General features: G+C 37.6%; 4 protein-coding genes across 12 annotated transcripts; 2 read left to right on the top strand and 2 right to left on the bottom strand.

Moving 5' to 3' along the window:
* Positions 1-999: 999 nt before the first annotated feature.
* On the bottom strand, positions 1,000-28,328 carry ZC3H7A (zinc finger CCCH-type containing 7A). 6 transcript variants are annotated; one of them, XM_082772493.1, is made up of 24 exons: positions 28,289-28,328; positions 22,596-22,699; positions 21,467-21,506; positions 20,415-20,612; positions 19,732-19,890; positions 18,510-18,590; positions 18,360-18,401; positions 17,532-17,562; positions 16,738-17,018; positions 14,731-14,938; positions 13,655-13,719; positions 12,761-12,953; positions 10,819-10,980; positions 9,585-9,781; positions 9,261-9,358; positions 8,028-8,209; positions 7,090-7,166; positions 6,411-6,544; positions 5,337-5,442; positions 4,704-4,812; positions 3,661-3,794; positions 3,175-3,338; positions 2,803-2,881; positions 1,750-1,922 (listed from the first exon to the last, which is right to left on the bottom strand). In XM_082772493.1, exons 2-24 carry the CDS (start codon positions 22,661-22,663, stop codon positions 1,899-1,901), a joined length of 2,832 nt encoding a protein of 943 aa, XP_082628619.1. In that variant the 5' UTR covers positions 22,664-22,699; positions 28,289-28,328; the 3' UTR covers positions 1,750-1,898. The 6 variants fall into 6 exon arrangements, 5 of the variants coding, with proteins under 5 accessions (XP_082628615.1, XP_082628616.1, XP_082628617.1 ...); XM_082772489.1 differs by lacking the exon at positions 2,803-2,881 and having other exon boundaries at positions 1,000-1,922; XM_082772490.1 differs by lacking the exons at positions 2,803-2,881; positions 28,289-28,328 and adding an exon at positions 28,233-28,250 and having other exon boundaries at positions 1,000-1,922.
* A 21,167-nt stretch (positions 28,329-49,495) lies between these two features.
* On the top strand, positions 49,496-59,406 carry LOC309883765 (phospholipase A2-like). Its single transcript, XM_082772092.1, has 4 exons — positions 49,496-49,823; positions 53,699-53,864; positions 56,633-56,739; positions 59,257-59,406. The coding sequence occupies exons 1-4, from the start codon at positions 49,778-49,780 to the stop codon at positions 59,400-59,402; spliced, it is 465 nt and encodes a 154-aa protein (XP_082628218.1). The 5' UTR covers positions 49,496-49,777; the 3' UTR covers positions 59,403-59,406.
* A 7-nt stretch (positions 59,407-59,413) lies between these two features.
* BFAR (bifunctional apoptosis regulator) lies at positions 59,414-67,284 on the bottom strand. 3 transcript variants are annotated; one of them, XM_082772089.1, is made up of 9 exons: positions 67,193-67,280; positions 67,002-67,074; positions 65,694-66,024; positions 64,696-64,897; positions 64,193-64,362; positions 63,394-63,538; positions 63,040-63,210; positions 62,305-62,507; positions 59,414-61,392 (listed from the first exon to the last, which is right to left on the bottom strand). In XM_082772089.1, exons 3-9 carry the CDS (start codon positions 65,957-65,959, stop codon positions 61,200-61,202), a joined length of 1,350 nt encoding a protein of 449 aa, XP_082628215.1. In that variant the 5' UTR covers positions 65,960-66,024; positions 67,002-67,074; positions 67,193-67,280; the 3' UTR covers positions 59,414-61,199. The 3 variants fall into 3 exon arrangements, with proteins under 3 accessions (XP_082628215.1, XP_082628216.1, XP_082628217.1); XM_082772090.1 differs by having other exon boundaries at positions 67,198-67,219; XM_082772091.1 differs by lacking the exon at positions 67,002-67,074 and having other exon boundaries at positions 67,193-67,284.
* A 5,227-nt stretch (positions 67,285-72,511) lies between these two features.
* Positions 72,512-140,034, top strand: PARN (poly(A)-specific ribonuclease). Of its 2 annotated transcripts, XM_082772417.1 has the most exons (25): positions 72,512-72,593; positions 72,802-72,879; positions 73,716-73,795; positions 75,996-76,063; positions 76,154-76,235; positions 78,191-78,251; positions 79,006-79,171; positions 79,770-79,835; positions 80,596-80,634; positions 82,334-82,376; positions 83,095-83,175; positions 85,007-85,063; positions 86,105-86,182; positions 87,157-87,200; positions 87,637-87,679; positions 89,425-89,500; positions 91,499-91,609; positions 91,699-91,768; positions 97,650-97,705; positions 101,918-102,004; positions 109,294-109,368; positions 127,216-127,405; positions 132,869-132,937; positions 136,503-136,690; positions 138,727-140,034. In XM_082772417.1, exons 1-25 carry the CDS (start codon positions 72,575-72,577, stop codon positions 138,777-138,779), a joined length of 1,980 nt encoding a protein of 659 aa, XP_082628543.1. In that variant the 5' UTR covers positions 72,512-72,574; the 3' UTR covers positions 138,780-140,034. The 2 variants fall into 2 exon arrangements, with proteins under 2 accessions (XP_082628543.1, XP_082628544.1); XM_082772418.1 differs by lacking the exon at positions 132,869-132,937 and having other exon boundaries at positions 138,727-140,032.
* The last annotated feature ends 4,145 nt before the right edge of the window (positions 140,035-144,179 follow it).

Here is a 144,179-nt window from a genome sequence, read left to right as displayed (position 1 = left end):
GAGGTTTTGTCACAGAAATAAGTGTCTTAGTACTCTATTTCAAGCTCAGTTTATTACAAACAATGTAAAAAATTAGCATCACAACAGGTGGTATTTCAAGCACCAAGCTAATTTTGTATGCGTACTGTACATTGTATTCAAATGCACCCCAGCCGAGTCTGCGAGGAATAGTTACTACACAAGTTCCCCCATGCTGAGGGTGTTGGTTTAATATTATTCACTGTGCTTTTAGTTCGTAAAGTGAAAGGGAAATAACATCCAGGCTTGTCACTTGCATGGATCTCACTGAACTTTGGTTCAACACTTTTTACATACACAGTATATTGCCAACATATTTAAGTCATTCTTACAACTATTTAAGTCATTCTTAAAGCTCTTCTAATTAGATACGTGAGCCAAGAGAGGAGAATAAAAATACTCTTGAGAGGAGGGAGAGGTAAGGCATGGAGAACAAAAGGGAGGAGAAACTTCACTTTAGCTATTTTGAATGACTGACTGAAAGATGCTTCATTTAAAAACAAACAAAAACTGAATTAACACAAAATTGAAGCTGGAAGTATGATCTGCAGAGAAGCCAAAATGAAACAAATAGGAATTCCAGTGACGATAAAGCCCAAAGGCTCATGTGTCAGAACTGATCTCAGCCCGTGGATGGCTTCCATTACCTGTGGTCTGCAGGAAAGGGAATCTTGAGCACCACACACATCAGAGCTGAGGTGTTGATCATGCTGAAGTCAACAGCCTGAAAACATGTCCCAGCACCATGTAGCTCCAAAACACTCATCTAATTTTGCAAGTAAGTTGGCAGTTTTTGTTATTTTAATAATGTGATGAGTCCAAAGAGTTGACGCCAATAAAGAAAACTGCAAACAAGCAGCCGGTGATACAGATACCAACCTTCTAAATTTTAGCTATAGGTGCTCAAGCTTTTGCTAATAGGCAAATCATTGTTTGTTTTTACAAAACCTCAGTCCTGAGAGGCTACATGCAGAAAACAGCTTTGTGTAAAGTTCTCTTTATTACAAGCAACATTAGTTCATACAATAATACACAATACTGACATACAAGTGTAATCTTTCAAAATCATCATTTAAACAGCAAATACCAAGAAACAGAATTTTAACTACTTCATTTTCAAAAATTAATATGTTTTTCCTCTCAAGATCCTTTTTCAGTAAATGATATCGAAACATACAAATAGAGAAAAAAATACCCATTCAACATATATTGTAGTTAAATGGTTATTTTGTTTAAAATCTTTAATAAGAAAATCCTTTTTAGCAACCTACATATAGATAAGTAGCAAACTTTGTTTTAAACAAATCCTCTCCATTAACAGATCTGAAGAATTTTCATTCATCATTTTCTTCTTAACCTATAACACTCAGTTTTGTAATACCTTGATGCCTTAAAGTTTTTCAACTGAAGGACTGATACTAGGGGGGCTTCCTAGACATAACCTCTCTTCCCCCCTTCTATTCCCTATCTTTCTGTCCAACAGGAGGTGAGTAAGCACATAATACTTCAGATTTTTTTTTAATCACCACTCTGTTTCATGGGAGCATAGACAGGTCCACTCAATCCCCCTAAATCTACTATATTTTTGCTGTTCAGGAGGAATATATGCCAATAAAAGCAGAAAACCTGCAGCTTTTCTGTCACATGCTTTTGATTACTATCAAATTCTCTGGTTTATGCTTCCAGCTGGTAACATGTATATGTCATCTCAGTATTAGTTTAAATCTTTAAACAAAAAACTATATTTTCCAAAGTCATTATCACTGGGAGCAATCAAGTGGTCTTTTCTTGCTTTGCTGAGCTTCATTCTTAAAACTTGTCTTCTTTCCTCCCATTCATGGAGTTCAGCATTTCCATGGGCAAATTTACAGTTGTTTCCTTCAGTGCAAGTACCAGCCATGTATCTGTTAAGACACATTTCAAATAGCGCTTTTATCACGTTATCATGACAACTATTTTATCTAGGTATTTTTCCCAGTCATGTTTCTCAGATACACTAAAACCTTAAGGTTACAAACCTAACTAGAAGAGTATTCTACCTTTTAAGCAAGACAGTAGCTGTAAAGTATTTGCAGAGAAGAGCTGACCCTTTTCTTTCTGCTCTTCATGCTCCTACTTTACCAAGTCATTTAATGATTGACACATCTTTAATTTGGTAAAGTCAAATTATCAGTTAAATTAATATCTTAACATTTAATCCACTAAGATAAACTACTTTTGTTCAAAAACTATTTATGTTAAAAAATATTTTCCCTTTGCTAAGTAAGTTTGGTTTTGAAGTACTCAGCATGACTTAAAAACTCATTTTATTCTAGTATTTTTCCATTAAGTGGTAAGTGTACCAGTTTACATTCACTTTATACTGCACAGCTGAGGTCCATTAGCATACATAGCATCAAATACATTCCAGATGTTACTAAAAGTTTAGTAAAGGGGGCATGTAAACTTCCACGCAAAGACCACCCAGACAAAAAAAACTTGCTTTATATGCTATGCAATTTCTCTAAATCTCTAAAACACTCAAAATCTTTAACTTGATATTGAATAACAAAGGTCTCTGGACGAGCACAGTGAACTTTTAAATCCAAAATGCAGATTCCCAAGGTTTTAGCCTTCCAAGAAGATTCCAACGCTGGAAAGAACTGCCAACTGGCTTACCAAAATCTACTGCAGTCAGGTAAAACAGGCTGCATTTAAGAGGAGCAAAGGGAGCATCAACATGTACAACTGAATGCAGGGGAAAAAAACAAACAACAGGTCTGTGCCAACAAAATTTCTACTTGCCTTAAAGCTCCAATAGCAGTATCCAGCTAGGTACTGTTCTTGTGTTCCATGGGTAATGAAAGGCAGATCCCTAAATAAACTTGTAATAACAACAGTATTTTTTGACAAAGTTTTGCCCAGCTGCAATTAACTTGTGACCTTTTATTAAGGCCACACAAGAAATTCATTTGGTTCCACGCTTAGGAAGCTTGTCACTCCCTAAGTTGTAACAGTGCATGCTAAAATACTGTCCATTACTTACTTTCTTGTTGAAAGATATTTACAAAGCAAGAAATACTAGAACATCTCATGTTAAAACTAGTAACTGCACTGATTATTTACACTATGAACTGTCACTCTTCAGCATTTTTGATGTCTTAAAAAAACACTTACCTATCACAAATGCTAAAATATCCAGTTGGAAAACGATACTGCCAGCAGTTTTGATCATCCTCAGTGTGGAAAACCTTTTCTTTATGCTTCTCAGAAGAAATGTGACCCTGCCATTGTTTCTCACTATTACAGTTCTTCCCACACATCCAACAGTGAAAATCCACCTGTTTTATAAGAAATTTATACGAAAAACAAAACATTGAGAATACAATAAGCACAGAACTGTTCCTAATACATTTTAAATGTTTTCTTTATGTTGGCCTATTGTTTAGCTCATCAGATACTCCTACTTAAACAATCATCTTTAGTTTATGAACTTCACTGTTTTTATAGGATTCAGAATACTGCTCTACAGTCTTAAAGTTTTCATTTAGTGTAGCCAGTATCATCTAAAGAAGCACCAAGAAAGTAGGAACAACAGTGTGTTACTGACCGGAGGGAAGGGAACAGGCACTTGAATTTAGAATTACGTCTATATTTACTTACTGTAACTTCAGCATAGTCAGTCGGCATGTGAATTTGCTTCCCATTTTCTTTATTTGCCTGAGCAGCTGTATCATCTCCTTTTTCTGGTTTTTGACTTTTTAGCCATATGTCATACAACTGCTCCAAGTCTTGAACTAATGAGAGCAGAAGCTAAAATAAGTAATTAGCAATTAAGGCAGGAGTTTGAGAATACTAGATAAATAACTGAGTTTGCAAGCTTACTTCAGTTCCCATCTATGGTAAGAAGAAAAAAGGAAGGACACGGTATAGACAGTTACAGAGCTTAGAGATAAGAGCCAAGAGCAATATGAATCTCTGGCTACTTACCAAGACCCATTTCTGCCTATCTAGGGGAAAGGAAGGTATTACACGTTTCTGAACAGACACCCAGAGTAAAGATAACAACTATGCCACCAGATAACAACTATGTCACGGTATATTAATACCTGTATTTCTAAATGCTAATACAAAGTATGCTACAACTTTGATTGGATTTAGTTTGCTTACTTTCAGACAATACCAGTATCATTTATGTCATGTATTACTTATCGTTTTTGATTAATCCTGCCCTGCAACTCTCTAATGGGATAACAAATCAACAACTGAACATGCACAGTCATTCCCAGTAAACACCCAAGGGCAAGAAGGAGGGCCAAGGGGACAACAGGGAATGCTTCCACAAATAGCGTGCCACCATATGCTAGCCACAGAATCCTTGTGTGTTCACACAGTAATATGGAGCGTAAGTACTAAACAACATTACTAATACACAGATCAATATGCTGCTTCTAACACCTTAAAAAATAAGATACAAACTACTTTACTGCTAAAATACACTGTGGGCCATGAATAGGTAATATCATTCATTTTATTTATTTTTGAATATCCAGCCTGGGTATATTCAAATTAAAAAAGAAGCTCCTGCAAGGCTTACTACAAAAGACTAAAGTGGATTAAAAACTTATTGAGGAAAAAAATGAAAAGAGTTAGAGCATGCCTTTAAATGTCTACTTTAAAAAAACAAACAAAAAAAAAAAACTTACTGCTGTTCTCCTTCATATAGGTCCACATTTCTCTTTCCTCGGGACTGTGAGCAAATGAGCAGTTTCCATCATACTGACATTTCTTGCCTGAAGCAATATGATTGCACAACTGGAACATGAATTAAAAAAATACTCCTTATGAATATAAAGAGTAAATGAATGATACCAGAAAATGCTTTTTAAGTCTTGGCTAGTGTTCTCCCCCCAATTGACATTTATATCACCTGAAAAGTAAAACTGTGTTTATTCTATTAAAAAAAAACAAACAACCACTATTACTGTTGTCAGAAAGAGTAAACTGTTTGAAGCAAGTTACATGACTACTTTTTGCCTCTTACCAAACTACCAGAGCATACAGATGTTTAAACCATTTCTGAAATGCTTACTGTAAATAGTTAGAATTTAGTTAAATCACTTTTTAAAGTGACTAACTGCCACTGATGAGAACAGGCTTCAGTAGCAGAAAAGGACTGATCTCAGATGTTACGACTTAGCACTGCAGAAACACTATTAGCACATCCCCACCAGCTCCCATGAGAATTTCTGCAAAACTGATGAAAAAAGCTCAGTTACTGGTATTCTCCAGTTACCCCCATTTTCTTAACCAACAAGGTTAGTTTTAGGTTAACATACATCAAACTGCAGAGGCACTTGTTTCTTTGCTGGAAGAGGACGAATAGTCATCCATTTCTTACGTTCATTAGACATCACTAGCACCACACGGCGATCTTTGGTCCACCTAGTTAAAAATGGACGCATGCAATGAAAAAAAAAAAGTATTACTAAGAAAAGACAGAGTGTGTGTAGACAGAAGTAGAACCAGGAAAGCCACGAATGTTTCTTCGTAAATCTCAAATAGGCGGGGAAAGCTTTAACTGAATTTTGCTGGAAACTCTACCATAACTTATAATTAAAAAAGCAAATTGCCACTGTAGCATTTCTCATTACAAATTATTAACATACTTCAAAGAGATTGTCCTGGTTTCAGTTAGCACAGAATTAATTTTCTTCCTAGTAGCTGGTGGAATGCTGTGTTTTGGCTTAGAATGAGAAGAGTGCTGATAACACCCCGATGCTTTAATTGTTGCAGAGCAGTGCTTATACTAAGCCAAGGACATCTCAGCCTTTGCTCTGTCCTGCCAACGGGCAGGCTGGGGGTGCAGTAAGAGCTGGGAGGGGACAGACCCAGGACAGGTGACCCAAACTAGCCAAAGGGGTATTCCATACCATCTGACGTCATGCTAAACAATATATAGGGGTGGCTAGCCGGGGGGAGGGGGCCGGACTGCTCGGGGTTAGGCTGGGCATCGGTCAGCGGGTGGTGAGCAATTGCATTGTGCATCACTTGTTTGTACATACTATTATTACTTTCGTATTATCACCATTGTATCATCATTATTATTATTGTTATTATTATTTTTGTTATTTTTTTTTCCTGTCTTATTAAACTGTCTTTATCTCAACTCACGGGCTTCACTTTCCATTTCTCTCCCCCGTCCCAGAGAGGGAGGGGGGAGGGTGAGCGAACGGCTGCGTGGTGTTTAGCTGCCGGTCGGGTTAAACCACGACAGAGATTTACTCTGTTGTGCTTCGATACACTTTTTGAGTTCCTTGTATGGACTCTTTCCTTAGCAGTAACAAAGTTTCCCAAGAGAGGCTTTAAACAGCTACAAAAAGGCAAAAATTTCACTGTTCTGTCTTACTTACGGGTGTCTTGCCTTTGCACTGCAGTATTTTTTGTTTCTGTCTGGCTCATTAACTTGACCATTTCTCCAGCACTGGCCACAAACAAACTTAATCTTCAAATTAAGTGATCCATATTTCATTTGGTTCCCAAGGATCTTAAGCCAAAAAAATAACAACAACAATAAAAGTATTTTGTATCTGCAAAGAAATCCACACATAATTATGAATTACCCCTACAATAAAAGTATACAATCTATGTCCTGAAGCAGATATTACACTACATGCCTTGTAATGGTTCAGCTTTAAATTTCATATTTAGACATTTCTTAAGGAATGCCTTTTTATTTAACTTATTTCTGATTTAACTATATGTACACAGAAGTTGTGATAATATGAATATGATGTATAAACTAAATAGATAAAGGTCCTACACAAAAGACAATCAACAGCCCTATGGCAGCTGCCTTTGAAATGGCATTTAGGTTTCATGTTTCACCTATGACAGGATAAGAAAAACAAAAAAAGCAATTGCATTGAAGCAAAGAAGGCATTTTAAGCATAATTGCACCAAGAAAAGCTATACTGAAAGATCATTCGGGGAGAGTTAAAAGTGATTTCTGAAATATACTACATTATACAGACCCAGAAAAAGAATTACCAGAGTTGCTACAGAGTTAGTTTCATGGCAAAATTAAAATACCTGTGATCCATGGGTGCTAGCTTCCATGTTCTGCCAATATTTCTTTGATTCTTGAACAATAGCATCATGTGAAATGCCTGTAAAGGAAGATAAAAAGTACTTACGACTATCCTAAAATTGCAGAAATGCCCAACCTGGAGTGATACTCAAGTCACAATGTTTTATTTTTATTTTTTACATGTTTTACATACTTTTTTTTTTAATATATATATACACATATACACACAAACTCGTAAGAATCTCACAGGGGCCTCCAAAATAGAAATACTGTATATATGATCACATTGAAAAGCTAACACAGAAGTGTTTTTTCTTAAATTACAGATTGCTCAAAAAAGTTAAGATACATCTTTGAGTATTTATGTAAACATAATGTACTTATCCACTGAGAATCTATTTAGAAAACCTGGATTTTATTGGAGACCACCAAAAATTATTCAAATTGCCAGCTGAAAGAAACTAGATTATCCCTGTCTTCTTTAAAGAGATCTTAAACAAGTCTTGTTAATTAGGTCTTGTTTCAGAAAGGCCATTCTTACAACTATTTCAGCTAAGGCTCCCATCGCAGCTACACAGCATGCTCACATACTATAACATTTGCTATCATTCCACACAAACACAGACTGCCATCTGTGTTTGGTTTGAGGGTTGGTAAAAAACTGTGCAACATTTTTGGTTTTATTTCAAGAAAAAAAAAATCACATGAAAATGAACTGTTTTTGACAATTTTTATTACTAAAACCTTTCTGATTTTGAAAAGCTAGTAGGCTTACTCAATACGTTGTATTAAATTTATACAACTGTTGATTGAATATTCTGTGTGAAAGATTTCAGCAGTTTGACAGTCAATGCACTGATCCCAAATTACTTATTTCAGGAGGAAGTGAGACAAGGAAGAAGCAGGATTCAGATTAAGGTGAGCACTTTGCTGAATATACCTGTTTCCTTCTGCATTATCCAGACTTTAAGCTCTACCAGACTGTGAGCATAAAAGCATTTATCCTCTCTTAAGCAGCCATAATGCACCTCATGTCTGCACAGGTCAAGCTGACAACGAACTTGAAAAGGGCGGATTTTGGAATACTTCACCATAGTTTCTCGCAAAATGTGGACAAGGCACCTGTTTCAAGAAGAGTCAGTCTTAGACATGCCTTAAAATTACTTTTGTGTGTGGCAAAACAACATAAAATAACCATTCTTTATCACAGCTTATTCAAGTGCCTTTTTAACATTTCTTACTTGAAATCAGAAAACAAGAAGCCTTCCCAAAAGGAAGTAGCACCTAATCATCATTTCTAGGTTGGGTAAACTAGCATTACGAATTAGTGCTCTTGTAAAATCCAGGTAAAAAAAAGAGGTTCCTCTTCTGCAAAACATTGCTGAACCCAATCCAACTGGATCATTGGTTTCCAAAAGGCAAAGCACATCATGTTTACTTTCAAGTATATAGTGTAATCAAATTACAAACACAAAGTACTTATTCTTTGGTAGAGCATCATTAAAGAGTTGATGCACCAAAGTAAAAGCCTTGCTTTTAGAGCTTAGAGTGAAGCAGAGTAAAAGCAAAGCAATTAAAACACTCTCATTTGTGATTCCATTACATAAGAAATAAAATATATTTAATATCATAAACCTATTTAACACTAATACTGCTATAAAATCTTTCTTAGCTTTCAAGTAATAATGAAAGACACTTTTGTCATACTACTTTTCATCAACTGAAATAATAGGCCTAAAAGTCTATTTCAGGTAATTAATTTCAAGTAATTAAAGTAAACCTATTCTTAACTGATTGGGTTAAAACTAATGTAAAATAAGCAAAATTGAGTAAGACTGAAGAAAGAGCAGACTTATGAAATCCTATATGAATTTAACATCACACGTATCATTACAGCAATGCAGCTCACTGGGTAGACGAGCAATAGGATTCAAGTATGAGGGTAGACACCACTACTTTTGAATGCATTGATAAAGATAGAGCTCACTTCCAATTTAGTTATGTGAAACAATCCTTGTTCAGTAAGTTTGTCTTATCAATACCATCAAAGCACCACAGTTAATCAGCAAAGAAGATAAATTAATCAACAGGTAAAAAATGAAACTCAATATTCAAAAACACCCTGAAATCTGTTTTTAATTTGAAAATTAAAGAGATGGTATTTCAGACATACTTGTTATCTTCAAAGTCATGCATCGCAGGGTGAGAGCAAGAAGATGAATTATCTTTGTTCCTTTTGCTTATTATTCTGGGTTTGTGATCAAAACATTTCTGGAATACAAAACAAGTAATTATAGAGTATATATTTTATATATTAAGAATATACCTCACCTTAAATATTTTATCATAGACTTCAACTAGTCTCTACTTTAGAGCTATTCAGATTATTACTCAATATGCATTTCAAAATATACAAGTTAGTCACAAACCAAAGCACTTCTTAACAGATAAATAGATGATCTATTATAATTTTTATTTTATTAGAAATAAGCAGCACCTCACAAAGAAACATAAATAATCCATGATGTTCTTGAAGAAGTCGGGACACAGTGAAGTTGATCTTTCCATTTCCTCCAAAAAGAGCTTCTCGACTAAAGGCTCCTTTGCGCTCCAGTGTCCACACATCTATCTCCTCTTGGCAATACGCAAATGTGCAGTGACCTGGATATCGGCATTCCTCTTCAGCAGCAACATCTAGAATAACACCACTGAATTTGACACTGCTCTTATATAACTCCTATTTTAAGTTTATCTGAAAATCTTTACTATCTCCATTGAAAGTGTTAAATAAAGAAGTTATACCTGTTGTAAACAGGTCACTAAACTCTAACAGATAGTAGCAGAACCTCATACAGAATGACTTGATGAAAATTTAGAGCTCCTCAAAAAGACTGATGCACTATCCTCCGCTACTCTAAGACAACAATGCTGAGAGCCCAGAATACTTCTGTTTAAATACAGATATTTGTTAATTAATATACTAGTCAACTTGCTCACACCATAAGCAGAAGTTCATAATGCACAAGTCTAACAAGAATGCTCTGCTGTTGTTTTTTTAATAGTAAGTGCCCAAAATACACTGTACAGAGCTGCAGGTGGCTGGGTGGTGTACCAAGCCTGCCTAACAGCCAGACCAGTTTCTTTGCTAACTGACAAGAAGCTGAAAAAGCTGTCCTGCATGTCCCTCCCTGTCCAGAGCATATCTTTGTGAGAATACAACTCCTCATGAGAAGGTGGGTGCACCCTGAAAGACCTGCTGCAGTCAAGACAGTGGGATCCACTTTTCTGGACTCTGCTCCTTCCTTGTGCTGGCTTGCCAAACAGTAACACATACATACACCAAAGCTTTGGGGAAATATTAGAAATCAGAGGGGCACTACTCCTGTGCCTTTTCTTAGTAATCACTGTATGCATAATTTACAGGAAAAAGGCCCAAAGTGACACAGTAAAATGAAGCAAAAGTAAGGATATCACCTCATACTTCATACTCAGAAGAGAAGTTATTCATAATTAAGGACAGAAGTACATCTCATGTTTTTCTAAATAATCTTGTTAATCGTCAAAATATGGCTCCCCTCATGGCCTTTGAAAGTATAAATAGCCCAGTGAACCTTCTTCCCCACCTCCCATGAAGAAGAACAAAAACTCATTCTATACTTCACTGTGAAAAAGCTAAAAGGCATTACTTTGAGCGTAGGCATTAACATTTTACTGTCTATAACAACACGTACCTTTACATATATAATATGGTCCTACATATTGTGTCTTTGTTGGTCTTGGACGTATTTTTTTCCATGATTTATCTTCAGAGTTTTTAATTCTGCCAATTAGAATATCCTTCTTACATTTATGTTCTAAATTGGGATGGTAAGCATAATCCAATAATTTAGGACCTGAAATGATCACAGAGAATTGCTTATATTCACATAAAGTGCAGCATACTTGTACCATTTCCACACACAGACGGCACATACAACCAAAAGCAAAGTACACAAACACACTATATTGAATTCTTACTTGCACCAGCAAGTCTGAAGAACCAAAACTCATTAACAATCACATTGAGCAGAATGAAATAAATAAATACTTACAAAACGACCAGTCCTGGCAATAAAAAGCACAAGTTATTTGGGGAGGGGGTGCTGTGTTACAACCTTAGAAGTACTATGGGAGGATTTGTACAATGTACAAATTGCTACATTTTTTCAAATTCCTTAGCATGCGTTCCCAAAACACTATTTTAAAACTTTATTTTTAAAGTTTGATTTAAAACTTTTTGTTTAAAACAACAAAAAGTTGTTTACTTACAAGAAGGCAATGTAGATGAACTCCAAGAATGCGTAAATGATCCAATTTAACCTTTATTTATTTATATTAGAACAGTTACTATGTTCAGACACAAAACACTAGATAAGGAGTATACATGCCAAAAATAAAAATGCCCCTCCCAGAGCCTTGTGATTTTGGAAGCAAAGATGTGCCTACGTTTAAACTCTGCTTTTAGGATGATACCCAGGTGAAGATTGTATTACTTCTGAAAGAAAGAAATCAGGGAGTAAGTCTGAAGATTAGCAATGCTCAGTGAACTTTGCTATTTAAGAAACTACAAAAAAAAAAAAAGAGTGTGACCCATTTTCCCTGCGGAACCTGATGGCACAGCACAACTTCACTAGCAGGTAACATAAGGACGCAATACTTAAAGGCTTTGATAGAGATGCAAAGAAGAGAAGAAATAGATGTTTTTATATAAGAAGTCAAGATATAAACAAGTATTTCCACCGACATTTTATAGCTCTGGCTTTTAACAGAGCATGTTCTGTGGCTTTTCAAATATGACTTGGATTTGACATGGATTTTTCTTGTAAAAATAATTTTAACCAAATAAAGGAGTTCCTAAAACTGCAATATTCATTCCCCAAATGTCTCAATACAAGTCTTTATAAGATCGATTACTATGCTGTACTTCATTATTGACACCTGTAACTTGAAACAAAATGGTGCTTTTTTGTGTTTTTCTTAAGATTAGTCTTAATAAAAGCTATTGCTTCTAGAATACAGCTCTGTTTAACAGCAACAGCTCAGACCTAGATTAGTTATATTAAAGCCCAGTACAGGTTAAGATCTTTTGAGTCTATACAGTGAAGTTAATTATTACTAAGGTTTGGAAGCCTCATGATTATGATTTAGAATTAGTTTGGAGAAAAAAAAAAAAAAAAAAAAAACAATAAAACAGATGGGACGTGAAGGTTACCAGGTACTTTGAACTGCAGTTCAATTCCCCATGGCCAATCAGAGAGGGTATTGCAAGTTTTTTTTTTAGTCTTGAGCAAAGGTGTCATTCTTCACAGTACCCTGGGCATTGGGAGGAAAGTGAATACAGAATGTGAATGACCTTACACAGTAAACCTACAGGTTGGGGAAGGCATGTGATGATTTGTGGTGGTTTTAGGAATCAAGAACCTATTAGGACAAGAAATAAAGAAAAGAAGAAAGACAATAGAGTTCTTGAAACATTCTACCAGTTCCTTAATAATAAGATCATACTACAACCGCAAAAACAAGTTGGAATTGAACACTATTGGGAAGCCAAGAGTATTTTATGTACACTAATATTTTAAATGTATGCTTTAGACTACTTTAAAATCAACCCAATTGAGTCCCAAGGCCCCTTACCTTTTTTGACAAAACATAACTGGCAGGCCTGTCTTAGCTCGTGTGTGCCTTCTAATGGGTTTCTTCCGGCAAGTACTGAAGATACAGGTATATTAGCAGTTGCACTGCTAAAAACATTTGAAAACTCATTTCTAGCTTGACCTGCAATTCCCACGTAATTTTCAGACCCAAACAAACTACTAGGGCCATTTATCTGTTGGAAAAAAGTGTATTTTACTTGATCCATCTCATTTCATTTCTCTACATTTAAAATTTAAATTATTATTCAAAGAATAAGAAAGATTGCACAAAAAAAAAAAATCAAGTACAAACTCAACTACATATCTAGGAAATGGGACAGATTTCACAAAAGCCATACACACAGCAAACCAAGCATATAACAAGACCCAAGCAAGTACAGGGTGAACAGCAGCAGTTGCCAGGCTGTTGCTCCATCTTGGCCCATGAGGATGCAAACCTTCATGCCACCCTTCCACACACTGTCAGTGGCCAGCAGGGCCAGTATCTGCAGGAAATACATGGCATGACTATGACACAGAGACCAAATGGATTCTTAGACACAAGGCAGCCTCTGCTCTGTTCCTGTACTAAGACAGTTCTCCAGGACTCCTAACATTTGGCACCCACACCATACAGAGATTTTCTCTCTCTTTGGTTGGTTATTTTACACTTCAACTGTATTTTAAAATTATTTTTTTTCCTGTGTTCAATTACTGCTGCTTTGAGCTACTGTAAAACTATTAGCATACGGTTCTGGTATGGAAAAAAGTGCCATTATTTTCTTAATTTTTCATAGTAGAATATTCTTTTAAGGTCTATGTTAAGCCTGTGAGGCATTAAGATTTGAACTGATGTAAAAAAAAAAAAAAAAAAAAAAAAAAAAAAAATACTTACAAACAGTGGGGAATTATTGCTGTTAAGAGTTGGTGTTCCATCTCTAGAAGCTGAACTTGAGAGATCTAAAGGAATAAAAGGAAGTTTCAGTTCCTCAAAGCATCCTATCCCAAAAATTATGTATTATTCCTACAAAGTATAAGCAAAGGTGCTTTTTTTTTTTTTTTTTTGGACAAACAGAGAAGTTTATTGTTTTCTATGGGGTTTTGTTTAGTTAGTTGGTTGTTTTTTTTTTATTTTTTTATTTTTCTCAATTATGCAAAAGCCCCATTGTAAGCAACTCAGCTGACAAATTACTGGGCAATCATGTTCAATATAACCATCTAAGTAACACTAGCGGTAGTTTTGCAGACATGCTGAAGGAATATAAAGATACCCGTGCAGTACAAAAACAGTAGATAGATAAGCAATACCAGATTAGCAAAAATAAGGAGATGAAAGAGGGTTTAGAGAATTTTAAATTTTGCTTTGTACATTTGGCCTCGTTTTAAAGAGAGCATGCTCTGTAATACTGGTGATTAGAGACAAAACTTATTTCTTTTCTATTCCAGTTCACTATTTATTTCTTGGTATTTCACATGACTTTACTATATAATTACAGTACCTGGAGTCTGAATCCAAATCTGAAATATTGCTATATTTTCAGAGAACACAATTATACTAGACTTCTAGGATTCCTGTTTATCGTGAAATCATCAGAAATGGTTTAAGCTGTGAGTACATCTTTGTTAAAATAAATACCTAAGTAAATAAAGCCTGAAGTTAGCATGGTTCCTTCTTTATACTTTTTCACCTGAAACCACTAACTTCCACAACAAATTAAAAAAAGAAATGCACAGAGGGAGCTTAGAGCATACTTACGCAGACCCCAAGTAAACTGCAGCTTTATTTATAAAATCTTGTGTATAACCAATACTGATCATCAGTACTCTTAAATATGAGCACAGACCAAATTTTATGGAAGTACTAAATATTACTGAATAGTGGTGAAAATTTCTTTGTTAAAAAGGGAAGCCAGTTGGCTCATTCACAACTCTAACTCATCATAAGGTCAAATATTAAGACTCATTTCTTACCTCTTTTTGGGTCACTGATTGAAAAGGTGCTTAATGGTGAACAAAAATTTTCCAGTGAAGAAGCCAAAGGCTGTGAAAAGATTTCTGAAAGAGAAGGCGAAGGAACAAATCCTGTGCTAACTGGCAACGTCCCCAGCAGTGAGGCAGAGAAAGGAACACTGGGAGCTACACTTCCTGCAGGAATAGGTCCCCTGGCACCTGTAGTTTGCTGAATAAAAAGGAATTTAAAAAAGTGTTCACGCACAGGAGGAAAAAAACAAACTCTCAAGAACACAATCTGTAACAGTTTTTCTTTTAGTGAAGTTTCTACTAAGTTTTGGTAAACCTACAGCAAAACAACAATAAGAGGTACCCTTCGGTACTGTGCAGAACTGCAGGACACTTACAGAAGTGCAGAAATTACATATCAGTGCCCTAATCAAGAAATTCTCTATGAACTAAGCACTTTAATGGTTCAGTTAGCTGAATTTAATAATGGATTTGATTTTTTTTGTGAACTAAAAATCAGAATTGAATTACCAAATTATGTTAGAAGCATAAGACAATAGTGAAAAGGAAGAAGAGTCCAACCCACATGATTTCTTCTAAATAAAAAGAGAACATAATTCAAATTTCAGTACAGTAAGGAGTTAAGAGTTAGCTTTGAAACAAATCTTCAAGTTGAATCAAATGATATTGTGCTCTGTATAAGCCAATTCACCTTCTTCACCCAAGGAAAACCATACAACATTGGTAAGCACATGACCAAGTTTGGGAGTTTCTTTCCCTGCCTCCCCAGGAAGCTCCCTCCTTGTCTACAGGTTGACTAAGCTGGTCTGCACAATTCAGGTAATGTCTGGTCCCAAGTTCTTAGCCTACATGCCACTCAGGCTCTATACTACATGAGACCACAGTCTGTCTTGAAGGATTGTATTTCCTCTTGGCTTTCACTATGGCAAACTTCTTAGTTTTTCTTAACAATCACGATCTATATTACTATTAACACACAAAACAAACCACATAAAACTTTAAATAAAAAAATGCTTGGACTTATTTTAAGAAATCACACAAGACAAGTTCACTTCTGTAATCAACCTTATTTACAGCTGCATCCATAGCTGAATGAGAAATTTAAATCAAAACTAATTAAAGAATTGAACATGCCAGAGCCTCATTTAATACTGTGATCCTAAGGGCTCCAAATGACTGTCAGAGCCAGAACCCAGAGTCAGTAAACTTGCTAATAAGTTTAGCCATCTCTGGTCATCAGTCAGAGCTTTCATTCTGACTGACAGCTGAGGAACTCTGTATGCTTCTTATTTTGTTCTAACACTCTAGAATGACAGTGTAATGAAAAACAACTCTTCAAATGCCTAAATTTCTGTAATACTTTTAAGAAATATAAAAGGTCAGCCTCATGATGATCTAGCTATTTCTGGTCATGCAGGACACAAGACTGGGCAAAGCTCCGATTACACAGATTCTAGTGGATGCACTAGCAGACCACAGCATAAGCACCACTGTCCTGCAAAGCTATCAGCATATGCTTAATTTGACTTTCTAAAGGGCCAGGGTGGGCGCTTCAACAACCTCCAGTTCACTGAGGATTCATTTGCAACAAATACACATCTGCCAGACTTCAAATGCCTGCCTCACTTTCCACACTAATAGAATTAGTATCCCTCCCCACAGTGGTAGTACTGGTAGAAATATTTCTCAAAGTAGCAACCCTCCACCTGCAACCTCACTTAAGTTTTCCAACACATAAAACCAATGTGATTGTCCTCGGAGCCCTGTAGGGTCCTGATGTTATCTTTACAGACACATCTGCAAGCATGCACATCCGAGAGACTCAAGTTGACTGTACACAAATACAGCTCGATGTAACCGGGAAAGTTAATTCACATTTCATTACCTGCCCACTTTGAAAAACAAAACAAACAAACACTAAAAAGAAAGAAAAAAACAACACACAAGATGTCACTCAAAAGAACAGTCTTTTGAAAAGAAAGCAACGAAAAGTCTTACCATTACACTTTCATCTGGATCAGGCACAGAATCAAGTAATTCGTCAAGTTCTTCCCCAATAATTATATCTCCATCTCCACAATCTAAACATGCTTCTGGCATAGAGAATGAAACATTTCCTCCATTTGCCAACACTGCAGAAGGCAAAGAAACCTTTTCCACTTGAAGAGACATAACAGAAGATAAGGATGACAGGGGTACTGATGCCACTTTAGACAATTCAGAAACAAAGACTGATGAAGAAGCAGCAGAAACCATTTCTTGCTTCTGGTCAGATAAATCTGAAACAGATAACACAGGAATGAGCTCAACTTTTAGTCAGAAATGTAAAAATATTTCCCATAACGTTTATCATGCTGACATGGGGTGGTGGGGGTAGAGAAACGTGAAGAATGTTTAAGCAAATAAATGTATTCTGTTTCCTCTAACTTCCAGTTGACACGTACCTCTATCTCAGTGCTTATATACTTCTCAAACTAAAAGACAGCAAAAGTTACAGACTTGATACTTTACTAAATCTTTGGCATATTCTCACTTTCCTACTTTTCCAAGTTAGAGAGATCTGCAAGACAATCGCATTAATGGCAATTAGTCATATCAAGATGGGGAATGCCACTGGAGATTGGATCAGCCACTCCAATATGTAGTTTTATAGAGAATCAGATCAGACTTTTTGTCACAGATCTTTCAAATGACAAGTTACATTTTCTTATGAAGAAGTTTCTTAACAAATACAAGTAGGTACACATGATAAATCTAGTTTCCTAGCATTAATACTGGAACACAAGACTCACCTAACTCAATATCTTCTACAGAAGAAGAACTCTGCAAGTGAGAAAAAAAAATACCTCTCAGCACTTTGCACAAGAGCCTTTAAAATTGTTCAAACCTGTTTCACAGACTAAGAAGGTAAGCCCTCACATTTAGGCTTAGGAATTTAAAGACCAAACATTTTTTCAGATAAAGTATCCATTTGCAGACTGAAATACAACCACTGTAGCACTAAAAATCTGTAAGCAACCAACAACAGTGAGACTGATACTTGGTAGAATAAAAGAGTCCAAATTGCAACTTAAATGTGCTGTTCCTCTATTTCCTCATTCTACTCACAATCCTCTGTTTACAACTAAGTTGTCTATATTCACCTGAAAAGAAGTCTGTAAGGAAGATGAAGAACTCTTCTTCATTAGTGCTACTCAGATACATTAGAAATATGAAGATATATTTAAGTTCAAATGCAAGGTCAAGTTTTGGCAAGTTAAAGGTCTAGCACCCTTCACTTGAATTGCTCTCAGTAATATAAAATAAATAAACAAACAAACCACATTAACTATGCCATTGTCTCAAGGCATTAAATATATTCCCTACATTGGATCTAAAGCTCTAGCTAACATTTATTCTACAGAGATAACTTGAACAATCTCATGCCCTAATTTGCAATAAGCATATAGCAAAATCAAACACAAAGACTGATGGAACCCTGAAATCCAAAATAACAGCACATAAATAAATAACAGCAAAATAAAATGTGAATTGCCCAATTTTTACTTAATCATTGTGAAATTATGAAAGTCATTCCCCATAGTTTAAAGTCAACGTTCACTTGAAATGTGAGAACTTACCTGATTTAATATATCACTAGAAACTGAATTTGAAGAGGGTGGCTGCAATGGAAAGATATCTTCATTAGGTACAAAACTGAGATCAAGAGAGAGAAAGCAATGAATTTTTTAAAACAGTAGAAATTTGTAAGAGTTACAATGAAGTCTTACCTTTGCTCTTACATATGCTTTCCTTATTTTTAACCCTAATTTTTGAGCTAGCTCTTGAGTCAGTTTAATCACACTTTCATCCTAAAGGAAATAAATAAAAATTCGTAATGTATATCTATTAACAATTGGTCAAAGACATCTGTTTGCATCTCAAATAATCTATATTCTGCAAGATCTCTATATGCCAGATGCCTTTTAATGCATACTTGTTCTTTCACAAGCACATAGGACTACAAGCTGCACTGAAAAAATATAGAAGCTATCCTTAAGCAAAATTATTCTAATGTCTAGAAGTAAAAAAGAAAGAAAAAAACACCAGAAAATAGAAGAGAAAGCACCTGTCTATTTGAATCAAAAATAACAAAGATTTTCCAAAACCAGAGATGGTGAGAAGTGTGTGTGTTTTCTCTCACTATTTTTGATGTACAGAGAAGAAAAAAATTAACTCAATAATCTGTCCTAAGTCTGTTTTGAGCACAGCATGTAAGTTTCGATCAGCATTTTAGATCAAATCAGGAATGCAGTTCTGAAGTGAATCTCTTAATCATCCTCACTCACTGCATTTTAGCTTGCATTATGAATGGTCTCAGAGAGCCAAATTAGATTCATTTAAGATGAAACTAAATGGAAAGAAGTGCTGCAGGAGCATACCTGATGCACTCCAACTCTTAAAAAAAAAAAAAAAAAAAAAAAAAAAACCACAAAAAGCATGGAAATCAGATCCTCAGTATCATCATTCCAGTCTACAGATCCTCTCCTGTTATGCCACACACTGCTTGCTAATACAGACATAGCCTAAACTTAGAGGGATTTAGATGGAGGACAATGCACAGGTAAGACCTACATTACTAAATTCATGAAAAGCTAAAAAACAGCTATCACAGGAATAAATGCTACACTTTATGGGTTCTTTTTAATGTTTAGAGTATAATAACTAGAGAATTTTAAACAATAGTTAAATGGTTCTAGTGTTTACTGCAAAAGTTTATAGCAGTTCATACATATGGAGAAGTTAGTATTTCCTTTGCTGAAAGTTAATGTAACAAACTGAATTTGAGGCTTGTAGTATCTGCTGTCAGCCTTAACATCCACAATTTAAAAAAAAAGAAGAGGAATAAATACATATTATTGCATTTAAAACAAAACTGTACTGGTCTTGATGTAAGTACAGGTTTTCTGTACTAATTTATTTAAAATATCAGAAAAAGTATAATTTGCCTACCTGCGGCACAGCAAGAGAACATTTTGCTACAGCATCATAAGCCTTCTTATACCTTCCCAGTTCGTTCAAAGCTTTTGCTTTCCGATATAGAGCTCTGAAATTGTTTTCATTCAACCTTAATGCTATCTCACAGTCTTCTAGAACCTTTTCATGAAGTCCCTACGAGGGATAAAAGGAAAAAAAGGAACTAATCAGATCAGTTTTTATTGTTAGAATATAGCATGTAAACTGTATTAAATTAAGCTATTGAAACACTGTAAAACATTCATATAAGCTGCAGTGGGTGAATGTTTGGTGAATTTTCTTAAGCCACCAACCAACATAACCCTGCTTCTTTTTAGCTATCTTTCACATAAAATCTATTTAGTGTTACATAGACAATTTAGCTGTTTCACATCTTATTCCACAGAGGAAGTGGCAGACTCAAATGCAATCCACCATATAAATGGACAAAAATACTCTTCCACCAACTTTCAAGTCCAGTATGACTCTTTTTGGTTAAATTCTAATATTAGTAGCTAAAATATCTAGGTTATTATACTTGTAAAAAAATGAGATTAAAGAGTATGCCAAAATGATTATTTGAAACACTCCAATTCTCAAACCAAGAGCTTTTCACTATTAAGCTCTCCATACCTTCATTTCTGTTCTCAAGAAATCACACAGTTTAAGTAGAAGCTTACCATATTTGAAAAACATGCTATCCTGTTTACATGTAACTTCTCTAAAATATCATCAGAAACATGTATTTCTTCAGAATTTGCATAATCTGCTATGTTTATAGCTTCTGTATAGTGACTCAGTGATCCTCTCCAATCGCCTTCTCGATATACATCGTTCCCTTCATTAAAAAGATTTCTAACAAGTTCTCGTATAAATAACTGTAACAAAGAAGAGAAACACACAAAATAAATACTGTTTGTGAATCTTCCATATTTCCAAATATATATTTAAATAGAAAATTTATATTTGTAAATTAATAGAACCAAAATCAAGTTAAAACTTTGTCTATTTTTCTTCACATTTTTTTCAGTCTCTAATACTCAACACAACAATACACAGAAACAAAAGAGGCTGAGCTACTTATAAAAGAATTATTTTGTACATGTAACTTCTAAGACATACCTACGTGTTCCCTACATTCTTTTAGCAAACAGCAGCCCCAGCAACTGGCAAACAAGTATTACACAAAGGCTGCTTTTGTAAAACAAATGATTTTTTCATTCTAAAATGTGAACAATTACTTTTTAAGCAATGTGTTCTCAAAGCCAGTGAAACAACCTTTTCTTTGATAAAAATGCTAGAAAGATGAATGTGAAAGTGTAAGTCCAAAAATTATGCAAAATAGCAACACATATAAGAATAACATGTGTCATGAAGACATATATGCCTGAAGTCCTTTTACCTCACTTTTACTGTGCTACCCTAAAGTTTACCCAGAAGAGCACATTACTTTATCCAATGAATGCCTCAAATTCATCCCTAACGCTAGCAGGGCTAGTAGGGAAAGAGTTAATCTGAGCTGCTCTGTGAGCAACTTCCAGATATCCAAATATCTGAATACTTCTATCACAGGTAGTCCTACATATAAGTAGTCCTCCGGCTCCCATATTCAGACACTGTAAATTAACATTCATACTCTATTACTTAAATGATGATTGAAAACAACAATAAATATAATAAGATAACCCCATGTCAAAAAACACTTCTAGAAATGCAAAAGTAGTTTCATTACCTCATATTGTTCTTGTGTCCCTGGATAGGGCAAAGTAGATCTAGAAAAAGAAATTACAAAATTTACTTATGGTACACATTGCTGAAAAGATTATGAAAAGCAGTCTCACTTGCTGCAACAGGCTAAAACACCAAATGTTTTCTACTGCCTGCACTGAACAAGGCAGGAGAGCTGCAGAGTAGATTTGATTAAATGGCTACGTTTTAGAATTACTGAGTCATTTTAATTTGAAGTTACATGGCCAGCCCTAATTCTGCTATTCAAAACGTATCAAGATTTTGAATGCTGGATTTAACGTTTCAGTGTTGTTTGTTTAAAAACAATTCCCTTCTTTCTCTTTTACAACATGCAAAAACATTTCATATACATGAGAACTGCAAATCTTTCTGTAAGCATTATAAAGTTACAAATTATCTGTTAAAAGAACATATCAGTTTTAATTAAGTCATACCAATAAGACTTAAGGAATTTTAAAAGTTCTTTTGCATGACACACTACAGAGATTTTCTCCAGCACCAAGCCTGTATTTACTTACAAACTTTTGGAAAGGAAAAACAGGAATGCCATCTCTTCCCATACAGGTTATCTGGGAACCACTTTCTAGATATTTTTTTTTCCCCATGTCTTATATGAGCAGTGAACTAACGTGAAATTTCACAGTCAGTTCAAGCTAGTCAGGATCTCCTAGAGGAGAACTTGGCACTGACCCAAGTGAAAATTAACTACTGCTAAGCTTTTTTATTAAGTTAAACTTTAGCTCAAGAGAGCAGAAACATTGAGGCAGCAGTGAGCAAACTCAGCCCTGTCAGTAGCAACCTAGTCTTAGGTGCAAACGTCCATACAGGTAAGGTGGATTTTATCCACCCATGAAAAACGTCAGTGCTGATTTTTCCTCAAAGGCTGAAAGGGAACACCCTCCCACCTCCAGTCTGCTCTGCTTAGGAACAAAGCGGGGTGCTGTCTGCTCTTGAAGTCTGCTCTCCATTTCCACGTTGATGCTAGCAAATATTCTGAGGAGAAATGCAGGTTCACTATCTTCCTCCCCTGGTACTGTTTAAAAGGACTTCTCCATCCATCTTGTATGTAAGGGTGTATAAGCATGTATAAGAATAAAAACACAGAACCATACTCTATAAACTGAAGTCCTTTCTTAATGTCCTGTTGTCTAGTGCTTCTCTCTTCCGACACATTGGACATGTTATCCTGAACATCCACTTTTTGGATATGCAACTCCTCAAAAAGGAAAGAAGAGAAATGGCTGTTAGCATGCAGCAGTTAGCATGTGGGTCCCAAGGACCCAATCTCACAGCAACAGCAAGTTGATCGCGCACTGGCAGCACCGTGCCTGCAGAGAACACCAAGTATGCAGAGCCCCAAAAGCAACACTCTCTCTGCCAGCACCTGCTTCTCCTGAAAACCCCTCTCCAACTTCTATTTAGCACTGCTTTTCTGCTTATTTACTCAAGATGACACAGTCATGCTAGTGAAACCAAACCAAACCGCACGTACAGCTCGCATGCACTGCTGCTGAACCAAGCTGATGGGGAATGTTTCCACCTTGTGCCCCTTAATAGCTTTACACTTCCTTTATTTGTTGAAGTGGAAATAAACTCAAGAGCCCAGTATATTTATTAATAAAACCCAAGCTGATCAGAAAACTACTATAACATCTAACTCGAGTCTCTCATCGCCAGCCAAGCACCAAGGTGTACTCAGAAACAACACAAATGGGCACCAGCGGCCAACAGCTGCCAGTCTACTGAAACCTGCACCAGCAGCACAGAGCTCTGGCTTCATCTCAAAAGCCAAACTGGGTCAATTCCACATTGTCAACTTCACATTTCAATCCCAGTCAACTAGTCTGAGTCACTGATTTTTTCCCCCCACGTCTTTCATTCAATGCATTTATAACTATTCAAGTTAAACAGGCTAAAATGGTTGGTATAACCTCAACATAAGGCTACTTGGAGTATCGTTTCATGGTTGCGTACAGTTGTCCCTAATCACAATGTAAAAATACAATGTATTTATTTTAAACAAAAAGATCATCAGGGCCAGGTTTTATTCTGGAAATCTAGAATTCTGAAAAAAAAATAGCTTGAAAAAAAGCTAATTTGCTTCACAAAAACATGTGATGTAGGAATTTATATTAAACAATACTAAACTATAAATACTAAGCTACATGCAGCACGCTTCTGTTAGTCTTGAAACTAAGCTAAAACCACCAAAAAAATGCATTTTGCATTGGGTTGCCATGTCACATGTTGTGTTACCAACTCATATCAATGATGAAGGAATGAAAAAGTAAAACAGCAAAACAACCCTCAGCTAACTCAATAAATTCCCAACCGAGACCAGCAATCTGCCAGTAAGACACCTTACTTTGCCTGACTGATCTGGAATAATAACGTTTACAAGCATTTCTCGAGGATTTTAAACAAACATATGAGAGCTCTCAAGAGTCTGTCCCATGACAACACATACCTAAAACCACCATTAAAAAAAAAAAAAAAAAAAAGAGGGATTTTCTTAAGGTCACTGAGCAAATTAACGGAAGCACTGCAAGGGCTCCATTTCACCCAGCTTCCCACTGCGTCCTCTACCACCAGCAAGCTAAAATTCATAAATAAAAAGTCAGTCTCTGCAGATAACTAGCAGCTACAACAGTTCATGGACATGAATTGTTCAGATATTGCTTGTTTTGACATACAAATAACACTCAGTAATCTATTCCCAAGAAAGGAAATAACCATCAACGCTTTTTGTAGCTGTTTTTCACATTATTTCATGCATCCTTTTTTCTTTATCAGGTTATTAATACATACCACTTCTGCCATATATACAAAGGATGTTTATTATGAGAGAAATGTTTTACTGGCTAACAATAGCATATCTATGAAGAAATCTAAATATAAATGCCAAAAGGAAATTTATTGGCCATTTGAATACGTTATTTACTAACTCATGGTTTGGCACTGAGAATTCAAACAAGGCTAACAAGACTCAGAAACCCTCACGCTAACCAAACAAGCAGCAGTATCAGCATACACTTATCCACAAAAATAAGGAAGCTAAATAAAGCATTTTTTCTCCCTGAATTAACAACTGATAAGGTTGTTAATAAGGTTGTGTTACTTTGTCAACACAAGTCTCTTGTATATGTTAAGATCCGGGCAAGCATAAAATTAGCTTTGCTCTACTAATTCTAAGCAACCTCAACACTCCACCAACTTGCAAAGTGGTGAAGTCCAGCATAGTAACAACTGCATTTATTTACCACCTGTAGCAAAAAATATTAAAGAATAACTCACATATTGATGCTGGAATTTCTCCGTAACAATAAAGTTAATGGAACTGTTACAGATTTGCATCACAGCTAAAAGAATGCCAGCAAGTGACGAACATATGCAAGTGGCATAATTTATTATTCAAAGGAGTTTTCTGTTTCTTCCTCCTAACTCATCTGTATCCATAAGACATTCAGGTAAAAATTATCCTTCTGTAGTATACTTGGGCAGTCACTTTATCCCAATATTTGATTTTGCAGCGGATTTAAAATTCTCACATAATGCCTCCAACAGCATCTCTCCCATCCAAATTATTCTTAGATCCTCTTGTGCAACCAGAAACACATCAGCCTCGGTTATACACAGCAAATAATGGTGCCTTGACTTTCAGTCATCCATTCACTTTCAAAATACAGAAAAATCACCTGTTTAGTAACAGCTCTTCTCCTTCATCTGAAGGGACAGAATTTAAAACAAATATGCATATGTATATATATATATATTTTTTTTGAAAGTTAAAATGCTGCCCTGTTTCTTGTAACTACTATTAGAAAAGCACAGCCCATACGGTGGCTTTATGCTGTGTACAAGTCATTGACAGAGACAAGCTACAGGAGAGAAGTAGTGTGGGATGTTAAAAAACAAACAAACAACACTCTAATGTACCAGTAATTAAGATTATAGGCAGAACTGAGTGTTGCACGGAATGTTTTATTTCTTCAACTGCTGCTAGTGACCAATCCAAGCTCCATTTACTAAACCTAGGACAGAAAAAAAACACCTGCCTAAACCCAAAGAACAATTATCACTGTTAAATCTTTATCACAGGCTTCATCTCAATCACATTACACAGAGACAAAGTGACAGAAAATACGGCGCCAGCAGTCAATGTCACCTTTTCAGACAGATACCAGCCCAGTTACACAAACAGGAGATATGGAGGAAAACACGTTTGTGCCAGCTCTGGCAGACAGGGAAACCAACATGTCTCTATTGTACAAAGCCATTCACACCTCTTACTGGTTCTTTGCTTTCCTTCCAGCAGGACAATTTTCTTGTTTTCTAAACTTTGTCACTTCTGCAGCATTCAGGTAAGTTTTAAAGGACGTTCTCAACATATAGGATGTGCCTGGGCTAATTCTTTAGGCACTGAGGATTTGAATATAATCAATGCTACAATCAGCGCTAGATCATCTTGTACTGTAAAATTTATCTTTGAAAGCAAATTAATCAACTCACAGAGAATTCAGTGTTTCTACAGAAGGAAGGCAGGCGCTGGGCATTGTGAAGGGGAAGGTCACAGTACCCAGCCTTTGCTAAATCTCAAGTCACCAGTTAAGTAATCACCAGCAGTTAAGGCCCAACACAGTGCTTTACAAAGATCCTAACATCAAGAGATTGAACAGAAACAGTAAAGCCCGTGAGTGGACATTATGAAGAACAGAATGATCGCACTGGAGACAAACCCAAGGGATGGCCAGCCAACCTGCTGTGCCCAGGAGTTCCCCCAGTTGGGAGCTCGGTTCCAAAGGGCAGTGAGCTGGACAGGATGGAGCCTCCCTCCTACCGCATCCAGCTGTGTGGACAACTCATTGACAGGCAAACAGGGCACAGAGCATTCCCTCTGTTCTCAACGCCCAACATTACTTGGGGACCAGAACTACTACGCAGGGTGTCAGTGGCCAAATGATTGTTACAGTTCCTTCCTCTGTGTGCATGTATGTGAGCTTTGCTTTTTTAATAGATGTGGGGTTTTTTGTTTGTTTGTTTTTAAGATAATGGAAGCATATCCTCTTGCCATGCACCACTGAGTTCACTATTAATGCAAGTACTGGGTTACAAGAATGTTAACTTAGATGTTTCCACAGTACAAAGCACATTGAAAATTTCATTGTGATTGCTGCTGGTCTGTACTGGACTCACTGTTACAGCTGAATTATAAACCTTGACAGGGTGCAGGTCTAATGAAAATCACACTGAGCTAAGACCCCCTTTTGTATTATAGTATCCACCTTCTCCCCCTTTATATGTCAAAGGCAGGAAAGAAGTTATAAAAAGGCAACAGACTAAAAAAATTAACTCAGCCAAAAATGAATCTATCATCTACACCTTCATATGTTAAAGCTTTATTCAGCAATCAGAAGTTGTCAAACCAGAAGTCTGGTTGTAAAATTAAAATGTGAACAGTTCACCACTGTTTACATATAGGAAAACCGTACTCCTGAAGAAGAAAGTTGTATTCTGGGCCCAAGGGTAAAGGGAATACTGCAAAGTGGACAGGGAAGACTGAAGGGCACACGAGTAACTGACTGAAAGGCAGCCAAGCCAGTACAGACCCCTTCCTTCCATGATAAGTTGAAGCCTGTTTCTGTCACTACGCCCGGCACCTCTGAGCAGGGCAGCGAGCGCAGCGTGTTTGGGTGTTGGGATCTAAACAGAGCTGTAAATACACAACTCCACATCTGGGAGCACATACCATACCCTACCTGCTTCCCAGAGTCAGAGGCAAAACCACCTCAGCAACGGCCAGGCTGGACATCGGGCACCTGCCCCAAGGGGATGCACACAGCCCAAAGCAGGCTCCTCAAAGCCATCTCATCGCTCATCCTGTTGCCCGGCCGTTTAACTGGGTCATTGCAGATCACAAAGCGCAGCCCTTTCTCGAGAGCCTGAACTGCTTAGCATTCTCGGGTTGGCACCACGATGAGGAAGGGGAAGCAGAGAGCTTGACACAAAGGGCTTTTAGAAGGATCTTCCTGGGGCAGCGCGGGCACAAATGAGCTCAGCGCCTCGGCCACGCACCGCTGGGCATTGCCCCGGGCAGGTCAGGGTAACGGGCAGGGGGAGGGGAGGGAGCAGCGCAGAACACGCGGGTTTTGTTAGTTCTGGGCTCCCACTCCGCAGGTACCAGAGCTGCACAGCCAGCTCCCACGTTGGAAGCACCCCTGACACGCGGCTCGGCCTCGGGCTTGGTTTCTTCCTGCAGGAGCAGACTCAGCTCCAGCTGCACGGCACCGTCTCCGTACCGCGAACAGAGCAGAGCGCGCCGCAAGCTGAACCCCGACTCACCCCACGTTACTCACACGGGCACCTCCCTGCACCCCCACACCCGGTACCCCAACGGCAACGCCCGCCCGCCGTGCCCACACCTCGCTGCACCTTCCCGAGCCACGGGAGCTCCGGGGGCGAACAAAGGAGCCGCATAAGGCCGCCTCACCCCCCCCGGCGGCCGGGGCCGCGCGTCACGCTCCGCGCACGAATCGCGCCGAGCACCGGACCCAGCCCGGGACCGGGGCAGCCACAGCCCCTCCTCGGGCCGGGACGCGCGGGCACCAGGCCCTACCCCACCGAGCAGCCAGGCCCCGCGGCGCTGCCTCCGACCCTACAGCCTGCCCGCGCCCTGCTAACCCCGCGGGCCCAGCGTCCCCCGCTCTCCCACGGGCGCACTGGGCCCGGCACCCCCCCGCCACATTTGTTACCCGCGGACGAAGAGCCGAGCGTCGGGGCCCATCCCGTGCCGCCCCCCAGACCCTACCTGTGGCTGTGACTGCCCGCGGCCCCCACGGCAGCGACAACGGCGGCTCCGCCTCCCGCGGCTGCGGCTCCGCCTCCCCCGGTCTGGCCCGGCCCCACCGCGCGCGCACGCGCCCCCTGCCGCCCGGAGGCCGCCGATTGGCCGCAGCGCCCAGCACCGCCCGCTCCCCCATTGGCTCGTCGCTCTTGTTTGTGAAACTCGCCCTCCTGATTGGTGACGGCGCGGGGGGGCTTTGGCGCTGATTGACTGGGTTCCTGGAAGCCCCGCCTCTTTTTTTGCCGCTGCGCGCAGCTCGCCCTACCGTGCTGCCGCCAGGGCCCGCCGGGGAGGGTGGGTGGTGCCTAGTCGGCTCTCCCGGAAGTAGCGTGATGTAGCAGCCTGCCCGCGGCGCCTCCCGGGAGTGCTGGCCGACGGTGACGTCACCCCCCTGCTGGGCGGGGGCGCCTGAGGGAACCGTGGGGGAGGCCTGAGGGGAGGAGCGAAAGGTGAAGGGCGGCCTGAGGGCCCGGTCCGTGTTTATGGAAACTTTATTTTATTTTATTTTTATTTTTTTTGCCGAAAAATAAAATCCGAGTAAACCGAACCGTTGCGTTTTCGTTACTCGCGAGCACCCACCACCTCTGCCTTGGGATCTGACGGTGGGCCGGGGCTCCGTGTGTGCGTCCCGGTACCGGGAGGTTGCGCGGGCCCCTTGCCGGGGCGGCCCCGCTAACACCGGGTGTTGGAGGGCGCCCCGGTGCCGGCACGTGTCCGTGCGGTAGAGCCCTGCAGAGCAAAACGTCCCGGGCCTTCGCCTAGTGCACCGGGAAGTGGTGTCTCGGGCGCAGTCAGGCCCCTGGCAGATGCCTTCGGCTCGGCAGCGTTAATCAGCTCTGATCTAATTACTGCCGAAAGGCTGAGCATAAATTGCTGAGCGTGGCTTTGAGGCCTTTCTAAGCCGCGGTAGTTGAATTGCCTCCGGATAACCTGGCTGATGTGAGCTTGTGATTCAAGGTTAACCTGATGCAAGGTTGCAATTCCTGAAACTAAGTGTGAGAATTTAATTGCAGCAGTTTGCCATGAAAGAGTTAAGCATATAAGATGAACTTTAAAAGTCCTCTAAAACTGAACGAAAAATCGGGTTGTTGCTCACTGCAGAAACTAAAGGAAGGTGAGAGGGGGGAAAAAAAGCATGCCCAGGCCAATGGTTGTACTCATGGATAATAAACTATGAGCTGGACCATGAAAATGGTGAAAGAAGGCTTAGCTGATTCCACATTATAACTGTATGAACACTGAGCAGCTTTAAGCAAGCAATACAATCGTTCTCATCCAGAACAACAAACCAAAGATCAGGTAAGATCTTTCAGCTGATAGAAGCATGTTAAAAATATTGGTCCTAGTTGTTAATCCTTTCTGTGTATGTGTATTGCATAAATCATGTTGTACACATCACTCACTGGTAAAAGATGCCTTGCTGAGAATTCCACCCATGGGCTGACCAATCTGTGAGAGTTTCAGGTGTAGGATGTGATTAAGGAGACATTGTGGCGGCAAGGACAATATTAAGGAGGTATTGGGGAGGCAAGGACAATCCTCACACAAGGACTGTGTATCTTGAAACAAGACACTGGAACTCATGATAAGGAGGCGGCAGAAGGACAGAGAAACAAATGTAAAGACTATAAATCTCAAAACTGGACATTGGAATTCATTATAAAGATACAACAAACGGAAGAATTAGCAACAACCAGCTCTTGCAATTAAGAAACCTGCCAACTCAGCAGATTCCTGACCAAAGGTGAAAAGTACACTGTGAGGAAGACTTGGGGTCTTCCTCCCAAAGACCCCTGCCCACAATTCTTGGGAGGCTCTACGCAGGCGCAAGGTGCCAAAAGGCTAATTAGCATGAGAAGCGAGGGAAGGCGGGGATAGGTAATGAATATGTATAGGCGCTTGTAGAGTATTGATAGATTGATTGTATAAATTCAAGACTGCTTTCTGCTTTGGGTATGCACGATAGGTGGAGAGATTCCCCGTGCATCCAGCACTGCAATAAAGAATATAACACTTAAGGAAATTTCGGCTTCGATCTTTGAATCAGATGGACTGCAGAAGTGAGCCTGAAAATTGTGGGATGACGTTAAAGAACAGTTAACGCTGTAAGAACACGCTATGTATCAAACACTTAGGAAGCAAAACAGATTTTATGCTAGAATGATTATGTTGTTGAACAAGCTACATTATTTATTTATTTATTAAAAACAAATTGTACCCTATAAGCAGCTCCAGCAACACAGCAGTGGCACTCTGTGAGAGTGGGAGCTTTGGAGTCATGTTTTCGTGTTATGTACCAGATGTGCAAAATATCAGGAGAATGTGGCAAGGTATTGACCCAAAACCAAGCTTTTGAGGAAATAATATATTTTGCTTTTATATAAATTGGAAGTAGATAACATAATTATTTTCATTTGTTTAAATTGATTTTATGGTATAGTAACTCAGAGGAACAGAATAGTAGTTACACTTCAACCATCTTGAACTGACTTATTGTCACAGGTTAACAAGTGATAATTACTCCTGTTACATAACCTGATTATCTTTCACTTTAAATTACTCTTTGTGGAAGCCTACATAAACTTACCAGACTAATTATTTTTTGACAATTTCAACTGCTTATGTAGTTATACTGACATGTGGACATGGAACCTGGTTATTGTTGCTTATGAGAGAATTATTCCAGGAGAGAGAGAGAGATTAAATACCCTTTAAAAGGAATTTGGAAACACTGCATTTCTGTATCAAGAAGGAAAGACCCTTGTACCTTGCTGGAACATCACTAAAGTCAGCTAGAAAATCTTGGAGTTGCTTTCTTGGAGAATTAATCTTTTGTCATCTTAAAACCTGTTAAAAGAGATGTTTCATCGCTTTATGTACTGATGATTTTGAACAAACAATCTAGGTTAATTATTTGACAAAGAGGAAAAACTCAATGTAGCTGGAAGTTATAGAGCTTTTTTGCGCTTTGGAGAAAATTGTTATTCTTTGATTGTTCCTAACCACTGTAGTAGAATTGTTACTCAGAAGTGCATATTTTAGTTGCTTTTATAAGACTGACCAAGAACCAATCTACAGCCTGAAAAATGTGTAATTGTAGATTTTTTAGTAGTAGTTAGTAGACCAGAAGAACGCACGTACTCTCCTTTTCACCACTTTAATACAAGTAGATATGTTCCTTGTCACTAATCTAAGTTATAACTTGTAATGTTATAATAACCTAACATCTATGATTGAGTAGTTCCCTTTCTGGTTTAAGTGATATTTTGAGCTAATAAAGAGTTGGGACTTAGTAGAAATTAAGTCATTTATGCAGCTGACTACCAGAAGTATGGTCAGATTTTCTTAGTATTTTTTCCCCAATAAACTTATAAAACAAACCAGGCAAAGGGACTTCCCTTGAAATCCACAAATTATTTTCTGAGAGGAAACAAAAGAACAGTCTTATTTTTATAATTCAAATGTTAAAAAGTAAATGCTCTGGAGCCCATCTTTGCGTTCACTAATCAGGAGAGTTACTTAGCTATGAATAGCAGCATCAGATGATTGTAAGACAAGTAACTTGTTTTTTCAGTGCATTGCATTTTCTGCAGCATCTTGAGTTCTTATCATTGAACATTTTCTGACATTAGGATTTCAGTTCATAGAAATTTCTAATGTAAATAAGTTATTTATGTGTAGAGATAATTCCAGGAAATGTATTCCCTTAAACTATTTTGGTTTTGTCGTTTTGAAAGAGGCCTTGATTTTCTTTTCCAGACACAGAATTCCATCATACATATGCATGGTGACATTGTGCTCTTTCCATAAGCAGTGGTTTGCAAATATATGGCTATTCCATTTCCACATGTATTTTGGGAAGAAAAAGAAATTTCCTGACTAATTAAAACAGGAAATTTCAAAAAAGTTTTTTTTAAAAAAAACTTTTTTTTTTTTTTTAACTTCTGTACAAGCAGCCAGTTTGGGTCAGGCATAAATATGTGCTTTAGCAACTATGAAAGGAAGTATTCACCAAAAAAAAAAAAAAAAAAAAAAAAAAAAAAAAAAAGTATATATAAATTCTATAAATAATTCTCCAAGGTAGAGCTCAACATAAAACAACAGGATGAAATACAGGATTCCTTCCATGAAAGGCATGCTCAGAAGTGTTGGCCTGAATTACTCAGATAGTAACAGTTAAGCCATATTAAATCTTTATGAGAAGACGAACCTTAAAAATAATGTCCTTTATTTTAAATAATCTGGTTAATGTAATCCATTCTATAAGTCAATTTTCAGTTGGTATTTTTTATACCTGTGTTTTTTTTGTTTGTTTGTTTTGGTTTTTTGTTTTTTTTGGGGGGTATCTTGATGTTTTCCTTAGGATACACAGAAATGAGTGAAAAGTGCTTTGAGCAAAATAGGAAGACCTAGTGCACATTCTTGTAGCTGGACAGCATATGGAGGAGGACTCCCACCTAAGGTATTGAAAATATTAGGTTTTTATTTATTTATTGGTATTAATGAATACCAATGAATTAATGAATCCTTTATACCCCCATGGAAAAATACTGAGTATGGCATGCAAGTCATACTCTGTGGCATTTTATCTGTTCTGTCATGTGCATGCCACACTGTTGAATAACCTAACTGACTGCATTACTGACACAGCAAGATCTTTTCCTTTACAAATGCTGATGATATAGTATACTGTCACTTCACAGTTAGTGGTCAGAATACAGGCTTGACCCCTGAAAATAAGATGAATTTTTAAGTTAAGTCACATGAGAGCAGAATATTCTGTACTAGACAATACTTAACTAATCTCTGTAGAAATAAAAAGGTTTTGGTGTTTGTGTGTGTGTGTGTTTTTTTAACTTTCTTGTTTATTCTTTCTTAAAACATTTATATATCCTTATTCAGTTACTCTTAGACTTGAGCTAAACAGCATAACAAGATCTTCCTACACACGTTATGTTGCCAAGTTGTGCTTATGACTCTCTCTGTAACCATAAATAATTACTTACTGTATGCAAAAAGTAAAGGAATTGATAATACCCTAACAGAGAAATGATTTCTGCTATCACTGAGCAGCTCTGGGTGGCAGAGGGGCAGCTGAGTATTTGAAGAACAGCAAGTGAAACTGCAAATTTTGTTATATGAGCCTGATGTTAGTTGTGAACGTTTTTTATTTCCTTAGGAAAAAACTTAGCATTTTTTAAATTAATTTAAAACTCCTTGCTGAGTAGAACATTTAGAATGTTTAAGCAAGCAAGACATCTACATTTTTTTTGTGTCTAGGAATTAAAGTAGAAATCCTTGTCATATTTTACATTAAACTGAAGTATTAGTATGCAGCGGAGAGTATCCCGTGTTAGTTTCAGTGTCTCAGTGTTAATCTGCGGCAGAATTAAAAACTAATAAACAGTCACTCTGTAGCAGTATACAGCTTTTACTGAGCCTAAGGAGAACGGATTGCCTGCTCCAGCAGCATTGTGAGGACCAATTGACCAGCAGAGGGCACAAGTCCCACTCCAGGGTTCCTGGGGTGCTGGTATCTACAAACCGATAGCAGGTGTCATAAGCAGAGCTAGAACAAAAGGAATTCCTGCAGGTTGAAAGGTTCAGAATTAGAAATGACTTCTTGAATTAAGAAAACCCAACAATTTCAGTGTAATATTATAGCATGCAGAAGACCCCTGTCTTGCACAAGGCTAGCTGACATTAATGCCAGCCACCACTGTGAGCATTAGCTGGAGGCCTCCAACCAGCCCATGACAATAATCTTGAGTGAAACATGCTGCAGCACGACAAAGGTGTGGATGGCGGGTCTGATGAGGGTAAGAAGAAGAAGGGTAACCCTTTGCCAGGATGGGTGATCAGCTAGAGGTCTTCTTTTAGCCAGGAAAGAAAGAGTGCCAGTCCCTGCTTTTAAACTTTTCTGAGGAATAATAAGGATGATAACTGGTAGGTGTCTCCATAAATGAGAGGGAGATGGATTTAAGCTTTCTTTTTCCCCAGTTAGCTCCATAATGTACCTAAGGCTTACTCAGGCCTCTCTCTCTTTGCATGTTTGAAAACAATCAGAGTGTATCACCTCAGGCTGGCAGGGGAAGGAACAAGAAAAATAAGTGCTTGTCAGGGTATGCTACTACAGGTTAGACCATTTCCTGATGTTGTCACACATTTCAACAGGAAGAGTGACAAAACTGGAACCACATCAAGCCATACCTGAAAGTCACTTGAGATGAACAAGCAACTACTCAAAAGCATGCTGTCCTGAAAATGCATTGGTTGAATTTTTATTTTTTACATCATTATATCATTATAGTCAAGGTTCTTAGCTAAGATATCCTTCCTAAATGTTAGTTGTCCAGAGTATGTAAAAAAAAAAAAAAAAAAAAAAAAAAAAAAAGAGTAAAACTTGTAGCTGGTAGCTGGACTAGAAAATTTAAATGCCACACGGTTTTGAAAACGTGATTTAAAAATGAAAGGGAATATGCAGGGCATTTTGTATTAATTCATACCAGAAATACTAAAGAGGAAATAAATTTGAGACTCTGAAACAAACAGTTCTGCTCTATAAGGTCTCAGTAGTTTAACTTCAGTTTTCCTGTTTACTGAGCCTTAATGCTGCATGCACTCAAGACTTTTAAATCTTTTGAGGTGCTTTACCATTTTCATAAGGGACTTGCAAACTCACAAACTCTCTTTTGATCACAAAAAATGTATCTGTCTGGACATAAAGGCTATATTCCAATAGGAATAATATATATATTGTTTCAATTCTTGGTTTAATAATAACTGATCTATTCTAGCTGGTTACAGAATTTTGACTAGGGTTGGGAAAAGTCAGGAGTTGGGACAGTTCTGTGGGCAGTTCTCACAGCACCTCTCCATGTCCAGGGATTTAAGGACAATCACTGACGGTGCCTAATATATCTTGAAAAAGGATGTCTATATCTATCTATCTATATAGATATATATACATATAAAGGTACTTTAAGGATACAAGAAAAGCACATCATGAAGTTATTAATCTGTCAACTCTCTTCTTTCCGAGTAGCTTTAAAGTTTTCAATGTTTACATGTTTCATTACATTTTCAAAAAAAAATAAAAAAAAAATAAAAAAAATCCTACAATTTTTCTTATTATTTTTTGTGGTTAAGAAGGTTTAAATGTAGCAATATATGCCCATTTAATTTATTGGATTATTTCATTATATTCCATTTTTTCTATACCGTTGTTTTATTCATTTCTACATTACAAACAGGCATTGGAGGTTAAACTGAGGAAAATACACACAGTTTCTGGCCTGCTTGGTAATATGATATTTACATCACTGTTGTAACTGGCTAACTCATTATCATGAGCTTCAGCTGTTTACATCTGATTTTAATTTTATCATTTTCTTTAACTATGGCTGTGCTGATTAATAATGTAAGGCATGTAGATTACTTCCTTTGAGAGAAAGAGAACGTCATTGCATCCGCTGTTAGCGTGAATCTATCTCAAGTTTAGATCTTGATGATCCTTATGGGTCCCTTCCAACTCTGGATATTCTATAAGTGTTTTATTTGAGGAGTAATACACATTCTAGCTGTACTTTGGAGCTACGTGTTTTTGTTAGATTAAGTATCTTGATTTCCACCTCCATGGTCCTGTCCTTATTTGCTTGGCTTTATACTTGGAAGATAAGAAGAACATATGTTTAATCCTAGAGAATTCTAACGTAACTGAAAAGATGGATTATGGCTAAAGTGAATTGATCTCTTTTTCTATCACAGCTTATATATGCAGTTTAAATCTGCCCATAAAGAAGATGGAGGAGGTGAAACCAGTGGTTTGTAATCTAACCCAGAGGTTAAGTTTGTTCAGGAAAGAACACAACCAGAACTGAAGAATACCCCCATCCACAGAGGGGGCCCTACCATAATAACAGATGACTACACAGCGACCCAAAGCACACCAAATAGTGGCAATCAATGGCTTACTTCTGAGCCAAACTAAAATGCTAGCATGGACACATACTTTACCAATTCGATCATTCCTGCTAAAAAGCAATCCCTGTGAGTTTTGTAGGGCACCTTTGCATTAAAACAAGCAGGTATCAGGACAGATTTTCTCTTTTTTGCAGTAAGGTATCCTAATCACAAGCTCAACTGTTGCTGGCACATCTTTCTGTCTCTGAATAAGAAAATCTCATTCTTCTCACAATTTCAACAGAAAGAGTAGAGGGAACAGTTGCTTAAAACTTCTTTAGGGCTGGCAATCAGATTATCCTTTTCATAGGTGAGTTAAGTAGGATAAGTATCTTCAAAGATTCTAAACTGTCTCTCTCATATCCTGAAAGCTATTAACACATTGTAACTGTCTGCTCCCCGCAGGCTTAGGTCAAAGTGGCTAAATGCTACACCTCTCCGCCTCTCTTAATCATATCTACTTGGCAAAAACAGGGAGTCCCCCAACAGTACATTGGCTCTTGTGAATCCCTAACTTTGTCTTTTTACTTCAGAGGAAGCTCAGACCCTTCACACAGAGAACCAACCACCATAATGCCTAGTTATAGATATAAGCAATTATTCATCAGCTGATCTTAGCTGTCAGTATTATTCCAAAAGGTCAAGAAGTCATCCAAGACTCAGGATATAAGCACTAGTAAAAATGGCAAAGTATTCTCAAGCTGAGTATAACATATGTAAGGAATTCTTCAGTTTTGCCACTGACATATTTCAAGTCCTGAGCGGTAGTGTTTATTTTTTGCTTTATGTCACTCCACCTCATGTTAGAGTACATTATTACAATGATTTTGCTTTTCATCATGTCACCTAAAACATAATGAAACAAAAGCTGCTTTGCAAAAGTAGCAATTATACACTAAAAAGCTGAATTTAAATACAACTTTAAATAAGGAGGGGCCAGATTTGACTAGATTCTTTCAGAGAAAATACTTTTTAACAGAAAATAACAAAGGAGAATGAACTTAGCTGGTATCTTTGATCTAGCTTATTTCTGTTTTTATATTGCTGGGCATCAAGCTGATGAGATGTTTCTATTTTTCCCTTACCATTGTTACTGAAATACAGGGTTTAAAATACAGCTTTTCTAGAGTGAAGGAGAGAGAAAAAGTCTGTAACCTCTCACAAAACATGCACACACTTCCCAGATAAAATTTACTTGTAGGATTCACCCTTTATTCCTTCCTGGCAATTTTCATTTCAATTTTTGATCTTTCTTGAACAAAAAACATTAAAATACAAGGATAAATATAGTAATTTCAAAAAAATGCAGAAATTACTAATAAGAAGTGCTATGCATTGAAAGGACATAAACTGATACTGGAAAAATTTGGCAACGTGTAGATCAGCATCAGACACCAATACTCATTTTGCTAAGTGTTCTGGCCAGCAACTGGAATGTTTAAGTGTAGAAACTAGATATTAGAAACTTGTATAATAATTTTCTTTCACCTCTTTCTTCTAGGGAGAAAAGGTAGACTATTTGGTTCAACTAGAAAAAATGCAGAATACTTCATAACTGAAAGCCTATCAAAGAGAAATATTTAAAACAGTATTTCAATTCTTGTTTGTTAAACTAGAAAGATTACCATTTTAAGGAACTCATATCCTCAAAGTAGAAAAGCATAAGAATGAATGCTGCCGTGGAACCCCTAAAGCTATTTTTTATTCAAATATATATCTTTTTATATAAAGATATAATATTTTCTTTAAAAATAATTTCGTCCCTCAGTCCGGCATTTTGGTATTCAAGCCAGTACAGTTTTTTTTTTTTTTTTCCTCTGCTGCAAGCCATATCATTAAGCATATAGGTATACACACATTACTCCTAAATATACACAATTTCAGAAGTGAGAAGAGTCATATGAGAATTAACTGACATAATATATTTAATTTCAGAGTTCTCATTTTGCAGTACAGAAGAGAATCCAGGTGAATGGGCAGTGTACAGTGTCCATTAAAAATAATGGCCCTGATGGAGCAGCACAACCTCTGACAACAACGTGAGTCCATCTAGGGACTGTGTGCCCAGCAAGGCAGGATATGAAGTCATAGAAGTTGCTTTCTCATACCTTTTTGCTAATCTTTTTTTTTTCCTCATTTTTCTTGTACTCTTTTACTCTGTGGTAGGAACTCAAAAGAGGCTTTATAACCACATGTGCTTCCATGAAATTTGAGTTTATATGCTATAAGACCTAAACAAAACAAACACTAGATTTTTTTTTATTTTTTTATTTTTTTCATTTAAGTGAAATGCTCTATTCTAAAATGTAGCACCCCACCCATGGGTTGTATACGTAAGAAGGTTTTAAATTGACAGGAGAGTTAACATTCTTCCAAACCTCAGTCTGGAGCATATATAATTACGCTAAGTCATTGTTAGAAGCTATTTTAAAAGGCAATGTTGCCTACCATCTGAGTTTTTTTGATACATATATTTTTTAGGCACGTCAGCTTTGATACAGTCTCTTTAAGAGTACATTATTATCATGATAGAATAAGCAGCACTAGCCCACTTCAAAGCACTAAAAATAAGACAATGAGCTAAGCTTTTCTAAGTTTTTCTTCTCTTCACCTTACTTTGCATGGGGCTTCCGTTGTTCTGTGTCTCATTACTGAAATTTGTAAAATTGAGCTGCTAGCATTTAAACCTACACAGTGGTTGCAGGGATTTAAATAAAAAAAATATTTCTTTAAACTGTTGAATTTCAGATACTAGATAGCTATTGTGTTTTTTTTCGGTTGGTTGTTTTTGGTGTTTTGTTTCTTTTTTTCTTTTTTTTTTTTTTAGTTCCCTTTTTTGTTGTTGTTCTTTAGTGGTGGTTTTTTCTGTTTGTTTGTTTTTATACATTTTTCTTTATGTTTTAGAGATAATAGGAATTAACTGTTTTAACTGAGAACAGAACCTAACCTGTAGTACATACTGCATATGCTTTATTTGTATGTTTTCACGACCAGAGTTTTTCTGCCTGTCAGTTGAAATGTTTTAGTATTGAACTTACTGCCATTCCTTCCCCTTCTCAAAGGCTCTCCCAAATTATTTTAATAAATATTTTAATGAATAAATAATGAATATAAATTTTCTTCTTGAAGAGAAAAAATGATTGTGTTGATTAGATTTTATTTTTACTAAAAACATGTTACCGATTTACCAAAGGGTTCTGTTAACAGAACAGGATGTCCCTTATCTTCTAAATTTGTGTGACTCCAAATTTAATTATATGCTTCAGGCAGATAGGAAATATGCCTTGCTCAAATAAATTACTTGGGCTGGTACAAGAAATTTCAGGAGCTATGGCATACAAGTCAGATGAGATGATCTGAATGTCAACTCTTTGAATAAATCACAAGTGACTTAAGAAGCTGAAGAAGGAGGTGGGCAGAGGTCAAATCTAAATGATGATTTATTGAGATAAAACATCAAAGTAAAGAAAGAAAGAAAGAAAGAAAGAAAGAAAGAAAGAAAGAAAGAAAGAAAGAAAGAAAGAAAGAAAGAAAGAAAGAAAGAAAGAAAGAAAGAAAGAAAGAAAGAAAGAAAGAAAGAAAGAAAGAAAGAAAGAAAGAAAGAAAGAAAGAAAGAAACAAGCAGCTTACCAATAAGTAGTCACACTTCTTGTGTTGCTGGTGACCCTTCTTGAAGGAATCATACTGCCTGGTGTTTTCACATGGTTTCCTAAGTCCAGTATTTCAAGTAAAATTAGGGCTCCTGCAGCTCCTCCTCTTCCTTTCAGCCTGCAGTCATAATGATCATAAAGGCACCCACCTAATACCAGTTCTCCCAGTTGTGGGGTAATCAGCTAGGTACGCAGATTACAGAAAAATGAAGGGGGTTGGGGGGATACAATATATGTGCTACAATTAAAAATATTTATTTCTTTATATAAAAGCAGTTGTTTAATGTTTGTTTTATTTCTGGCCAAAGGAAGATGCATTCCCTTCCCTAGGATCAGGGATGATATTACAGATAATTAACCACTTTGCGTTACATTTTAAGTCTACTTCACTGCATGCATAAAGCAAAATGTTTCCACATATCCATAGGCAAATTATTCACTGCTTCAACATAAATTCAAAAATAAAAAACACTACCTTACTGAAAGTGAGAAAATGACCCTTTAGTATCTCAACACACAGTTACTTGAGAACATCTATATGTTTGAAACAGTGATGTACAGTACTGACTTTTTTTTTATTTAATAAATACAGTTATTTTCTTTGGTGGCTATCGGAAAAATCAGTGCTTTTTATATTGGTGGCTATCAGAAAAAAAATCAAAACAAAAACTCTGCAAGGTATTCTACAGAATAAACATGAATTAGAATTGCTATATAATTAAGTTGGGGTACGTCTCCCCTTGACCCTCCAATCTAAATAAGACTTGGAATCAAGCAAAGATTATCCGTTCCTGGCAAATCCTTCCTAGGGATTACATGGAGCATAAACTAATAAGGGTTTAGCTTTTCTTCTTTCTGAGGGAGGAAATAAACAGAATAACATTAAAACATTAATGTGGCGTTAAAGAATTCCAAACAGAACTAGAAAATTAAAAAGGTTAGGATTCTCAAAGCAATATCAAATCAGCATTGAGGTTAAGAAATGCAGCCTTGCAGATCACACAAAATTCAGAGTACTCCCTGTATGCAGTACTGTTCTGCTCTGTAAAGTTAAAGCATAAAATATAAGAAATTTTATATTTTAAATGATAATCTGCAAACAAAAAATGATGCCAATATCCAGCACCATAACACCCTATTTTGGGGTATCATAGTCACAAAATAAATCTAGACAAAATTTCTACTTGTTCAACAGAGTTTGACAGAAAATATCTGCATTAAAATAATCGAAACAACAATTAATACAATTAGAATGTGCTAAGTTTTATGGCTGTTTATTTCTCCAGGCTTTGAAGGACTAATCAGTGAAAGCTACAGCATACATCCTAAACGAGGAAGTCTTAGAGGAATGAAATGCTATGTTACCAAACTCCTTTTGACTGCTCGATATCACCTATGACTTGATGCTATATATGCTTTAGGATCAGTGCTTTAAAGAAGTAAATCCATTTAGCAAGATTCACACCTTTAATCCCTTGCTCCCTTGCTTTCTCATGCTGTCTTGCACATCCTGATGCCAGTTAGCAAGGCCTATTACACTCAATATAGCACAGCCCCTTATAGCAAATGCAAAGAGAATGACAGTTCAATCACTGCTAGTACGCATGGGGTAGTTCCATGGCATTTGATGATAGCATCTCAACATGAAGTTAAAACTTTTTCCTTTCTACATAAGATTTTTCATACATGCCATTTTAAAGCATACAGTCTCTCTGTGTGCTTAGGATGATATGAGCCTTAAGATTACAGGACCTGCAGACGAGTTTTTCACATTTGTTTTCTATTAAATTTAGTAAATACAGCATTGCAATTAGGAATTTGTTGTATTGTAAACTAAGGAAGTTAAGTGAAGTATTTGGTTCAGGTCATATTCCTTATATTAAAATGAAAACAAAAACAATAACCAAGGCTTAAGATTGCCAAAACCATTGGTGTCCTATTTTTCAGTTTGGACAATGGAAATTAAATTATGCAACATATCTACATCTCTTTGAAGATTCAGTGAACTCTGTAAGAGCTAGGTATCATCATCTTGCTTGAACACTGTCGTATTTATAGGGTATTGGGACTCCACTGCAACTGCAACCTTCAGACTCAACTGTTCTCTTAGCACTTCCTGACAGTGAGCCTATAAGAAGTCTCTCGCTCACAAATGTCTTGAACATGTCTTATCTTACCCATAACTGGTCACTTTTAAGGGAATATGCAGCCTATAGAATCATAAAAACTCTTTCTTAGTTTTAGGAAAAAAAATATTCTTAATCCAGTAATTGACACTATGAAGAAGCATAAGTTTACGTCTTTATAATTACAGGTTACATAAGTTGTTCTAAATTGTTCACATTATAAAGTACCCATGGCATTTGTTGCTGTACAAATACAGTGGTAAACAGGCCTTCATAGAAAACTCACATAATATGTTTGTCAGCATGACACAGATTAGAGAATGTACTTAAACTTGTACTTTCTACTGAGATTAGAATCCTAGCTTCTCCCTGGGAAATCAAAATAGCAACTAGTGGCTAAACAATAGCAGCTAAACAGATGTTTTACTGAATGCTGACCTGCATGTTGGGCACTTCCATTCTATGCATAATCCTCAGCAAATGACTGTTCCAATTCTTGGCTAGTTCAGAAGAATCTGATTTACTTGAGGTGTAGAAAATCACGGTCATGGAGCTGGCGGTTCTCTGTTTCATTTACTCCTTGTTCCACCCACCCACACTGAAAATGCAGTAAAGGTAGGAAACGATCCAATGGGAAAGAAAGAAATCCAAGCCTGTTTGACAGGTGACTCTTGAATTTATCAACACTATTGAGCTGCGTTGCCTTTTTGAACCCATGTATCTTAACATCCCAGTTTTATAGTTTTCACTTTTTTCCTACTCATAAGAAGTTCTCTGGCTATTCCCAGCAACCCACATCCCTCCTCAGTACTTCCATTTTTCTTGTCTCCCAATCATACATTCAGTAACTTCCCAGTTCCCAAAGGAGTCTGGATGGCATTTAAACAAGTTAAAGATAGCTCATTGGATGATTAGCCTGGAGCAGACAAGGGGTACTTTGTCCTCACCTTTCCTTTGATGGACACACAACTTAGGTTTTTTGTCCTCTCCCAAGTGTCCAATTGCCATAAAATTATTGACAGATGAGAAAGCAGACATCATGAACAGAAAGATCATAAAGAAAGTTGTAATAGTTGTAATACAAGCAGCCTAGTAGGGTGTTACACCACTGACGGGATGGAGAGTAATATAACAAAAGATGGAAGAAAAAATAGATGAGACAAAAATATGCACTTAATTTTTAAGCAATTTACAGCACTTAATGAGATGTAATGAAGAGGTAAAAAGAAAAGGGTTGCACAAAATGATAATAAGTATATTTTTGTCTCAGCCCTCTCAGTGGAATAGTCTACACAGTCTCTGTTAGTCTAAAGTCTACCTTCATCTTTAGTACTGCTTACAGTTCTGCAGTTTCCCCACATCTCAGTAAAAATATAACAGAACTGGAGGAATATTTGGATGAGGACAAATGCACGGAAATGAAATTTCAGAATAGTGAATTAAAATGGCAGGAAAGTAGTTCTTTATGAAAAGAACATTGTTTCTGTTTATGACAAAGCAGTCTAGATAATAAAAGTAGACAAAAGTCTCAGCTTTCCTCGAATTCAGTACATATTATTCCCCCTGTGCATTTGCATAGCTTAGTTGGTGATACATACAGAAATAATTATCAATTAATTTATTATTGCAGTAGAACAGACGTACTGCCTTCCCTGCCTGCAGGGCATAGTTTCATGAAAACATTTAGGCAAAAAGAAAATTGTTATTAGAGTCTCTTTCCCTGCAAGGTGGAACTGTCGGTTTGAAGCTACCTGCTATCAGATCACAATCCATAGAAACACATAAGTGGTCAGGGAGTTCTGCAAGTCTGCAGCGTTACTTTCTGCTCAAGGCAGGCCCCATGAAAGCACATTGCTTCAGGCCATGTGTAGTCCAGTTATGAATATTTTAAAGGACTGAGTTACCACAGCCTCTCTGGGTAAGCTGTTCTGGTATGTGACCACCCTTTTATATACATACATACATATATACACATATATAAAAGGAATATGTATTTCCCTATGTTGAATTTCCCATGTTGGAACTTGTGCCCATTTGCCTCTTGTGTACCTCTGGGAAGCACCAAGCTCTACACCCTCCTTCTCTACTCCCTCTATTAGGTAGCTAATTAGACAACAATACCAACTCTCCTCAACATCATCATCTTTAATGCTGAGCAAATGTAGTTCTGTCAGATTCTCCTTGGCACGTTGTGAACTGCAGCCCCCAAGCAGCTTAGTGACCTTCACGAGCCTTGCTTTAGTATGTCAACATCCGTCTTCTACTAGGGGTCCAAAGCTACAGACAGCACTCCAGATGTCACAGAAACCAAAATTGAGGGGAAGAATCATTTCCCTCCAAAGCCACTGGCTATACTCAGCCCAGTATGCAGCTGGACACACTTGCTGCAGGGGCACACTGTTGACTCATGTTCAACTTGTCCACCATGACCCTGAGATCCTTTTCTGTGAAGCTGTTCTCTAGACAGTTTCCAACCTGTCCTGTTGCATGGGGTTATGCCAGCCCACATACAGGGCTCTGCATTTTCTGAGCTTCATGATGTCCCTGATAGCTCATTTTTCCAGCCTGACTAGATCCATCTGAGTAACAGCCCTGCCCTCCTGTGTACCAACCGCTCCCCCCAATTTGCTATCACCCGCAAACTTGCTGAGAGTTCACTCTATCCCATCATCCCGCTCATTACAGCAGCCATTTCAAGAATACACATTGATGTAACCTCTATAAAAAGAAATCACAAGAAGGATGTTTTAATTGCTGTGCTACAGCCTTCTAATTTTGCTTTACAAGAAAAATGGAAGAGTTGCATTGCTATCTCTGTTCTTACCTAGGTATAAAAATCAAAAGTAGGTTCCATGGGAATCAGGCCCTGGGTCCCTTGGGTACACATGCTACAGCGTAGAACTTTGCTTACAGTGTGTAAGAAATCTTCAGAAAGGCACAGATGACTGTTGAAACTTAAGAGCTAAGAAAGTCAGAAATTATTTACAGATTCCTTCCCTGCAATCTGCCAGTTCATGGCTTCGATCAAAGACAGATGATATTTCTATATCATAAAACAGACAGATCCACATCACTATATATATAGTGCTCCAATAACATACTTGTAATTTGTTATTTACCTGGGTGATTGCATGCACTGGATGGACTTTGTGCTAGTAGCCATTACAGTTGAGAAGGAGAGGGTAGAATCTGGAACAGAACAAAGAACATTTATGTAATAATAACCTTTCCAGCAACAGTCTGTTATGGTCAGCTGCGCACTAGCACAACATTTCTACGGGAGGGACATGACAACATTGTTGCCAAAGGGCATGTTGAGGATGCTACAAACATGGTTCCCAAAATTCTCTTGGAACATATTATTCTTCTCATAGACTTACCATTACAAAAACAGTGTAAGTCATACCATAGGCTGGTATAGTCTTAAATCAAAGTTGAATTTTGTTCTGTATGCTAGAAATAGTTTTGAGATAGTACCGTGAAGTATGTTATTAAATATTATAAACTGGTTCAGGAGAATATTTTCAAATCATTTCAAACATCTCTCTCTCCAGGTTATGTTTTATAACTCTTACCATTTATGGAACAACATCCCCAGCAGCATGAGATGAAGAAAACATTGGTAAACAGGAAGCGTTGGTTCTGAAAAGGAGCTACAGAGGACGGAAAGACATGAAAGAGAAGGAAGCCAGCCAAACCTCTAAGATGTGGGAACAAAGCCAATAACTGTTTCCAAACAAATTCTGGAATAAGACTGTTCTTTTTATGAAGATGATGATAAATAAGACACCAAGGTGCAGTTCCCAGCTCTACCACAACCCTCACATAAGAGTTTCACCAAATCACCCTGCTTCCATTCCCATCTATAACAATGGGAGAAATAACTTCTTCCACCATTCTTTATTAGTTGCTTGCTTAGCTCATTAATTCAGTGGGGTAGGAATATGTCATGTACATTGCAACATGCTTAACACAGTAGAATTCCGATTTTGTAGGACTTGCCTTAGATACCTACACACCCTAGTACTCCTACAATCATCATCATTACTAGGGATCTTCATAATAGCTAAGTTCTGAGTACATAAACCAACCCTCGTCCAAGGTAGGAGGTCAATTTTTTTGTTTGTTTTTAATTTCTCAGTAAAAATAATTGCTCTTACTAAATAGAAAGTGTTAATGAAAGCAACTTTTTCTGTTACTTAAAAAATACAGCTTTGCAGCTGTTTGGTCAATGGCAAACACACTATCGTTTTTCTCAAAATCACCACCTTCACCTGCTCACAGGGGAACTGGATACCTTGCACTTATTCCTGTTTTAGACCATTCCAACACTTTTCATCAACATTTTAGAATAAATTAGTCCAAAAAGTTACCATCTTGCTGTGTATACAGACTAATATCCTCATTCTACACATAAGGAAACTGAATCATAGACCCAGAAACCAGGCCTTTACAAACAACTTAACAAGATTGCCCATAATATTTTTGTTCTGAGAGAATGTTCCTCAGTGCAACTATCTGCCTCAATTATATTAATCTATTCCTCAGATTTAAAAACAACTTAATTAAAGCTACCGTTGAGCACATGCAGCCTTGGTTGAGAAAGGATATTTGAAAAGAAAATGCTTCTCCCTACCCTTGCACGGCTCCAATTCACAATGTACAAATTCACCAGTAAGAAAGAAAATGCCATTTCTTGCATACACCTTCTACCACTTACCAAGTGCTTCAGAAAGAAGAAAGGGACACTAGAAAGAGTGAATATGACATTTCCACTGTCCTATAAAATATTATTTTAAAATGTAAAGGGAATTTTGAGTCCCATTAACTAAGTAAACAATCGTCATAATCTGTAATAACTTCCAATCTGTTACTAGTATATTTTCTTAGCTGTATACAATGGCAATTATTTGGACAACCTAACTCCCCTTGAAGTATTTATTTTTCAGAATTTTTGTCCTGATTTCACTAGATATTTTCCTTTTACTGCAGTTCTTGTGAATCAGAAATCCTGACTTGCATTCCTTACTTCATATAGTTTGTTACCTCACAACTTTTTCTCTTTTCTAATGGAAGCAGCTGTAGCCTGAGCATTTCAATCTCATGTGATTTTTCAAGGGTTGTAAGATTGCTTTCCTTCCTTCAGGGAAAATGCATTTTAAAATCACAGATGAAATTTTAGGAAGCATATTTAAATATAGAGCATGGGAAAAAGTACTCACACGCAAGCACTATCACCACCTCACGACCTAAGAAATACATCAAATCAGCTGTAACCTCTTAAGTGGTCTCTACATAAAGATAAATATATTTCTTAAAAGTAACTGATTATATGATCGCTGGATAAATGCTGCAGAAGCTACTGGAACTTTGACAGCCCACTTCTGTGTCAATCCTGCTCATTTTAGTAGAACATTTCCCAGGGCCGCAGGACACCAAGAGGATGGTTCTATTCCAGTTCAAACTATTTACATATAAACTATTCAGTAGGTACAGATAGATAAATAATACACTGCTGTAATACTTTCTATTACTCTATGTATAACTTCTGCAAATACCACCTCACTTAAATGTTAATAGCATGAAATTTTGTGACAGTTGGATAACATGCATATGAGAAGAATTAGCCAGTTTAGATGAAAAATCCACATCAGCTGTACTAAGCCAACATCAGGTGCACCAGCACATTGCATCAGGCAGTCTCCTGAAGAGCAAACATGACATTTAATTCACGTTGCTCCGCTGGATATTGTTTTTAATGTCATATCCAGTGGTATGTTGGATGGGATACTGTTCAACTGGAAGTTTCACTATACTGCAGTTCAACACTATTAAAACACTCTAATAGGTGTGACTTATTGACCGGAAGAGTCAGTAAACAAATAATGTATAAGTGACAATATAAAAATAGTGTAACAGTAATTAGCAGCGTGACTCCATGAGTAATAAGAAAATTGTTTTGACCCAGTTGATGGCAGTAGCAACAAAATCTTCAAATAAAAATAAATAAATAGAATCTATTCCAACAGATGGATTATCTGCTATGGCTCATATATTAGCAAAACTTTCAGGATCATTGACAACAGTTATGATTGCCAGAGATCCCATTTTTCCAGCATGCAAGTCCAGCTCCCCAGGAGGTACAGCAGTAGCTCTGCTGTGCTCAGAACAGCCATGAGGTAGGGATAGAAGGAACTGCTGGCAGTGCACAGTAGCACCCTGTATCAGAAGCTGCTTGGCATCAGTCAGTGGGAAGGCACAGTCACAGAGTGAGCCTCTACCAGGATCCAGAACTATCGATGCCTATGCCTCGACATAATGCCTCTCGAGCTGGAAACCATGCTTTCTGGTTTGTGAAAACTTCACGCCATGAGTGTGTCTGTTTATTTGGGCACAATGTACAGCCTTGCCTGGCTAATGAACTGCTTCTGGTGTTCTGCAGGCAGTTGCACAAAGTTGTGTCAGGTGTGCAAAGGTATGTCAATATCCTACCTTCAGCTGATGTGTTTCCACATTTATCCCGCACTACCCTAACTTCTGTGCCAACACAAACAGTTCATAGAGTGGGTTAATGAGAACATAACAAAAAACAAACCTGATCCATCTGTGCGTGCTTTTTGTCTCTTGCAATCAGACCACATATGATTTTCCACTTCCCTTGTGATTAAAGAGGAGCGATATGAAGCAGAAAACAGGGTATTTTGATGCAAAAGTAGAATCATACTTCAATACACATCCAAAAACATTTTATTTCTTTGGTGAAAATAGCCTTTACTACAAAACTACAAGCTGCTTTCCAATAGTAAAATGGTGTGAACAAGTTCTTGGTAAATCCTGTTGAAAACAAGCAAAAAAAACCAAACACACACACACACAAAAAAATAAAAAATAAAAAAAAAAATCAACCAACCGACAGAACCCCAGCTGTCTCTTTTTCTTCTCTCTACTTCTTTATCCAGTCAGTTGTAGTGTGATCCAATGGGTGTGGTATACTGAAATGTAATAATACTACATGCAAAAGAGAGAGAGGAAAAAAATCAATACACAAGATATTCAGGGGTGCATGAAGAAATGCACTGGTTTTAGTACAACAATAAAAACTCTAATGAAATACCTGGAATGTAGCAGCAAAGAAAAGTGATGTAAAAGCAAGCAGTGTTGTCTGTGTGTTGAGAAGCAATGACACCACGATCAGAATGTGAAACCCAGCTGTAGATTTTGCAAAATAATCCAAGAGTTGGAAGGGAAAGCATATACAAAAAGTGAATGATCTGGAAGTGGGAAAAAAAAAAAAAAAAAAAGAAAAAAAAAAAGAAAAAAAAAAGAGAGAGAGAGAGAGAGAGAGCTCTCAGTATAAGCCTACTTTGCCAGAGGGAAGGTTAAAAAGTCCCTTCGATCGAGCTGCGGAGCCCACGGGCGGCTGCAGCAGCAGGGGCAGCTTTGCCTCCCCGGCCTCCCGGTTCAGCGCACGAACCCGGCGCTGGGCACCACCCCGCAGCAGAGCCGAGCTGCTCGGCCCCTCGCCTCGAGGCTGAGCCGCACTGAGAGAGGAGCGGGGCTGTCCCCGCTCAGCCGGGGCCCCCAGCGCGGCTCCTCCCTTCTCGGGAGCGCGGTGTCCGGCCCGGGGGCAGCCTCTTAGGGCCGGCGAGGGCGGCCCCGGCTCAGTCCCGCACGACGGCCGCAGAGCGAGGCCGCGCTGCTCGCCCCCGCTGCCCATGGCGCCCCGCCCGGGCCCGCTGCTGCTGCTGCTGCTGCTGACTGGTGAGTGCCCTGGGGCTGCGGACGGGGCTCGGGGGCAGGGCTACAGGGGCTGCGACCCCGGCCTGAGACCTGCCCCCGACAAGGGGAGCTGCTGGGCCGGGGGGAGGCTGGAAGGGGGCTTTGCTTCTTGGGGGGGAGCTTTGCTGCCTTTCCCCCCCCCCCTTAACAGAAGTTCATCAGTAATGGGCAAAATGTGTAAAAGTTTGGTACGTAAAACCCAACTGCAGGTGCAATAACCTTTCCACAGAGGCAGGATGTTTTACCATACCCATCTCAGGGTGTTAAGACACCCGAGGCACAAAGTTGTCCTGAAGTAAGGAATTGCTGGTGCTAGGATTGTCTGCACAGCTACAGCGGGCTTATTCATAGAGACTGACTCATTCCTCGGGAGTAAGTTACAGCACGGGAATGTAGTTAAAGGACCCCTGCCTCGTACCTGACTATAACAGACTGCTCACTTAGCAGGTATTTAATTTTTTTTTGTCCCCTACTTATTAAATTAATATCCTGTTTCTTAAACAGTATTAGAGACCAGTTGTAATAATTTATTCCATTTCCTCATAGATTTTCTGAGGCATTCATCAGCATAGTGCCTGAATGTACTTACTCCATGCTTTTTTGAAACTATACCATCATCATCCCTCTTTTACAGATAGGTAGCTAAGTTAACACATAAATAAAAGCATCTACTAATTTTAGGTTTCCATGGTGAAATGACAGAACCCAATCTTATTTTCTGCTACTATAAATGACAGGAAACATCAACTGCTCAAAGCCTAGCTCTCAGCAGTACACTCGTAATTTGTTTCTCTAGCCCTGGGATATTCAGCAGGCTGGCACCATTGAGAGGCATTGTTTTAAAGGGTTAAAACTAACCTCATGCTGAACCTCTCTAACAGCTGTAAGGATAAAATCCAGTTTTCCAGAATAGCATTCAGCTGCCTTAACTAAGAGATTCGCTTTTGTCTTCCTGCACTTGTCCACACATTCTTAAACCACTGGCAAATTCAGCAAACTAAATCTCACAAATAGAAAGATCTTAAGGACAAGAGCCTTGACCTGTTCTTACAGCATACCCTCTGTACAGAATGAATCAGGGGTCTGGGGAAAAAAAAAAAAAAAACATTACCTGATTAAAGACCACAAGGTAATGTGCTTGCATAATGGGGCCAACTTTATGTTCCACAAGGCTCACTGCCCCAATTCTAGTTCCTCACTTCAGAGTGCCCCTATTATTCCTTCTGCATTTTGATCATCCTCCAAGACTTCATCCTTTGCACAGCCCAAACCTCAGCAAGAACATTAAGGAAAACAATGAAAGACTGTTTCACTGCTTGTGCCAGCCTAGAGCAATCATTACAGAGAGAGCCTGGCTTCAGCCCGACAGCTGAGTCAAGCATCGCAGTCACCCATTCCGTAGGCAGTGAGGAGGAAGGGAAATGCAATTTACCTGTTTCTCAATGCTTGGTCCACAGTACCAGGCAAATTTATCTGTTCAAAGTTTATACGCGACCACAGTTCATAGAGATAGCATATCAGTAGTCTGTGCAACAAGATGAGGTGAGAAAGACCATTTCTGAGGCAGAAAAACATGTTAATTATTACATTGTCCCTTCCAACCCAAAGTATTCTATAATTCTATAACCATGTACAGCACAATCAAAATGCTTAAGAGTTCATACAGGTGACAAACCATGAAGGTACAATGAAGTTTAAACTCTCCAAACGTGGCAGGACTCCAATTTGGGCAACAAAATTACTGATTTGAAATCAGGCAGGACACCAACATAATGTGATTACTTACTGTTACTTTCTCTCAGGCTGTCTTCACTGTTAACTTAATTTCACTCTTCAAAAAGTCACCTGGTGGCTTTTAATCTCTGTGGTTTGTTCATTAGAATCACATAGAACTGAATAGATTGTGTTTGTGTCCCCACCTGCTATTTTTAATGTGTAAAGTAATCTTAAAATTGGTATAGCATTGTTTTTCCTTCAACCTTTACTTCCAAATCAGGTATATCACATCCATTTAAACTTGAGTTTGCTGATCTCGTTAGTTTTGTTTCCCCCCTAACCTCCAAATACTTGTCTGTAAAGCTTTCTTTTGAGAGCAGGAACACCTGAAATTTTAATATTTTCTTTGGCTTTATTCCACAGAAGTTCTGATAAAATATTTTGTAAACATTTATTGTGCTGCTAATACACTAACGCTATCATTACCGTGCCAATACTCCTCCTGTTTCTGTCATTATGTGAGTTCTAGGAGCATCCTTCATTGCTTTTATTATACTTGGGTTATAAAGCTGTTGGAACAAACCTTTCCTTCAGCCTCATTTTGAGCATCTGGTACAATACAGCCTTGCTTTATACCTGGATGTCCAGATGCTGTAACATTGAAAAATTCCAAGGATAAAGATTTCATTTCCTTTTAATTTATGTGGCATACTTCAAAAAAATTATACTTGAGCTTGCCATGGAGTAGACAGTTCATCACTTCCATTTTACCTGGATTTAAATATGGGACTGTCATTTCTCCGAAGTTAACAGACAACTGTGATGTAACCAGAAATGTGATTTGGAAGTTCTTACCTTTCTCTTTCTGTCTTGTTGCCCTCCTACACCTTCCTTCCCCAGCAGCCAAGAACCAAGATACACTCTGTACATTCTTCACTTGCTTCTGGGGTTTCGTCAGTTACTAACATGTACAGCAAACCTGGCTTTGCTGTTAGCCACTAATGTGGTTCCTTCAGTTGTTACTGGCTAGCTACAGGACTAGCAAAACTAACCACTTAAGATTATAAGCTGTTTTAGTTTGTAATGCTGCAGCCTTACTGCAACATTTTTTTCCAGTAATTTATTGAACCTGTACTGATAGCAAAGGTAAATGTTTTCAATGCTGGTGTAAAAATAACTTAAGACTTAAAAATTTCTGAAAATAGATTGGAGCCTTCAGTATAAGGAAATGCTGCCTATTTACCATCCAGGGTCTTTGATGTGTTAGCTTAAACTGAAGGATGACCTGAAGCCCTAAAAAGAGTCACATGGTGTCCCAACGTTAATCTGCCCAGGACCTAACAGCTTTAGTATTGAACTGATGGCTACAATAAAGTCCTTCAATAGTCTTGTTCTGTAGAAATGATGGTGAGAATCCCTTAAACAACCAACATTTTTTCTAACTTCCCTATAAATGATTCCAAGCACCCACATGCTTCTCTGCTCCCTGAAGGGGAATTATCATTAAAATATACATTAATCATACAGTCTTCACAACCTTCACATACATCAACAAAAAGAATTCCCTCCCAAATTTATACACACACCCTTCATCCCTTCAACTTATTATAACAACAGAAACTCCTCTCTCCCCCAGAAAAGTCAGTTACTTGGCATCTTAACCTAGAAATTAGGATACATTAGTGGAAAAAAAAAAGTACCCCATGAAAAAGGATATACTTGTACAAGTGTGAATTTTATATTATATAAAGTAATAACATAGGCAAAATTGCATTTTAGGATAAGGAGAAAGTCATCACTTAGGACATCTAGTCCTAGCAGACTTGTGGATCTAGACCACAGAACATGCTAGCTCTAGCCAGTTTTAAGAACAGAAATGACTGAAGTCTGTCATTATATGCTGCCTTCATGGGAGGAAAACACAACACCTTTTCTGAATGCTGTTCAGTATTCTGCTCACTACCAAGTAGGGGAAAAGGGATTGGGTCAAGGACAGTCAATCACTGTGCCCCAGAGTTTCAAAAAGAGAATGGAGCATTATTTCAAAGTACTGATATATATTATCAAAGTTAAAATAAATACTAATAATGTAAATGACTGTGTCTGCACATTAGATTCAACGCAAAGTTTTTCTTCCATAGTTTATAGAGGCACTCTTGGGGAAGCCCATTTAAGGAACAAAAGAGGAATTCTGGAATTAGCCGGAGCCATTAGATGTACTACAGGACGATCTCCTTTTGCCTACCTACGTTATGGATGCTACTGTGGACTGGGAGGAAGAGGATGGCCCAAGGACAGAGTAGATTGGTAAGAGTAACTATTTATCTGAGTAGCAAAGTGCTGAATGCTTGCAAATGACAGAGAAAAAGGACTAAAATATGAATTAGGCCTATTTAACATCAACACAGGAACTGACTCTAAATTCTTCAGAATGCTAAGAAACTCTGAAGTTATTTAAATAGTATCACTGTAGACCTACATGAGTCTTTATCTCAAACTCTTACTGCATTAATATTTGTTTCATGGTACAACTGAGTTTTCTTGCTGTTGCTGCTTGGCCGAAAACTGAAGTCTTCTTAGAGACGTTTTAAAAACTAAAACATTCAAACTATCTATTAAAAAAGCCCCAATTGCAAGTCTTTTGATTCTAATTCTGTTTTGAACACTAATAAAATGGGATGAATAGTACATAGAAAGTTGTGCAAAATTCAACCTGTGAAAAATAACTTTTGAATAAGAGGAGCTATGAATCATTACTACAATAATTATAAAACCAGTCCTTTTAAATTTAGTATGAGACCTTATTATACTGACTACCGTCAATTTAACTAATAATTGAATGTTAGCTGTCAGGGAGATGATTTCATGGTTATTGTAGTTAAATAAAAGTTAAATAAAAGTTTTACATTTTCAAGGTTATCATTATAACAATAAATTTCCCCACCATATGTTACCTCTTGGTTATCACTTTCCAACCAGATTATATTGTAAAACAAATTAAAACAAATACCTGACACTTACATTTGGGGTAGAACATACAGAAAGGCATACAGAAAGCTTGCATCTGAGTTTTTTGCACAGAGTAGTTGTGCTTATCAGACCTTAAACTTTTAGGATCTTTTCATATGTATTTCAAGCTTTTGCACATAAGTTCTGTTGTTTTAAAAGAGAGTATTTGTGGTTGCTGCTTTATGGCTGGGAACACATGAAAAGAAGGATCTGTTATTAGTTATAGTTAATTGCATAACCAAAGATAGTGGCGAAGCATCTATAGTAAGCTAATCTTTCCTTGTGAGTCTATTTCTCACTTCACAGAAGTCCCGTAATAGCAAGAAGCTTATTCTGCACAAGCCATGGCTATGTAACATTCAGAACAAGCCAGAAGTGGCTTATTACTCTGCTTCTGCATTTGACCAAATTAGTATTTGGCACTAATTAAAACGTAGCATCAAACACTCTTACCAAATTGTATTTCTTATAGTCATGAGCTACACTGTGAACTGTTTACATTCAGAATTAGGTCTGAAAACAATTTAAGTGAAATTACAGAAATACTTAATCAGAAGCAAGAATGTCTGTAATGGAATTATTTGTATAATACTTACTGCAATTCAAATTTATGCCTATCACAAAAATAAACTTTCAAATGGAGACAATTTTTATTGATTTTATAAGACATATAAAATACAGAAGCATTTGTTTTTTATATTAAATTCTTAAATTAGGTCTAAAGTTATTCTAAAAATATAAGAGAGGCATTCTTAATAAGACTGCTATTTCTGTAGAGACATGAAGATAGACTGAACTGTGGCAAAAAAAAAAAAAAAAAAGAAAAGAAAAGGCCATACTTCCTGGTTTATTTACCTTAGTCCTGCTATGAAGACTCTGAGTCCATTTTTTTTCTTTTGTTTCTTGGAAGACACTTACTCATACATGTAAAAGGGATGTATTGAGCTACTTAAAAATTGAATAGCAAAATGCCTGTAAAGTACTGCAGGATGTTTAAGTGAAGATTGTTGTACAATTACCAAGTAATTATTTAACAAGCATACAAAAAAAAGTCATTTCAAGTGAGAAAAAGTCAATGCCGTGAGGTCTCTTGCAAACAGATTCCTCAGGCAACCTAAACACCATTGCTAAACATCACGTACATACTATAATATGATGGTTGTAGGCTACCAGGAGGTAACTGAATGACTGAATGCAAAAAGCTTGCGGATGCATCCTGTTCTTCCACTAAGGAAAAAGAACAGTCTGCAGCAAAGACTTGCAAACTATTTATCTGAATTCAGGTCCTTCCCTACTTGCTATTCTGGGCTTGCAGTGTCTCCACACCATATGAATAATTATTTTTTTTTAAGCATTAAAATATGCCATTAACACTTACCTATACTGTTTAGTTCCACAGTGTGATAGAAAGTCTATGAATTCATTGTCTCAAATGTGAAAAGAATAACCTTTAAAGCATGATCTGGGGTAATTTTCTATTTTTTTTTGTATGATAGGGAGTAAACAGTTTTAGGTATATGACATTAAACTGCAACCATGCCTATGCGTTACTGAACAGTTCACCTGCACCATCTAAGGACTTTGCCATGAAAAGACATTTTTGGTAGTATGCTTTGGCCTAACAAGTTTTCTCATCTAACCCACCCTCCCCCCCCCCCCCCGAAATTGTTACAAAAGTCATCAATAATTGGCAGAAAAATAAGTCACTTATTATCTGACAAACTATACTGGTGTTTAATCATCTTCTTGAAAGGGGCTGAAAGGGAGGGGGTAGGCATTTTGTTTAAAACTGAGAATACTTGATAGATGCTTACAGATGAAAGGGAAAGTTCAACTAAATCAATGTGTATCAGACACTTTTTTCCCCTGAAAGAATACTTAATGTCTATATTATCTGTTAAACAGTTATCCTGTTTTGATTCAGTTAGGCAACTCTTTGCACATTCATACATTTACTGTTTTATTACTTTACAACCTACTAAATATGCTGATAAAAGCCATCTGGATTATGTGACTGTAAATTACCACAGTATGAATTAAGGCAAACCCATTTCTGTTTCTCTCAGGTGCTGCTTTAACCATGACTGCTGCTATGGTAAGGCAGAACGAGCAGGTTGTCACCCTAAGATAGAAAGTTACCACTGGGAATGTGAAGACAATGTTGCCATGTGTGGTGAGTGGACGGTTAATGTTTTTGGGTTTAGTTTTTCTTGCACTGATTGCCTCATGGACTTCATAAAGAGATGCTTCCTTAACTGCAAAATCCTTATTTTACCTTCCCTCCTTTTGCAACCTCTTTGCAGGGTAAGCTATTTTTCTAGAAAGCATGACTATACCAACTGAATGCAATTTCTTTTTCTAAATCCCCACCTGCTGACATAACCAAGCAAAATTCTGATCTACAAGTTCCTATTATTTTTTCAGAAAATACTTCAAAAATAAACAAACCAACCTACCCATTCTCACTCAAGCTGTGTAACGTGTACATATATTAAGGAACCCACGCTATGCCATGGTCTCCAACTGGAAAGCAACTACAAACAGGGACAGAAAATTACAGCTGTTTAAAAAGGATCATTTTTATACTCAGCAGAAAATATTACATACCATTTCCAAGTTCATAATGTACACATTTTTGACATACTTACCACTGACTGACTGCACACCACACTGCTAGTGACTGCAATGCACAAGTGACTGCAATTAAAACTTAAAAGTTCAAACACTGAGGTAATAAGTTATTTGATGAGTATATTTGTTTATTGAAATAGCGTGTCCACAAGCCATAAAATGTAGATTTGAAAATTCAACCTGATAAAGCTTGTTTGATTGCTCCAAAATATGAATGTAATACATGCCAAGCTACAGTATAAAAGGGAGGGACAAAGAGATGATAAAGAAATGAAACAAATATATGTAACAGGGAGAAGCAGCATGTCTTTTACATGATTTGTTTACAACACTCAGTGTTTTCACATATACAAGAACTTTTTGAAGCTATAACACCTAAGAAGCCCCCAAGCTTTGCAAGCCCTTAAAACACTTAACACTTTAAAAATATATATTTTTTAAGTCAAAGTTATTTTGCATGTATGCTACGACCCAGAATACAAATCAGCTTAGTATCTTATTATTTGCATTGCAAAAGTGCAGGCCCTTTTATAAATTTGATTAAAAGTTAACTCTCAGACTGACATATTTTACAGGTAGCAGGGTAGGTCATTCAGAGAAAACAAAACAAAAACCCTCGCTTCACAACTAAATTTAATATTTGCCTGACCTGAAGTCAGATGAAGGTTTTTGATGTTATTTTCTTTCCTCCTTTTCATTCAACCCCTATTTTGCCCAAGCATCTAGCTCATATAGACTCTCTACTTAGTAATTTCCTCCTCCGCTCCGGAAGTGCTAAGCATCTTCTCTCTTAAACTATCTAACAGTCAAATTGCAGTCAGCCTATGTTTGGCTGTAAAGGTTCTGCTCCTATTCCAGACCAGAAGCTGACATTTTGAAATACTAGTCAAGACAATAAGCATATCAGCAATAAATAAAGTTGGAACAAAATAATAAAATAACTTTCTCAAATGGTATGCCAGCAAAGTTTGGAGCAATAACCCTTCCCCTTCTTCCCCAACCCCCCCCCCCAAAAAAAAAAAAAAAAAAAAAAAAAAAAAAAGAATAGTTCTTCTCTAGTCTTCTCAGTTAATATTTTATTTATACTACTTACGCTATTGAGAAGCTTATAGGGTAGCTAGTTACAACATCAACGTATATACATTAAAAACAGTCCCATTTCATAGCAGAATTTGAGTTTCTTCATCACAAAACTGAATGCTTGTTCTGCTCCTAGACAAATCTCAAGCAGAGATTGAGGTAAGCTTTCACACTCTGACAAAACATAATCAAAATTTTTTCAGTTTACAGACTGCTGCAGGAAAAAAAAAATTGCGTTTCTGGGTTGGCACAATAAGACTAAAACATACTGCTGTGGAAGAAACCGTTCATGCCAACAAGAAACGTTAATGCTAGAAGACAGCATTCATGGCAAAAAACCCTACTAAGTTTCTGTTAAGGACTACAATTACAAAACAACCATGGCTAGAGATGGATTTTATTGTACTTTAACATACTTTACCTAACTTCTTACAGAATACCTTAATTAAAAAAAAAGGGGGGGGGGAGGGGGGAGAATATAAGCTGAAGATGGAACACCTTTGCATTCTTTATTACACATAGATAATTTTTAATGCTACATCCTTTAATGGAGTAAAAGCACATGTGAAATGGAAATTTCTTCCCAAACTCAAATTTCACTAGAGCAAAAGGGCAGGCAAAGAGGGTTACATATCACTTTCCAGAGGAATTAGTTACCAGAGTTCCTTTTCTAAAGAAGGTAGAGAACTTTTGCTAAAGCAAACCATGCTTATGTATCCTCTATTGCTGAGCTGTCCTTGCATGGAGCTCAGTCTAAATACAACAGATTTCCCAATAAGCAAAAGAACTGTCTTACTAAAGTTCAGTATAGTTCCTGTTGCATTTGAACTACAAGAGTAAAATAAAGTATGATTGCTGTTTTGTAAAGGATTGCATTATTTATCTGCCAAACATAGAATAGGAAGTAATGATTGCCGTAGTTCCATTTGTTATTTCTAATTACTTCAAACTAATATCAAACTTATTTGTTTTCTTTCAGAATCAATAGAAGAAAAGTGTCAAAAAATGGCATGTGAATGCGATAGCCAAGCTGCCAAATGTTTTTCTAAAGCTCCCTATCATACAAAGTACCTTTTGTGGCCAGATGTTATGTGTGGTGAGATTCAGCCTGTGTGTAGATATTAGGTACAAAACATCAGCCTTTATGAAAACTCCGTATGCATTTAAAACTAAAAAGACTATTTTTGTCACAGTATTGACAAGAAATGATTTTTCGCTTTCTTGATTCTCCTTCCTGCCACTCTAGCTTCTCTGTCCCAGAACAGCTGAAGTAAACGTTTACATTCTCATTTATCTTTTACAATACATGGACTAAAAAAAGCATGTTCAGTAGTTTGGTGTAAACTTTTATTTACTATCTCAATTCCTATTTAGTATTTATCAGTTTAATGAGTAACTGACTTAAAATTTGTTTGAATCACAGAATAGTTTGGGTTGGAAAGGACCTTTAATGACCACCCAGTTCCAACCCCTCCTGTGGGCAGGGACACCTTCCATTAGACCAGGCTGCCCAAAGCCCAAACCCTATCCAGCCTGGCCTTGGGCACTGCCAGGGATGGGGCACCCACAGCTCCTCTGGGCAGCCTGGGCCAGGGCCTCACCACCCTTACAGCAAAGAATTCCTTCCTAATATCTAATATTGTTGGGTTTATATTCAGATTCATAATATCATTCACTCTAAGTTTTCTATCCTCACTTCCCTGGAATGTAAGATACAATCCACACTTTTCCACTAACATTTATCTTAACATTTGTTACATTTGAACTGACAGGAAGGAATGCATAAAGTGACAGCATCAGCGTAAAAAGCCCTCTTGTCCATATTAAATGTTAATTAAATCTAATTCAACTTTTGTATCTCACTCTACTTAAGAGGTCCTACCTGTATTAAAAATTGCTCAACATAGTTTTTTCTTTTGAAGCATTTACCGTCAAAGAAAATGTCAAGCACTTTGATATAAAATAAATACAACTTCTTTAGAAAGGATTAGGATTAAAAAAGGTATTTTTAATCTTTAAAAATATTCATAGGCAGATTTAAAGTTTAAAATTAATGATACAAATGAAAAAATCAACAACATAATGCAAGGCAACACAGCTCTTGAATATTTAAGAGCTTCTCCTTCAGTCAAAAAAAAATACATTAAAAAATGGCAATCCAGTTTATACAAAATAACCTTCCAGTCAACATTCACTCACAGATCTAGATACACATTGCAGTAAGACATAATTACAGTGTCAGGTCACTTATCCAAAATAATCCCTTTAAGAGATAATCCTGAATTTAAGGATTAGCAACAGACTTTAAGAGGAGAGCATTAAAGAAACTATCGATGAAATCTAACTGATCTGAACAAAACAAAGCAAATTGAATCGCAAATCACCAATATCTTCCAAAGTGCAAGAAAACGCAGTCTTTGCCTTCAACGGGGAATTCTAGAACAAACTTTACTGTGCATTTGACAGTCACAACTTCACATGTAAAGCAGGCTGAAAACACTGAAGTACTTTCAATATCAAGCCTGTCTAGGAGGAACTCTCCTTTGGCAAGTTTAAGGTCTGAGCAACACATTTCCCTGGTATGAAATACTAAGTTAAACACTACAGTAGCTGTTCAGAAGACACCAATTTTAAGACAGAATAGAGATGTTTGATTTGATCAAAAATATGATGACATGACTAAGTTTTAAATGGCAAAATCAGGAATACAGATATACTTTTTTTACTATAAAAATAATTCTGGATAATAAAGCCCATCCTCAGAGTTGGAATCAACTGTTTAAGAGTAACTTACCTTAAGGCTTTTTTGTATCTTTAATGTAATCCAACATTTTCACTGCCATATACATACAGGAGAAAAAGCAAAGTTTCTTTCAAATAACCACTTTTAGAAACTAAATAGCTCAACATTTCTAATGCCAATCACTGCACTTGTGTCTCCAAGCGCCTTACTTCTTTAACCACAAGATCAATGTTTATAATTGGATTAAAGTACAAGGCCCAGTAAAACAAACAATTGCAGACAAACTGAGGTATAAAAGGCCAAAAAATAGCAACAAAAAGACCCTGGGTTGAGACTTTCCAGAAATGTCTCCACATTCTGTGAGGAATAGTCCTGTGGAAAAGGAAAGGGAGAGGCTTAATGGAACTTTGTTTTTAACCATTCTAAGCCAAGTTAATACATGCTGCAGCCTCAAATTATTCAACGCTTACTCAGTTACCTGCAAAGCATCATTCTGCACCCCGTAGAAACTTTCTTAAATATAGTAATACTACATTTTATGTGAGGATGTGTTAAGTCAATTTATTCAGACTACAAGCTACAGCAGTTAAAGTGGTAAAATTCTGGATTTGTCATAGATTATGTTCATATACTCTTTTCTCGTTTGAAGATGTTCTGCCCCCTAGCTGCTGACAAAGAAAGCGAATACCCCATATACATGTATGTCAAACCAAGACTTTCTCCTATGCGACTTCTAAAAACTATAAACAAAAGATCAAGCAATTATGAAGTGATATTAATACTGCTTTGGTCTTACTTCAGGTGTAACTTTCCTGTTACTTCTAGCAATTCTGATCACCATCAGAGGTGATATCAGTCTAACTAAACTAAGTTGAGGATACATCCTTTAGTAACTATACCATAAGTATATCTTGACAGAATTCTTGCATGTTTAGTTCTCAGCTGACAGCTAATACCATTTACCATAAAAGGCAGGTACACATTAACTCTTATCCTGAGAACTAATGGTTAGGAACATGTATATTACCATTACTGCATTTGCTACATCTGATCAGTAAAACCAGCTGTAAGAAATCCTTTCAAGTATTCACAGCAAGAAATATATTCAAGACTGGAAATTAGTGCATGTGCAGATTTAAATTCACATATTCTTATTAGTTTCAGAGTTGTGGTTAGACACTACATGTAATTTCAGTAAGCAAGTGTGAAGTCATAAGAGACTTGTTTTCCAGTTTATAAGGTCACGTACTTCCTAAACCCTTCAACAAGCTCAGTAAGACTTACTTCAATTCTCTTCTTGACCAGAGCCTCCAAAAGGAGAGTAGCTCGAGAACAGAGAGCAGCATTGCATTTACAATTATAAATCTTGATGTCCAATAGTGCACATCCAGCCAATCCCAAGCAAACTCAGCTATCAACTGGTATGGCACAAATAAATACTTCACAATGAATTCTCTCCACTGTTTCCAAGAAGGATCTTTGAGGTCCTGTAAATTAGGAAAAAACAAAACAAAACAAAAAAACTGTTAAACGGTTTCCTACTAAATAGACACAATACTGGCTGGCTTATTTCCACTACTCCTCTGTTGTGTTTTTTTTTTTTTTTTTTTTTTTTTTTAAATGAAAGCAGTAATTAATCTTTTTTTTTAATGCTTTCTAGTAGATAGCACTGTAATACAGTAATTTCCATTGGAGTAGCACAAAACATCACAAATGTCCAGACTTTATAATGCCATTTTTTAAATGTGGATATTTTCAGATAAAGGTTTTTCTACAGTCATGTGACCTTAAAAAAAAAAAAAAAAATCATAAGAATCGTTTTCACGTGTTTAAAATCCTTAAATATCTTGCTAAAGGTTGTAACACTGTTAATCTCATTCAATAAAATAAGAGGAACCATTTACTTTACAATATTTCTTTTTAAAAAGTTGAATGGTAATGAGATGAAATGATGAATCACAATTTTAAGCAACTAAATTGCTTCAAATTGCTTCAACCATGCAGCACTTGAACACTTACTAATAATTTTGTGACAATATCTTCATACTGGTTTTCTTGCATAGGACAAATTGTGTGGATGAAAGGTAGGAAAGCTTCTGCATAATCAAACAGATACAAGTACAACATACTGAGTCTCGGAGAACTCTTCAGTGCATACAGAATAAAGAGTGATTTTCCTGGATTTACTGCCTGAAAGGTATCAAATTTAAAACAATGAAAAAATTAAGGGACACATCAGTTCTTAGACTTTTTAAAAAGATCATTTTTCAAATACAACAGTTCCTTAACATTGCTTTTGACTTTAAGAGAATTTTATTTGAAATACATTTTAAAATTACTTTATATAGATTACAGACTTTAAAAAGAATTTACCTTATATTCCCAAAGGTTCTGTGGTGGCTTAACACCTAAAGTTTTGACACATTCCAATTCTGCCATAATAGCTTTTCTATGATTATTGTTCACTATACTGTAAGGCTCTTTTGTGAAATCCTCCTCTGTCAGTGTGAGAAGGAGCCTACAAAAGCAGAAGAATTCAGAAGGTAAACAGTGACTCTTCACCAAAAAGATATGACTAACAAATCAGTAATTACATAATGAAACAATAAGCTACTGATAGAAGTTATCACCTTTTGGATTACATTCCACATGGAGTATTCTGAATCAACTGCGTTTCAGAGCCTGGGTTTTAAATATCCTTCTTTTCAAGTTTTCTCTTGCCTGCTTTCAGCACGCAAATTTAGCAGCTTGTTGGCTATCACTGAACACAATTCTTCAGTACATCACAGATCTAGTCTGGTCTCCTGACATCAAACCTAGAACTCTTGGGTTGAGTGCAACAATGCATATAGCACACATATTTCCGCAAGAAAGAAAAGGTGGGGGGTAGATAATGCATTAGTAGAATTTTACTTTCAGTATCATTTCAGTCTACATTGTTAGTATTTAAACAAGTTCTTAGAAAATTTTCTGTTAGGTTGCTTAGTGTCTACTACTAAAGTTTTCAACTATAAGTGTTAAAACTTACCCTGTATTTTCCTTTGCTACATCCATAGAATATTCCCACTATCTATGGAACAAAGCCTGGTCATTTCATAATATACCATGTCTAAAGAAAACTATCTAGTAGTCCACTCAAATGACAGCCACTCCTGACAATTAGACCCCTCACCTTCCATTTACTTTCTCCAGGAGAAATTTCTCTTTATAATGTGAAGCCCATGGACCCAGTTGCTCTAGCCAAAGTATCACTTCTTCAGCAGTCCATTTAGCAACTGGCTTGTGGACAAGAAGATCATCTTCAAATTCTCTGCTACTCCAGTGATACCCAAGTAGTACTACCTATATGTAGATTAAAAAAAAAAAAAAAAGAGATCCTTTGCAAAGCTAATATATTATCACACAAATAAATGTGCATTGATGGACTTAACATGCAAAATCTTTCATGCTAAGAACCCTGGAGAATATTTAGGTTACAAGGAACTATCTTGAAGTTGTCTAACTTCCATTTGTTGTATATTACAATTATAGCTGCTGACAGACAACTCTGCTACCTTATTTACTCAGCTCAGCTAAAATATCTTCTATACAACCCTTTTTTATGTGCATGTAATTTAAGTATATTTATTTACATATTAAATGAAGTATATGGAAAACCATCCCAACAAAACTTACTGCTACACCAGTTAAAGCTGTCAGAACGCCTGAGAAAAACCCTCCTCCTCGAGGATTAATTCTTCCCGTGTTTGGAGCTGTAGAAATCTGGTCATTCCCATATTTTTGGAAGGTTGTTAAGCTGCGTGCTACATCACTGTTTTGTTGAATATCTTCTTTTCTTTGTTCAATTGCATCAGAGAAAAGTCTTTCAATAACATCCCTAATGGGAAAAATACTTGTCATTGACCTATAACCATTGAGGCCTAGCATTCAGAAAAGGGATTAATTTTAAGATTTTTGTTTTCCAGCCTCTACTGAAGACTCATCTTTGAAAGCAAGAAAACATCAGTTAACAATACTTAGTAAAATTAAACTTAAACCAATTACTTTAAAACTTTATTTTTCTTAGCTTTTAAAGATGGAGGAAGTTAAAAATCTCACATTTAAAAACAACAATCCTTATCTCATATATAAAATCAGTACTGTGTACACTACTAGGATGCCTTGATCATTCCAAAATTCTAAGCAAGAAACAACATAAAAGTATACCATTAATTCTATAAACTATTTATTAAAATCCTATTAATGTAGGCCAATGTTGTCTTGAACACACTGCAAGAACTTGCAGGTAATTTAAGACAACAGTTTGATATTTTGAGCTTTCTTCTGCCATAAGATCATACTTCTTCCTACAAATAATTCTTAGTACAGAAATAATCACAAACTTATCAAGGATCCTTCTAACTTCAAATAACTGGTTATTTCCTAATACTTTTAACGGATGCAAGAAAAACAAACAAGCAAACAACACTTTACTTTCATGCAGAAAAACATGCTTGAACAGTTCAAAAAAAAAAAAAAAAGGCAACAAGGTATAAGACTTCTGGCTCTAAACATCCTTGTGACAGTTCAAATTACCAATAAAATACAAGAATTTATAGCAGATTCAAGAAACCAGACAGTTAATTTTGGTTGTTTAAGAAATAATTTTTTAAAGAAAAGCACATTACAATTACCTGAGAAGAATGTTGACTTTGGGGAATCCTTCCCATTTTTCTCTGCATTCTGGACATTCATTCTTCTTGGAGGATACCCACCACAAGGCTAGGCAATGTCTACAGAAACTGTGTCCACAATTCAGGGTGGTGGGATTAACCAGAATGTCATAACAGCAATGGCAATGGAACTCACTAACTGATATTCGCCGACTGATTTCAGGGGTAGCACGTGCTTTAAATTCTGCCCTCTCTGGTTCACCTCGTGAAGTCTCATCTTCTTCCATTTCCTTTTATACTTTATGCAAACCAAAAGCTCTCTCAGATCTTCAAATCTGGTACAGCATTACTTCTGTAAAGCAACAAGATAAGTCCCAATAAGAAAAGTTACTAAAGATGTTTAGAATTGCAAGAAGTTTATTTTATCATCATAACATCTGTCACTCTGATAGTTTTAAACTTTTTAACTAACTTAACTCTCTCCAAAATGAAACATTATCTACTTTTTCTAAAAATATGTATTTGTTACAAACTACAATCAAAATCAGACTCTAGATGTAAAGTGTTGAGCTCAGTCTCCCTGTATGTTTTTTTCCAGTGCTAGGTAGCACATGAAAGTGAAACCAAAAACCTCACCAACTCTCCAATTGAGACACCCATCTTATTTTGGCTTTGGCCAAAATCAAAAGAAACATCATTAGAAAATACCAGGAGAGAATAAATAAAACAAACACCAGAATACGTGCAACATTTTGATCTAATTTACTCTGGCCCTATTCTTTACAAGTATATGGAATAAAATTTAACAAAGACCAATGCTAGGCAATGTAAAAACTCCCAGTTCATTTAGTCACATGCCTCAAAATTATAAGGGATTGTTCTGTTTGCCATCTCAGTGAAGGACTGAGCTCTGCATTAATTTCTTTACTAGTAATTACCCATTGCTGGTATTTCTGAAAATGCACAGCTGAGAAAAGCATAGGATTTCCACATCTTTTCCAGTGTAAGTTTCCCCCCCAGCTTGCCAAAAATATCATCCCATTTGTTTTATATTCCTACTACACTCTGGCAACTGGTCGTATCTAGTTTCTTAGAACACACATTGATCCAGATGACTTATCATTACACGTGAGAAAGGACCAAGGGCTGAAAGATTTTCCCCTTGTACATTAACAAACTTAAATACGCTTACGCTCTACCCCATCTGACTGCTGCTCACTACCGGGTTACTATCTTTCCATCCAGACCAGACCAAACACAAAGAAGTAAACATGCGAGTCTGTAAGAAAAAAGAATAATGAAGCCGACAAGCAGTACAGCGCAACATACCGATAGTGCAGCCAGGCTCCCCAAAGCGCTCACCACCACTTCTCTTCCCAGCCAAGCACAGGCTGTCAGTTTCCTACGTAAAGCAAGCGACAGATCACTTCCAAGAGGAAGAAACCAAACCACTCTTTTGCGTCTGAAAACGTCCTCCTAATTTTCTAAAGGAGAGGCAGCGGGGTTTTCCGCAGACCTACCTCACCTCAGCACCAACCAGGAGCCTCAGAGCTCCCCCGGTGGCTTCCCCACTGCCCGCCCGCTCCTTCCCGCCCCGGTGCCGCCACCTCAGCCGAGGCCCGGGCCCAGGGCGCCCTTCTGTTCCTCCCCCCCCGAAGCGGCGCCAGGCGGGGCCGGGCACACCTCAAGCCCGCCTTCCCCTCACCGCCGCTAACCCCAGCCCCTTCAGAGCTCCCGGCCCCCTCAAAGCCCGGCGGCCCTGCTCCCCACCACTCCCCCTCAGGCCCAGGCCCAGGCCCAGCCCGACTCGGGCCGTTTTAAGCCCCGCGCTGCGCCATGCTGTGGCACCGCTACGCGTCACGGTGCTCTTAATGCACTCCCACACTCGTGAGTTGGGCTGCGTTTGCTGAACACACGTCTCCACGCTCATCTTCCTTCACGGAAACGTGGTCTAATAAACGAGGTTTATTTTACAAGCTGAGATCTAGAGGGTTAGTTGCAGAGGTCAATTAGGCTTCTAGAGGCTTGTTCAACAGCAGAGCTAATACATACTGCAGTGAGCTGGCTCACACAGGCTATTTTTACCACATTTGGGAGTATTTCTCTATATAACACACATTCACAAATATTTATATGTCTCTGTTCCCTTACTGTATTTCTTTTTGACTGGAGTCCAAAACAAACTGATTTTTTAAGTACTATTGAGATGTATTTTTCAGTGTGTGATAAGAAGTAACATTTTCATAAAGATTTTGTCCATGTTCGGCTTGGTACAAGCTACAAATCCAGTTCAAATGACATCTGAGTTACCCAAATCAGATATCGAACATTACCATTAGTTCAGCCTATTTCAATAATGAAAGTAATAGCTTCTCATTGCTTCCTCTCCCATATTATCCAGGTGTCTCCAGAAGTCAATTGTTCCTGTGCTGACACATGCACGGTCCTATTTTTGTTTGCTCTAGAACTATTCTAATCTGATTTCTTCCGGGACAGAAAAACACATAGCTGAGAAGTTTATCAACTCTTTGAGCAACAATCCAATACTTGCATACCACACTTGCATATTTATTTGGTTTACTTACCAATTATTGCTTCTTCACATACAAGTGGAGTTCCATTAGCAATACTGCAGCTATTATTGCTTGGATCTGTTTGTGATTAAAAAAGGAGCATCCAATTCTGACCTTCTTTAAAGTGATATATTAAAGGTACTAAACAAATTTCCATTGACATGGAATAAACAGACATATTTGTTCAATCATACACAGCATTGTTAGATTTTTTAAACACAGTTTTAGTTATAATGGTTCAGGGATCATAGGAATGATTTTGGACTCCAAAACAGATTTCAGCTTTAGTCAAATAACAATGAAGAATTCCACTATCAGCACAGAGTAAATGGTAAGTCTGTACCAGCTAACTTCCAATGCTTCATAGCCAAAAAACCAATCACAGAATCACAGACTTTCTAGGTTGGAAGAGACCTCAAGATCATCGAGTCCAACCTCTGACCTAACACTAACAGTCCCCACTAAACCATATCCCTAAGCTCTACATCTAAACGTCTTTTAAAGACTTCTAGGGATGGTGACTCCACCACTTCCCTGGGCAGCCTGTTCCAATGTCTAACAACCCTTTCGGTAAAGAAGTTCTTCCTAAGATCCAACCTAAAACTCCCCTGGCGCAACTTAAGCCCATTCCCCCTCATCCTGTAACATTGTAATTAGCTGTTTGCCCTGCTCTCTCTCAAGACTACCCAGTCATTTGGAAAGCAGCCAAGCTTTTCCTGTGTCATTAAAAAATGGGAGTTTTGAGGAACTAAGATTACAAGCTATGTTTTTATAAGTGCAGTTACTAATGTATACATGGAAAAAAAAAATCAGGTAGGCACTTATTTCATTAGGTAAATATGTTATCTTCTGAAGCTAAACAGAAGTGAAGATGTATGCCTCTGAAACATTAAGGACAATTACACAATAATTGATATTAAAACTTGAATAAATATCATAAGAATTATAAATTCTTTTTAACACCTAATAGCATTTCCTTTTCATTGCAATAAACTTGTTATAGGAAAACAGTTAAGAGGAGAATATTCCAAAAGTGGATCAAAGAATGAGCCGCCTAGGCTGTAAACATGGTCATACAGAATTTGATTTTTCTCCAGAGCAGACCTTCTCATAAAAACAAAGGAAGACAAATGACTCTCTTCTATTTGAACTTTAGTTCTGTAGCTTGGGACAAACTTTTTGTTTAAAAAATATCCAAAAGTAAATATGAGAGGATTAACTGGACATTAGACCAGCAATGAGAAAAGACGTGTAGAATCAAACAGTAGTTCAAATTACTATAAATTAGATAGAAAGTACTTGTGATGAATAATTGCCAGACTTCACAAAACCCTAATTAAGCAGGGTATTCTGCTTTAATGTAAAAAAAATAATAATATGCTTTTTACCATATATAGGTGGCACATTGCCAAGATGCTGCATTCTTAAAACCAGAGCATACAATACTATATCCAAGGTAAAATTGGATTAACTTGTAGTACAGATTATTACGCCACATATATCACTACATGAATATTTTTGTAGCTACTGTCACCTGCAGAGGAGTCAATCCTACGTATAACTGTGCTGTTTTAGTCCTGCTATATGAGTTCATTTTTCTCCTCCAAGTTAAGAAGAAACTGTTTTTTTGTTTTGTTTTGTGTGTGTGTGTGTTTGGTTTTTTTTTTTTTTTTTTTTTTTTTTTTTTTTAATAGCTAAAGCCCCAAAGGATAGTTAACAGTTTCACATTTTCCTTTTAAATACACAATAATAATACCTACGTTTGAAGCAGGAAATCTCTCTTGCTTGTAATACATAATACTTAATATTAAGTAACCACACTTTATTACAGCATCTGACGTTTTTATTTGCAGTTTATTTAGCTTTGTTTTGTAACTGAAACAGACTTCCTGGATTGCTCAGCCACTTGGGGAAAAACGTTAAATTTCTAAAACAGCCATCAAACTTTGTGTTTCTTTCTTTTTTTTTTTTTTTTTTTTCTTTTTTTTTGTTTCTTTCTTTTTTTTTTCTTTTTTTTTCTTTTTTCTTTTTTTCCTTAATAAATTTAGTCTGGACGTCAGGAGGGGTTTCTTCACAGAGAGGGTGGTTGCACACTGGAACAGGCTCCCCAGGGAAGTGGTCACTGCACCGAGCCTGTCTGAATTTAAGAAGAGATTGGACTGTGCACTTAGGCACATGGTCTGAACTTTTGGGTAGACCTGTGCGGTGTCAAGAGTTGGACTTGATGATCCTTAAGGGTCCCTTCCAACTCAGGATATTCTATGATTCTATGATTCTATAAATTGTATGCATGTGAGTTGAAGGGAGAGAAAAGAGGAGAGAAAACACAATTTGCTTTAAGTATGAATAAAACTATTAGCCAGTGATCTCTCTGAGCTAGGAAGGGTCACAGCATTATACTTACTTTCAGGTTATCTCTAATATTATTTCACACATAGTACTGCTCTATGCAGATCATTTTGTTTCCAGAATAAGTACAAAGATTTACGCTACCTATTAGTAATGTAACATTCCACCACTTTTTGTAATTCTGTAATACAGATTATCATAATTTTACAACTAAATGAAAACAGGTAGCAACTAGTGAAAACCACACTGCATTCTAGAAAACTGTTTAGAAAACACAAGATCTATCCTACTAAATTTAAGTGACTTATGAACCTCGAAGAGAGGTTCAAACTTCAAGCAAAGTTACCTTGCAGTTTGCTTTTCCCTTGAAATAACATTTGCATTTTTTCTATATTATATCTAAAGTTCAACTTTGATTACAGGTACATTGGTTACTACTAATTCTCGATTTGTTGCGTATATCAAGTAGCTGAGCCCAGGAGATGATGCAAACAAATTTCATTCTCTAACACACATGGTTTATGTCACCAAGCAAATATTACTACAATTGTGGCCCATGCATTGGGAAAACTAGGTTGCTCTTGAAAATCAGTTGGTGTTCCCTCCCTGGAGACCCGACTCCATTCCACCACAGAGCTGCCCTTGAGGCTCTGCCTTCTCAGAAGCACAGCCCTTCTGTCTCAAAGCCTTGGCTTGCAGCTGTGCTGCCCTTGGCCCAATTCTGCAGCTGGGCCTAGCGCCTCTTCTCCTTGGGCCAAACACTGCTAGCCTGGGGCTATTTTCTCCCTTAGCACAGGCTCTGCAACCACTGACCACGGGGGCTGCAATGGCACTACACACGTTCAAGCTGAACACATTCAACACTGACCACGGGGGTTGTGAGCAGGTTGCTCGGCATCTCAAAATCTGATTTGCTCGCTACCCATTAGTTGAACACCGCTGCTACCTCTGAGTCTTTTGTTTAAGCTCTTTAACAAGAAGCAGCAGGAGCATTTCTTAAAAAAAAATATGGGAGCAAGATTCAAGTGTCATGCTTCAGCCAATTTACTGCAAAATAGAAGAATCTCTACTACTATTTCAACTAATGTCTTGCTTTGCACCATTTAATCATATAGATGATTTGCTGTGGGCACATGTAGAATAAATTGCTAGCAGTGAAGAGGCAAAGCCTCATCTTGAAGAATATTTAAAAGTTCTCCTTTTTTGCTGCCCAGTCCTGCATACTTCCATATCATCCACTCTATGCAGAAATTATCTCCCAATTCGTTAGGAATTTCCCATTTGTTTTCATTCTGCTGGAATGCTGGAAAAGAGCTTTCATTTGCTGTGTGAACTGGACCCCTTGGGTTTCATACTATTCTTCCTCATGAGTTTAGTTTCCTGCTCTTGTACCAGGCCTTATTTCAGAATTTCCTTCCATAGTAGAGGTGTGGGGGTATTTTGCTGTGCATTGAGCTTTACAATGATCTACAGTGATCTGCAGAAGTGTTGGTTTTATGCAGTGGGATGACAAATGTTTCATCTGCAGCACTTTCACACACCCCTGCTCCATCACCAAGGTGAATCCATAACCAGTGTTAGCATTTCAACATCTTACCAACTTTGCATCGCTTCCATCTATGTTGTGTTAACTGCTTCACCTTTTTCAAAGGACATATTTCTCCACACCCGTGACAGTTCGAAACACCTCTCCCCCACAAAAATAAAGTAACTAAAAATGCTCTTTAAAAAAAAAATAAAATATTTTAGGACTCTGTAGCGGCAACCGGGGCTATCTCCCCCCCCTTACACACCGCAGCAGGGCGCTGGAGTACACCCCACATGAAGCGCGGTGCCTGCCCCCAGAAGATGGCGTCGGCCGCCCGCCTCCTGAGGGGTGGGCCAGGCGGGGCGGGCCGCTCTCCGGAAGCGCTCGGCGGCGGCGGCGGTTGCGGCTGGTGCCGGGCCGGGCCTGGCCAGGCGGGCTAGTGCGGGCGAGGGATGGAGGTGATCAGAAGCAGTGAGTGAGCGGCAGTCCCTGCTTGTCTCGCACCTCGCGGTTGAGGGCTCCCCTGTTGTCCCGGCTTCCCAGTTCCCCTTCCTTTGGCCTCAGGCTCTCGGCAGGGGGCGGCCCCGCGCCGCCCCTCGCCCCGCAGGGCCAGCCCTGAGGGGCGGCGGGCGGACGTGGGCCGCGGGCGGCTCAGGCGTGATTTGACTTTTTCCCGCAGATTTTAAGGATAACCTGAGCAAAGTCTGTGAAGCCATCGAAGAAGCGGACTTCCTGGCCATTGATGGGGAGTTTTCAGGTACAGTCGCGTGTTCTGGCAGTATCTGTGCAGTGCCAGGTGCGTGAGTTTGCTGTGTGGTATATCCAAGTGTTGGCTTGAAGTAGCTGAAGCAAAGGCTACTGGAAAGCGAAAAAAACATTTATTCTATGTATCATAGCATGGTTTTGGTCAAGAAAAGGAACGTGTCATGCCCACAGTTCTACTCTCTCCCCACAGTAATTTTTGACCACGTTAATTGATTCTCAGCTGCCGCTGTCAAATAAACCTCAGGAAATAAGTAGAGATTTTTGTGCCTCATGAAAACAAGAGGTTGGGATAAATAAGGGAGATCCTGCAAGCCTTTGGACAGGGAAAGAGACCAGTAAGAGACCAGTTTTAGCTTTGGGATGTAGTCTTTAGGCAACCATGAGAAGTAAATATGATTTTAAAATGGTTTCAGTAGCTGTGGTGATTATGGAAATACAGTTAGTATTTTGTATTGCTTAAGGTGGCCAAGTCATTCAATGAATCTCTACTCTGCACTCTAAACGTTTTGTAGTTTGACTTTGATCCTCCATTGTGTTGTAACATCAATGTTACGTTACTGGTAGAAGATGTTTTCATGTTAGTATCTCGTTGGATAGGAACCAGACTTCTGCAGCAAGGCTTTACTGCTAGAACAGTACTATTACATTGGGTATCTTCTCTGTTGAAGATGTATGTTTTTACACAGTGGAAATTTGTTCTTAACTAAAATACTCTTAACATGTGTTTTAAGCAAAAACATTTTTTTTTAACTTACCAGTTGTGACATTGCTTAGTTGTGGCTAATTTTGAAAAGCTTACCCAAAGCCAAATACATTCTGCTTTTTCAGGGATCAGCGATGGGCCTTCTGTTAGTGCATTAACCAATGGCTTTGACACTCCAGAAGAAAGGTATCAGAAACTTAAAAAGGTAAAGTTTTTTTACCATGACTAAAATGAAAATGCTGGAAAAAAGTTACTTAGTTCAGAATGGAGACAATGATAGAGGTCTGTACAATTAAGTTAAGTAGAGCAGATAAGGATTGCTTGTTTCATTGTTCTTGCTAACACAAGAATTAGGGAGTGTTGCATAAAACTGGTGGGAGTTGTGGTCAGAACAAAGGGGCATGATTCTTTGTATAAGAGATAGTGGATATGTAGCGCCTGCTATCAAAGGATGTTGAGGGTGTTAATCAGTTTGAAATGGGACTAGGTAAGAGAAATTCAGTGACAGAGAAACTACATCAGGACAAAGGTCCTTCCTGAACTACCTCCCCTGAAGCAGGAACTGTTGCTAAGCAAACTGAAATGCAAGTTGTCACCATGTCTGCCTCTCTGCAGGAGCAGGATGGGAGGAGAGGGGAGAGAAGAGGTGCTAAAAGAAGTCAAAAGAGTCTTGAAAAACAGCCAAATGATCATGGGAGATAACATGTAGCGTGTGAGCATCTAATGGTCAAAACTGTGATGTTATCGGTTGTTTTTCCTTTCCTCTTCCCCTTACCCCCTATAGGAGAGGGATCAGAAAAGAGGAGTGCTAAGTGTTTTAGCACATGCTGTTTCTTGAGCTGCAGGGAGTCAATAAACACTGCTTACTATTATTTTGTTAAGAGGCATTGCAGCATGAGGGAACTGCTGGTTAGTGTTCCTATTGTTCCTCTCTATTAGGGGTAGCCATTGAGAAACTAGAACAACAAATGGCAAAAACTAAGGAAGAGGCTATAGCTTGAAAACAAACAAAAAAAGACAAAAAGTGACCCAGAAGAAGACACTAATGGAGACTGGTTTCTGAAGAGCATCCAGTAAGCTAGTGGATGCCACCTGCTATTCCTCTGGCTCCATATGAGAAAGGCCAGGTGAACTTAATGTTAGTTTATTTATTTATTGTTTTTTATGCAATGGTACGTTCTTACGTATAATATTTTAGAGACAACTTGGAGACAGGAAAAGCTATGTTAAGACCACAGGAGATCTGCAGTCTACCAGCCTTCCCTCTGGCATGTGTTTGTAAAGGCAGACAAAGTCCAAAAGGTGAACATGCGTGAGCATCATTATGCAGGTACCTGGGGTTCTTTATGCATAATTTTGGATCAAATAATTCAAAGACTTCTGTGGCTCCGCCCAGTTTGGAGACCAGGCAGATAGTTAATGTAAATGGGGCTCCTAGTTTGCTTGTTGTAACAGAGCTTCTGGCTACTGTTTATGTACCTGCAAGAGTTGCCATGGGCTGGAAGCCCAAAATGTGCTAGAGCCACTCAAGACTTTCAGAGCTTCAGGGTAGCTGATGATTTAGGCTCTGCAGGCACAAACAGTCTGGTGTATCTGAGCCTAACCTGAAATTTTGTTATAATCTTCTTAAAATTTCTCTTTTGCCAGCCAGTGAATTAACATGATTATTGATATTTTTGATCTTTATGCTCAGAGATTAGAAGATTAGTGTTGTATATCCTGTGACTGCCCAATCCCCCCCCACGACTGAATTGAATAATTCTATGTGTTCATTGTGTTTAAAAGGGCTATTTGGCCCTTAGGAAGAATGAGACAGTGCAACCAGGATGCTTGTTTATTTTCCTATACACCTACAGCAGTGTTCAAAACATTTCCAATACTGATTCAACACTTGTGAAATAGAGGACAGGATGATAAGTATCTGTCTCATACTTCTATCACTGTTAGCCACATGTATTAGAAGGATATTAAAAGTATTATCATACATATTTGAAAACAATATGCAGCCAGCATCCCTCATAGCCTCTTGACACACTACTTGGAGTGTAAGTGAATGTAAGAAGGTGAACTGACAGCTGCTTTTGGTACACCATCTTATTCTTGTGTGTGAGCAACAGGTAGAGAAATACAGGATTTCCATTAGTTCTTGTGTGTTTAGGGAATAAAAATGCATTCTACAAGTCATCTTTAGGCAGTAGTGTGATGATCCCTAGGTAAATGGGATTGAAAACTAGTTAAGATCTGATGAATTTACTTCAAAATTACCAACAGAGCAAATGTTGGTTATGAAGATCCAGATCTGTTTAAATTTGAAATGAAGAGAAATACCTACTCTGGGTGCACCCCAGTTATTTTTAAATGTGTACAGCTTTTATTCTCATGCAAAGTTTTCCTTTCCTTTCCAGCATTCCATGGATTTTTTGCTCTTTCAGTTTGGCCTTTGCACTTTTAAATATGACCACACTGAAGAGAAGTATGTAATTTTCTTATTCCTTGCTTTGCTCGTTGAGAAATTTATAAATATAGATAAGATGTATTGACATGCAACTCATCTTTTTCACAGGTATATAATGAAGTCATTTAATTTCTATATTTTTCCAAAACCCTTTAACAGAAGTTCACCAGATGTCAAGTTTGTCTGTCAGGTTAGTAGAAAAATGATCTGAATTTTCTTGGGGAAGATATACCTGCAGGAGGCTTCCAAGGAGAGGTTTTCCTGAAAATACTAAATCATTGTAGAGGGAGAAGTGGTTGGTTCTTTTGACAGTTTTAAAGACAGATAAGTTTCTGTGTTTGGTGTTGTATTCTTAAAGAAGAAATAAAAGCATCAGTTAAGAAAAATCCTCCCAAATGAGCTTCAAGGGAATACCTGTGACTTCACTTAAGTCTCATTACATGTTACATTGTATTCCCTATTGTTTCTGGAATTGGAGACAGTGTTTCAAACCTGGCAAGATGATTCTATTTTTTTCCCCTTGTCTGACTTCCTGTTTCCTTGCTCTTTCCTTTTTTATTCTTTATTCTCAATTGCTTATCTCGTTTTCATTGCTTTCCAAACTATTAGAGCTTAGGGATATGGTTTAGTGGAGGGCTGTTAGCGTTAGGTTGGAGGTTGGACTCGATGACCTTGAGGTCTCTTCCAACCTAGAAAATTCTGTGATTCTGTGATTCTGTGATTTTCCTGGTTTCAGATTTTTTCTACTGAACCATATTTTTCACTCTTTTTCTATGTAATTCGGTTTTTCGTCTTTATCCCTTTAGTGTACCTATTCTTACTTTGTAAGTAAAAAATAAATCATAAACTAATGCAGAAATTACAGTTTGAGATCAGTATTTGAGGAAACGAAAGGAAAATCTAGAATATGGTCTCCTTAAATGTTGCATTTAGCTGAATTACTGAAACTTTCTACTCCAACTTGCTGCAGCAACAGAGCTTTTTGTTTGTTACATCTGTTTTTCCCTAGGAGATGGTGATGTATGTATTTTGTGAGGAAAATTGTAATAAAAGATAGATACCTAAAAAGCCTTTAGTGAGCTCTGTGCTTGGATTAAGTTTATCGGGTTGTTACCTTTTTGGCCTGAATGGCTAGACAAAGAAGTATGGTCTCTTAGTTCATTTTGATTTGGAGAAATGAGGTTGTCTTCTACTACAACTTTTCTGTTCAAACAAAAAAAGAGCTAAACAAAGCCTCCTTATTCAGTTAGCAATAACAATGCCATTTAATTCTCTATGTATTATGTATTATTATGCAGTGTTATTACTGTAAAAGCCAAACATACTGCTTATCTTAGATGGATTTTTTTTTTTTCTGGGATTTGAGACTCACTGCTAGTAATTTCATTCCTTTTTGTTTGTTTTCATTGTATCTGTACTGTGTTTCTCTGTACTGTGTTTTCCTCCTTCATTTGGCTAAGTTTTGTGCTTGGACAGGTTAATTCCTGTGTGATCTTCTGTGTATCCCCTGGATGTTTGTTTTGATTTTTAGACTTTAATAAAAGAGCATAAGTGCTCCTTAACCAGTTATTTAAAATGAAACTGTGGATAACTGCTCTAGATTTAATGACACTGAACAGTGCAAGAAGAAATTTTGGACTGTCTATGGTAGGACTCTATCGGATAGTATCTCGGGCAGTAGAGAAACCAGGCTTCTCATTGCTAAAACTTCAGTATGTATTCTTTGAGTCATTGCCTTAAAAAGTTGTCCAGTTTTGAACTTGGTTGTCTTGATTCAGAAAACAAAGCCAATGAAAATTCACACAATAAGTAAAGTTGAAACTAGTGTTTTCACTGGCTTTTTTGTTGTTGATGTATCTTGTGCGCATATATAGCATTGAAACCCTAAATTGTTTAAGGTTGACCCATGTGTCAGAATAGCTTTGGGAGACACAGCTGATTTTGAGATACCCTATAGAAGCTGAAAGTGCATAACAAAAGTAACACAGTTTAAATTTGCTTTGGCTTCTTTAGGTTCACAAACTTAGTTGCTCATGATCCAGAACTTACTATAATTTCTTAAAAACTTAAGTAACTTAAAAATAGTTGATCTTTGTAAGCCATTGATACTCTTGCCAATTGTAAAGTTATTTTCTTTTGTTACAGAGTTCAAGTATAGATTTTTTAGCAAACCAAGGATTTGATTTTAATAAAGTTTTTCGCAACGGTGAGTTTTTTTTCTTTCTGTATCTGCAAAATTTATTCATTTTATTAATTTCTTCATTTTACGCAAAAAGAAAAAAAGGCAGCTGTTCACAGTATTCTCTTATCACAGAGTGAGTTCTGTAACAGTAATTCTAAATTATTAAATTCTGGGTATAATTCCAAATTATTCATATCTGGTTCTATAATTATGCTGATAGTTACTCCCTTTTCAAAAATTAATTATATTGAGTTCAACTGAATAGAATTCCTATTTAAATAAGTGCTTAGTAGGTTATTTTTCTTTGCTGACTAAACATAAATAGATGAGTAATAAATTACATTACAGGGTAATGGAACAATTGTAAGGCCTTTTAAGTAACATTTTTAGAAAAGGTATCAGTGCTTTGTAATAGGTGCTACTGCAGTTTATCATCAAAGCATTGCAAATATCAAGGAAGAGAAGTGCCAAGTGTTCCTGTGATCATGATCTACAGCTCTGTGGGTTCTCAGGCTTATGCTTTGTGTGGATGAGGCATACAGATCTTAAGAATCCAACAGTACCAGCTAATCTCACATGTGGTTGAAGAAAGCTTTTATACCCATAAATAGAGAATGGGATCTAGAATGGGTGACTGAAAGAGCAGAATGTGTTTTGAGCTTTCAGGGGGGTAACATTGGCAGATTCTTGGTTAGTAATAACTCTTTCCTAAATCTACATCCTTAACCTAGTTGTAATTATTATGAGTTTTTAATTGTCTTTTTTTTTTTTTTTTTAGGAATTCCGTATTTAAATCAGGAAGAAGAAAGACAGCTAAGGGAACAGTATGATGAAAAACGTTCTCAGGCCAATGGTGCAGGATCTCTCTCCTATATTTCTCCCAATACCACAAAATGTCCTGTCACAATTCCTGAAGATCAGAAAAAATTCATTGAGAAAGTAGTGTAAGTAAAATTTTCTAATATAAAATGAAACTTTATTATGCATATGGTGATATTACAATAAACCATAACTCTTAAAATATTTAGTTTCCTACTGTTTATGATAAAATATTCTGTGAAAGGAAAGACAAATTAGAAAATACAGAGAGAAATCCATTATAAGTTTCTTTTGTTTAGCAAAAGAAACCCAAACCCTTTAGTTGGCCTTCAACATAAAGAGGTGTAGAATTTTGGTTTGGGTGTTTTTTATCTGATGGCAATCTCCTCCTTTGTAAAACGGAACAGAGTTAGGGGAAGAAACACTTAGCTAATACTTCTACTAAATCTGTATCTGCCTAGCAACACTTAATGGTCTTAGGTGAAAAACAAGACATCCCCCCACTAAAGTGACAGTTTAATGCTTTCTTCGATGTTGTTGAAACTAAAACATAAACATGTTGACATAACATAAACATAGTGACATGTTTGTAAATTGAATGTTTTTTTATGTTTAAGTGTTTTCTTTTGGGGAGAGCTGTAAACATCTCAGCAAAAAGAAAACAATAGCTATAGGGGCAAATCATCTATTTAATCTGTTGGTTTTTTTTTTTTTTTTTTCCAGGGAACAGATAGAAGAATTGTTAAAGAATGAAGAAAATGAAAGTTTGGAACTGGAGCCATGTACAGGGTCAGTTTCTGAATTTGTCTTCTAAAAATGATTTTTTTTGGCTATATTGAATTAGGGGAGTTACAGGGAAGAAGAAAGATAACCTGACCTGGGCTAACTGTAACAAAAACTACGCTTGACTTATCTCTGAATGTTGAGAAAGCCTGGTAATCTATATGATTGTCGAACTCTGCTTTATGAGCCGTAACTTCTGCCTGCAGTGTCAACATATGTAAGTATAGCTAAGAATTGTCTCGCATACATAAGCCTACTCTTGTAGTTGCTGTAGTGCTCTATAAGCATTGGAGATGCGTTTTACAAACAACTTCCTCAAATCTATTGAGCTATTAATTGTTTTGTTCATTGTTGACACCATGTTTTAAAACTGTTTCTAGTGGATCTCCTTCCCAAACTTACTTATTAGCCTATTTAGCTTTGGAATCCAGATGTACAATTATTATCTCAGGGAAAAAAAAAAGGTTATCCAAACTCAGATACTAGAGCATTTTGAAACTGGAGTAAGGTTACATTGCTGCATCTATATTCAGTAATCATGAGTGCAGAATGTTTGCTTGTGAGAAGATACATGAATAGCTGTACAAAACGTTCCAAATGCCTTCACAACTTGGCAACTGGCCTACAGGTCTTGGTATAAGCGAATTACACTCTTAACTTAAAAATATTTCTACAGAGGAACTAAAGCAGGCTTTATTTGAACATTATTACTTTGAAACACAAATGTAAAATAAGACTTAGTAACATAATTATCTTTTGGTTTTAGATTTCAGAGGAAATTAATTTATCAGACCTTGAGCTGGAAGTAAGTTACTGATAATTCTGTCTTACTCTGTAATTTCAGTATTAACGATTAAAAAAAAAGGGGGGGGAGTGGAGGGGGGTAAAAGCTGATCTATTTAATCTCAGAGGTGATTAATTTAGTTCTTTTTTTCCTTTAAAATAAGATTTTTGTGGTATTCTAAAGATAAATTGCATTAAACTGGTTTGTGATGATTCATTTGAATATTTTAAAGCTTAATATTTTATCATTCTTGTCTAAAACCTGTGAATAGAACAGCAAAGTGCAGAAGCCTAGAGTTATGTAATAAAAGCAATTTGACAGGTTTTTAGTGAAAATGAAAGTGCATGTGCTTAGGTATGTTGTGGGCTTTACTTGGAAAAACTTCTATATTGCTCATATGAACGTCTAATTTTTCTGTTAGATGCCAAGTATAACCATTTTTGACCTTAAAAAATCCTAGTTCTAATGGCAGTTCCCCTCTTCTGACTTCCTTTATCCTATATCTTTGCCTAATTATATATCCTAATTATATAATATATATCATATATATATCCTAATTATATAATATATATATATAATTTCTTATATTACAAGAAACTGTAAGGCTGTTTGACTAGGGCTTTAGAGATGAGATTTTGCTCCAACTACACTAGTAAAAGGTAGAAAATAATGGAATTTTTTTTTTTGTACATTAAGTTATTTCAGTGTTGTAAACAGTATCTGGCACTGTTACTTGTACTGGAACTGGATGAAATAAAGCTGCTCTTTATAAAATGGAATCTCAATAAGTGAACTTGAGAACTAACTTGAGAACAGAGGTGTTTTCAAGAATTTTACTCTATGTTTTTGAATATATTGATAAAATATCTGTAGCTTCCAGTAGGACGTGGTGTTATGCTTGTCTGATGTTTATTCTTGCATCTTCTTGCAATGTATAGAAAAGTGTGTTCACAAACTTCTTTTTTAATTTTCAGCTTTGTACGCTGTGTGGGGATATTGGTGAGAGAAAGTGAAGTTGTGAAGTTAGCTTGGAGATAATTAAAACAGAAAACAATGAGGTTATTGATTGCCCTTCTCTCTTGAAGGGAGTGATGCAGTCCTGAACTCTTCACAGGTCACTTTCTCTTTTCAAGAGCTCTGTTGTGGAAATGTTCTGATGCATCCAAGGTCTATGACATGAAACAGCTTGGAAGTGAATCCTAGGTTGAAAATTGTGTAGGAAATCATGGTGAAGAGGACACAATAGTACTTTAGTATGTGTCCTCTAAGGACTGTTTGGTAGTTCTAATACTACAGTTTCTCTAATACTAGATTTAGTAGTAGCCAGAGGATGAAGGTAACATTCTGGTTCTGTGTGGGTTATATAATTGTGGTTATTTTTTTATGATGGAAAGATCAGAAGATGAAGAAGATGCCTTAAAAACAAGGCGTGATATTCTCTGGCCTTGCTTGGGTGTTCTGTGGCAGCACTTTGGTAATTAAATGTGGTTGCAGTGCAGTGGTTAGCAGAGCTAACCAAATTTATATTAATATTTACTACTAGAGCTTACTATTAGCAGGAAACTCAGAGTGGTTTATAAATACTAAAATAAATGACATGGTAATGGCATGCTGCCACCAAAGAAGCTGGCTTGTGGCTGCAGATAAATGAGAGCTTTCCAACAAGTGTTTTCGTTTTATAACTTCTTACATGTACTTTTTCATGTGTTCTGATATGTAGGTATCCAAAAGGTATCCATGTTGAAACTCTGGAGTCAGATAAGGTAACTAGGCAAGTTACTGCCTGTAACATTTTTCCTGTTGAAAGGAAATTGTACTTCTCAATTTTACTAACATTCCAGATCTCTAGGTCTGACCAAAAGTCCTGATTTCTACATCCAACTTGAGCTTTGTTATGCAAAATGTGGAACATCTTAAATAAAATATGATTAACTAGTTTCTAGTCTTTAAATATGAATTATATATGAATTATATTAAGCCACACAAGTATATGTTTATTACTTAAAAATTTAAAGAGGGCCACCAAAGGGTACTTTAAAATGCAGTGTTTGTGATATTTAGTGTTGGTGAAGAGTATGTATATGGGTGAAAAGTGACTCTTGATCTTATGAGAACAATAGTGTCATTGCATACTGAATCCTCCCTTCACAGATCAAATCTCTGTTTCAAAAATATTTGAAAACTGTTAGCTATAATGAAAACCTTTCTAAAAATAGATAACCTTCTGATAACCTTTCTAAAAAGTAAAAAGTGAATTTAGTAAACGTTAGGTTTAGTGGGTATATATAATACAGCTTTCTAAATTAGACTTTTGGGTGTGGATGATAAGGTGGTGCTTAAAGTGGAAACAGTCATGTTGCCAAGCTACTGCTGCTGAGATATGACTTAATTTTCTTTACAATTTAATTTAAAAAATCTTGCAATGGTTGTAACTATGAACTTCTTAGGCTCATTCCTCAAATGATACTTTTCTGATTTTAGAAAGAGAGATATATTGTTATTAGCAAGGTAGATGATGAAGAACGAAAAAGAAGAGAACAGCAGAAACAAGCAAAGGAACAGGTAAATATTTGCATTAAGTTCCATTTCTTTAGTTTGAATGAAAGAGAGGGGGAGAATCTATGAGTTCAATCAGCTGTATAAAATTGCATGTGATAGGGTTTGGTAATATTTCCCTTTTGCTTGGCTGTAGCTGTTTGAAACTGATTCTCCAAATTCTACTCAGATATCTTTTGCTTTGCAGTATAGCAAAAAGAATTGCAAGATACTCTACAAAGTTTTAAAGAGTAAGTAATTGTAGAATACTTAACCTATATTGTGGAGCACTGGATTCCTCCTTATGTGAATCTTCTCTGTCAGAAAAGCAAGGTCTGGACATAGGAAACATAGATGAATTGCATTTGTTAGTGCTCTACAACAACAGTCCTTACAAAAAGTCTTGCAAAAATTCTGGAGCAAGTGTTCATGTTATTTTGATTTGCAATCTGACCTTGATGTAGTACACTGTTTTAAAAAAAAAAAAAAAAAAACTTGCTTGCTTTTAGTTGTACAATTAATGTAATCTGATTTTTCTTAATAGAAACATGCTGCACACAACTACTATAGTAACAAGTTGACTGCAAGTCATAAGTGGTATTCAGTCACTCTCAGCTTTATTTATGGGACTTGATACCAAGTCTGAAGCAAGTTTTTGGGAGTCTTAAGACTGAAATTGTGGCTATGGTTGATCACTTGTATTCCATTGATGTCTTGTCATTTGTGCATATCCGTTTCAAGATAAAATCAACTTGCATGGCGTGAATAATGTTTGCATGCAGAATCCCTCTTAAGAGGGAAGGAGCTATCTAATAGAGACCTTATCTAAAGTGGCATCTCTTCTTGATGAAGGAATGTTAGGAACAACTTATTACTGCAGTAGACTTTTCTGAAGCAGCTTTTTTAGGTGTATTAATCAGTCTGACTATTGGCATTAAGAGCTGAACTAAAATAACAGTGAATGCTTTGTTGAATTTCACTTACGGTTGAGCAAAGACAAATAACGCAAGGCAGAAATTACTTGAGAAAATACTTGAAAAATAAGAACCTATTGGGGGAAAAGTGCTTTAAGTGAAACTAAGCTGAAGAATGAAGTGAAACCGAAGATGCATAACAGTTTTAGTATCTTTTTGAGCTGTTTACAGTCTAATAACTGGTGAGCACTACTGAAAATACTGTATAGACAACAAATCGGGTATAACTTTACTGGGTCCGGTTTAGATGAAGCTTACTTTCCTCGTAGCAGCATATGTGGTGCTGTGGGAAAGGAGGAAGGAAGGGGGGATGTTTGTGGTTATGGTGTTTGTTTTCCCAAGCAGCCATTAAGCAAGCATACTGAGGCCATGCTTCCCAGGAAGTAACTAGACATCTACCTGCTGATGGGAAGTAGTCAATGAATTCCTCTTTTTGCTTTGCTTGTGTATGGAGCTTTTGCTTTTCTTAATAACCTGTTGTAATCTTGATCCACTTGTCTTTTACCCTTCCTTTTACTTTTTTTTTTTTTTTTTTTTAATTATTATTAATATTAATTTCTCCCCAGTCCCTGGGAGAGGCGAGTGAGCAAAAGGTAGCATGGGTACTTGGCTGCTGGCTAGAGTCAACCTACAGCAGTAGCTTGCAACTTGTCCAACCTTGCAGTGAACCAAAGCTTTATTATAACTGGAATTCTCACCAGCATCTGGCTTTGGCCTCATGTATTTTCCAAACATTAACATTTCCGTTGTGGTCTGCTCTTGCTTATATATGAGAAAACATTTGAGTCAAACAGGGATTAAAATTTTCAGTGTGCCTGTTTACAGGTACTATTTTGACAGTATTTGTATTTATATTTCACTAACGCCAGAATCTTTGCTTATAGGAAGAACTGAATGATGCAGTAGGATTTTCCAGAGTTGTTCATGCTATTGCAAATTCTGTGAGTAATGTGATTTTTAATGTACCTTTAGAAAAATAATTCCAACAAAGGCTTATTTTGTTGTTATATTTTGCAAGATAAGGTGGAATGCATGTTAAAGTTGTTTCTCTTTTTGGTATTTTCTTTTTTTCTAGTTGACAGTGTTACATGGCTTACAATAGGTTAGTATGTTAGATTAAGTAAGCTCATAAACTGATTGACGTGTATGACCTCATTACCTGTAAGAGTCAATGGCAGTTTTTTTTTTTTTTTTTTTTTTTTTTTAAAAACAAGATTCTCTTAGGTAACTAAGCTTTCAGGTTTTTCCTATGTTCCAAAAAGATTGTTTATTTTTCCCGCAGTTAAATGCTTAATCAGAGAAGGTCATCCGTGTCTTTTCTACTTACGTAGTTTAAGTGGGCTATAGTTTGACATGTGTACCTTTCAGCCTGATTTATTTTCAAGTAGTTGAGACAGCCTGCTTTTGAGGTAACAGATGTGTGTGCATATTGTTTTCTTTAGCTAAGGAAGAATGCATGGAAGCAGAAAAAGTTGTCATGTCAAATGAAGCAGAGTTAACGTTAAAAAAAACTCTTGCACTTTTTCAAGAAGGAACTTGTAAAGCATCTGGCATGAACGTTTCCGCACTGTGAGAAGCCATGTCACACCCTTAATAACTGTCATATATTAATTACAACCATAAAGAATATATTGTGATTTGTTGTACAAGCTGTGAATTAAAAGTTAGCAGACTGACATACTACTTTAATCTTTAATACATTAAAGTTGTGAGAAGCTTTCTTAGTGTTATTTTCTACTTCTCATCATTTCAAGCTGCTGCCGAAGGCTGTGAATAAGTGGTTGGGAGTAGAGGAAAGAGAGGAGTAGCAGCCCACAGAGAATGGAGGAGTCTGTGGGGCAGGTGGAGAGCAAGTTGTGAGGTTTGATTTCTGTTTGTTCCCAGCTGCTCTCAGCTAGCATCTGTGACAGGTGCTTTTCACATACTGCCCTTGCTTTGTCCATGGCTAGAAGTGTGACTAACATTTAACTTACTTTTCACAGGGCAAGCTTGTTATTGGGCACAACATGCTGCTTGATGTTATGCATACTATACACCAGTTCTATTGTCCTCTTCCTGATGTAAGTGATCTTCTCAGTGTTCAGATGATGACATAAATGCATTAATACATGTGTTTAATCTGAGAACAATAGAGTTTTTTCAAGTATTTTAAAAAGAACACTTGTGGCTTCAGGGCTACTGCCTTATTTTCTTAAATCTTCATGTAAAAAGTTTAGCTGAATTCTTTACTTTTTTAAAACGTTTGGGTTAAATGTTGGAAGTGAATTGTGTCTTCTGCATATGTCTGTTAGCCCTTCAAAATCTGCTTGCATAAGGGCAGATAAATGTAACATAAATTTGTTAGGAGACCGGACTGGAACTTGTATATTATGTTATTTTTTCTGCTTGTAGTTATAAAGTTGGAAAATGTCTTTAAAATATAGTAAAATTAATAGAATGATAGGGAATCTCATAACAGAAATTTATGATGATATCCATTAGGTTAAAGAGCTGGAATGCTTGAATAATTGGAGGGAGCATGCATTCGTGACTGCCCCAGGGCAGTCTGACAATTCATGGGTGCAATAGTCTTACAATTAAGTCAGGCTAAGTAATGCGTTGGCACTGAGGATGGTGTCAGAGGAAGCCAAATGTTTCATTGGAGGGAATGGCTACATGGTAGTTTTATTACTTATGATCTTCAAGGGCTTGTAGATGTTATGGGAAAGACTTGATTGGTGGGTGAAAGCAGTCTGGGACATGTTCACATGGTGTTGAACAGAAGCAGTCATCAGTTATGCCTGCACTTTTGAATCTTGGGAGAACAAAACTCATAGAAGTCATCAGTCCACCTGGAGTGATGGCTTATCTTCCAGGGACACATTAAACACCGGGAACATCCTTTCAGACATTTAAGTAAAACTGTTGTTGCAGCTGGAATTAGAGGTAGCCTAGGATATATGATAGGATAGGGTATTGGAGGTGATAGAATGCTTCTTCCTTGAATCATGAACAAACCAGAAATAATTTTACTTTCTTGTTACTGTTAATTTAGGACCTAAGTGAGTTCAAAGAAGTAACATCATGTGTCTTTCCCCGGTAAGATCTTAGTTCAAACTTGTAACTTCGATATTGTTTTATCAAGCTGATACTGTTTGTTGTAGCACTGTGACTAGAAGTAAAATTTTGAACAAGTTAAATACAGTTTTAAGTGTTTCACAACATCTCTTTCACAAGAGTAGTGGTAGTCTATTCATTGGCAAAAGATGTTTTTGGCTACCCCCTCGTTTTCGGCACGATGATTGGCATTTTGAGTCTGCACTACATTTGGAACAAGATTTGATACTGATTGCATCTCTTTCTACTTAGTTAATGGACAAAGACAAGTAATGTTTTGACTGCTCCAGGACCAGAGAGTAATGTTACAGTAGGGTGAAACTGCTGATTCCCAGCTAATTAGCCAAAACATTTTTGAGGATTTGGTGAAAATGACATTATTGTGTTTCAATATACTTAACTCTTACTTTGTTTCTAGGCTATTGGATACAAAACTGATGGCAAGTACACAACCTTTTAAGGTAAATTAATGTAGTATTATAGAATGATTTGAAGATACAAATTTGCATTATGTATATTGAAAGAAATATTTTCGTTGAGATAAATGTCTAACAGTTTTTTTCTGCAATGCTCCTTTTTGTGTTTAAAAGCAAATAAATAAAAAAAATCCTTGACCCCTGATTGAAACTTCTGAAAATTTTGGAATACAGGCTTTTACATTCATACAAGTGATATGTATTTGTTGCAGTTTTAACATAACAGCAGCTCTGAATTCCAAAATGTACAGCTTTGGCTAATTAAAAATGTGATTAGATATGTATTTGTATTGTAAATTAGCACAAAACTGCATACTTACTCAGGGTAGGGGAAGTGTTACTCAGGAACAGATAAGACACAAAAGCTGCTTGTAAATGAAAAGCTTCAAAATACTGTGAATCTGACTCAGATTTGTCTAGAAAATGGCCCTGGAACATCATTAGGTTCTACTACGTCCTGTGGGTAGTCAGCAGGAGAAAAAAAAATTACAGGTTTCTCTTAAAACTTTTTTCAGTATGAGTTTTATTTTTCCAGGGAAGATGTATTGACATAGACAAGCATATTCTTGTGTTCTCCTGTATAGCTATTGAATTAAATATTTAAAAAAAAAAAAAAAAAAAAGTGCTGATGGAGCAGCATCTCTTTCTGCATACTTTTCTTACTTAAGAATATTGCATAACAGAAAATCTCATTAAGATCTACTTAGATATTTTCAAGTTTGTCTTGAATACTACTGTAGTAATAGTAAGGCTTTTGTATTCTGAAAAGTAATAATCCAGCACAAATTTTATGTTTAGTACAGTTATGTTGATATTTTTAGTTTTTACAGTAGATGCTCAGGTTTTAGGCAACTGTTGCCAAATGGCACTTTGGGATGCCAATGCAATGCATGAGTTGAGTTTGCTATGGAATTCTTCATACCTTTTCAGACCAGAGACTTGATTGTAACTGTAAACAGCTGTCTCGATTTAGAACCAAAGCAAAACTTGATCCTCAAATTTCAGCCAATTCTGCTTAAGAAATATTTTGTGTGATACTTTTTGTTTTCTGTTGCTGTTGATTCTGCATGGTTTTTCCATTGTACTGGTTGACAAAGAATATTTGATTATTCAATAATGTGAATTAAGTTTGGTTTAAATAAACTTAATAATCTGGATATTTCTTAATTACATTGTATGTGCATAAATTACATTCAGTATTGCATCTTGGCTGAGCAGAAGTAGGATTTGATGAAATGAGCTTTCTGATTGTAAAACTTCTTTCCCTGTCTTTGAACTACTTAAAAATGAGCAGTATTTACACATACAAATGTTCAAGAATTTCCAGTTGGCAAGCACACCTTGATACTCACCTTGAATGCATTCAAACATTATGATCGATATTTAGGGTATTTTACCTTGTTCTTTGTGCTGCCTTCCCTTACCACGCATGCCCTGCATGGTGACAGATTCAAACAGAAATAGTATTTTGGCATAATTTGAACTCAAGAATTCTGAAGAGCATTAATAAATGCTTGTAACTCAGAGAGAGTATGTTGTAGGCTAGGCAAGTTAACTTTTTAAAACTTGTCTTGGCAGACTTCTCTGGTGTTTTAATTTGAAATGAGGCTGTGTATAAATCCTTAGAGGACACAAGGTGGCAGCAGTAAATACTCATTTTATCCTACTTGATTTCAGTTTTCGGAGAAAATGTGCTTGGCACTGGAAGTTAATGCTGTCCTTTCTTGCAGGAGATCATTAATAATACGTCCCTTGCAGAACTGGAAAAACGTTTAAAAGAAGTTCCATTCAGTCCTCCTAAAGTTGGTAAGGATATATCAAAACAGTCTTCTTTTGGAGATATTTTCCTCTAGCAGAGGAAAGAGAATGTCTTCATTATTTTCATTGTTTACCTGAAATGTGGGTTTCCCTACTAATATTTAGTATTTTGTTGAAAAGGACCTTAAAAAATAAATAAAGTTACTTTTAGAACTAGTAGTGGAAGTCGGTAGGAATCCTTGCACTTTATTTCAGATAATAGAAGAATGGGAGTATTTCAGTGAACAGCAGCAGTTCTGTCATCTTCTAATGATGGCATTTGTTCTTTAGCTTGATTTTTGGTGAGTAACTTGAAACTCTTTCAAGCTGTTTAATTTGTTTGTTATAGTCCTTCAGATTGAAGCCAGAGTACTCTGATAGGCACTTGAACAAAGAAAGCCAAGAAAATTTGCAAGTAGCAACTATTTTCGTGTGTTCTAGAAATTAGCTAAGTTCCTTTAGAGCTTTCTTTGCTTTGAGGTGAAAGAAAGGAGATGTTATCAAAGGACAAGTTTATCTCAAGGTTCTGGAATTTCTCTTGAGCTGCTGGTTTAGAAAGAGGGAAGTACAGAACAGTAGAGTTTGTTGGGAGGGAAAGTCAAAATCAAGATGAATGATACTTTTTATATTGCTGAATGTGCACAGCAGATGCAGTTAAGCTGTAGTAACAGGAGAGAGAATAAGATGTATGACCAATTTTTACTTCTACAATCTTGGACAAAGACCACAAGTCCCTTATGCCTAGACCGAAGAAGTACATGTACCATGCACATGGAGCGTACAGTAATTGCATGCAGACCTTCTAGTGTTGCGTCCCCTGTAGCTTCTCCTGAGGATGTAACATAATTTGGCAGCTGTCAAGTATTCTTTTTTTGCTCATGTTATGATGTTATGTAGAGTTATTATTTTACCTTTTTTTTTTTTTTTTTTTTTTTTTTTTTTTTTTTTGAAATTTCTTATCTTGAGCAAAATATGTTCCTATAGGTTAACTCAGTTACAAGGGCTCATCTGAAAAATGCCTGGTGTTTTGTTGCTCATTTATCAAATTTGGATTCCAGTTTCTTTTTAAAAAGACATGTTATAAGACAAGTATATCTACTTATTTACATTATATAAGTTATGATAGTATTCCTGTATTACTGTTTTAAGTCGTACATGTATGTATGTTTCACTCTTGTTTTAGCTTTTCATGCTGATAGAATATAATAAATTAGATGAAATTACAGAGTTTGCTCATCAGTCTGTACCTTAATGTAAAGGTCACAATTCAGGCTTTTTAAACAGTTAAAGCATTCTTCCATTCCTATCCTCAGTATAACTTCTAGAGGAAAAGGAAACATCTTTCTAGAGGCTGATAAGCTAGCTACCAAGGTGAAATGACTTTTATGTTGGGAGAGGGAAAATTTTAACTAAAGAAGTGATATGCACACGCATCTCTGGTAGTGAGACTTAGGCACTCTTGGATGCTTCTCTTCAGACAGGTGCATATTGAGGTTTCGGCCTTCAGGGATGATTCAAGAAATACTTTTCAAGACCACAGAAACACCACAGATGTTCATCTATAAGATAACCTTTAGTCACTTAGTTGCATCTTAATCATTTAGATAGTTTAAAAAATCTGGCCATAGTTCAACTGGTTAGCTAGCAAAGGGGTTAGTGTTAGTTTTCAATCAGCCTGAGTGACTGTTCTCTTAAATACAAAACAATCATAAGAAAATTAGGTGCGAGGGGAAATCTGTCATTGTATTAGTATTAATATTCTGTTGTAGCTAAGTAGGCCTGTGAAAGAGGAGATTAATAGCTTTTTAATAGGAAGAGGTTTTTATCCCAGGAACCTATTCAAAAAAAAAAAAAAAAAAAAAAAGAGCTGTGCTTGGTTCAGAGCTTCTGAAAATCATAAAACTTAGTACAAATGATACTGTCTGACATAATAAATACGGGGGGTAAACATACACAGCTACATTTAATCCATGTGACATTTGTTCACAAAGTACTTTTTCTTCTCAGAAAGTGCAGAAGGATTTCCAAGTTATGATACCTCTTCTGAACAGCTTCATGAAGCGGGATATGATGCTTACATTACTGGACTGTGCTTCATCTCCATGGCTAATTTCCTAGGTATCTACCTAATCTTTTTCAAACCTTTTCCTGAGTGTTATCTATAGCTACTCATTACACACTGATTTTCTTCTTTTTTTTTTTATCAGGTTCGTTCCTCAGTCCTCCAAAAAGTCACGTGTCTGCTAGATCAAAACTCATAGAACCCTTTTTTAACAAGTAAGTAGTTGCTGTATTAAAAAAAGAATGCTAAAACATGGAAATATAACACTAGTCTTAGAATATGTAACTCTGGCATAATGGCTAACTTCATGTTTCTTTACACTTCAGTTTTTTGATTGACTTTCTTCTTCACACTAGTAATGCTGCAAAGAGGCCAGAATTTGTACAGGAAATACCTTTTCTTTGGAAGAGAATGGTTTACTTTCCGCTAGCCTGTAAAAGCAAACTTAAAAGAGAATTGTACCTAGGTTGCTTTAATGGTTTTGTCCATGCCATTGTTGAGAATACAATTATAATTTAGAAAATTATTTTTAGAGTAATCTTTGGGATTAGTGGAGGAGAAACTGGTCAAGTATTCTTTGTTGTAGGACACTCTCTGGGACTGCTGATTTGTTAACACTAAGTATGGTTAAACAATGTGGAAAAAATATCCGAAATAACACAAAGCTATTGTATTATCAGGTAATGGATTTTTTAAAGGCATAGTAAGTACATATAATTAGTAATTTTATTGGATGATGCTTTGTTCAGGATTTTTGAATTAGATGTTCATGCTAGTACTTGCATGAATTGTATACAAGACTTGAGAAATCTTAGGAGTCTTTATGGATGGTTTTTGATACAATAACCACTTGATTTGAATGTAAAGGTTGTGATAAAATTGGTCAGCATAATTTCATTTTAAGATAAGACTTGTCACAGAGTTGCTTTCTGTAACACCAACACAGACAAGCAGACGCGTGCCAGCTAGTAGATGCCATTTGCAGAAGTTATTTTTTTAGTCATTAACCAATATGCTTTTTCAGTTCTTCCTAGAAATGGATATCTGTAGCAAGTAAAATCTGAGGCTTCTAAAATTGTCACAACAATAGGTTTAGTTTAAGTTTTTCAAGTAATTTAAATTGGCTGCTTTAAATGTGGCATTCCTCCGACAACGGCATTTCAAAGTTTTTAGAGGAAGCCTACCATAGATTGTAAATTGGTCTGTTTTGGCTTCATAGTTAACACTGCCTAACTAACAAAAGGGAAAGTTCCCAAAAAATTACAGGGAGAAGAACGGCTTTAGTTTTTTTTCTTAAGCAAAAGCTGAAAATTACAGTTTACAAAAAGGATATTCATCTATTCTGTCATTATTCAGAGCTTGTAGCTTCTTGTTTCTGAAAGGCTATTTATATTTTTTTGAATCAAGGAAACTTGGAAGACTTGCCATACTTTACTTTCACATGAACTTACTTTGATTTTGCTGTATTCTGACTAACATTTGTCACCTTACCTCAGAGCTTGGAGGTGAGACTATATCGCCTTTTCCTTACAATGAGTAGGCCAAGGCTTGCATTTTTTAAAGCTTTTTTTTTTAATTGCTATAATATAAAAATAACAAACCAGAATAAGGTGACTTTTTTTTTTTTTTTTTTTTTTAAGATAAAAGTACACACCAGAAGCCAGATCTGTTGGATATCTAAATGACCAAGTCATCTGCTCTGTGCAGTATGTCCTTGCAGACCAGATATCTATTTACAGCACTTGGTCTCTTTAGCATCTTTAAGAAGCATCAAGGGCTTATGCAATTTACAGAGTTATCTTAAAGTCCCCAGTAAGTATGTTGCTTATGGGGCTTTCTTGCAGGTGTGCTTGGGGCTACCAGGTAGCTTTCTGCTACTCCTACTTTTCTCTAGTTTGTGGTCTAGCAACATTCCCTAGCTGAGCATCTTATCTTCTTGGGGAGAAAAAAAACTATCTTCCTCCTTCCTCCAGAAGTTCTACCTGATCCCGTGGGCAACAGTCAGAACAAGGAAACCTTTTTCTTTGTGCTGTAGTCATGTTCTTCAAGCAAAATACAAACTGCAACATGCAAACAGTAAGCTAAATTAATGAAAGTTTATGTGTCACAAAAGCTTTTCCTAAAGAAGGTGAACAGAGTAGTTGTATTATTTAGAAGCAATGTTCTCCATTTGAACTATCAAGATAAAGCTTTGAAAAATGTTCTTTAAACCAGACCACTTCTTTATGATTCTTTGGGTTGCGTATAAAGTCTTAATTTCAACGTATCTGAATTCTTCAAGTTAATATTTAAACAGTTCAAACATGAAATTTTTAAATGATTGGTGTGACTGATAGGATTTTGGAAATGTTTTCTGTTCAGATAGACTTTTCACTAATGTGAACAGTGGGAGTAAATTGAAAACTGAAAAATTGAGCTTTGATTTTATTTATTTATTTATTTATTACAAACATCCCTTAACAAAGGGAAGGTAATACCTTTTTTTTTTTTGTTTGTTAGCTTGACCTCTTTAATTATGTCACTACAATAATAGAAATTCTTGGCTCGCTGTTCAAGAGCGGTGTCCAGCAGCATATAAGTTAATTTTCATGTGGGTTAATGATGAATGTAGGTAAAATCTTTAGTTTCAGCTTCTTGTAAGAGCAGAACTAATTAAAACCAAACTTTCCTTTAGGGTTGTTGTGTTCTTTGTAGATATAATGGAGTAAGCTATATGGTAAACAACTCATAAGACAGGAATTCCAGAAAGACATGCATTTCTGTAATCTTTATGCTTCGTTTTATATACGCAGTCTTTGTAAGTCACCTACTTCCAATCTTGATGAATTTAAGAGTTGAAATGATAAGACTTTGTATTTTAATATCTAAGCTATTATTTGTATAGTTCAGGTGTTTCATCATGTGTGGTGGTTCTGTCCTGTTGAGCAGCTAAATTTCCACCACAACCATTCTCTTGTTCACCCTCCTCTAAAGAAGAGGAGGGGAGAAGAAAGTTTGATGGAAAGAAAAAGGCTCATGGGTTGAGATAGGGATAATGTAATTAAAGTGAAAATAAAAAGGGGGAGGGTGAGAGGGGGGAAACAAAGGTCATGGGGAAGCCAAGAGAAAGGGAAACCAAACAAACAAACCAATTATTCTCTGCTTCCCGTCAACAAGCGATGGGAATTGAGAGCTATAATTCAGATCTCTCTAGGTTATTTGTATGTGTTCTTTTCCTTTTGATGTAGCTGGAGGTGGAAACAAATGAAAACACCGTGTTTTACTGAGCTGGATAGCATGATAATCTATAGAGGTAGAAATTGTCTTAGAAATATATTTTTCATACACAGGGATATCAGTAACCAAAATCTGAAGTATGTGCAAATAGCTTGGTTTTGTGCTGTATTTGTGGGAGTCAGATTCTCCAGCGTGTACTGCAAATCAGTTAATTTCTCTCTGCTTTTATATGAATTTAATTTTCTTCTCAGAAGAATTGCAAAAGAATGTCAGTGTGCTCTTCTGCCACCTGACCAGTAGCTTTTCAAACACAGTGTACAAGTAAACAGTTGATGTGCTTTCAGCCATGTGTGGCAGTGCTAGCAGGACTGGTAAACCCATCTGGGTTTAAAAAAAAAAAAAGCCTTTATTTAGCTGCATTGGTTTCTCTACAGAGTTCATGAAACAGCTGTGAAAACTTTTATCCTAGCTCAGTGCAGAGGAAAGATGTTGACTACTTGAGACTACTTATGCCTTGCTGTGAAATGTCCTGCTTGTAGCCTTTCTCTCCTTCTTTTGCTTGAATTGCTGCAGAAGCAATCAGCTTTCAAGTAGCTGACTTAAAACACATCAGAGTTCCTAAGATGATGTTGTACATTGAGAAATAGATCTCTGACCATGTGATCTGGTTGTAACCTCTAAACAGATTAGGAATTAACTTTTTTCTTAACTTGATTACTATATTTAAATAATTACAGCTTAATGTAATGAAAACCAATGCCATAGCTACAACTTCAAGAACCTAGCTAACTTAATATAGATTTTGTGTTGTCATACAGAACAACCTTATTACTTTAAATTTTTTGCAGATGAGGAATCTTGCAGCCATAATCATGGATAAATGATTACAGATTATGCTGCAGCTCTGTGCACATGATCCATATGATATAAATTAGTGCTACAAGATGTCGTTGCTGCTGTAACATACTTGAAATGCACTTAAAATCAGTGTTTACACCACTTCTTCAGGGAGTGTGTGTGTATGTGTTTGTACGTGTGTAAATGCCGTTTAGAGAAGTTCTTTGACTAAATAGATAAATGTAGGACTGATGCAGGGAATGAAAAACTGATCTTAGTCTCTGGCATACGCATTTTTGGCATAAATCTGTTTTTGCTGTTGGGCCTTGTATTGCTTTCCTAAACATCATAAAACCTGGGTGAGGGTAGCTTACCAAGAATTTTTGCTAGAAGTTTTTGTTGAATTTTAGTAAAATTCACCCAGTTGTCAAGTTGTCCCACACTGCCTCTTTGTATTCCCTCTTCCTTTAATTTATTCTTGTAAGGTGTATCTTTACAGCTCGGAGACAACCATGATATGAGCAAAGCCTCCTGTCCATTTTTTGTCTGGGTGGGTGGCTTTTTGTTTGGGAGCAATAGCACTGTGTGTCCTGTCAATATTACTCTGGATCTCTAGGAGTTGTTAAGGAGATATCAGAGTAATGGCTTTTTTTGGTTCCTTATGGAATCTGTTCTGAAGCTTGCCTGGTTCTCAAGATGTCATTCCTGTCCCCTTTAGACAAGTGGCTATAATGAAGCCAAAGTTGTACAAGTGGGGCTAAGGCTAAACCTACGAAGAAACTCTGACTCCTTTGTAAACTGTCTCAATCACTCAGTGGAATGTTAGCATTGCTAAAATTTCTAAAGTTAATTGATCTGAATGTTTCTAATGTCTATTGATGTTAAAAAGTGCTTTGGGGTTCCTCAGTGCTCAGGGGCACAATACACATTATGTCATATTTGCCCTGAGGCTTAGGAAGAGAAATTAGATAGGACAGTGTGCACCATAACTGCTGCCAGCTCTCTGAAGACCCTCTCGCTCACATCTACACCAATCACAAAATCTGTTTCCCCCCAGTATTTTTTGCCTAAGTATTTATAGTAAAGACAAGTTACAAACTGCATTCCTGGAGACTTCAGTGATACGAGTAACTGTAAGAACATTATGTTCAAAATCATAAACACTAATAGTGAATATAGTAAGATACAAGGACTCAAGGGAATTACAGATCAGTCTACGTGCTTAATACGTTGTTATTATTATCTATTTACATGAGATTTTTATTTACTTTAATACTGTAATTAATCTGGTAAACATTTTTAAAGCTTTTCGAAGCCATGATAGAAAAATTTATTTTAGCTTCCCAGTGAATGTAAAGCATTGCAAATATTTTGTAACAGTACTGTAGCATCTATGCCTATAACAGGATTTAAGACTACTTTTAATTCTTGTTTTGGAGGAAAATATTGTATGAACTGAATATGAGCTTATATGGAAAGCATTTCATAAGCGTTGTTTGAAACCATTTAATTACACGTTAAAGGGCAAAAAGAGTAACCTGGTTGATCTCCACTATAGAGTCATGTTGGGTTTTGCAGTTTTAGGGTTTTGAGATCAATTCTGTCTAAAGCATGATGCAATGCTCAGAACACAGGAAAGAATATGTGTGTTTGTAATGAGAGCTTTCACCCTGTCTGCCATGAACCTGGAATTTACTGCACAGAGCTACTTCTCTCATTTGTTCATTTCCTCATTATTTTAATAGCTTTCAGCAGTAACAGTCAATGGGCTTGCAGCTTTTTAGACTTCTTTTTTGAATAAGTAAAATTACTGGCAAGATGTCAAATAATTTCTTGAATCTGGATTGTTAAATAGTGGATTAGACTTATTTGTAGGGTCTCTTTGTCTTATTATAGCTTAAGATGTTAGGTTAAGTTTAGGATGTTAAAGCCCACTTCTAGCTACCTTGAAAAAGCAACATTGAAATAAATGATAGAAAGGACAGCTTATTAAAAGGTCTTTAGGCATAAATTTGCTAATGGTGCTTCTCTGTTTTGCTTCAGGCTATTTCTTATGAGAGTAATGGACATTCCATATCTGAATTTGGAAGGACCAGACTGTAAGTAGCTTATTTCATTGTGAACTGTGGATGAATGTTACCACTGATGCTGTGACTTAAAGAAAAGTAAAGCCCTGCAGGCCAATCAATCAAGTCTTTTACTAGGTGAAGGCTTAACTTACTACTTCTGTAATATGTCTTAGAGATGCGTGAATGTCTTCAATAGTGCTTATAGTGCTTCCAGATGAGTAGCATTTCTATGGGAAGACATTTGCCACATCATGCATTGAAAAGCTTAGAATGAAGGATGACCCTTTGTTAAATACTAGCTTAATAGTATTAAAAAAAAAAAAAAAAAAAGCAATTCTAGAAAGATAGAAGTAAATGCTAGAGAGGAAAATGCCTGCTGTAAAGGCATGTATGTAACTTTCATACATACTTTTAGTAGGTGTTTAGATCACTAATCAGTGGCTCTGCAGATCTATTGGAATGGTTATTTAATTATGTTACACACTTCTTTCTTCAGTTGTTCAGCACTGAGTGGAAGGATAGTGTAGTGTACTTTGGGTTATTGAGAGAAGACCAAGCTGCTAAGCTGTGAAGATTTTACTGCCACTTGCTAGTCAAATTGCAGGATTGTTTTGATGCTTTGCCAAGAAGAGTTGCCAAAGAGTCTGTCTCTGAAAGTCTGTCTCTTTTATCTGAAAGCATCTGCATCAATCTGTTAGGGCTTGCTTCAGCAAAGTCTGAACCAGGGATACTTTCTAAGCTTCAGAGAGGAAAGTATATGTAAGGTGGCACTTTGACTACTTTAGAAAGTTTATTTCCACTCTGAGATTTCAACACTACTGTAGGTTGGGGAAGCTAGCTGGTCATTTGTTGCTTGTAGGTTGTGTTTTTGTGGAGAAGTAAAGCCACACAAAGAATAAGGCTACACTTCTGAGGTAGGTATACTTAGTTTAGTTTGTTTGTTTAAAAAAGTGCAGTAAACTAGGTGACTGTTACAAATATTGTTGTGTTTGTCAGTTCATTTATTCTGTAGTATTATAGCCAGTTTGTGCAGTTTTTTCCAGAAAGATTGGAGTTCAGTAACACATGCTAGGTCAAATGGTACTGAATATATGAAAGTGACTTTCATGATCTTATTTTGTTACTGCGCTTTAAAAACTTCCTTAAAAAGATTGAAGTTTCCACCAAATAAAGTAGAATGTGATTCAAATATTTCTCACTTTGGTAGTTAGAAGGGATGGAGCTTTAAACAAAGGATTCAAAGTGAATTTTAAGAGTAAGATAATACTGGAGGCTTATGAGGAGTTTCTTGTCTCATTTAAAAAAAAAAAAAAAAAAAAAAAAGCATGTTGTGCCCTTTTTTGTTTTTTGAAGTAGTAGATTAAATCAACAAGACTTCACTTGTGCTCATGAAGTGATTATTTTCTTTAGCTGCTTCTGCTTCCATCCAGTCAGATGGTGAGGTGCTCATGAAAACCTGTAATTCGTTGACATGGAATTGCTAGCAAACTCGTACTAGCCTGGCTCATTTTCAGTGAAATGGGTTAAAGCACTTACACAACTTGTGAGTTGCTTCTAAATTATATTTCAATTGCCATGATCAGACAGGTGACCACTTCATGTTTTTCTAAGCTGCATGGATTTCACTAACCAACCAAGTAGATACGTTGCAACATACCACAGGGTCATGTTCTGGTCTTCCATATTTTGGCAGCTCAAAAATTGGTCTCTTTACTTGGTTTTGCTCCACATCGGTAGTCTACTCAACACAAAAGTTTTGAAACCTATTTTCCACTGACTTCATTAAGCATTCAGTATTTTAGTCATGAGATGCTGAGTTAGGACTGTAATTTTTCCTGTTGGTGTGTTCATAGTGGAACTTCTGTGAAGATTTCTTTTAGTATTTTGACATTGTCTTGAGTTATTCTGCAATTATTTCCATAGAAAATAGATGCACTTAGAAATTGGTATTGTTGCCATGCCTTGTTTGTTTTAGGAACTTTTGTTTTACAGGCCTCCAAGTAGCTGCTGTGTCCTACTGACTTTACACAAGGGGTTCAAAAATTATTTGGGAATTAAAAATTATATGGGCATTTTAGAAGTGAGTGGGAAGGCTTAAAACTAAAGCCTATTAAAATCTGTGCCATCTATTCAGGAAACACTAACTATTGAAAGCTATGGTTCTCAATTTCATGCAAAAGTGAAAACCTTGGTTGGTGGAATAGAGAAACATACATCTGTTTTGCTATAATGCACATACCAGGCTAAGCAAACTTTGTTTATAACCACCAGCCAAAATTAAACTTCAGTAATTACTAATGCTTAGTTATTTGTGATGTGAGCAGTCCACAAGTCTTTTGTTCAGTAACAGTGCAAAGTTGCATCTTAACCAAATGTGGCAATAAAACCGAGCAGGTTTGCCCTTGCATAATTGGGTTAAGTACACGTGAAACCTGAATATAGCAATAATAAGTGGTTGGTGGAGTAATTTTTGGACGTATGCACTATGAGTAAGGTCCACTGTGAAAAACTATCCTATTTTAATGCTGAGAACAAATGACATCAGAAACTAGAGAAGTTCATATCAAAAAACGATTCAGGAGTGAAATTCACTGTGGTGAGTCACTCGCATATCTGTATACCAAAGAGGAGAGACTCTTTTCCTGAGTGTTTTTCATTGTGGTTAAGTAAAAATCTTATATAATTCTGTCACAGAATCACAGAATTGTCAAGATTGGAAGAGATTTCAAGATCATCGAGTCCAACCCGTGACCTAACACTAACAAGTCCTCCAATAAACCATATCACTAAGTTCAACATCTAAACGTCTTCTAAAGACCTCCAGGGATGGTGAATCCACCACTTCCCTGGGCAGCCCATTCCAGTGCCTAACAAACCTCACAGGAAAGTTCTTCCTAATATCCAATCTAAACCTCCCCTGGCACAACTTTAGCCCATTCCCCCTCATCCTGTCCCCAGGCACGTGGGAGAACAGACCAATCCCCACCTCGCTACAGCCTCCTTTAAGGTACTTATAGAGAGCGATAAGGTGGCACCTGAGCCTCCGCTTCTCCAGGCTGAACAATCCCAGCTCCCTCAGCTGCTCCTCATAAGACTTGTTCTCCAGACCCCTCACCAGCTTTGTTGCCCTTCTCTGGACTCGCTCAAGCACCTCCATGTCCTTCTTGTAGCGAGGGGCCCAAAACTGAACACAGTACTCGAGGTGCGGCCTCACCAGAGCTGAGTACAGGGGGACGATCACCTCCCTAGCCCTGCTGGCCACACTGCTTCTTATACAAGCCAGGATGGTGTTGGCCTTCTTGGCCACCTGAGCACACTGCTGGCTCATATTCAGCCAACTATCCACCAGTACTCTCAGGTCCTTCTCTGCCAGGCAGCTTTCCAACCACTCATCTCCCAGCCTGTAGCTCTGCTTGGGGTTGTTGCGCCCCAGGTGCAGGACCCGGCACTTGGCCTTGTTGAACTTCATACAGTTGACCTCAGCCCCTCCGTCCAGCCTATCCAGATCCTCCTGCAGAGCCTTCCTACCCTCAAGCAGATCGACACACACACCTAACTTGGTGTCGTCTGTAAACTTACTGAGGCTGCACTTGATCCCCTCATCCAGATCATTGATCAAAGAGGACTGGCCCCAGTACCAAACCCTGGGGAATAGTTGTGTGTAGTTATGTCTTGAATTGCCTTTAAGAAATTGGTGCAGTAAATCATGTACACCAGAGGTTTATTTGGTGCCTCTTTGTTAGAGGTTGGCCTCTCCTGGTGTAGTTTTAATTTAAAGAAGTCTGTTAGTGTGTATATTCTAGCTTGTGCCTACTGTTATGTAAAAAACTACATTGAACATTGTTTCACAGTAAGTTTTTTTTATTGACAGAAAAATGGTATCATTGAATTATTGCTAACAATTTGCTTAAACTAGAGTTAGAGCACGAGGAGGATGTTTTTTTTTTTTTTGTCCTAGAACTTGCCACAAAAGATGTGAATTACATGCAGCAGAAACTGCCCACAAAATGCTGCCTCAATTCCTTGTACTAGCTTATCTGTATATCTACTTCATGCATAATTGCAAACATGTTTTCACTAGTGCCTGATGTAGTTTTATAAGTCTTGTCATGTTTTCTTTAAAAAATAAATAATAATAAAAAAATTAAAGCTATGGGACCATATTAGGTAATTTTTCTTTTAGGGTTTTCTAAAGATACCAGTGGTAATTCTTATTCTAATAAGTAACTTCTTGTTTTGCAGTACAGCCTAAACGAGATCATGTTCTTCATGTTACTTTTCCCAAAGAGTGGAAGACGAGTGACCTTTACCAGCTTTTTAGTGCCTTTGGTGAGTAATATGATCTATACTTACTTACATCTTTTCTTTTCCTCTTTTGTTAGCAAGTACCTCTGGGTTTATTTTTAATTTGTGGATGCAGATTTATTCCTAGTATAGGCAACGATAATTGATCTTTAGTGATTTTGAATGGTGTCCTGTGGACTTGTTTTGTAGTGATGTGTTGAAAATGTCTGCCTTGCTGACCTGCTCTTTAGAAATCTTTGTTACCTGGTGCTTGTTCCCTACTGTGGACCTTTGACCCTTTTTTTCATAGCGTCTCCTGGGAGGAGTTAAGGTTTTACTATATAGGTGGCTGAAGGGAATGGGAAAGATAGATCAAGATCTGAGGAATAAGGTTCATCCCATCGGGTACTTAAAGCAAAACAGCAACTTACGTGTGTTTAGTCAAGCAAGCTTTAAAATTTGATTTCGATACTGTGAACACCATTCAAGTTGGAGGAAACAACAATAACAACAAAAGCTATCAATAACTGGCTAGTCCTATTACTCCTCTACTAAGTAATAGTGTATATAATTTAAGGACATGGAGGTCCTTTGTAACTAGCATTGATCTCTTGATATGTAATTCTTGCAACAGAAAGCATTGGTTGTGCCTTGTGCTGTTAAAACAGAACAGGAGTGATCTTTCATAGGTCTGTAGCCTTATGTTGGTTGCTGTTTCCAAGATTTTTATTGTAGACTAGTTTCTAGTTGCTTACAGATAAGTAAGGTAATACTTCAAAAGACATCTTCTGGTCTTGCAAGTAGAAAAGTGACTAACTGGTTCTGTCTGTATTATGAAACGGACCTTTCCCCTTTTGGAGAAAAGCAAATGAAGAGATTGCTGTGGCTAGTACTTGATCAGTATATACTGTAGGTGTTTCAAAATGTTTGATTTTCCATGTTTAATGACTTAAGTCACAGTTTGCAGTTTGGCAAAAAGATACAGGGCAAGCCTGAAACTAACCTCCACTGACAAAATTACTATGCTAACCATAAGGATATTTAATTACAAGTAGAGGGATAGAAGTCCTTCAGAATAATCTGTTGTTACTCTTGGGCTTGCTGTAGATTGCCACTCTGATTTACATAGTAATAGCATTTGTCTCTTCTTCACCTATAATTATGATTCAGTATTCTATGCAGGGTCTCTGAACGTATAAAAATTGACTTGTTTCTTTCTGACTTGATCTGCTCTGCAGTATGATGCCATTATGATGCAGAATAGAACTTAATATTCCCATTTGGTAAGTCTAGAATATAGAAAGGTGCTGAGATTCTTCAAGAGGTGGACTTACAGGATTAAGAACCTGTACAGTTTGGTATTATTTCTATAGGCTTTTGAAGGCTCAGCTATGTAACTTACTTTAACAATTCCTTCTTTTCAGTGCTGTTATGAAACGCGAGTATGTATCACTACCACCAGGTGTCAGGCTTACACATCTGAAATATTGAACAATTTTGAAATTGTTATTTCTCTAGTTTTTACGGATTCCAGAGCTGTGTGTTATTTCTCTAGTTTTTATGGATTTCAGATCTGGATTTACAAATTCATGGTATTTGGAAAGTGCTTAATTCACATTTTATTTTAGGTCTTATTGCCATGCAAACTGCAGGTGATATCTTCCAAAATTCTAAGAGCACCCATGCTTTTTCAGCTGTAGCTGGACAGAGACACAGAGTATGGGGTGATGTGAGGTTGACTTGCCAGAAGCCAAAAATCATGGCAGCAACAGATATCAATTACCCCAATTACAACAGACATCAATTATCCCAATTTACAATGCCATTTGAATGAACCTGGTTTTAAATTAAACTTTTACCTGAATTATAAATCAATTGTTAAATTAAATAGCAACCTTAATCTGATGTTATAGAAAAATCATTTTGAACTTGTTTTAGTCTAGTACAAATTGAAGCAGAGTTGTAATCTTCCTTTAACTCTCCGATGAAAGCAGTGAGACAGCTGAAGGGACTGCAGTGTCAAACTTGGTACTATTTTACATTCCCTACTCTAGAAGGGTTGCTCATGATTTTGAAGTCTTTCAGTACTGTATGCATACCAAGTGGATACCTGTTCATGCAAGATGTTTTTACAGTCTCATGAGTGAATGTAATTTCACTGTACAAGTACTTTCAGGAGTCAAACCCCTGTATTACACTTTGTGAGAGTATGAGAGTAATCTCTCTCTGAGAGAGAGGGGAACACTGGTATAGTGTAGTTCATGGAATCATAGTGATTGTAATGCATAAATTGCTTTTAAATGTAACCAGTCCTTTTGTGTGTTTAAACCTTGTGCTGGTAGTCCAAGCTACTACATATGTGAGTTTTAAATGACCTTTTTAAAATGAATCATAGAATCTCAAAATTGGATTTGTTCCATACACTATGATACTTGTTCTTGTTTCCCCCTGTACTTTTATCTCCCTGTTTAACTCCGCTTAAGAATAAAATATATAAAAAAAAAAAAAACTTGAAAAATATCCCCTTCAAAGGTAATGAATATAGTATAACAAAAATTTCTAGCACACAGTATATGCAAAGTATTCTCCTACAGCACGCATTCATATAGACATTTGAGCTTTGTATAGTGTTTTTTTATTATTATTATTTGTATTATTTTTATTTTAATCTTATATTCCTCTATGGATTTCTGGCCTTTCTTCCCCCTCCTCATGCCAACATTTCCTTCAGCTGTTCTTGCTTTCTTTGTACTGTCTTCCAGCCAGAAAGGTAGAAGCTCTGTTAGCCCTTCTCAGTTAATGTTTGCATTTAACATAGGCTTCAAGCCTTCTTCACAGAATAAAAGATTCAGCAGTTTCTTTTGTCCGAAGTAGTGAGTGTTAATTTCTTTTAATTTTTTATTTTTTGTTAAAGAAGATCCATATAATCTTTAATATCTGTGCTGAGGCTTTAGTTGTAAGTAGCAGCTGATTAGAAATGTATAATAGTTATACATGATATTAACTGCTCTGTGACAACTGCCTTTCGTTTTAAAACTTCACATATTTTATTAAATGTGTCTTAGTTGTTTAGTAACGAAATAGTGAATTCCCCCTGTATGTCCTTCATATGGTTTATGTTCTTGTATCTTCCCCATAAATATGTACGAGCATCTCTCTAAGAATTTCTCTTAAGTCTGAATCCTAGTTTACTTAGTCTCTTATACAGAAGACTTTCCGTACCTTTTATCATTGTGGTACAAAAAAAATGAAGAAAACCCTGTCTGAATGACATGATTTAACAGTATAATTTTATTCTATAGATTTTAATGTTGTTTGCTTATTTGTATGTATTTATATAGAAAGGTTTAAAATTTATTTGTTTAAAATAATAATAAAACCCAAACACACACATTACTTTCCACCTTCATCTCAGAAGCAACAAATCAGGTTTTAATCTAGCTAGGTGAAGATCTCTTTATTTCAAGTTCTAATACTTTATTTGACATTAACTTTTTTTTAGCAAGGGACTTTTGCCTGTAGTAGTGTAGTAGCAAATAGACAAGGGTCATTTAGCTAGCAGTGGTCATTTCAAAGTATTGAAGGCATTTGACCTATTATGAAAGTGCAGAAGAAGAAATCTTCTGTTTTAGTTCTCTAGAGAGAAATATTTTAGTATTCTAGAAGTATTCTATTACATTGCTGAATGTTGCTTATTTGGATTAGCCTTGCAGTAAGCTGGCATGCAGCTATGTTGATTGTTTAATATTGCACTTCAAGTACAGATGCATTTGCTTTTCAGATCTGTTTTGTCCTTTCACCATACTTTTGAAATACACAATATTTACTGAGTACCTAGCAATACTTCTGGATGGCCTCATTTATCAATCTTGTTTCTTAAATTCCTATTTCTTAACAAAAAAAAAATAAAAATAAAAAGGCAACATATCCGAACAGAGTGTTTGTTAAGCATGGAGAATTGTGAAAGACCATTTGTTGCAGTTCTCTTTAGACTGCAGCTCAGTGTTCGCTCTTTAATGTTTGACATGCTCTTACAATTATATATTTAAACTGAATAAATGTAAGTATAAAGATAGTAAGTATAAAGATATGTTGGCAGGTATTGAAACCCTTAATTATCTAAAATACCAAAGCCATTTAGAGTGCAGCAGCCTTACAGTAGCAATGAATAAATGTCTGATCCTGAAATCATGTGCCATCATTAGATTTGATTTTTATTTACTTATTTTTAATTGGTACTTAATGGAAACATGGGCACTGATGTCCATTTGGTATCAGCTAAATTCATTCAAGAGATTTTTGGTCCATCGCTGATCCTCTGTGCTGTTTTATTCTAAGGATAGATACATTTGTAAGTTATGCAGGATAATTTTTCTTTCTGGTCTTTTTTGTTGTCTGCTCAAGATAGATAATGGAATTCATTAATTTCCATATAGGAGAGGGACAGAATCTGGACAGCGCTTAGGTCTTGCAGAATTATGGAAGAATATGTCAGCTGTCTCAAAAAAAAAAATCTTAAATTGTAATTAGAAAAAATTGTAATTTGAAAAATTTGCAAAAAAGGAGGACTCAATATTTAAAGAAATTTGGAGCAGTAAGTTGCCAATGTCCTTAGTGCAACGGTAATTTTTGCAGTAGTTTCTAATATTTAAAGAAAGCTATCAAACATACACTAATTTTGAGCTGCAATTTTAAATCAGCTTCGGCAGTTCCCATGTTGTGAAATGTTAAGTTGCCTAGATCTTGTTCTCCATAGAGTAAAGATCCTTACCCATAGGCAGTGAAGACCTGTGTTTTTCAAGACTGAATTATTAGAAATTTGCCTTATGAAGTGTTTAAAGAAATTCTAACATTTGCCTTCTCAGTGAAAGCTGCTCTTACTAGCAGCCTTAGCTCTTTAATATACGAAAATGTCAGAAACCATACTGATTTGAGTATGGTTTTGGCAATGATCAAAATGATCACAACTTAAAGTTCTAAATAGCTGGCTACTCAGATGTATAGCATGCAAACTAAATCTAACTAGGCTTTTATTTTTTATAATTAGAAAATCTGCTTATTATCTGGCTGGATTTCAGAAGAGACTTCTCTAACCTTGTAACCTGTAATTAAATTAAATTTTAATAGATTAGACATCTGAAAATAAAAAGCGTTTTAAGTCAGTTTGCATCATTTTTTTAACCTTGTAATGTCTGAAGGTTGAACAGTGATGTAACATTATATAAACTTGATTTCCTTAGTCTCCCTGAAAAAAAGTGCTAGCAATTTTCAGTATCTGAAGTATTGTAGTGGGTTTACGTGGCAAGGTTTTGGTAGCAGGGAGCCATAGGGGTGGTTTCTGTGAGAAAGATCTAGAAGCTGCCTCATGTTTGGGAAGGGCCCCATTGTTTTCCAGATCTGAGCCAATAAGCGATGTTGTTTGCGCCTCTGTGAGAGCATATTTAAGACAGGGAAAAAACGCTGCGCCAGACAGCAGCCGGGAGAGTCAAGGGAGTGAGAAACAGCCTTGCAGGTGCCAAGGTCAGTGTAGAGGGAGGGGGAGAGGTGCTCCAGGCGCTGGAGCAGAAGTCCCCTGCAGCCTGTGGTGAGGACCATGGTGAAGCAGGATGTCCCCCTGCAGCCCATGGAGTACCACGGTGGAGCAGGGTTCCATGCTGCAGCCCGTGGAGGAGACCACGGTGGAGCAGGTGGGCCTGCACCGACGGAGGCTGCCGCCTGTGGAAGACCCCTGCCGGAGCAGATTCCGGGCCGGACCTGTAGCCCGTGGAGAGGAGCCCACGCAGGAGCAGGTGACCCGGCAGAAGCTGCTGCCCGTAGGGGAGCCAGTTTGGAGCAGTTTTCTCCTGAGGGACGGACCCTGTGGTATGGACCCATATCTGGAGCAGTTCTGGAAGAGCTGCTGCCTGTGGGAAGCCCACGCCGGATCAGTTCATCAAGGACTGCATCCCGTGGGTGGGACCCCACAGCACAGGGGACGAGAGTGACCGAGAAGGAGCGGCAGAGAAGAAGTGCTGTAGACTGACCATAACCCCCATTCCCCCGTTCCCCAGCGCCGCTCGGGGGGAGGAGGTGGAAGAGGGTGGATGGGGGGGAAGGTGCTTTTGGTTTGCTTTTTCCTTTGTTTTCTCACTTCTCTAGCTTGTTAGTAATAGGCAATAAATCTTACTATCTCCTTATGCCGAGTCTGTTTTGCCCGTTACAATAATTACTGAGTGATTTTCTCGTCCTTATCTCAACCCTTGAGCCCCTTTTCACATATTTTCTCCCCGTTCCTCTTTGAGGAGGGGGAGTGAGAGAGCGGCTGTGGTGGAGCTCGGCTGCCCACTCGAGCGGAACCACGACAAGTATACAAACAATAAAGCACTTAGATAAGGACAGGAGATGTAAAGGGATTTCAGACTACAGTAAGTCCTTGTGTCTCGGATGAGAATCCTTGCTTATGCTTTTGCTTGTTTGTAAGCTCTTTTTGTGCTAATGTGACATTAAAATGGAATCGGAAATGGAATTGCTGCTTGATGAGTGGAGGAATGTTTTTCCAGTCACTGTTCCATGGTAACAGCTTCCAAATGAGGTGCGCAGTTGCATTTGTCCTCGTATTTACTCAAATTAAGTTTTCATTGCACATCCAGGAAATTGTGTGTAGTATGGCACAAACCAGATTTTGATGATTTAGAGTGTTATAATACCTAGAGTTCTCCGCTTGTGTGAACCATCTTCTACCCCCATGCCCCATTCTTCTACTGGAATCCCTTATCTTGCATGTCTGTATGAGGAAAGAAACTGAGTGATAACTTAGCCATTCCATGCTGTGTCTTCAGGAGATGTTGCAGTTCTGAAGGATGGAGAGGTTTTTAAACCCAAAAAGCTGTTCTTTTTCTCAGTACAGAGCTGAAATTTCCTAGCAAAATTGCTTCAAATTTTTGTTTCAGTATTATACAGGACACGTGGAAGGAGGAATAAAAAAAACCAAAACACTAAGATTACTTGAATTGCTAAAAGACTGGGGGGTGAAGCTGAAGCTATGAAGAAGCAGAAATCCTATAGGATCAGAAAGGTGTTACGCATCTCTTACGTTTTTCCTTTTGGCCCTTACTAAGAGGGTTTAATAGTAAACAGAATGAACATGCAGCCCTAATGGCCACTGCTTTCTGAACAGTTCCAGGCTTGTAATTATACACCTTTACCACGGACTCCTGTTGACAAAAAAAGATATTCTCTGCTGAAAATATGCTTAGTTGACTATTTTGTCTTCCATGGCCCAGCATATAAAATACGTGACCAATTTTGAGACCTTCTTTTTTTGTGGTCATAACCATTTCTTTTGCTTTTTATAGGTAACATTCAGGTGTCGTGGATAGATGACACATCAGCATTTGTATCATTAAGCCAGCCAGAACAAGTACAAATAGGTAAGTGTTTCTGAAATTACTTCAGTACTAAGCCAGGACTTCAGCTATCTCTTGTAAAATCCTCCAGGCTAACAGTGTCTGCGATTCGAATGGCAAAGCCACTGAGCTAGTCCAGATCCTTTAGGAGGAACAAAACTCATACTACCTGCATGTGTTGCAGCAAAGACAACAAGCCCAAACTGGATTTAGTTGACAGTTTTCCATGACCCTCCTAGGAGCCGAACCTGTAAGTAGAGTATGGCTACTTTTTTCACTTGATGCAGTGTTGTTTTCTTTTAAAGTTATTTACTGTCACTCTGCACAAAGCAAAACTATCAGGACTTTTATGATCTGTTTTTGCCTCCAGATATCCGTGGGACTGATGCATGTTTGATTTCTTTCCATTTGCAAGTGAAAGCTGCAGTAGAAAGCCTTTTTGTGTGTTGTAGAGCACATGTAAAATAACTTAAATCTCATAACTCAGTCTGGATGCTAATGTGTCTACAATTTGTGTATTAATAAACATGCAAAGTCTCCAGATTTTTTTTTAATCTTCATTCGAACTTTTGAGCTGAGCTTAGCTTTGAGACAAATCAATGGAGATAAGACCTACAGGAAATGCACGTTTAACTTTCTTGGAAGTTGTTTTTGTATTTTTTCATATTGCTTCTTGTTTCATTATTCAGTAGATTTATATATTTTGGATTTTAGGAGAGGAGTTAGTTTTAAAGAAAAAACTGCGTGACTGTATAAACAACTTGTAAACCTGAGTTCCTAATTCATATAATTACTATAGATAGTAACATGTTACTTAAGTATTGTGCAAGGTAACACTCTTGAGCAAGCATCAAGAATTAGCCAAATATATTTGTAAATGCTTTGGGAATTAGATAATCCCATTTCACATTGTATAGATCAGTGAACACCATACCTCATGTTCAGATTATCCACTTGCTTTGCACAGTAAAGGATAAATTGTTATAGTTACTGTGTTCATTCTGTTTCCATATCCATGTCTGTTCTGTTTACACTGTCTATAGGAAAGAGTTGGCTTTAACATGCCAGTCAAAAGAAGCATGAGAAGATAATCTAGGGTGTATCTGGTGCTAGGAAAGCTATTCAGATGGTGATTCTTGCACCTGAGGAGTGAGAGGAGATAGTAGTAATTGGGTTAAGTATCATTTAATGGCTAATGAGAGCATAAATGTAAATAAAATCGGAGCTGAATGGAACAATGAGCATGAGGTTAAATAAAATGCCAAGAACTGGAGGATTTAGGAGGACAATTATTTGGTCAGAGCAAAAAGCAAGTTGCTTGATTCTAATTAGTAGCAAACAGAATGGTTTTAGTAGCAGTGGTTTGTATAGAATGAAATGAGACCGGGGCAAGTATTGCATAGTAGTAATGTTTGCATATAGGGCAAAGAATGGACTACTGTTGTGGTTGAGGAGGGGTAACAGACTCTTGAAAAGATTGGAATTACTGGATTTAGTTGAGCATGTTTATGGTTGTTTTTGTTTTAAGCTTTTAAGAGGTGCAAGCTAATATGGCTGTTTACATGGGTTATGAGGATCCTGTAGATTGTAGTGAGTTACAAACTTTCATAAGGCTGTCTGACATTACTTCTCTGCTCAGATGCACATGGTAAAAAAATGAAAAGTGACAAATGTCTCTGAATTTACTGGAAGTATTGCTTCCAGTTATGAAGAAAAGCAGTTTGTTTTTCAGATATTTTTTATTTAGTTGACTGTATTTGGATCCATGAGCCCTTAGTGGTTTCTGGATTGAGGAACTACCCATAAACTTACTGCTGAGAACAATGACTGGAAATAGACCATTGTACATGATAGTTCTACGAGTGTCATCCTTATTTATTCAAATGCTCATGTCAAATGCTGTGGAGCCAGTAAGAATAGCAGTGTAGATAACACTTTTGATTAAGTGACTGAAATCTTATCCCACTTTAGAATTATTCTGTGTGAATTCCCACACTTAAGTTCTAAAAAGAAAAAGCAGTAGAAAAACCCACTGAGATCACCATTATCTGTCTTACAAAGCTAAAATAAAGAAGCTTTCAGGTTTAGGATGCATAAATACTGCGTTATTATCTAATTCTTTAACATTCTCCGAGTATTTATCATACTTCCTCATACATACTTATCTCTGCAGAGAGTTATGAGTACATCAGCCTCCCTATAGCAGAAAGAGCATTGTTGACCCAGCCTATATTTAGGCAAATGGGCCATATAACTCCTAGTGAGAAGTTACAAATAAAGAATTATGTCAAAACAAAAGTGGTCCTCTTTTAGCTAGCTGTGTAACTTGCTGACACTCCTTGCATGTCATCATCTCCGCATTATAGTCAGCGGTGCTACCAGCACGCCATGCAGTAGTGAGCACGTTAGAAGTTTAGACTTAATCTAAATTATGTTCAGTAGAAGTGTACTCTGGGCTGTGTATTTGCAAATGATGTTTGTGAAGTAGGAACTTATCTGAAATGTCTGCAACTTTTTATTTCAGACTGATTAATCTTACTCAGTTTGGTCTCGATGTGCGAGGTATATGCTGAGAAAGAATTGAATGAAGGGTTGGAATTGTGTCACCTTTTTGCATTTCCAAAAGGATTTGTCTTTGTGGTGAATTACAACATTTTTTTTTTTTTTCTGGTTTTAAGTTGATACCTTCATGTACAGGATATCTGTAAATCACAAAAGCAACTTTCTCTCTGTACATTTTCCACCGCCTTTTCAAACTGCTTGCTTGTTTCTCTGGACACGACTTCCAAGGCTATTAGTTTTATATATATACTTGTGTGCATGTACGTGTATACACACATAGTGCTACAGTAACTTCCCCACTACTATCAACTGAGTTAATAGCCCATTGTGTGCCAAGCATTCAGACACATTCACCACCATCACAATTTCTTTTTGTTTTCAAGTTCATTTTGTTACAGCAAATAGATATTCTGCAGACATTCAGTTCTTTCCACAATATATAAACTGAATCTTTCTGGCACCTGTGTCTTTCTTTTTAATGCATTGACAAACTGGGAGGCTTGTTCTGTGGCCTATGTGCTAGGAAACAAGTTATTTATTTGAAAGCTCAGGTGATTATAGTTTTCATAGATTTTTATGAAGTCAGGTTAGTAAAATCTTATATACTGAAAGTATTCAGCCAGCCAAGCTGATAAACTACAGCAACTTCAATTACCAAAAAGCTGTGCGATTTTTACGGTAAAATTGCTTGTCTCTTGTTTTTTGCTGTAATAAATAAATCATAAAATCAATTCTGTTATTCTATTTCCTGATTTAAAATTCTTTAATGAATGGCTTTGGCAATAAAAGTCACTACTCGTCCTCGTGATTTAGTGGGCTGTGTTTAGGTAAAGAACCTAGGAAAAACTAATGATGTGGCCTGTTTTGAACCTGTTTATATAAATATGTCTGCATCTTCTGGACTATAAAACAAAACAAACAAACAAAAAAAACCAAACAACATCAGAGCTGTCAAACAATGTGATACAAAGCAAGATGTTGCTGCAGACATATGTTTATGCTTACCTCTTAAGAGTTGCTTCTGGCTTTGAGTTGGTATTAATACATGTAACACGTGCAACAAAAACATTTATGGAAAATAAATGAAATGAGAACATGATGGATGTGTGGAAGTTTCCCCATATTTATAGGGTGGTTAGATTTGGCCTCAGATATGAGTTTAAACACTGTAAAAAAAATAAAATAAAATTCAGATTTGTTTTGAATCCTTTTAATGAGGAGAATGTGTGGGAAAAATTATGAAAATCTGATTTGTTCTATAATAATCTGGATGGAGTGTTAACTGATTGGATGCCTACCAATTTTTTTTAAATGTCGTTCAGATTTGGAAAGTATCCTTATTTTTCAGTTGCAGCAGTAATTCAAATACTGAATATTGGACTGAAATAATGTGCAGTTATAAAATTGAACAGCAGATCATTTGAAGGCTGATTCGCAGGCACCCCTGCATGGGTCTGCTCAGGATAGCCAGTTGATACAGTTGGTTTGTACGTTACAAACTTTCCTCTTCTGCCTTTTTCTTTTTTCATCCTTGTAGGTGTTAAAAAAAAAAATAAATTAAAAAAAAAAATGTTGACATCTGTGATTACTCATACAATGAGTTTGGTATATAAAGGTGGCACTGAAGTTGTGATGGTCTCGTGTCCCAGTTACAGTGTATCTGTGCTGCTGCTGTAGGCTGTGCCAATCAACATGCCCAGCTGGGTGTGATAATGCCAGAGCAGGTTCTTTGGGAGCGGACAGCTGGCATGCAGATGGTGAAGGAAATGGAAGGTGTGGTGATGTGAATGGGCAAAGACTAAGAAGGGACAATAAAAGACAGGGGAGGACTGTTTCAGGGTTTGGGGCCAATCTGTTGCTTGCTTGTAAGCTACCCATCTCCTCCATTCCAGAGATGGGAGCCCAAGTCCCTCTCTTAAATCAAACATCCTGCCCCTACAAGAAGCCGTCTCTTCCACAACTGTTCTCACTTTCCATCTGAGTCACGGGAAGGAAGAACAGAAAAGAAAAGGTGGTGGTTGGTTCCATACTAGACTGAGACAGGATGGCAGGGGAGAATGTTGCTGGTAGGTGGGAAGGGGCAGAGTCTTGATGCAATATTGCTTGTCCCTGTGTGAGGACTCTTCCTCCCAAAAATGAGAATTCTGAAGGCCCTCAGGTTGAGCCCTGCCCTGTAGGAAAACTGTCCTAAGGCAGCTGTGTTGGTCTCTATGGTCAATCTGAGATAAATACATGTATTTTAAAAACATCATTAAAACACACAAAAGCAACAAACAAAAAAAAACCCTAGGTGAGTGCATGGGTGCAGTCAGACTTTTGTTTCAATGAAATACATGTAAGACACTCCTGAAATTTGATGAGTGGAATAAATGAATGCAAAAAGATCTCAGATGGTTCCACAGGTGTGATTGGTCAAGTTACTGCTTCCATTTGGACACAATTAGTGCCAGGATTTCTCAGTTCTTAAGAGCTATATTCAGTTCCCCAAACTGTGTGCTAGCCTGTATTTACTGTGCAAGTGCTAGTTTTACATAACCGATGTGTGCTGTGCTTTGGAAATTTTAACCAGTTTCTGATTTACTGAGTCATGTTGACCTGTTTGTCTAGCAGTATAGCAGTAAGATGTTGCAAGATTTATGCAGCTGTTCAAAAACTAATCAAAAGAATTGAATAAATATTCAGTATAAATGAATAATAAAGTGACCTCTTTGCTTGAATTCTCAAGCTGAAACAATTGCTTTGGTATAAAACAGCTTCTGTTAGCTCAATATCCCATTGTTGGAACCATTTAGCTGTGAATGGGTTTCCTAAAAGCATCTGCCTAAATTATTTATTAGCTGGCTTTTTGTAAGTGTTTCTGAGGTTAAAAAAAATATAACGTCTTTGAAATTTTTTGCTTTTCATTTGAGATTAATTTCTACCTGATGAGGAGGGGATTTTTTTCTTCAGTTTGTGTTTTACGTTTCAGATAATAAATTATAATTAATTTTGATTCTCATGCTTATCCTTTGCATCAAACAAGTGACAGATCTCCTAAACCATGATGCTTTGTATAGGCTTTTGTGTGCTGTTTCTGGTGCTTCTGTCTCTCCTGGCTTTATTTTTTTTATGGACTAAAAACTTGTTCATCTTGCACACTAGGAATATGCTGGAGATCTCATGTTAATATGCATGAAAATCAATTTTAAATATGTAAGTGATAAAATGTATCTATTCATCCCAGTGGTCTTCAAAACAGCATTCCTGAGTTACATAAATAATGAATGGTAACCATAAAGAGCCAGTAAAAAAACCCTTGATAAAACATCGGTCCATTGACTTTTCTTCTTGGAAAGAATAAACCTGTTTTGCTAAATTAAACTAATGATTAAACTGTTTGACACGGCGATCCGTAGCGTGTCTGTGGCAAGGAAGAGCAGATTCCAGTTCCTAGTTGTTGAAGTGTTAGCCCAAAGTATCTGAATCTTTGCATGGTATAAAGAGACTTGTTCCCTCTTTCTCTTTCTTTCCCTCTGAAACAAATAGGGGAAAGGGCAGGATTTTTATATGCAGTTTTGGAGCTGCTCTTAAGTTTCAATCCGAATAAAGCATGCTTAAAACACATAAAACCTCAGGAAACAAAAAGCAAATTCCTTAACCTTCTCATTTTGCTTTTTATAATAATGTCCAAGAATTGTCACTTAATTTGGTTATTCATGTGACTCGTGTGTTGGCAGCATTCCGGTAGCTAGCAGAAGCAGCAAAGCCTTGTTTAAGACAATATTACCCTGCAAAGTCCGAAAGCTTCGGTGTAAAGTGGGAGCTGCATTGAGACAAATGCTGGTTAACCACTCATAGGTACCACGATGCTCCATCCCTGGTGTCTGTATGTGCAAGCTGTGCCTGCGCATTTTGAGTTCTGGTGGGCTGTGCTCTTAGTGTCAGTTCTTGTTGAACTTGCCACATTGACATGCCAAAGGGAGTAACCAGTCTGTGGAAGTGGTGGTGTAGATTACATGCGTTGTCACTTTTTGCACTATGCTTTGCTGTAAACTAAGTTACTTACATTGTGAAAGAAAAATATTCTTTATTTTCTGTTGAGGTTTGCTGTTCAGAGTAGGTAATTACTGAGAGCTTGTTAAAGAGTTGTTGGTTGATACTCCTTTTGGTGAACATATGGGAGACAGGGCTCGCTGTTGCCAAATTGCACTTCATAAGTTCTCAATATTTCTGTCAAACATTGAGCACATGCTTTTTAAGTGAGTGACAAAAGATAAAGCAATATGAGCCTGGATAAATATAAAAAACTTCAGAATGAACTCTTGGTGCACAACTTCTGGCTCTTATGACTTCCAGCTTGATAGATAAGCTTGCTTTTGGATGCTGTTCAGCTTCATATATTTATAAAATTGGCTTTTTCTTCTGGAAAGGTTATTATGAAATAAATACTATTTCAATGCATCTTCACTTAGAGGAACCTGCATCTCATACAAATATTCTGGAAATGGTACACTTAGGTGCAGTTTAATAATGTCTATATTCTGGCTACAAGCAAGTCCTACAATACTTTTAAGACCACAGCTTCAATTTAAAAGCAATTTTAATTTTGAAAAGGTTCCTGAGAACCTTTTTCTCGCTGTTTTAAAATGTAATAAATACAGTTAACCAGAAATTTTAAGTACATGTGAAAAGTAACTGCTCATCCTAAATGGCAAGCATTGAAATAATGTTAAGTTCTTCCATGTGTTAATGCCCTGATACATGAGCTCATACAGAATTACTGCATGCAAGATATCTTCTTCCTCTAGGCACCGAGGGGAGCAATGTATTTAGACAGCAGGGGAGCAAAAGACTAAAGCAGGTGCAGCAGCTGAAACTGTGATAGCCTTTCAATGATTTTTGTTTAAATCGTTAATCTTTCTGAACCTGTGAGTTCTCAGAGAGGGCCAGACTTCATACTTCACCAGGGTATTACAAGGGTTACTGTACAATCTTCTACTTAGCATGAATACTTACCAATGCAATTTAAAGTTGTATACGAGTGTATTGAGATTGTGTGCATTTCAATATCTTCTCACTGAATTTGAGGAAGTGGTAAGTAGCATCTACTGCATCACCTAGATTCTTTGAAGAATTATATTCATGCAAGTTGGATTTCTTAAACCATGTTGCCTTGAAGCTGCATGTTGTTTTACAGAAGATTGCAGGGATCTTTGTTCCATGTGTATGCAGGCAACGTAAGGGCCTGAGTGAAATGGTTTCACTGGGATGTCTAAGACAGAAATTGTGCCTGAGCAGTGAGTCTGCAGGTTTTGCACTCCTCATAGGCAACAAGAGGTATCAAAATGGAAAAGTTACAGGTTTTCTTTTATTGATGGTATCAGTGCATTTGTTTCATGCATTAGGGAACATGCTACTTCTGGCAATGCAGTGCAGCCATTCTCCAGTGTATCGCCCAGTATGGTGGGTGGGCTTGTTACCTGTGTCTTAACAGTGACCTGGAGCATTAATAGGCTTGGATTGAGAACTGCCTGAATTTCTGTGAACCTGCCTCTGTCACTGAACAGCACTGCCTCGAGGATGTCTCCAAGCTCTGTTCACTACTTCCTTGGTCTGAAGTTATTAACAAGCATCAGAAATGTCACCAGATTTGCACGAGTTTGCTTCCTGTGACTGCTTTGCCTTAACTGAAATACTTAATTTGCTGGCATTAAAATGTAGTTAATGGTTTGTGCCAGTTGTAATCCTTCATGTATAAAGGGCATGACTCTTGTCCTACTCTAACAGTGACTGCTTTCCTTTTGCTGATTCTGTGCCCAGAAAAAATAAATAAATAAAATTGCTGCTGGTTCAGTTGGGGTCACCTAGCTCATCAGCAGGTCTATAAACCAGAGAAACACCATAAAGAAGGGCATGAGACCATACGGCTTGCAGGGGCTAAGGAGCAAGGAAGGAGATTCCACCCCGTCTGGTAACAGGCTTTTAGATGAATTCAGCTGCCTAGCTAGCTAGCCCCACACTGTGGTATGCCTTCCAGAAAAAATCTCAGATCTGAGCAATCCGTTCCCAACATCTACTGTTACTCAAAGACCTATCTTATGGGAAAGGAAGTGTTCTGTACATTGTATGCTTTATGTATATTAACAGATCTGAACGTTTTACTAGTTCTACTAGCATTTCTGTGCTAGTAAGTGCTGGCAACGAGATATGGTGAATTTTGTACTTGTGTGGTTCAGGAGTTTTGTCTGTAACAAGAAGTGAAATTGTTGAATGATATATTCTAGTCCTTGTCTTACATTGGAGCTGGAGATCTAAAATCACAACACAGCTGTTTTACAACTTTCAACATTAGTGATGTAGAGGATAGATTAGGGATGGACTTGCTGTCAGGCACCTGTGGCAATGTTTTCTTCTCATTGCTTAAAAAACAAATAGCAAACAAACTAACAAAAAACTAACCCTGTGCCATGCAAGTTTGAATATAATAAGTTTCTTATTAATATAATCTTGGAACTCTTTTGACTAGCTTTTCATCTGTTTAGGATTTTTTTTTTCAAATGGGTTAATTTATTTCAAAGATTCTGTTTCTATTACTGAGGCGTTTAAACAGGGTGCAAAGGCAAAACAGTTTGACTTCTTTTAGTACTTAAACTGCTACTTTAAGAAAGTTAAAATCCTAACAATCGGTGTACATGTATGTAGTGTGAAATGTCTCAGTGGACTGTACCGTCATCTGTGTTCTCTGTGGAGAGAATTTTTTTTTTTCCCCAGTAGCTGCTCTGTGAATGCCAAATGACTTATCTAGCACGTGCAGCTGTGCACTGTGGAGATGAGGCAATGATGCCATTCCGATACTTTGTTGGCATACCTGTTTACAAGGAGAGGCTTGATTCTGTGACACCAACGAACCTGTATAAAAAAAGCATTTATATGAGCATAAATATAAAAGCATACTTGAGAAAGTGGTTTTGTCCTCTATGTTTAGTTGGGTTTTGTTGTTCGTTTTTAATTATTTTGTCAGAGCTAAGAGCAACGTAGGGCAGTTACTCTTAAGGTCATTTCTCTGAAAATTGCTAGATAATACAATAAAATATTTTGGAGACTCTATTCTTAGGGGAACAGAGGGACCTATTTGTCGGCCTGACCCTACCCGTAGGGAAGTCTGCTGCCTCCCTGGGGCCAGGGTCAGGGACGTTGCCAGGAAGCTTCCCAACCTGGTACGCCCCTCTGATTATTATCCTCTTTTGATAGTCCAGGCAGGCAGTGACAACATTGAAGAGAGAAGCCTGAAGGCTATCAAACAAGGCTTTAGGGGGCTGGGTCAGTTAGTGGATGGAGCGGGAGTGCAGGTGGTGTTTTCATCCATCCCTACGGTGGCAGGGAGGGGTACAGAGAGGGCACGGAAAGCCTACCTGTTAAACACGTGGCTCCAGGGCTGGTGCCAACGCAGAAATCTTGGGTTTTTCGATCATGGGGCACTTTACTCAGCACCTGGCCTGATGGCCACAGACGGGTCCCTATCTTTTAGGGGAAAAAGGATCCTGGGCCAGGAGCTGGCAGGGCTCATTGAGAGGTAGGAAGGGGGATCGGGCTGAAGCTAGGATTGTTGGGGCTGTGCCAGGGGGAACAACGGCAAGGCCGGAGGATAAGGCAATGGCCCAGCTGAAGTGCATCTACACCAATGCACACAGCATGGGTAACAAACAGGAGGAGCTGGAAGCCATCGTGCAGCAGGCAGGCTACGACTTGGTTGCCATCACGGAGACATGGTGGGACCAGTCTCATGACTGGAGTGCTGCAATGCCTGGCTATAAGCTCTTCAGAAGGGACAGGCAGCACAGAAGGGGTGGTGGTGTGGCTCTCTGTATTAGAGTGTCATTCGAGGTTGTAGCACCCGAGGCTGGGAATGACAAGGTCAAGTCCCTTTGGGTTAGGATCGGCAGGGACAACAAGGCTAGTGTCCTGGTCGGGGTCTGCTATAGACCGCCAAACCAGGATGAGGAGACGGATGAGGAATTCTACAGGCAGCTGACAGAAGTTGCGAAATCTTCAGCGCTTGTTCTCGTGGGGGACTTCAACTTCCCTGACATATCCTGGAAGCACAACACAGCCCAGAGGAAGCAGTCTAGGAGGTTTCTGGAGAGCGTGGAAGATAGCTTCCTGACGCAGCTGGTTAGTGAGCCTACCAGGGGTGGTGCCCCGCTAGACCTTCTCTTCACAAAGAGAGAAGGACTGGTGGAGGATGTGATTGTCGGGAGCTGTCTTGGGCAGAGTGACCACGAAATGGTGGAGTTCACTATTCTTGGCGAGGCCAGGAAGAGGACCAGAAAAACCGCTGTATTGGACTTTAGGAGGGCTGACTTTGAGCTGCTCAGGACACTAGTTGGTGGAGTCCCTTGGGAGGCAGTTCTGAAGGGCAGAGGGGTCCAGGAAGGCTGGGCGCTCTTCAAGAGGGAAATCTTAATGGCACAGGAACGGTCTGTCCCCACGTGCCCAAAGACGAGCTGGCAGGGTGAAGACCAGCCTGGCTCAACAGAGAATTGTGGCTTGATCTTAGGAGAAAAAAGAGGGTTTATAATCTTTGGAAAAGTGGGCAGGCCACTAGGGAGGACTTTAAGGATGTAGCGAGGCTGTGCAGGGACAAAATTAGGAAGGCCAAAGCTCATCTGGAGCTCAATCTGGCTACTGCCGTTAAAGATAACAAAAAACGTTTCTATAAATACATCAACACAAAAAGGAGGACTAAGGAGAATCTCCATCCTTTACTGGATGCGGGGGGAAACTTAGTTACAAGAGATGAGGAAAAGGCGGAGGTGTTCAATGCCTTCTTTGCCTCAGTCTTTAGCGGCAATACCGGTTGTTCTCTGGATACCCGGTACCCTGAGCTGGTGGAAGGGGATGGGGAGCAGGATGTGGCCCTCACTATCCACAAAGAACTGGTTGGTGACCTGCTACGGCACTTAGATGTGCACAAGTCGATGGGGCCGGATGGGACCCACCTGAGCGTACTGAGAGAACTGGCAGAGGAGCTGGCCAACCTGCTTTCCATCATTTATCAGCAGTCCTGGCTATCGGGGGAGGTCCCAGTTGACTGGCGGCTAACAAATGTGACGCCCAGCTACAAGAAAGGCCGGAGGGCAGACCCGGGAAACTACAGGCCTGTCAGTTTGACCTCAGTGCCAGGGAAGCTCATGGAGCAGATCCTCCTGAGAGTCATCACGCAGCATTTGCAGGGCAAGCAGGCGATCAGGCCCAGTCAGCATGGGTTTATGAAAGGCAGATCCTGCTTGACGAACCTGATCTCCTTCTATGACAAAGTGACGTGCTGGGTGGACGAGGGAAAGGCTGTGGATGTGGTCTACCTTGACTTCAGCAAGGCTTTTGACATCGTCTCCCCCAGCATTCTCCTCAAGAAACTGTCTGCTCTTGGCTTGGACTGGCGCACGCTTCGTTGGGTTAGAAACTGGCTGGATAGCCAGGCCCAAAGAGTCGTGGTAAATGGAGTCAAGTCCAGTTGGAGGCCAGTCACTAGTGGCGTCCCCCAGGGCTTGGTGCTGGGGCCGGTCCTCTTTAATATCTTCATCGATGATCTGGATGAGGGCATCGAGTGCACCCTCAGTAAGTTTGCAGATGACACCAAGTTAGGTGCGTGTGTCGATCTGCTTGAGGGTAGGAAATCTCTGCAGGAGGATCTGGATAGGCTGCACCGATGGGCTGAGGTCAACTGCATGAAGTTCAACAAGGCCAAGTGCCGGGTCCTGCACCTGGGGCGCAATAACCCCAAGCAGAGCTACAGGCTGGGAGAGGAATGGTTGGAGAGCTGCCAGGCAGAGAAGGACCTGGGAGTGATGGTGGATAGTCAGCTGAATATGAGCCAGCAGTGTGCTCAGGTGGCCAAGAAGGCCAACACCATCCTGGCTTGTATCAGAAACAGTGTGACCAGCAGGGCTAGGGAGGTGATCGTCCCCCTGTACTCAGCTCTGGTGAGGCCGCACCTCGAGTACTGTGTTCAGTTTTGGGCCCCTCGCTACAAGAAGGACATGGAGGTGCTTGAGCGGGTGCAGAGAAGGGCGACGAAGCTGGTGAGGGGCCTGGAGAACAAGTCCTACGAGGAGCGGCTGAGGGAGCTGGGCTTGTTCAGCCTAGAGAAGAGGAGGCTCAGGGGCGACCTTATCGCTCTTTATAGGTACCTCAAGGGAGGCTGTAGCGAGGTGGGGGTTGGTCTGTTCTCCCACGTGCCTGGTGGCAGGACGAGGGGGAATGGGCTTAAGTTGAGCCAGGGGAGTTTTAGGTTAGATGTTAGGAAGAACTTCTTTACTGAAAGATTTGTTAGGCACTGGAATGGGCTGCCCAGGGAAGTGGTGGAGTCACCATCCCTGGAAGTCTTCAAAAGACATTTAGATGTAGAGCTTAGGGATATGGTTTAGTGGGGACTGTTAGTGTTAGGTCAGAGGTTGGACTCAATGATCTTGAGGTCTCTTCCAACCTAGAAATTCTGTGATTCTGTGATATCTAGTTTAGGATTTCGTTCTCTTGAAGTAGTAAAAAGTGCACAAAGCTCATGAGGTTGGGTCTGCACTGTGTTTCTGTGTTCAAATTGCTGCTGCTTTTACTTTCCTCTGGGGTACTGCATAGGCACCAAGTGATGAACCTTTTGGAAAGAAAACAAAAAAAAAATAGTAGTTTATTGTTCATTTAAAAGGCATGGTTAGGGCCAGTGTAGCCTGCCTCCTTCTTAATCCTAAGGATTATTTATAGTTTTACAATTTGTCCATTTACTTTCTGGGGGAAGGAATGCACTACCAGCCTGTCGCTGTTCTTACAGTGGTTTTTATTTTGGCTGTCAAAACAGACTTCTAAGTGGGGAAAAAAAAATGGTAGTGGAGTCATTTTTGTCATATGTTTTTGTTTACTTGTTTGGGATGTCCTGGTCCTTTTGGCGTGTGAATGAGGCATGGGGTCTTGTAACCACTTATGCATCACCAAGGGTTTTTGTGGTAGTGCTTGGACCAGCGCCTGGTGTCAGCCCTGCTGCCAGCCCTGCTGCCAGCCCTGCTCCCTTGTTTTAGGCAAGGGGATAGGCCTAACCTGTATGTAGAAAACTGGGATAAAAAACAGAACTGGATAATGCAACACAAGGGAAAAGTGGCATCGAATGGCAGCAGAAACATGCAATTTGTAAAAGAAGTTGGGAGTAGTGCATGGCCGGAGCAGAACTGTGATCCATGAGTTTAACACTAAGGAATGTTTAGGGGTATGGTGGTTTATGAGGCCAGTATGAGACAGTATGGTGGTTTATGAGGCCAGTATGAGACAGACACTGCCACGAAAAGGCTGACCTGGGAGAAATCGGAGAGGGTAGGAAAAGAGCAGCAGTAAACAGAAATATTGGCAATTGGTAAGGGTTTTGTCAATCAAGTTCACGTATCTTTCTGAGAGAAGCCAGCAGAGTGTACTCAATCCTTTTAAATGTTGAATCAGCACTAGCAACTATCAGTAATTTTCATAATTTGAGAGGGAGAGGTTGGAGAAATGCATTTACAATTTCTGGTCTGACTAGTCAGTTGTCAAACAGCGTAGTGCCTTACAGTAGAACTTTTCCAGGTATACTGAAGTCTGAAAGCTGCTTATCAGCTAAGTGGGGGTGGGAGAATATTGCAATACCAGTTTCACTAATATTTAACATAATGGAGGTCAATTACACTTCCATTGATAAAGTCCATGGCCACATGATCATGTGCTGTTTCTTTTTGGAGAATTTTCATTTATGACTTTTCTGCCAATATGTTAATATGTTTGTGTGGGGGATCCCAGCCATGACTGGATGCTTTGTGTAGTGGCCAATTTAATTCCATTTAGGTTAATTAAAATATATATTCTCTAGTTTGGGATGTGTGGTCTTTACTTCTGCTTTCTGTTTATGAAATAGGCACTTGTTAGCTTCTTGAGTTAAGGAGCTTTACTTTCAAATTGGACAATTTAAAAAACAAATGGGGAAAAAAAAACAACACATGTAAGGATATGGTTTAGTGAGGACTGTTAGTGTTAGGTCAGAGGTTGGACTCGATGATCTTGAGGTCTCTTCCAACCTAGAAATTCTGTGATAATAATTTCTGTAAGTCACGAGTAATGAGAATAAAACAAAGCACTGAATTAGCTACTCACAATTTGAACACCCTCAGTCTGATTGAGGGAGTAGTCTAAAAGCATCTATGCAGTTTAATACTTCATAGGTGATATTTTACTTTTATCATTTCATAAATTTGAGTGTTTAGTATCACAACTTTAATCTGTGTAGTTCTTTGTGATTTATAAATTGTGGTTATTATAAGGATTTTGCTCTGTATGACAGTAATGACTTGGTGAAAGAGCATCTTTGTACACATTCCTCTTGGGTCACTCAGTGTCAGCCAGCCTGTTTAATAGCTTGCCTAATAACTAGGGAAGATGCCATCATCTAGAAATCTTTCCTGAAATAATATGCAATTACTATTATTCGACTTCAAGGCAGAAACTTAACTTTACAGCTGCACCCAAGGTAATGAAATGCAGCCATGTGGTGCTGGTGGCTAGTATGTCAGGTTTCTCACAAAAAAAAAAAAAAAAAAAAAAGCCTTCTCTATGATTTAAAAACAAGTAAATAAAAACCTTATGTTCTCTTCAGTTCGTTAGAATTCAGCAGGTATTCTAGCAATGCATTTCTTCCATGGGCACTGCAGGGTGAGGTAACTGTATTTGGTTTGTTTGGCAGCAGGGACATTGTTCACCAGAAGAGCATCAGAGAGAATGTATTTAAAACCCTTAAGGGAGCTGTTTTTCAGATCAAAACCGTGCAAGATTAACTTGTCTGTGTGGCTCCATAAAATTGTTTATGTGCCTTCATTTCGGTTGTTCAATGCATAAAGCGTTTGCACTTTAGCATATTTTATGTCAAATTCAGTGTATCACAGAATCACAGAATTTCTAGGTTGGAAGAGACCTCAAGATCATCGAGTCCAACCTCTGACCTAACGCTAGCAGTCCCCACTAAACCATTTCCCTAAGCTCTACATCTAAACGTCTTTTGAAGACCTCCAGGGATGGTGACTCCACCACTTCCCTGGGCAGCCTGTTCCAATGCCTCACAACCCTTTCAGTAAAGAAGTTCTTCCTAACATCTAACCTAAAACTCCCCTGGCTCAACTTAAGCCCATTCCCCCTCGTCCTGTCACCAGGCACGTGGGAGAACAGGCCAACCCCCACCTCGCTACAGCCTCCTTTAAGGTACCTGTAGAGAGCAATAAGGTCGCCCCTGAGCCTCCTCTTCTCCAGGCTGAACAAGCCCAGCTCCCTCAGCCGCTCCTCGTAGGACTTGTTCTCCAGGCCCCTCACCAGCTTCGTCGCCCTTCTCTGCACCCGCTCAAGCACCTCCATGTCCTTCTTGTAGCGAGTAGAGTTATATCCAGCGTTTATCTTTTTGGAGCTTTTTATATGCATATACATATATGTAAAAATATGTATGTGGCAACAGGAACATGTTGCATAAAATACAGGTCTTGCTTCAAGATAGTGTTTTTGGACAGACAGCTCGTCTAACTTTCATACTGATTATTTTTAAGAATTATCTTTAGGCTGATTCATAAGGATTATTTTTTCCTTATATATAAGCAGAGTTTGTCAGGGAATTAAATGAACGAGCCATAACTCTGGTTTGTAGTTTATAGCAAAACAAACAATGTGAAATGGTTATTGTGTTTTAACAAGTCAGTATTTATCAGATGATCCATGGTAACTGTGTGCTTGATTTTAGCAAGTAAAAACATGCTTGAGTTTACCTAAACAAATTTTACCCTTAGGAATGTCAGTTGGCATGCAGTAACTTCAGTGAGCATTATTAATTCATTTATGATGCTTGTACTGTAACTTCATAGGCAATAAATATGCTCCTAATTCTTCAAACAGATCCTATAACTTCACAGTTCAAAATAAATAAAAGGGGGGTGACGGGAGGTATGTTTAACATGTATCTGGTTAATGCAGCAGTCTCATGAGACTGTTAATCATAATTACAGTCACCTATTCTTGGGATTAAAATTAAATATAAAAACGTGTTGTCGAGTTTTATGTACATTTGAAAAACTTCGTAACAGCAACATCTATGTGCCATGACTTGTATTGCAGCTGCTTCATTTCATGTTACTGCAGCCAATATGCAGAATAGAAAGACAAAAAAAAATCCACTACCTTACCTGTCTGAATTGCAATGTCAGAGCATGATATGTGTTGTGCATGGGCTAGGGGTAGTACAGAATGCTCTGTATTTAAGATGGCAGTGCATCAGCTGGGATCAGAAGGTTGGTTATGCATCTGAAATTTCTATGGTAGATGTGCAGTAATAAAATTGGGATTTTATCTCCATTTTACTATTATGGTATTTTAAAATGTGCAGCAGACATGCATGAAAAAGAATGTGTTATTTTGTTTCTTTGTTTTAGATTAAAACAGGTTTGCTGGTTAGTTTACAATACTTTCTTTCAGTGAGTTAGGCTGAAAGTGGTAGAGGACACCAGCTGACAGCCAGTTTAATTTGCTGATTCATCTGTTATAGTGATGACTTCAGGCCAGAGCTTGGCCTCCAGATTAAAGGCTGAGAGTTGCAAAGATGCTGGGACTTGGAGGAATGTTGGTAAACTGTTGCTGAGTGAAGGCAGTGAAAGTTTTCTTTAAGTGATTCTAATTTTGTGTTGACAAAAGTCCTTCTACCTTGAACTGGCAGTCTTTTTTAGTTAAGTGGAGACAGAACATTAGAAAGATACAAGGATGGAACAGCTGGGTGCTAGTTAAGTGCTGCTTCCACGGGTATCTTGTGCTACAAAAAATGCAGCTCAAATGAGCTTGTGTTTCACAGCAATCAGAGTTTTGGCAAAGCCTGTGCAAATGTCGTCTTTTCCTGGCAGACTTGCAAAATAAACCTGCTGGGTTAAATAGTGAGACTAAAAGGGAAAAAATCCAGGAATTCTTTTCTTGCCAACAAGCAATCTGGAAGAGGGTTATGAGTGAAGAATTGATGGTTTCTAATTTAAAAGAGAAATCTTCAGTAGAATTAACCCTTCTTGGAAGAAGTCTAACTCAGAAATGTTTTAAATGTGTAATTCAAATGTACAATGTGAATTTAGGATAGTACAACATTTATTTATTTACATACTTATTTTACCACTAATAGTGGAACTAGAAAAAGTAGTTTTTATGAACTGAACAAATAGCCTTCTGTTTTTCAGACTAAGTTATCTCAGGAGAGGGTGTGTTGTAATTTAAGCATTTTGTATATAACATCACTCTTCTTCCCCATAGCTGTAAACACCAGCAGGTATGCTGAAAGTTATAGGATCCAGACATATGCTGAATATGTTGAGAAAAAACATGAAGAAAAACAGGCAAAGAGAAAATGTACAGAAGATAGTTGGAAGGAGATGGAGAGAAAGCGGTTAAAAACTCAATGCACACCTTACGTTTCCCAGAGTCGATACTACTGTGTTAACAGGTGAGATTTTTTTTGCATTGCAAATTGTTGTATCTTTATTGCACTTTATTAAGTCTAGCACCTCTGAGGTAGTTTTTATCTGGTATTTTCTTTTCTTTTCTTTTTTTTTTTTTTTTTTTTGCACATGAATCGATAGTGGTACATCACCTGTCACAAGATCATACGTAAAGGAGTGGAGGGGATTTAGTAGTTAGACAAACTTTTAAAATATTAGGATACTAGGGGCAGGTCAACTCACAGCTTCTGAGCTTGTTGTAGTAGTACCACTTCTTACAACCAAAGTAAAAGAATTACATCCCTCTTTGTTTTACACCTCTAAATAGCTTTTGTGTTGTGGTTTAACCCAGCAAGTAGCAGAGCACTGCACAGCCATTCACTCACCCTCCCCTCTCTGCAGTGGGATGGGGGAGAGAATCAGGGGCAAAAATGTAAAAGAGTTGAGATAAAAACAATTTAATAGGATAGGAAAGGAAGGGAAAATAGTAATAAAATACTAAACAAAGCAAGTGATGCACAATGCGATTGCTCACCGTCTACTGACTGATGTCCAGCAGTGGTCCCCTGCCCCACTCCAGCTAGCCACCCCACTTTGTTGTTCCACATGTGGCCAGATGGTGTGGAGCATCCCTTTGGCCACTTTGGGTCATTTGTCCTAGGTCTGCCATCTGTTCTACAACAACTAAGCAATCTGTGTGCTATCAGCATTATTTTCATCTTAAATCCAAAACACAGCACCTTACCAGCTACAAGGAATAAATTTGACTGTAGTCCAGTCAAAACTAGGACACGTGTCATTTGGAAACTTTGAAAACTTGTCTTTGGATTCTTCTCTAAAGGTAATCTTGTGTGTTTTGTTTTTTTTATGACTTTCCATGGTGATACTGCCACAGTGAAGGGTATAAATTACCATCTTAGGCAGTCCAGATGAGGTTGTGCTTCAGAAACAGGAAGGCAAATGATGATCACAGAATCACAGAATTGAAGGGGTTGGAAGGGACCTTGAAAGATCATCGGGTCCAACCCCCCTGCCAAAGCAGGTTCCTTAAAGCAGGCTGCCCAGGTAGGCGTCCAGACAGGCTTTAAATATCTCCGGAGAAGGAGACTCCACAACCTCTCTGGGCAGCCTGTCCCCCTCACCGTGAAGAAATTCTTCCGCATGGTGCAGAACTTCCTGTGCTCTGTCTTGTGACCATTACTCCTTGTCCTGTCCCCGCAAACCACTGAAAAGAGGTTGGCCAAATCCCTCTGTCTCCCACACCTCAGGTATTTATACACACTGAGGAGATCCCCTCTCAGTCTTCTCTTCTCCAGGCTGAACAGACCCAGGTCTCTCAGCCTTTCCTCATAGGAAAGATGCTCCAGGCCCCATATCATCTTTGTGGCCCTCCGCTGGACTCTTTCCAGGAGATCCCTGTCTTTCTTGTACCGGGGAGCCCAGAATTGGTCACATTACTCCAGGTGAGGCCTGACCAGGGCAGAGTAGAGGAGGAGGATCACCTCCCTTGACCTGCTGGCCACACTCCTTTTAATGCACACCACGATCCCATTGGCCCTCTTGGCCATGAGAGCACACTGCTGGCTCATGGTCAACCTGTCGTCCACCAGGACCCCCAGGTCCTTCTCCTCAGAGCTCCTCTCCATCAGGTCATCCCCCAGCCTGTACTGATATATGCAGCTGCTCCTTCCCAGGTGCAGGACTCTACACTTGCTCATGTTAAACTTCATTTGGTTTCTTCCTGCCCATTTCTCCAGCCTGTCCAGGTCTCATTGAATGGCAGCACAGCCCTCTGGCGTGTCAGCCACTCCTCCCAGCTTTGTGTCATCAGCGTACTTGCTGAGGGTAGACCCTATTCCCTCATCAAGGTCATTGATGAAGATGTTGAACAAGACTGGAGCCAGCACCGGCCCCTGGGGAACACCGCTTCCAGTCACATGTTTCCAGACGGACTCTGCACTGCCAATCACCACCCTCTGAGCTCAGCCAGTCAGCCAGTTCTCCACCCACCTTGCTGTCCACTCCTCTATCCCACACTTTCTCAGCTTTGCTATCAGGATGTCATGGGAGACAGTATCGAAAGCCTTGCTGAAGTCAAGGTAGATTACAACCACTGCTCTCCCCTCATCTACCCAGCTGGTGATGCCATCATAGAAGGCAACGAGGTTGGTTGACCACGACTTCCCCTTGGTGAATCCATGCTGACTACTCCTCATAAGCTTCTTCTCTTCCAATTGCTTGGAGATGGCATCCAGAATAAGCTGTTCCAACACATTTCTAGGGACAGAGGTGAGACTGACTGGCCTGTAGTTTCCCGGATCCTCCTCCTTGCTCTTCTTGAAGACTGGAGTGACATTGGCTATCCTCCAATCTTCAGGCACCTCTCCTGTTCTCCAGGACCTATGACAGAGAGCCATTTGGCAATCACCTCTGCCAACTCCCTTAGCACATGTGGATGCATCCCATTGGCACCCGTGGATTTGTGTGTGTTGAGCCTACTCAGATGCTCCCGAACCATTCTCTTGTCAACAAGTCGGGAGATCTCCACTTCCCAGACTCTTTCTCCTCCCTCCAGGGTCGAAGAGTCCCATGGGGGAGTCCTTGAAGCAAAGACTGAAGCAAAGAAAGCATTCAGTATCTCCGCCTTCTCAGCATCTCCCGTTACCAGGACACCCCGCTCGTTCAGCAAGGGACCCACATTATCCCTAATCTTCCTTTTACTGTTTACATACTTTTTTTTTTTTTTTTAAGTATTATCTTTTATCTCTTTTGAAAACCTCATCTCTAGGTGGGTTTTTAGCCTTCCTTGTCGCGTCCCTGAAGGCCCTGAAAACACTTCTATACTCCTCCCAAGAGGACAGGCCTTTTTTCCACATTTCATAAACCTTCCTCTTCCTTTTGATCTTATCGATGAGCTCCTTGCTCATCCATGCAGGTTTCCTGCCCCCCTTCCCCAGTTTCCTACTCTTAGGGATGCACCGATCCTGAGCTTGGAAAAAGTTCTGTTTAAATGTAGCCCAGCTCTCACATGCACCCTTGCCCTCTAGCAGCCTAGCCCATGAGATACTCCCAAGCAGGTCCCAGAAGTGGTCGAAGTTGGGTCTCCGAAAGTCCAGGGTTGCAATCCTGCTTTTAGCCTTACTTCTTCCACCAAGTTCCATCTTGAACTCCGCCATCTCATGGTCACTGCATCCCAAGCTGCCCCCGACCTTCACATCCCTAACCAAGCCCATCCCTGTTGGTAAGGACAAGGTCCAGGAGCACACGCCACCTCATTGGCTCCTCCACCACCCGTGTCAGAAAATTGTCTTCAATGCATTATAGGTGCATGATGCTTGTGAGGCTTTGAGTTTTTGGAGTAAAATTTGAAAAGTGTTTTATTTTTGTTTTTAAATAGTTAGCTATTTACTTAGTATTATAAGTAATTATAAGTATTATACTTAGCTAGTTAGCCAAGTCAGGAGGTGTCTGTTTTGATTCCAATACAGTAGGTTGCTGTGTGTATTTCTTGTTCCATTTTTACCCACACTATTGAAGAGATGTTTTAGATATGAAGAGAACATGAGTTTGTTTGGTTTTTTTTTTTTCAGTGATCTGTGTGGGTGTGAATAGAAAGAGTCTTTCAGTGTTAATAAAACTAAATAATTCAGCTATCAAGTCATTGGTATTCTTAGTTTTTCAAAATTCTATCAATTATATATTTGGCAAAAAAAAAAAACACATTTTGGTGGAGTGCATAAGTTACATTAGTGTAGATGTTAATTTTTTTCTTCCTCACACACCTCCACTCCCTCTCTTTGAACAGACCAAATGAGACAGGCATAAAACCAACACTGAGCTTTTCCTGCTTTATCTTTCTTGCTATGATAAGTTCTAACTCTCATTATATCTTCCAGTAAATGTTATCATGTAAAAAATGTACTAAACTTGTTCTTCTCACTTACATGAGCTTATGATTTGCCTACTTTGCAAAATTAAATACAGGTGTGTGTTTTGCCTAGGTGTCAGATTTTCATGCCTTTTATCATGGTGGGAATTCTAAATGTGTTAGACTTGTTGGATTCCTTAAAAAAAAAATAATTAAAAAAGCATATGGAAGAACCTGGTGATAAAATCCATATCAAATGAAGTCATGAAGTTAGTTCAATTAAACTATTGTACTTAGGAAAACTTGGGAATACATGCTGTGAAGAGATGGAAGAGCTCAGGATTGTCCTGGCACTGGTTTACATGTGTTCTCGGTACCTGGTGGCTAAGGTTCAAGTCTGTAGCTTATAGTTAATTCTGTATTAAATAGTCTGAACATATTGAACATCTTGAGTCTATTACAAAGAAATCCCAAGTCATAGTAGTATTTCTACTGGAGGAAGTCTCTCTCCTTACTGAATGTTTTCACAGGTATTTCGGGTATCTCACAGATTCTAGGCAAGACACTAAGAGTGGTGGCTTATGATATGAACTGTAGACAACTTCTTTCAACAGATATGTTGGAAAACAGTAAATGTGGAAAGCAGACTTGTTATTTTTCAAAGAAGTTGGGGACGACCACAAATATGTAATTTGGAAAATAGCTGAATAAATTTTTTAGCGAATTCTTTCCTTAATGTTATGTCTCAGTGAGTTGTCTGCCTAAACACTATCTCCTTGAAAGATTTTCATCTATTTTCTCTAATATTGAGAAATTCCTCAAGAAACAGCCTTGCTATCCTTATTTTTTGATGATCAACACTTTGATAGCTTTAGATAGTAGTCTTTTATTTTGTTTATAGACAATTTTATAATTGCCATTACATGAATTTTGGTTCTGTTGTTATTCCAAGAATAAAGTGACTTTATTCTGGTCCAAACTCCCTTTCATGCAGCTCTTTTGACATGTATTTGTTTGTTTGTTTTATTTCTCTTTGTTACTGGCTAGATTGTGTTCTCTTGTGCATTAGTCCTTTGTAAATATTTCCTCTGTAAGTGTGAGCTGGCAATTACACCAGGTTAGACACAACGTGTAACTGCACACTCAGTGGTCTTTCAGTTCACTCAAACTGTCTGTAGATAGATTTTCTTTTTGTTTCTAGACAGAGATATCTTACAAATAAATATATATTTACACATAAGCATATATAAATATTTTTATACAATGTTATATCTATTTGTATTTGTCCAGGTTATTTATATGTATTTGTGTGTGCATATGTGCATATTCATCCAGATTAATCTGAATCATATATAGTTAAGCACTCAATGCTGTGGTGTATCCAGCAGCTGATCTCTTATAATAGATTCATGTTACTGCATTCTTTATTACTTATTATTTAATAAGCTTACTGCATCAGCTTCTGTCAGCTTCTGACAATATGTTCTGGCTAGTTTTTCATTCAGTAAAGAAGTTGTAAGTTATTTCTTATAAGCAACCTTCTGTCTTAGATTGTCAGACTGGTAAGTATGTAATGAGGATTTATTAATTCTTGTTTTAGAAACAAACTATATTCCAATGTTACAGAGGAACTTCTCTTCAGAAAATGCTGTATCGTAGTAGCTACAAGGTACAACAATTTATAATTAATATATACCCCTGGCATGTAGTGTATTACTACTGTTACATATAAAAATTAGTTTTAATAGAAAGGTGCCTGACAGTTTACGTCAGATGGAGAAGCAGAGGAAATGCAAAACTCCAAGTAGTTAATAGGATCCACTCCTCTAAAGCCATTCCCTTTTCAGAGCATGCTTTCCAAAATGGATGGACCATGGCCTCTTGTGTGGCTGTGTACTGCATGAGCTGTGTTGTGCTGAGCAAATAGCTGCCTGCCAACTGTCTTGACTGGTTAAACGCATGGAATTGGGATCCTTTCCTCTGCAAAATGGTGTTAAACCATGGCATGAAAAATAGGTTATGTTCTGTGTAAAACTAGATATCCTTTTCTGCTTGCAGTTACTAGTTTTCCTAATCATCATGTAAGGATGAGTAAAATAAAATAAGCTAATGGCAGAAGACTCACATGAGCATAAAGAATAGGAAAGTGATAGGTCATTTTGCCTTACAAGTTTTCTAGCTAAAACCAGGAGTGCTGCATCTGCTGTTGTCAGGCTCCCAGTTGTAGCACTGGTTTCTTGAATGCCTTAATTTTGTTGAAAATAGTTTATCTTATTTTTTGAAATGTTATTGTGTTTCTGCTGATGATTCCTTTACTGAGTTTGTAGTGACTTCTCTTACAGTTTATTTTCTACAGAAATGCTTGTGTATAGTTGTTTGTTAGAGGATAAGAATTGGGAAATGCTTGAAATTGAAAGTCTGTCTGTATCTAGGCCTATTCAAGATACTCAGTTATGATGGAATTGGTCCTTTCAAAAGTAGGACATTCCTTTCCAAAATGGAAAATGCTTAATGCTACATCATCATAAGGGTTTCCCCCACTTTTACTCCTCTCCACTTTCTGATTCTTTCAAAGTAATTACCATAGCACTAGCTGGATTGCTGCTATTTAGTAGCCGCAATTTAGAAATGACATTACAGAGTTAGTGAGCATTTTAATCAGGTGTAGTGTGCTCTTTTGGGCAGCAAAGCTCTATGTAAGTCCACCACATCCTGTCGATTCATCAAATTGCGTTTAGTGCTAATGTTGTTACTCATGCTGCTGGGATTTAACAAAAATACTATATTCTTTGATGATTGGAGTTGTATTTAAGAATAGAAGTAGAAAATAAAATCTAGATTTTAGATTTCTACCATCTTCCTTCTGTGGTATTCATCCCAGTTACTTTTGCCAGCAGGCTGGCATTAAAATAGGCTAACATAAGGGAGAGGTTGGGAAAAAAGGACTGGTGGATCCTGAGCCTTTCTTGAAGAGGTGCGGAACCACACCTATGATCATCACTAATTGAAATGAAAGCTGCATTGTGTTCACTAGATAGATTTGCCAGCTGGCAGTGTATGCTGGGCTTTTCTTACTTTTCCCCCAAACTTGGCTAGTAATTTTACTTAAAAACAAAGAATAAAAATCTTAATTCAGAATATAAAAGAAGCTTCAGAACCTATTTAAATATATTTTTTTCCTTTTTGAAAAATCATATTATTGCATGGGTAACTGTTGTACGTTTGCATTCTGAAACTTGAGTGCCATCTTTGCTAATGGCTGATGTAACACTTTCTCCTAAATGCTTCAGATGTCCAGAAAGTATAAACCAGTATATCTGAATTGGAAAATTACTGATAACTAGTAGTTTGTTTGCTTTTTCCACTTTGTTTGGTTGTTTCTCAACAGAGTAAGGAAATTGAGACAGAAACATGGGCATACTCCAAAATAGCTGGTATAATTAGAAAACTGAACTTTGATCTGAGTAGTGCTCTAACTTATATATACAACCATACTGGTTTACTACTATTGCTAAGTGAAAAAAATTATGTTCCTGTAGTCTTGAACCTTATTTTCAGTCAAAGAAGAACAGAACAAAAAAACACCTAATATGTGTTTATGTGGAATCCATGCAGTGAATGGAAGCATAAAAGTCAACAGTTATTGATCATTTATCTAATTCTGAGATCGTAATTTGTGGCTCCTAAATTTTCTTCCTTATGTATTATTCAGAATATATTTCCCAGAGGTAGAATTCTTAGAAAAAATTCCAAACATTTCTTTTAAATATAAAAGCCATTTTTCATTTTCTAAATGCACTTTCTTAAAAAGACTTTTTTTTGTTTTCCAGACATATTTTATTTCTGTTTTGCAATATTGAAGTGTGTATGTGGGACAAATAGTTCTCTCCAGCTTTTTGGCTTACATCTTTTTATTGATCATAGTTGTGGTGTGACTCGAAATGAAGGTTTGTAAGAGATCATGCAAGAAGGTGTTCTGTATGTGAACATTTGCAGGATAAGCCAGCCATTCATCAAAGTAAATGGTGTGTGCATCCCTAAAGTGGAAGTAAAAGCATGAAGTATAATCATATGTTTCATGGTTTTTTACTACCTTTGGACATTCCAGAATTAGTCTGTTTTAAATTGCAAATTGTTCAGGCTTTACCTGAACAAAAGTCTATTTCAAAGACAAAACTACAGATAAGTTTGACAATCCTTTAGCTGAAACTTTATTGAAACACCATGCTTCCAGATATGATAGATTAAAAGAAAAAATAAAAAGGATTTTAGTTTTGTTTTATAATTTGATACTCATTTTTTTAAAAATATAAGCATTGAATAGAATGTTCAATAAAAGAAGTGTTTTGTGTTGGTTTTACCAAAAAAATAAAGGTTTATAAGCCTAAAACTACTTTTTTTTTTTTTAATCTCTTGTTCTGAAAAAATATTAAAATGTACACTTAAATAGCTGGTATTTACATATCTAGAAGTTCGATGGGAACTCTTTTTTTTAATTAGCTTCTTTGCCACTTATGTTTCATTTTATTTTAATATTTCCATTTGGCATTCAAGGAAGATTAACAATTGAATTATAGTTGGATGAAATTTATGCCGTGTTATTTCAATGTATGCTGAATGAAATAGAGCTCTAAGTGAATATTTGTAATGTGCTCATCAGACTTCAATTTAAATGCTACTTACAAAATGTGTGCAACTTTTTGTGATTTTTATTTCACCAGCTTGTTGGATTATAGGAATCTCACTTTAAGACCCGTTTTTAACTTTTATTACACTGAGTTTGGTTGTTTTCTCTGTATAGTATAAATACTTTTACAACTGCATATAGTTCAAGGAGAGTGGATGAATTTAGCATGTAAAATCCTTCAATATGAAGATGTATGTTTTTGGGATTAATAGGTGATGAGCATTCTCAATAGATATTCGGTTATATGCAAGAGCTTTCATGACGAAGAGGGGAAAAAATAAACTCGAGCAGGGATAGAGAACAGCTTTAATTACGGTTGAGATGAGCAATCTCATCAGAATAACAGCTAAGCCTGAGACATCAATAGGTCAATGAACACCTTCATTTCCCTAAGTTGCAAGTTGGATTTTCCAGGTAATATAATTTCATGGTATATCACTTAGTTTATTCTACTACCTTCGTAAGCATTTAATAGACGTATAGTAACTAGTACCTATGTAATAGTTATTCTTAACTTGTCGATAACAATATTTCACCTGCATTTCAGTTTTACAGGTACCAGTACAGTGGGAAAGAGAAGCATGAGTCCTATTCAGGAAGAAACTGGTTCTGATGATGTGGAAGAGGGAGAAGATCCAGAATACAATCAGACAGACTCCTGTGCAGAGCCCCTCCCAGATAGTAAGAAGAGAGACAAAAAGTTCAAAAAGATCAAGAAAGAACAAGTTCCAGCAGGTAAAAGCAATGTTCTTGCTCATGATTTTCTGTTCTGTTTGGAACTGCCCTAAGCCTGAACAAAATTGAATTTTTCTTTAATGTGTCAACTTTTCTGGACTTCTATGAGTGTAACACAGTAAGTCAGTGTTATAAGTTATTTTGCTGTGAGTTGTTTAAACTGAAGATGGCATCAAAAAGGAAAACAAAACAACTGAGACAAACTAAAAGAAGAAGTATTTGATTTCTTGCCTACTTTCTTCCTTAAAATAAAGCTCTTTGAATATTTATAGCTTTTTTTTTTTTTTTTTTCATTTATGTGACTTTCTCGTTATGCAAAATCAGATAACTTTATCACAACAAAACTGAAAGAATTCTGGAAGTAAGACACTAAAGTAGATCCTATTAATTCAACAAACTTTTATCACCAGTTGTAAGACTTACCTGATGCAGACCTTTTCACTTAAGCTTAATTAGATAGAGTCATAGCATAATTGAATGCCTGTAGCTTGATCTGCAAGATATGTCGTTAAACAAACTGTTGCTTACAAATAAGTCCATTTTAATAAAACTACCTGCTGCCTTGAAAGCTAATATATGTGCCCTTTTAAGTAGCACTTATATATATTAAAACTTAAACTGTATATCTTGATAACATTGTACTAATTTCCCTTATTCACTGTCATTTGTGAGATTATTTATTTAAGTTGAAGAACCAATGCAATTTCTCACTGTGGTCAGAACGTTAACTACATTTATAACTAAGCCAAAACTTTGACAGCCAACCTGCCTGCCTCTCCAGCACACTGCTTGCCACAGTGCCTCCCTAGAACATCTCTTGAGAACATGTTGGCTTTCTAGGACAATTCAGTGAAGCAATAAGCTGCCAGATAGACGTTGATGTAACAGGATTCACTAGGCCCTTTAGATTTTTGAGCGTTTTGCATTTATGTATCACTTAGCTGTGCTTTTATTTCTGATATTAATTGACAGGATGGTGATGAAAAGTGAGAGTTATTAAAATCCATTCCACACATTCTGGATGGGTGGGTCACAGTCACCCTTCCCAGTTCTTGCAGTCTAACGTGTTCTTAGTAAGCCTACATTTGTTTGAAAGGTTACTGGACTGTGAGCAGATCTTTCACATTTCATGAACTGTTAGCTGTTAAAGCTTGAGGAATCTCACTTTCAGGAGATACAGATTTTGAAAAACAAAAGAAATTGTAGACCTCTGTAAAAGTGTCAAAATATGGATTTGCCAGAATGATGTTTTTTCTTTATCTGTTTTGTAAATCTTCTATTTTTTAGCCTTGTTTAGTGTTTGAGATTTAAAGCTTGAAAATCAATAGTGTTTCCAGTACAAAATATAAATTCAAGTCTTTTTCCTGTCTTCTAAAAACTGTTAGGACTTATAAATCAATATATGTAATATTCTGTGTGGCATTTGACCATAATCTTTCTGGTTTTTATTTGGTTGAAGACTTCTCACCTAGGCTGTTGGATAATTCAATTTTGTTTTGGTTTTCAGACTTTAATACTGACATTTTTCTAGCCCAAATACCTTTTAATTGTTTGTCTGGCTAAATGCAGATAGGTGACTATTTTTCACCTTATATTTTTGCAATGTTGTACACATTTCTGCAGCCTGTAAATAAATAAATAAATAAAAATAACGTAGGAGGGCGTATGTTGAAATCAAGTAACCTTAGGTCATGTGAATTTAAACCACTAAGTAATTGATTTCTGTTGATCTATTTGTTGTTGATTCTGTTTGAACTTGTTAGCAATTTCTTTCAGAAAATTTTCTTTGTTTATTAGTGTTACAACTTGTTTGGAAAAAACTAAGTCAACTTTTTTTAGTACCCATTGATAAACAGTCTGTTGGGTTCCCTTCGTAAATATTGACTTGCAAATAACATATCTAAAGCTCTGTAGAGAAGAAAATTTGTCATTTGTATGCTTTGAACGAATCGAAAGATTGTTGATCTGACTTTTTATTCTTTTTAGTGTTTGTATATTGAAATCTTTAATATAGTATTCTATGACTCCTTTTTTAGGAAGCTTCACAAGTAGTTCCACTGAAATTTTTGAAGTCCCTGAAACATGGTAGGAAACAACTGCCTGAACAAGTGGAATTGATTGACAGCAGTTGTAAGAACACACCTCCTGGAAGCCATACTTTATTTAAATATAAGTGGTGTTAACAAAGCAGTATGTGTCCTGAAAATCAGTTTAATTATTTTAAACTGTTTACTGAACAATCACTGTCAATTTTACTTGTGCATATATTAACTAGTATATGATTGTTGTTGATCATGTGAAATCCTTGTTGTCGTAAATGATGTTAGATTTAAGAAGCAAGACTAAATGTATTTTGGTCACCTCCTTTGGCATGCTGGCTATGAAATGTACAAAAAGAACTGGCACTCTGATTTCATGCTAGGCTGTTTCCTGTGCTTGAGGGGACTTACCACAAATCTCCTAATCTTTAGATATTTTTTAAGGCAATGTCAGTATGCTTGATGTCAGCATTCTTGACACAGGTAGAACTGCAGTTTCACATATTGCTTTCTACCAGTTACTCTATCTGGATTTTTTTTTTTTTTTTACTTTTTCATTCTCTACTCCCACCCTCCACCCCCAGTGCAGCCAGCGTTCCTCTGAATACTAACTTTACACATACCATATCCTTTTAAAACAAATAAAAAAATAAATTTAACTTATGTGCTTCTCAAACATGAATATCCTAGTGGGAGGTAGTTTTTCTTTGTTTTCACATCCTGCTGTTTTCACTCTTAAGTCTTGATCTATTTCTTCCCCACCTTCTTCCCCAGCTTGTGGGGTTTTTGTAAAAATTTTTTTTTGGTACCTGTGACAAACCTGCTAACTGCACCAGCCCTTTATTTGTTTAAAAAAAGCTGCATTGGTAGATTTCAGAAAATGTTTGATATTTAACATTTTTGTATCATGGAAATAAAAACAAAAGATGTATTTCCATAAAATGAAAATTAAAGAAATTTTCTTAGGAATTTGTTTGTTTTTATTTATTAGCTTCTGAAATGGTTTTCATGTGCTCTTGTTTTGCTAAGACATAATATGACATTTTTTAATTTTCATAATGATTGCAGCCTGTGACTAGCAGAGCCTTTGGGTCCATGGACTACTTTCAAGATATTTGTGAATTGTAATCAGGAAAAGCAAGCCTGTTAAAATACGATGCAAATTGCTGTGCATTTCCCTTGGAAAAGAGTTTTATAAATCAGCAAGTTCAAAGCATTTCTTTGGAAGAGTGGTTTAGAAGTGGTTAAGAAGCTTTCACTGGACTGTATTTACATTACAGTGTGAATCATTGTCACTTAAACAATGCAATAACCTGCCTTTTTTTTTTTTTTTTTTTTTTTTTTATGATTGGGAGAACTATCTTGAACTTGCATTGCAAAAGGAAAAAATCTAAATTCCTCAAATGTGAAATGTTCTACTTCTAAACTTGGAACTGCCTGGAGTAGTAGAATTAAGCGTGGTGTGTTGTTTTTTTTTTATTTGTTTTGTTTTTAATAGCAGACTAATATCACATTTTTACATAAAAATGTGGGAAAGAAGACTGTTAGTAGTGATGCAAGGGGAAGTTAGTAACTGAGTTCTTCTGCTCTCAAGGATCCAGAGGGTCCTCATCTCTAAAACTTGAGTCTTAAATTGCTTTTATCTCGAGTATTCAAACCTACAAAGAAACTGTGAATTCAGTTCTCAGAATGTATGCAACAGTTAAAACAGTGTATAAAATGAGTCATCTCCATAAGACATAAACAACTTATTACAGAGTCTTAACCAAATGTTGAGTTTGTTATTTGCTATATATCCTAAAGAACTGGCATAATGTATTTTTGGGAGAGCTCAGAGTTATGATGTCAAAAGGATACAAAAGCATTTAAAGGGACTGCCAGAAATACCCAGTAAGATTATAGCTCTTGAACAGAGATTTGCTTTTGAGCCTTCTACTGTTGCAGAGGATCTACCTGAAGTCTTTATCTTAAGGCTGTTAAAATCTATCTGGCACTGACTTCAGTCTTGAATGACAATACTTACATACCAGCACAGGAAAATGTCTTAATTTCACTACAGTATAGAACCTTAAATGCTTTAATTTATTTTTTTTTTCTCCAGAGCAGGCTGGGTATATACTGTAAGCTACAAATGTTAATAGACATTACCACTGTTTCCACCCTTTTCCCTAACCTGAATAGACATTTTAGAGAGCAGGATGTTACTTATCTCTAGCTATATTTAATACCCCTTGAGAAAATACTATTTTGTTTTCTAGTCCTGCCATACTGTTTGATTTTATGAGGTAACACCTACTTAAACTAATAAAATGTGATTAGATTGGTACTATGGTATTTCTTATATAAAGTTTGGGTGGAGAACAGTCAGGGACAGATGCTGTTGTAAGGAGGAACTGACCCTATTTATATTGCATCAAAATTTATGCTATGGTTTTTAGTATACTTGCCCTTCACGTTAAATGAAATCACTAATTCTAGCAGGAAAGGAATGTAGCTTCTTAAATTAGATCCACATTTGTTTCCTAATGTATGTTTAAAATATGTGCATAGAATTTGCATTTGGTGGTGGTTGTAGTGTTTCTTAAAAAAAAAAAAAAAAAAAAGGTTGTCATCACTAGTCTTTGTGGCTACAAATTCTTGAGTTGTGATCTCTAGGGTTTTATGTGCTTTTACATGACTTGGGAGGCATCCTTCATGCTGTTTCATTATGAAGCTGGGACAGCTGGAAAGTTGCTGAGAGGGTATGTTTTGGCCTGGTAAGAAGTCAGATGTGCTTATGTCATACTTTGATAGTTGTTTTTTTAAAAAAAATGATTTCCCTTTTTCCTCCAGTGGAAAGGGAGGAGCAAACCCCATGGATCTTGTTCAGTTTTGGAGCCGTTCATTTGCTTTTTGTTTGGAGGAGCAGCAATAGCTATACTTATTTCCATATCCTGCTCAATTGTCCAAGTCAGAACCAAAATAGGCTCAGGGCAGGAGGAAACCTCTCTTCTGTTACTGATTTTGGCAGCTGGATGGGTGACCTCCATCTTGCCCTGATGGTTGGGCAGTGGCACCCTCAGTCCCACCTCTCCCTTCAGCTAGAGGCAGCAGGCCAGGGTAAGGAGAGTGTGGCCCCAGCCGCCCTCAGGATTCATGTTTCTGCTTTTCAGTTGTATAAAATATCCAGTATTATCTTGCTGTTGATTGTACTGAGATGAAAAAATTTCTTCAGCCAGTGGTTGGGGGCTTTACTATAACTGTGGCTGGCCTTGCTTGCAGTGAGTTTGGGAGCAGCTGTTATTTGACAGTGAGGGAGGGAGCTGGGAGCTGTGTGAAGGCCGGGGCAGGGGGATGCTTAGCTGGGTGTTACAAACAACAATATCTAGAATTGCTGGAAATAGGGATTGGAGAAAATGATACATTTCATTGAGGAAAATGAGGACGTTTTGTGATTAATGCTGAGGTGAGAAGATGAGAACTCGTAGACCTGAACATGAGAGGTAATGAGGAAATGATGTCATGGAGAAACATGAAGAAAGCAAGTGAGGTAGGTGGGCTGACTTCTGCCTCTTTAGAGGGGTCAGAATGTGCTTGTTTGACTGAAACTTGACAATGATTGTTTATCAATTGTGACTGAATGCTTCATTGTTTGAATTGAAAAGCAAGTTAAAACTGTACTTAAATTGATAACTTTCAAATCAATCTCAAGTATTTATGGGTGACCAGTATTAGCTTGTATTGGAAAGCACAGGATTGGCATCCAGGAGTATAGTAAGTTTATGGTGGATGAGAAATAAAAAAGGGAACTGTATAGCACAGTGAAAGGGAAGAGCATGGGTGTCCCTGCAGCATGTATTTGAAGAGGGACAGGTAAGAGAGAATGAAGCCTGGAGGAGAATGAACATAACATTAATGTTTCTGGGAGTAGCATTAACAAGTAATGATAACATTTATGAGAGTGCAACAGACTATTCTTGGTCTCAGTTTTGAGCTTGTTTTGGAGTAAAAATCTAAAGGCTGCAGATGACTTAGATGGATAACTAAATTAAACCTATCCATCTAGTGGAGAAATGGAGAGAGGTAAAAAGCTATAACTTACAGTGATTCTGGAAGAAAAAAAAAATTTGCTCTTCAAACTTTTGAGTTCTGTCATGGTGCCCAGAAAATGTCTGGTCTACTGGATGTGCTCTGTATCTTTAAATCATGGTAAATGTAATGCAGATAAAAATGTCCTCTGTGCTCAAGCTGCAGAGCAAACCCATGAATGCTCTTGGTAATCAAAAGTTCTTGGCTTCTGAAGTGTTGAGGCTATTGCCAGCTGTCCAGATGTGTACGCTGAAGATTCCTGAAGTTACTCCATAGTACATTTAGACAAGCAACTGTGTATTCATTTACTAAATGTACTGTTGTGGCTTTAAGCTGAAACTGAGGTAACTTTATATGCTTACAGAGATATTGCTGCACCTTCACTGGATGAGAAGCAATAGATGGTGGGTTAGGCTGGGATTTATAGGGTCATTATACATGTAATAAAGATATATACATTTTTTTTTTCTTTAGAAAGTATACATGAAGCTCCTTCAAAAAATAAAAATAAGTTAATAATATTCTATGAGAATCGTTATTGGCCATGAACATTGTAGCAGATTATGGGTGGGTCACAGCTCAAGAACTAATTTGGAATGTATCTATTCGTAAATATAGTACAGAAAACTTTCAATGAAACTGTGGCAAGTTAAATTTCTGTCCTTGCATTCATTTATTTATTTTTTTAAATAACTGGGAGCTGTACTCATACATGAGCAGTCTTTAGTCAATACATTCTTGCAAATGATTTTTTATTTTATTATTGGAGTCACTTATATGATCTGGTTGGTATTAGTATGCAATTGAACATGAAAATCTGGAGGTTGGCTGTGCCAAGCCTGATTTGTGATATGCTTACAACCCATCAAATGATTGATAATACCATTGTTTTAGAGTTGATTACTTCAAAATCAGCTTTTGATGTTGGCAAATCCATTTAAAAGTCTCAAAGACACTTGGTACTGTTATTGGAGTGAGAACTGCTCTTTTGTTTGATTCTGAAGTCTTTGTAAAGAACTTTCAGTAATGAGTCTGTGTTCATATGTATGTGTTATTTATGTATACATCTTTTAAACTTTTAGCTTAAACATCTTTGTCTTTCTCAAATGTGATTTTACACTTAGAATGTTCAAAGAAGACTGAACATGTCTGTTATCAGTTATCTAATTTTAAAATTAGATGACTTCATTAAGGTCTGCTTCCTATTCTTCAAAAATAAATCTGCTGCAACGACATACAGAATGCATGTCTGTAAATCTGCCATTCTAAATTCTTGTGTTAGGGGAAGTTACATGTATTTGCCGCATTCTCAAAAGTGGCGCATATTTGCAAATAATTACACAATATTTTAAAATTGGCCCTCTATTTTTTGGAAGAAGTCT

The sequence above is a fragment of the Aythya marila genome (assembly GCF_965140915.1).
Source record: "Aythya marila genome assembly, chromosome: 15".
Lineage (NCBI taxonomy): Eukaryota > Metazoa > Chordata > Aves > Anseriformes > Anatidae > Aythya > Aythya marila.
This window is presented reverse-complemented; position numbering and strand designations above follow the sequence as displayed.

What these genes read in the sequence shown, in the direction of transcription:
- ZC3H7A (XM_082772489.1), bottom strand. Translation starts at nt 22,663, where the DNA reads ATGTCCAATGTGTCGGAAGAGAGAAGCACTAGACAACAGGACATTAAG. An exon ending in ACCATATTATATATGTAAAG is followed by an intron (nt 9,782 to 10,818) that starts GTACGTGTTGTT and finishes GTGTTATTCTAG; the next exon opens with ATGTTGCTGCTGAAGAGGAA. An exon ending in AGTGCAAAGGCAAGACACCC is followed by an intron (nt 5,443 to 6,410) that starts GTAAGTAAGACA and finishes ATTTTTAACTAG; the next exon opens with GTGGACCAAAGATCGCCGTG.
- LOC309883765 (XM_082772092.1), top strand. Translation starts at nt 49,778, where the DNA reads ATGGCGCCCCGCCCGGGCCCGCTGCTGCTGCTGCTGCTGCTGACTG. An exon ending in CCCAAGGACAGAGTAGATTG is followed by an intron (nt 53,865 to 56,632) that starts GTAAGAGTAACT and finishes TGTTTCTCTCAG; the next exon opens with GTGCTGCTTTAACCATGACT. An exon ending in AGACAATGTTGCCATGTGTG is followed by an intron (nt 56,740 to 59,256) that starts GTGAGTGGACGG and finishes GTTTTCTTTCAG; the next exon opens with AATCAATAGAAGAAAAGTGT.
- BFAR (XM_082772091.1), bottom strand. Translation starts at nt 65,959, where the DNA reads ATGGAAGAAGATGAGACTTCACGAGGTGAACCAGAGAGGGCAGAATTT. An exon ending in AGAACCTTTGGGAATATAAG is followed by an intron (nt 63,211 to 63,393) that starts GTAAATTCTTTT and finishes GATACCTTTCAG; the next exon opens with GCAGTAAATCCAGGAAAATC. An exon ending in ATATTGTCACAAAATTATTA is followed by an intron (nt 62,508 to 63,039) that starts GTAAGTGTTCAA and finishes CCTAATTTACAG; the next exon opens with GACCTCAAAGATCCTTCTTG.
- PARN (XM_082772417.1), top strand. An exon ending in AGAAACAAGCAAAGGAACAG is followed by an intron (nt 83,176 to 85,006) that starts GTAAATATTTGC and finishes CTTTGCTTATAG; the next exon opens with GAAGAACTGAATGATGCAGT. An exon ending in CTCCATGGCTAATTTCCTAG is followed by an intron (nt 91,610 to 91,698) that starts GTATCTACCTAA and finishes TTTTTTTATCAG; the next exon opens with GTTCGTTCCTCAGTCCTCCA.